The following is a 116,110-nucleotide window of genomic DNA, read 5'->3' as shown; positions in this document are numbered from 1 at the left end:
GGGAACCAGAGCAACCTGCTGTGTGCTGCCTGCCATGGATGGCTTCCAGAACCATCCCAGCACTGGCTGCCCCTCGGTCCTGAGCTGACTGGTGCTGGACGTGTGACTGGCCAGGAATGCCCAGGGCCACTTCTAAGGTGTGGGTGCTAGGGGTCCGTGCTGGGGTGGGAGTAAAGGGACCAGAATAAGTCACTTCTTAAGCATGTCCAGGGATTTAGGCTATATAAAAACAGGACCCAGTGTCTCCTCATAGTCTGAGGCACCAGGCAGCGGCCAATGCCCTTCTCTGTCGGTCAGCTAATCGGAGTATGTGCGACAGATATCATTCTCACTTTACAAATGGGAAACTGAGGCTCAAAGCGAGGACCCACCTGAGGTCCTACATGGAGTTAGAGACAGAGGTCAGACTCAGCCCAGCTTGCAAGTGGTAGAACATAGCCCTTCTCTGCCCTTTGTTCTCTGTCCCCTCCGTTGTCGGTGCCGGCCACTAGGAAGGATCTGGGCCATCGGGGACCTTTCGAGGTGGCAGCTGGCTTGACCCTGAGCTGGATACTGGAAATCAGCAGCGGAACATCCTTGCTGGGTGGCTGAGCTCTCTGGCTTCTTGGAGGAAAGGCAGCAGCTGAGAGTGTGGGGGACAAGGGCCCCTCAAGATCAGCTTGCAGAGGGACCCAGGGCAAGATTCCCCAGCTCTGAAGACATGGGAAGAATGCTGTTCTCCTGCCAAAAGAGGCTGAAGCATGAGCCACAGAGGCCAGACAGCACAAGGGAGTTCCAAGGATAGCTGCAGTGCGGTTAGAGGAGGCTTGTGGCTATGAGGAAGACTGGGCTGGTGGGAGGGAGGCAGGGGCACCGTGGAGAAGGTAGAGGCTGGCACCTCAGATACGGTCTTTTCCACATCGAGTTATTGGGTTTGATTATAAAAAGTATATGTGCCTATGAAAAAACATTTCAGAAATTACAAAGAGCCTCTGTAAAAGAAAAGGAAATTCCCTGTAATCTCCCTATGCTGAGGAGGACTCAGGCATTGAGAGAGGGCAATGGAGGGCCCACATCCAGGGGGCTGGCTCTAAATGGCCTATAGTACATCATAGACACCAGCTCCTGGGGCTAGTATGGCTGGTGTGGGCTTGGTGCCAGGGTATAGCTGTCTTTGGCAGCACCATGGGCCTGGAGGAGGGTGTGGCCACAGGGCTGACCTCCCTGCTTGGTCAAGCGTGGAGGGCAGGGAGGGCTACTGCCAACTTTCTGGACTTGGGAACAGGTGGGCATGAGTCTAGGAAAGTCCACCTCCCATAGGCTGCCCTACGTGGGACATCCAAACAACGTTCTGGACAATTTATGCTCTCCCTGCTCCCCAGACATCCTGTTCAATGAAACCTGCACTGCCTCCAAGTTCATGGGTGGAGGCCCTCCTGGTGCCAGTAGAGGGTTCAACATTGGGTCAGTGATCCTGCCTGGCTCCTTCCTTGTGCCCATGCCAGGCACCCTGAGGAGGGAGGGAGGGAAGAATAAAAGGAGACAGGCAGGGGAGACCACGGCCATTCAGAGGATCCTTTCTTCCAAACTGTCTACATAAGCAGTTTACTACTGGCTTCCTGCTTCTAAGGGTTGCAACAGGAATTGGGGGGCAGGTTGGGGTGGGGTTGGGGAGAGCATTGATTGCCTTTATATCTGGGAATTCCGCTTCATGGTGTATTTGGATAAAAGGCTTCCATTACTGTGTGACTGACTTGGTCTAGCAGAGAGGTCAGGGGTTGGTGGATCCAACTTGCACGGAGGTAAGGTCTGCGGCAGAGTCTGCTTTCCTGTCCTGCACTGTTGGACGGAACCCTAGCTTTGGGGCTGGGGAGTGAGGTGTGCAGTGTGGCCTCTTAGGACAGAGGATTCTGAGCTTCCAGCAGGGGTAGGGAGTTGAGAGAGGAGGGAAAAGACATTGGGATCTTGGGGAAGTTGGATGTTGCAACTGGAGGCTGGAGTCTACAGCCACAGGATGGGTGATCCTGGGGACGGAGGGGTTCTCCATGATCTCCATACAGGAAGGAGTGTTAGGAAGCGTGGGTGCTGTCTGGGCTGAGAAGGGTTGTGTTTTACCGGGCATTACTGAGGTCTGAAATTCAGTCCCATGTGGGTTGACCTGTCCCAAGGACGTATTCCTCTGCATCTACCTGCGCACCCCGAGCCGTGAGTTAGATTCAGGACGTGACAGCAGTGGGTATTCCTAGCAGACACTACCTCCATTTTCCAAAAGATTCCAGGGGATCTCCTTTCTCCCAGCCCTCTTAACACCCATCAGTCCCGATACGGGTTCCCACCTTTTGGTTCTCTACTTCCAAGCTGAGCCACCGCGTCCCACACTTCTAAGGGATGAGCTGGGGGGTGCGGAGGGGCCGCTGCACGAGTAAGGCGAGGCCTGAGTCGGACGAGGCAGGAGTCAGAGTGAGAATCCAGCAGTCGCTCTGGCACCGCAGCACAGGAGGAAGGTGATCTGGACCCGCCGCCTGCCCTTTGGCTCCCTTCTCCTCGCCCCCCCCTCCCCACCCCCGTCCCCAACGACGCGGCCTGCGCGTGGTTGCTGGGCTGGAGGGCGTCGAGCAGTCGGGGAGCTGCGGTCGCGGGGAAAGGCCGGCCCGCCTCGCCAGGGGGCGCGCTTCGGGGCCGCTGAGTACGCTCCTCGGTCTCTGGAACCCCTGGAGGAGGCTCTCGTGGCGCCACAGCAGTGGGCCCATCCGTCACGGGGCCCGGGGTTAGTTTGTTCTTCGCTGCGAGTTGGTGGGCTGCGTGGGGGCCTCAGGACGCCAGGCGTGGAGGGAGGTCTGAGCGTCGCAGCCAAGCCTCGCGGGGCCTCCGCGGCCAAGGCCAGGCAGGACCTCCGGGGCGCGGCGGGCCCAGTGCTCCGGCTCCCTGGGACCCGCGCCCCCGCCTTCCGACGGCGCCCGAGCCGCTCAGCCGCGCGGCGGCAGTGACACCCAGCGGCCGTGGCGGGGAGTGCAGGCGCCGCCGCTCCGCTCGCGCTGTTCAAGTCCGCGCCTCTCGAGGTTCCTACTCGTGGTTACGCTCGGGCACCCCCGGGAGAGAAGGCCGCGCTCTGCAGACTGCCCCGCGGGGCACTTCCCCTCCCCCTCCCCCAGTTTCCTCCGCGGCAGTCGCCCGAGAGCTGGGAGATCCTGCCGGGCTGCAGTGCCCGGAAGGGCGGGGCGGGGCGCAGCGGCGGCGCTGGGCTGTGACCCCGAGCGGTTTCACTTCTGGATCCTACCCCGGTGTGATGGAAGAGCATCTGGGGTGGGGGTGGAGGGGGGACACACAGGCGTGCCGAGGGCTGGCGCTCGGGACCCCGGGGGAGGGATGACTTTTTACTCCCGGGGTGTCACGCGCCCCGTGCCTCCCTGCATTTTCCACCCCCACGCCATGGGTTCCACTCCGCTGTCTCCGGAGCTGCGGCTCCTCCCCAGCAGCCGCCGCCTCCGCGGGGGCTGCCGACCCCCGGAGAGGCCCCGAGCGGCGTGGGCGGCAGGAGGAGCGAGCTGTGAAGCCGCAGGCAGGGGGTTAGGCTGCGGGCTGCTGAGACGCCGGAGCTGTTTCTCAGAAGTGCAGCTGCCCCTCCCCTCACACCCCCCTCAGCTCCCACCTCGAGCCGCACGGCACCTCTTCCCCCTCCGCCTGGCCTTCGCTTTCCTCACCTGGGCACCCCCAACCCAGGAATCTGGTGTGGAGTCCACACAGAATTAAGAGAAACAGAGAGGACGGGACCGGGAGTTCAGACCCAGCCTCGGTGCCCATATTCAGAGGCTACAACTCCACTGTCACCTCCTCGTCCCCCACACTCCTGTGGGCCAGGATTGGAATTTCATAGAATGGTTTAGAAAGTGATCGTTTGGGAAAATCATAGGCCGCCATAACCCTAGCTCCAGCGCCGAACCTCCCTGTGAATACCTGAGGTGTGGTGGGGAGAAAAGGAAGAGGGCACGGTACCCCCTTTCTTTCCTCTTGTTTCTCGAGTTAGAGGAAGGGCCTGGCCAGAACAATGGGGCTGAGCCCAGACTTGGTCTCAGCTGGAAGGAACTTCAGAGATTCAGTTCCAAGGAAAAATGAAGGCCCAGAGAGGGAAAGCAAAATGCCCAGGTTCACCCAGAGAGTGGCAGAGCTGGGGTTGGACCGCAGGAGTCCAAGTACTCAGCTGGAGTCTGCACCAGGCTGCCATTTGCTTTACTGACATTTCAGAGCTTTGCTCTATTCATTGACTCTGTTTCCCCCTTCACCCCCCTCATTCAGGAGTCTAGGGAGGGTGGTAGGCTCTGTGAGTGACAGGGAGTCAGAGAGACAAATTCCAGTGGGGGTGGGATGGGGAGTGACCTGGTGGAAGGACAAGGCTGGGGAAGAGGTGGCATCTGCCCGCCCCTAGTTCCCACCAGCCACCCCCAGGGCTGTGGTTTATTTGACTAGGCAGCTCTTCTGGGCCAGGGGGCCTGAGGGGTAGGTGGGGGGGAGGCGAGGTGATGGGAAAAGACTGCTCTGGGCTTCCTGCCCCACCAGTCCTGGGGAAGGGGGGCAGTTTACATCACCCACAGGCCCTCTAACCTCCATACTTTCCACTGCAGTGCTCTTTCCTTGGGTATGTTCGTGTTATTCTGGGGGAAGGTCTGTTATTTGGGGGGAAGGGAGGCAGCTGCCTACTTCACAGGTCAAGACAGAGTTAAAAACAAAACCGCAGCAAATTCAACGCCCCGTGTCCTTCAGGGACTTTCCATGACACCTTCCTTCCCCCTCTCCCCCAAGCCAGGGAGTACCTCCCCAGAGGGCCTCCCACCCCAGGTGCAGTGGCTTTTGGCTTTTATGCAAACAACTGTCTGACCGGGAATGCTCTGCAGCCAGAATTTGTGTCCTGGGCCCAATGTGCTCCTCCACCATCCCTCACCATTCCTGGCCTTCCCAGAGATCTCATCTCCACTTTTGCTCAAACTTTGGGTGCTAGGGAATGAGAGGCGAGGGGAGAGACACAGGTCCTTGTGCCCTTGCCTGCCCCTGGATGGCAGTTGCCTGCAGGTGGAAGTTTGGGCACCGCAGGCAGTGTGAATGGCCTGGTTGTGTTGAGTGATGGGGGAGGGGAAGGAGGCAGGTGCAGGTGTGGGGTGGCCTCCTCTGCCAGGCCTACCACCCTCTAAAGTGTCACATCAGTTCCAAGAATTAGGAAAGGACACTGTCCTTAGGCTGGAAGCCAATCCAGCCCCAAGCCCAGCACCAGCCAGCCTCACAGCTCTCTCCACTGCTCACTGGCAAATGGGATGGGGTCTCCTGGTCTCCCTTTCTCTCTGAGCTGCTCGTTTTGCGAAGGCAGTGGGGAGGAAAAGGCCACATACCACTCAGTTACCCAGAGGCCACTTTTCAAAGTACTTAATGTAATAATACAAAGGCGGGCTGTGACACAATTCCTCTCTCCCTTCCCTTAGTGCTGAGAGTGCAAAACCTGCTGGAGATCTTCCAGCAGTCTGGTGCCGTAGGGAAGGAGATGGTGCTGAGCGTAGAGACAGAGGAAGCTGCCCCCAACCTGGCCCCACCTTTGCTGATCCTAAATTTCAGAAATGGCTTCTTTCTGCCTCTCTCACAGAGGAGGGGAAAAGGAAGGCGTTTTGGAAGAGGTTGAGCAGAACACCAGATGACCTCCCAGTCTCTTTTCTGATATTTTCTAAGAGAGACCAGAAGATATCAAGACCAGGCGAAAGCTGAAAAATGTCTGTGCCATTCTCCTAGGACTTTCTCCCCAGCACCTTAGGTTTGGGCCTCCAAGTATCTTAAGACTATTTTTTTTTAATTTTTTAAAATTTATTTTTGAGACAGAGAGAGACAGAGCATGAATGGGGGGAGGGTCAGAGAGAGAGGGAGACACAGAATCCGAAGCAGGCTCCAGGTTCTGAGCTGTCAGCACAGAGCCCGACGCGGGGCTTGAACCCACGGACCATGAGATCACGACCTGAGCTGAAGTCGGACACTTAACCGACTGAGCCACCCAGGCGCCCCTCTTAAGACTATTTTTAAATGCAGCTGGGGCGCCTGGCTGACTCAGTCGGGGGAACATGAGACTCTTGATCTTGGGGTTGTAAGTTTGAGCCCCATGTTGGGTGTAGGGATTACTTAAAAATAAAATCTTAGGGCACCTGGGTGGCTTAGTTGGTTAAGAATTGGACTCTTGATTTGGGCTCAGGTCATGAGCTCATGGTTCGTGGGTTCAAGCCCTAAGTCAGGCTCTGTGCTGACAGTGTGGAGCCTGCTTGGGATTCTCTCTCTCTCTCTCTCTCTCTCTGAAAATAATAAATAAGACTTAAAAAAATAAATAAAACCTTAAAAAAAGTAAGTGTGGCTGAGTTAGTGACTTCACTTGAACTTCCTGAGGTGGATGTTTCTGAGACCCTAGCAGTGAAAAAGCCAGGGCTTGCCTATCTTCTAGAAAGAACCCATGCTGGGAACAAGGGCAGAGCAGTGTCTTGGCACTGGGAGACACTGCAGTGTTGAGCCAGCCAAATCCAGGCCCCAACTTCCTTGGGTCCCCTTAGTGAACTAAGGGCTGGTGGAATGAGAACCCCAGTATAGGGGTATGGGGGCCAGCAACAGGATGCCAATGGCAGGCTCAGGAAGGCATCAGAGTAGATGTCTTATTTCAGTGATAATTTCATTCACCTTGGTACTTAGACTTAAGAAATAGCCACAGGGACTAAATTAAGAAAACAGTCCTAGAGGCAGAATTAAGTCCTTCCATTTTCTGACAGCTATAAATGATAGGCATGCACAATGACTAATTTTAAACACACCAGTATATATTTTTTTATTTTTCAGTGTAAAAATCAAACATGATATAGAAATCTTGAAAACTATCAGCAGGTTTTTTTTTTTTTGTTTGTTCGTTTTTTGTTTTTTTTTGTTGTTGTTGTTTTTTTATGTGATGCACTCATTATAGTTCTGGCAAGGTTAGCATTGCTACATTTCAGAAGCTGACTTTCTTTAAACAGTCGTTACAGAGGAATAGGGCACCTTACGATGCTCTAAAATAGTTGGACTCTGGGTAAAACTTGAGAGAAGTTAAGAGAGAAGGTCACTGCGGGGCAGGGAGGGCATTTCTGAGAAACCCAGAGAGAATGCTATGAGCACAGGCCGTGTCGAAACCACTCAGCAAGGGCTCCCTCCCTTCCTCCTGGGGGGAAGGCCACTTTGAACCCCCAAACCAGGTTCCCTTCTTCCCCTGTCATTCTGCAGACAAGGGTCATCCACAGACCACACGTGTGGTGGCTTTGGCAACCAGAAATTAAAAATAACCTATGGTTTTTCCAGTAGCCAAAATGATCCCTCACCAAAGCTCATAGACTGAGAACCTGAGCATGCAAAACCACAGTCTGGGTGAAGGGATGTCTGCTTTTCAAATGACCTGCTAATTCTTTGCAACCCACAGTAATTTGGTTTCTGTGAACCCACAGAAGCAGGCCCACCAACAAGGGTTTTTGTCTGCTAACCTGGAAAAGTCCTTGTATAAATGAGTCACTGACAATGGGATCATTTTCAAGGCTGCTCCATTTTCTTACTATGTTAAAATGTTTGTTCTCAGTCTTTTTATGAGAGGAAGAAGAAAAGCAGCTTCAGAATCTGAAGCTAGGCCCCACAGAGGTGTGGCACAGGCTTGGGAGAAGGGGGGTTGCATTATGGGACTGCTCTCCAGGCTTTCTAGAGTAGGGTCAATAGGGAGATGGATAGTGAGGAGCATTTGAGGAAACTCTAAGTTACTTGGGGAGTTAATAGTCAAGAGCTCATGAGACAGGGAGGGAGCAAAGCCATTCTACTTTCCTGGCTGCAGTGCTGTGAAGTGTCTGTAGCATGTGGTTAACTCATATTGGTTTTAATATTCAGCATATTCTTTACTCTTATGAATTAAAATAACATGAAGGAGACTGTGCTAGAGATCACATGCCTCCACTGGCTACTGAATGAATGAACTGTGGTCCTAGTATGGCCTTGGAATATCTCCATGTCTTTAAATCCACATACAGTACACGTAGTGGAAAATTTGTAACCATCCAACATAATCCCCCCCCCCAAAAAAAAACAGTAACATCACCCCATAAACAAAATTACATAAAACTTCATAACATCCTTGGGAGGTAGATATTCTGTCCTTACATTTTTTAATCAAAACATTAACATTCCGTTTTCAAAGAACAGCTCAATCAATATGAATATTCAGCAGTCCACTCTTGTAATATTTGGAGGAAACTTGCATTCAACTTTTTCAAAGTGCAAAGACCTGTTTAGCATGTTGATGGCATGGTGGGGTACACACTATCTACAGTTGGGGTGAATGGAGCTACAGTCTTGTATTCTGAGCTCACACAAGTCTAAAGCCTACACTTCTTTTCCAGGCTCTTCTGAGTCCACAGTCTTTAGAGGCAGTGCCCAGCCCTGGGTTCACTGATTATTTGCAGAACCAGTCAGTCCTTTATCTTTAGAGAACAGCATCCTTTTCCTAGAGTAGCCCAGTTCTAGCCTTTGGTTTCAGGACAAAATTGTCTTCTTCACAGGCACTGAAGTCTCAAATCCATTCTGCTTTTCTGAACTCTGCTTATAGAGAGTTCTCTGAACTGTACTGTCTGAACCTAAAAAATTAGCTCCCAATTCTTTAAAGGAGAAGTATCGCCGTATATCTCTTCTGCACAACTGGATGCTACTTCCTAGGGCAAAATTTTTATCACTCCCCTTTCTTTCTCTTCTTGAGCTCATAAATCTCAATTCCAAGCCCTTGTGAAAGAGGTTGGCTATCTCTGAGGATTCAAATGTTGAGGGGCCTGGAGTTTCCAAATCTCCACTGGAGACCAACAGACCTGTTCTCTGTGGGGTACATTTTAAAGTTAGGACTCTAAGCATTTAACATTTCCATTACGGTCTTACTGTGCCTGTGCTGGGATATTTATCAGCAGTATTGCTTTTTCCCTTAAAACACATTAAACCTCACATTTATCAGAGGGGAAAAAGCAGAGGAGGAGAATAAGAATAGTGATACAGAGACTACTAGGAAAAACTTCACGTCAGTTTGAGATTTGTTCGTAACACAGTGTTTCAACTAAGCAAAATTCTGTGTTTTCAGACCTTTTTCTTTGCAAAAGAAATCTGAGGTCATATTATATCTGGGCCACCACTATGAGTATGGGCCTAGCAAATGTTAAGCACTGCATTTGAAAGGTGAGAAATTTTGTCACTGACAAAATCAGAAGCTGAGTCAGGAACAGCTCAAAATAGGTAACAAGGCATAAGATTAGTTAGCTTATCTGTGTCAAGGCAAATATCTTTTGGGGAGAATGACTTAAAGAATCTAAAGACTGGTAGATTTATTTATTTAAAAAAAATTTAAGTTTATTTATTTATTTCAAGAGAGACGGAGAGAATGAGCATGGGAGGGGCAGAGAGAGGGAGAGAAAGATCCCAAGCAGGCTGTCAGTGTGGAGCCTGATGCGGGGCTTGAACTCACAAACTGCAAGACCATGACCTGAGCCGAAACCGAGGGTTGGATGCTCAATTGACTGAGCCACTCAGGTGCCCCAAGACTGATAGATTTATTAATGTCTTTTTGTCCTTGGTGATGGTGGTGGAGGGTAATGGGGGAGATACTTCTGTTTAGTTCTATGTCCTTAGGAAATACCTGTGCATTGATTCAAGTGGTGGTAAGGAACATCTGGAGAGCCAGTTCTCTTCCTTTTCCGCCTCACCCCAATTCTGTCACCTTGGCTGCAAGGGAACTTTCCATGGGGTTGGCTCTTCCTCAGATTGTGGCCTCCTGGGTGTATGGTGGGAAATGAAGATGAGCGAAGACCCACAACGTTCATGTTCAGAGGGACTCTGGCTGGGAAAGGAGATCTCACTGTCCAACATGGTTGAACGTGAATCCTGATTCTGCCCTTCTCACCAAGCAATCTTGCTAAGATTCTCCTTTACCCTCTTTACCAGCAAGTGGTGGGCAGGGACATTAATTGGTATAAGGAGTGCCTACAGAAGGAAATATTCACCTGTGTGGTGACAACCACTACTACATATTAACTGGTTCGACTTTAAGATTTAAGAATATGCAGTTTGTACATGCAAATTTTCTCTGGACTCGGTGTGTCCCAATCTAGGCCCAGAATGCTACAGTGAAAGTAGCATTTCTGAGTGGCCACCCCACTCAGAAGACTGACCTCAGAAGAATAGAAATCATTTAGAAAATCTATTAGTCACAGGGAAAATGAGGGTCATATCTACACAAAAGTCCCTAGGTTAGTGGGATGGGCCTCTTTCACTCTTAAGGTGCAAGAGTTGGCTTCTGCAGAAGGACTTTCCCACTAATCTGGTGGAAATGCCCGCTTTCCCAAGCTTTCTCTCCTACTAATTCTTGCTTCCAAATATTCTTTCTTTTGTCCCCTGAAGAGCCAACAGGATGTGCGGCATTTCAAGAGTGTAATAAGCAGCTCCTCGGCCACAACGGGTGTAAGCAACCTGGCGTAGCTTGGGGTCTAGGATTACGGAAACATAGTGAAGACTACGCACTGAAATACGTCTAGTCTTTTAGCTGAAATCTCAGACATGTTGGGACTGTTACCATGGAATTTCACAAAGTCTTTTTTTTTTCCTGAGACAGACGCCATGCTACAAAGAAGGATAAGCCATTTGTGCAGTCTGAGGTGGAACATTTTAATTACTGGCAGCACATAAATTAGTTGAGTTGAAGTCTAATGCCTAAGCCCTTTCGAAATATCAAGGCAGATACATAAAACACTAATCTACCAGGAATTGGGGACTCTTGGCTCTGGTAGAAAGGTGCACAAAGCTGACTCTTAATGTGTAACTAGGCTCCATGAAGTTGTCCCTGGAAGCAGAATTTATTTTCGCTAACACCAGTTCTTAAAAAGGAGAGAGAGAGAGAGAAAAAAAAGGCTTTGGCAAGCAGATGCAGGTGCCACTTTGTGTATACACTTTGGGGCAAGATCAAAATACCTTCCTGTTTTTTGTTCCTCCCCACCATCCTCTTCACATTCACAACTCAGTGGTTAAAGGAAAAATTTAACAACACTACCATTTTCACACCAAAGCAATGTGAAACAGATATTCATATACATACTCTTTTGCTTAATACCCATGCATTAAGAGGTCTAAAAAGTAACTGTGGTTACAGCATAATTGCATACATTTAAAGCTGGAAGGGACCTTAGAGAATGTATAAACCCAACTGTTACTTTATGGTTGAAGAAACTTAGTTTTAAGAGTTAAGTGATTTGCCCAAAGTCATACAGCTAATTAGCAGCCAATATGGAATTCACAAACAGATTTCGTGACCCCTATTGCAATACTAATTTTACAATTATCCCTGACCTTTCCCTTGATAGCATATTTCCCGTAACAGATGACAAAGCTGACCGATACATGTGCAGAATCAAGATCTTTCAGGAGTTTTCGTGGCATACAGCAGCTCCACTTAAAATGGAGAGAGAAACCCACCCTGCTTGATAAAGGAGAACCTGTCAGCAGAGTTGCCCCTCTCCTCACCTCATCAGGAAGCTCGTCAAAGACCCAAACAACACACATGACATCTGTCCCTATTCCTCTCCTGTGGGGAGGGGGAGACTAAGTCACTCATTTTGGATTCTTTGGTGGTTTTTTGTCAAAAAAAGAAATCATTGGTAAGTGTCTGTACACTAATGCTCCATGAAGGAGACCAAGAACTTTTAGGTAACTACCCATCCCCCTCACTGCCCCATGGTGCTTCTGAACCATTTCCCCCTCAGAGCCCAGTTCTGCCAGTCTTGATCATAGGAAATGGATGCCATCGTCCAAAGCCGACAACTTCCTGGAGTTTCAATGATGGTCTATGTTTAAAGCCATCCGTTCTTCTGATATAGAATTTCTCCTATTCATGACTGGTTTAAACCAAAGCAACTTTTAATTGATGATGGGAAGGTTAAAGGGTAGAAGCAGAAGTATCATTGGATGACTTGATTTTTTTCCCCTTGTGTGCTAAGAAATGGGTCTGCTGCCTAGAGACTTCAGTCTTCAGTTACTGGTAACAGATACTTGTTTTATGACTGTTCTTTTCCTTACCATTATAGTATAATTTGGGATGAGGAGACTATATCCTAGACTTTCAGCCTGTGTTAAGTACAGAAGGGCATGGCTTCCGAGCCAGGTTAGCTGGTGAGCTCTTCTTCTTCGTGGACCTAGGCAGATGACCAAAATGCTTTTCCACATATGGCTGATGTATCTATGTATCTCAGAAAGAATGTCTCTTGCAGCACAACTGGGGGATTCTTTTGAATGGCAACAAACTCCAAGGACTGCTTGTTCCATTGCTGCAAAAGATAATGACCAAATACTTCACTGGCTTTTAAATATCATAAAAATTCAAGTCCCTAATGAGAAAACAAAGGTTTAACAAAAATGATAACACGATATTATCTGCAAACAATTTCTGAATGAAGACAGCATTTCCCTGTTGCCCATGTGAACATGACTCTTTGGACACTAAAAATGGTATGGAAGGGAGTTTGGAAATGAGTTTGGAGAATAATTCGTTAGGTGGGGTATCGGTTTTTACAAATTATGTTGAATGCTCAGGCGTAAATCATCTTGGAGACCAGATGTTCACTTCAGCATGGCTCTGTGCTCTCCTCTGGCTATGTGAGATGAGAACTCATACCGATCATGGCTTCGATATCCACACATGTTACACTCAAAAGGGTCACGAAAGCCATGGCAACCCATGTGAATAGTGAACATCACATAATCCAGGAAGAGGACTCGACAGTGGTCACATCGATACACATCCATCACCTCCCCTTCTTTGTTGATCACTTTGATGGAGTCTCTTGGACAGATGGGTGGGGGCTTGAGGAGTTCATAAGAGCGGGGGATTTCCTTCAGAAGTGGCATCCCATTGCGGACCCGGGGAGGGACCATGTGATTTTGCTGGTAGATGTGATTCTGGCGTTCTTCATGGTTGCTATCAGTGTCTGTGGAGTCATGGCCACTATTGTTGGGGGAGAGGCCTCTTTCAGAAGGCAGGCTCTTCTCTGGCAGGTGTATATTCTTCTTTTCCAGGTCCTGGGGGGCACCATTTGGCATCTCCGCACGGGTGAGGGCTATGGGATACATGCTGCTGATAACTGGAACCATCTCAGAGGTGGGAGCAGGTGGTGTCTGGACTAAGGGGCGCAGGGCTTCCGCACCGAGATAGCTGATGGCATTATTGATGGCTTGGTCCATCATCCGGGTCTGTATCATCTCACTCTCTTTCTCGTACATATAGCCGGGATTATAGTTGACATCAAAACAGTGGCGCTTCTCACCTAGAACAAGTGAAAGAAATAATTACAAGAGGAAGAACACACGGGCAGAGAGTTTGTAAAATGATTCTCCAGAGTCCTTGAAAAGGGAGGAAGGATGTGCCACCTGCTCAAGAACACCCAGCCCTGGGGCGCCTGGGCGGCTCAGTTAGTTAAGCGTCTGACTTTGGCAGGTCATGATCTCACGATTTGTGGGTTCGAGCCCTGCATCAGGCTCTGTGCTCACAGCTCAGAGCCTGGACCTTACTTTAGATACTGTGTCTCCTTCTCTCTCTGCTCCTCCCCCACTCACGCTCGTCTCTCTCTCTCAAAAATAAATAAACATTAAAAAAAAAAAAAAAAAAAAAAGAACACCCAGCCCAGGCAGAATGGCTCCAATGGGTGCTGAAATCTCAAGGGACAGTGGCTGACAGTACATGTTTGGACAGTCAAAATAAATTAAGCAGGCAGACAAAAGGGAGTGTCAGTGATGTCATTAAGTTGAGGCTACAACGTGAACTGTTTCCACTGCTCACATCAGAGGGGACACTGGAGAAAAGGAGAGAAAAAGAAGCAAGAGGACACTGGGGCAGGGTTCACGGGAGGCTGGGGAGCTACCACTGTGCAGGAGCATGGCACTTCCACTGTTCCTGGACTCTCAACCCAATCAATTCCCAAACTCTTATTTTGCTTGTAATACTAGAGAGCCAGGGGAACGGAAGTGCTGCAAACAGCGGGGATGCTCAGCAACTAGCCTCTGCAGCTTTTTAAATAGCTACAGGGGCAGAAAAAGTAGCCCCCAAACCTCCAACTTACCACTCCCCAAACAAATTGTCACCAGACTGAGATTTAAGTAAATGAACTTCAAATGTAGAAAGTTTTAGAAAAGCTTTCTTGATGAAAGATCACAGTCTTTATTCCTTTCATAAAGTATGTCATGCTTTTGTTTGAAAAAAAATGTATCATTGATACACAGGTGATCATTAGGACCTATCTCACACTTAACTGAAAAATGTATTTGTGGTCACCCTGTCCTACTGCTCCTGTCAAACTGCTGAGAAATTCTGAAAACAGAGTTTAGCCACCTTTGGGGTGTGGGTGTTGTGTGTTAGAAAATAGAGGCTCTCTGGCCACAGGGAAGGCAGGAGCAGGGTCTGCAGTGATGGCAGATGTGCTCAGTAGTGAGTGGCTGGTAGAGGGAAGAGAGAACGGGTGGATGTGTCAAGCACTGAAAGTGAGGCTAAGGTATTGCTGCTGCTTTTTTATTTTGTAGACACTAGATTCTGGGGGGATATGCTGAACCAGATCCTCTCTTCCGTAACATTCCCTAGGCATGTTATGGTTCCAAAGCTTGTCCCTGCCATACAGTAAAGGGTCCAATAGTGAAAGAATTCAAGAAAACATAAGAATTGGAAGAACTGGTTTCTGTTTTTGAGCTGTCTCCAAACTAGTGGGAGAGAAACAAGACCTGTATGCATGGAAGCAGAGAAAAATAAATGTTAGAAGTCATGAAAGGACAGCCCTGCTCTATGGAGGTCTTTGATTTTATTCTAAATACCATGCTTAAGGCAGTTAAGTAGGGGAGTACATGTCTTCTGTAAAAAGAATTATAAGGCAAGGGTAAGGCAGTCTGGTAGAAATTGTATATTTAAGTGTTAAGGGAATGAAAAACATTCAAGAGTACCTGGGGCAGCGAAAGCTTTCTTGGAAAACCCAGATTTTGAGAAGGGTCTTGATGAACTGGTATGACATAGCTTTTCAGAGAGGTTGATGAGACATCCTAATTGAGGGAGGAACATGACAGAAGGCAGAGAAGTGGGACTACACAGGACACAAGCAGGGAAGAGTAAGAGAGTATGGCTGTAGCTCTCCTTCAGGAAGAATGAAATACAGCATTTCTGAAACTTCACTTATTCCCTCACGTTCTGCAATACTGGCACCTCAGGGTGGTGTGGTGGTTGAGTGCCTGGGCAATAGGGCCAGATGAGACTGGATCTGATGCTGGCTCATCAGTTACCCATTGTGTGACCTTGGGCAAGTTACTTAACATGTCTATAGCTCCATGTCCTCATGTATAATGGGGATAATAATTGTATCTGCCACCCAGGGTCACTGGGAAGTGCTTAGAAAAATGCCTAGTACATAGAAAGCACTTGGTAAATGTTAGGACTTTTTGTTTTGTTGGAATCAGCTTGCCTTTTCTTTCTCTGTTTTTTTTTTGTTGTTTTTTTTTTTGTGTTTTTTTTTGCTAAAATGAATTTTCTTTTAAAAAATGTTTATTTATTTTGAAAGGGAGAGTGTGTGTGCCCGTGTGCCAGTGGGGGAGGGGCAGAGAGAGAGAGAGAGAGAGAGAGAGAGAGAGAGAGAGAATCCCAAGCAGGCTCTGCTCTAGAAGCATGGAGCCTGATGTGGGGTTCTATCTCATGAACCTGAGATAATGACCCAAGCCAAAATCAAGAGTTGAATGTCTAACTGACCAAGTCACCTGGGTGCCCTGAGTTTGCTTCTTCTTTCTTTCTTTCTTTCTTTTTTTAATGTCTATTTACCTTTTTTTTTTTTTTAATGTTTATTCATTTTTGAAAGACAGAGACAGAGCACAAGCAGGGGTGGGGTGGGATGGAGAGAGAGGGGGACACAGAATCCTAAGTAGGCTCCAGGCTCCGAGCTGTCAGCACAGAGCCTGACGCAGGGCTTGAACCCACGAACCGCGAGATCATGACCTGAGCCGAAGTCGGACGCTCAACTGACTGAGCCACCCAGGCGCCCCTATGTTTATTTACCTTTTGAGAGAGAGAGAGAGAGAAAGAGAGAGAAAGAGAAAGAGAGAGAAGCAGGCGAGGGGCAGAGAGACAGAGACACAGAATCCAAAGCAGGCTCCGGCTATCTGAGCTATCAGTACAGAACGCAACACAGGGCTCAAAAACACGAACCGTGAGATCATGGCCTGAGCCTAAGTCTGACACTTAACTGATGGAGCCACCCAGGCACCCCGCAAGTTTGCTTTTTAAGTAAACTTTATATTACTAACACAAATGGAAAACCAGAATCACTTACCGCAAATAGAAGGTAGTTATGAAAAATAAAGACAATGAAATAGAGCAATTTACTTAAGTTTTGATCAGATACTGTGACTACTTGGAAACAAAGATCCCCTCTCTCTGCTAAAAACAGAGATTGCCAAGTGTGAGATTAGTATTAATGAAATCTAACATCAAATTAAGTCTAAACCTTTTTCCTTTGGTATAATCAAGAAGATTGAGAGAGAACTAAAAAACAAAATAATTTTCTTGCCCCATGGGCCTCCTGGCATTTTGCATTCCACATTTGGGGAGATACTGAAAAAAGATAACACATGGTGAAACCAAACGATGGGCATTCTGAAATTGGATTTGTATTTGAACAAAGAACAAACTGCCACATGCCCTTGAGCAAGGGAGGCTTGGGTCAAAATTTTATTTTCAGGATATTAATGGAACAGCAAAGTGTAAGATAGACCAGAACAGTGAGAAATGGGAGCCAGAAAGAGCAGCTAGAAGATCTAATGGAATCAGATGGATTTGTCCTGCATCCCCACTACCTTAAGGCCAACATGATAGTTTCTAGACAAATACCTGAGAGAAAAAATATGCAAAGAAAAACACCCTGCTTTGGCAACTCAATAAAAAGCAACAGAAAAGTAGACCTTTGCCAAAGTCATCAGCGGTTCTTATTTTCAGCTTCCAGATTGAATATATCTTTGATCAAAGCTGTTTGAAAGAATGAGGCTGAGAACATGAAAGCCAGCTAAGGTCACAAATATTCATTCTCCTGAACGTGACACAGAAATGATGAACTTTGGTTTCCTGGCCTTTTCAAGGTCATCGATGATTTTCCAGTGTGGCTGGTTCTACTCAACTCCCCAGATACCAGGGGTCTGTGAGAACCTTTTTATCTTTTCACCTAACAGAGAGGTTCCAGAAAGTTTCCGGGGTGGGGTAGGCACATCATAAACTCTGCTTTTATCCTTTCTCCCAAGAGTTCGCTTTACTGAACTAGGCCTACGGTTTCAGAGTCTATACCACCTGCAGCACATGTCAGAAAACAGCTGAGTGCTAAAGTTGTAAGAGGCAAAACAGTAAGAGGGAAATAAACCCTTGGATGAGTGGAAATATGTGACTGAGTTCTGTGGTTAACACAGACCATTGTTCATTGTGAAGATGGGAGAGCCTCAGATCTTCACGTGCACGCAACCTACAATCATCAGATCCCCTCATCTCTGAGTTACGGTAACTTGAGTAGTGCAGATGATTATCAGTCACCTGTAGACACGATGACTCAATGTGTATGAAACTCAGAAGGGGTAAGCTACAGTAATTGAAAAGCCAACAGCTCACGTTTCTTTAGTAACATACTCATAAAAAAGGTTAGTCAAACCACAAGAGTGTAACTTCTCCCAAACCTGCACGGAGCCTCTAGTCCAGCTTGTAGTCAAAATCGTACCACACCTTTGAATGATTAATGATAGCAGCTTCAGGCTGAATTAGAGGTTTCCTTCTGATGAAAGTACAAATGGCAACAACAAGTTCTGAGTTTAGGAACCAAGGCTGCCTGGTTGGGCCATTACTTACCCGTGTTTCCTTTTAAAGGTGTCAGTCCCTCAATCCCTACCATCTAGGCTTTGGTAACTCTAAACTGAGCAACTGCCTGACCTGAATTGCTGCGATGTGGTGAGGGCATATGTTGTTGGCTTCTAAGTGCCAACTTGAAAGTACAGACAGAATCACTGCCTAGAGCTAAAAGGGACCTTAGCTGAGCACACGGATTTAGACCTCTGCCTTTGGGGCCAAGCAATACCCACCACCCTAATCTGTTTACTTCTGGGTTTTTTTAATTTTTTTTAAAAATATTTTTATTTATTTTTGAGACAGAGAGAGACAGAGTATGAGCAGAGGAGGGGCAGAGAGAGAGGAAGACACAGAATCTGAAGCAGGCTCCAGGCTCTGAGCTGTCAGCACAGAGCCCGACGCGGGGCTTGAATCCATGAACCGTGAGATCATGACCTGAGCCGAAGTCGGACGCTTAACCGACTGATCCACCCAGGCGCCCCTACTTCTGGGTTTTATACTTCACACTACCTAGCACTGTGCCTTATATATAATACTAAAAGGAATAGCTACTATTTACTGAGCCCTTACTATATACCCAGTGCTGTCCTAGGTACTTTTTGTATATTGTCTCATTTGCCTAAGGTGAATTAGCGTCTCTTAGTCAGATGAAGAACCTAACCTACAAACAGGTTAATTTGCTAAGGTCGGTTAGTCAGTAAATGGAGAACTAGGATGCAATCTAAGGGCCTAAATATATCTGTCCATGAGCATTAACTGCTGTTTCCTGGATGCTACCTTGCCCATGGCTGCACAATCCCACCATGGACAGTGACGTCAGATTCTCTGCTGGGGTGGTTCCCATAAGCAGTGGACCAGCAACTGTGCTTTATTCCAAATGGACCAGCAACGTGCATTCAAGAAATATCTATGATGCACAGAATTGTTGTGATATCTGTAAGTGCTTAAAAGAGTGCCTGGCAAATGTATACACTTAATAAGTGGTAGATCATTTATTATTATTATTATTATTATTATTATTAGCCTCACACCATGTTACGTGCTTTGAGGAATATAAACATAATTGCAATCCAATAGGAAATGTAGCATTTATGCAATTTCATTACAAATCAGTACCCCTAATACAAAGCATACAGTAGTCAAGAGAGTAAAGAGAATAATATGGACAGCTTCTCAAATATGTCATGTAATGTGAGACAAATATTAATCTATTCTTTATTTAAAAAATTTTTTAAATGTTTATTTATTTTTGAGAGAGAGAGAGAGACAGAGACAGAGCACAAGTGGGGAAAGGGCAGAGAGAGAGGGTGACACAGAATCTGAAGCAGGCTCCAGGCTCTGAGCTATCAGCACAGAGTCTGATGTGAGGCTCAAACTCAAGGACTGAGAGATCATGACCTGAGCCAAAGTCAGATGCTTAACTGATTGAGCCACTCAGGCGCCTCTGTTCTTTAAAGTCTCCTTGTTATCTGAGGTGGTGGCAGTGATTGTGGTGAAGACAGTTCTATATATCACCAAACTGTTTAAGCTTGCCTTGAGTGCAGGGGGAGAACAGAGTAAAGAGAGGACTCAGGAGACTATGCGAATGTAGACGATGTGTGTGCTTTTTTTTTGTTGTTGTTTATTTATTTATTTTGAGAGAGAGAGCACCACGCAAGTGAGAGTACAAGAGTGGGGGACAGACAGAGGGAAAATCCCAAGCAGACTCAGCACTGACAACAGTAAGCCCAATGAGGGGCTTGATCTCAAGAACCAAGAGATCATGCATGACCTGAGCCAAAATCAGAAACTTAACCGACTGAACCACCCAGGCACCTCCTGACCATGTATACTTCTTTTATTTATTTATTTATTTATTTATTTATTTATTTATTTATTTATTTTTAACATTTATTTATTATTGAGAGACAGAGAGACACAGAGCGTGAGCAGGGGAGGGGTAGAGAGAGAGGGAGACACAGAATCCGAAGCAGGCTCCAGGCTCTGAGCTGTCAGCACAGAGCCCGATGTGGGGCTTGAACTCATAAACTGTGAGATCATGACCTGGGCCAAAATCAGATGCTTAACCAACTGAGCCACCCAGGCGCCCTCTGACCATGTGTACTTCTTTTTTTTTTTTTTTTTTTTTTTTAATTTTTTTTTAACATTTATTTATTTTGAGACAGAGAGAGACAGAGCATGAACAGGGGAGGGGCAGAGAGAGAGGGAGACACAGAACCGGAAGCAGGCTTCAGGATCTGAGCCATCAGCCCAGAGCCCGACGCGGGGCTCAAACTCACGGAACGTGAGATTGTGACCTGAGCCGAAGTCGGACGCTTAACCGACTGAGCCACCCAGGCGCCCCAGACCATGTGTACTTCTAAAGGCAGATGTGAGTGATGGTATTCCAGACAGACAGCATGGACAGAACCATTACATATAAGAGGGAAAGTATTACACAGAAGTGGAAGTAGTTCACTGTGGCTGAATTAAAAGATTACTTGGCTGAAATGATAAAATGAGAAAAGGTAACTTGGAGACAGATTGTGCTAGGCTCAGAACACCTGGGTGGTTCAGATTTTATTCCATTGGGAAGCCACTGAAAGGTTTTTTTGAAGATGGGGGGGATGATTTGAACTTTAGAAAAATAACACATTTCTACTATTATAGTCATCATGAGGGGTGATGTGAAATATTCAGGTTTTCTTTTGAAGTTTCTTCAAGTCACTGAAATGTATTTGCCACTACCTTCATACCATATCCCATGCGTATTATCGCTTACTCTTACTGCAAGTACATGTCAAAAAAAGGGAGGGGGGCAGGTAAGTAGGGTAAATGGAATATCTGATGAGATGATGGCTCTGATCTCAATCTAAATGAGACCAAAGTGACTAACATTTCTTCCAGGAGGAGGAAAGCAGTGGGGAGCCACAGAACAGGTAAGAAGGGGAGCAAACAGAGAGAGAGAGTGATGGGGGTGGCACCCCCCATGGGGGTGACAGCTGGAGACTGTTTTGTTGTTGCAGAAGCCTTGTCCTCTGTGAGAGGTACTACTGGAAGTCATCAGTCCTGATGGAGTCACCAGGGGAAGACTTCTTTTCTCAAGAAAACACACCCTCGAGGGAGAATGATTCCCCTTCTTCAGGGACTTTTTCTTCCACCAGCTTTCAATGACTACACTCCCCACTGTCCAAAGCCCTGGTGTAGCACACATGACATGCACTGCTCCGGTTGACCTCCCAAGGAAGGAAGGCCTTGGACTGCAGCATGTTTTAGGCCTTGCCCTGACCCTGCTCTGTCACCTGCTAGTTGCATCTCGCCATCTCTCCAATTTTTCCTCCTCTGGTGAAAGAACTCGCTACGTGTTCCTGATATCCCTTCAAGCCCTAAAATGCTACGATTTTATAATGTTTACAGGATTATAGATTTCAGCCCTTTGGGAAGGGGTGGGAGAAGATACTTTTTGCTGTTAGAAACGAGTTTTCAAACTGCTTCCTGTCGCTCTGTTAACCAAAGCAGACAATTTCTCATTAGTTACTTCACAAGGAGAATCGATGGTGTTTGTTGAAGTGTCAAAACCTCACCAGAATGTTTACCGCGGCTGAGTGAGATCTGTTTTCATGTTCTTTTCAACATGAAAACTTCCTTTAATAAAGTAATACATAAAATTAAAAATAATAAGGAGATGCTATGGTAACCACTTTGGTCGGAATAACACATCTGTTTTTGGAGAAAGAATGAAAATCAGAAAAAGAAATATGCAGAAATGTAGTCATTTTCCTCCTCCCTCCAGGAGAGAAATCTGGCCTCTATTTTGAGCCAAGTATTTGAAGATGGCCTAGTTAGAAGTCTATTCAAACAAGTTTATAACAGGAGAATAAGATGCAGAGAAAGGACAACTCTTAAAAGGGTTAGGTGCTAAAAGTGAGGCCTTCGTGTCCTTCGAAAAGAGCAACTAAGAATTATTTTGATGATGTAAAGATGTTGATTTCTTTTTTTTTTAAATTTTTTTTTTTTTCAACATTTTTTATTTTTGGGACAGAGAGAGACAGAGCATGAACGGGGGAGGGGCAGAGAGAGAGGGAGACACAGAATCGGAAACAGGCTCCAGGCTCCGAGCCATCAGCCCAGAGCCTGACGCGGGGCTCGAACTCACGGACCGCGAGATCGTGACCTGGCTGAAGTCGGACGCTTAACCGACTGCGCCACCCAGGCGCCCCAAGATGTTGATTTCTAATGAATGTGTGTTGATTTATGTCCTATCTTACGGAAAGTGAAATAAAACATCTTAGAGAATTAGGAAAGAAATTATTTTATTTTTCTCCTATGTAGGCAATTTAATTTTACTCCTATGCTTCAATACAGGCATGCTTTGTGTTTCCTTTAAAAAAATTTTTTTAATGTTTATCTATTTTTGAGAGAGAGAGAGAGAGAGACAGAGCATGAGCAAGGGAGGGGCAGAGAGAGAGGGAGACACAGAATCTGAAGCAGGCTCCAGGCTCCGAGCTGTCAGCACAGAGCCTCATGTGGGGCTCAAGCTCACGGACAGCGAGATCGTGACCTGAGCGGAAGTCGGACGCTTAACCAACTGAACTACCCAAGTACCTCCTTTGTGTTTCTAAATGCACCTGAGCTTAACCCAATCTGTCCCTCTTCCTCCGTTAATCTCTAATTGACGGAAGATGCTACCTACTGGTGATTATCTCTAGCCTGTTGGGAAAGTAACAGGCTGACCTGATGGTATAACTTCACCTTAACCCTCACAGTTCAAGAGGTCAAGGAAGCAAAGGTTGGTCTGAGTGCTGTGCAACTGTCAGCAAGGATTAAAGGGAGTGACTCATTCTTCCTTCACACTTTACCCTTTGCCATTTCCCTGGCAGCTGAATCTTTTCAGAAAATGGTGCCTTGGAGAGGAAATACAGGAGACAGAAGAGAAGAGGAGAGAAAATATTAGCCCCGATGTTTTGTAGCTCTTCATCTCATACACTGCAGTGTCAAATGTTCCTTTTCTCTCCCCGATATTACTGTTTTCTATCAAAAAGGTCGATTCCATTAAATGATTCAATAAATAAAGGAAACCCTTTATTTAAAAATAATCTCTAAAAGGAAGAGATATAAGCTAATGCTAGAAGATTAGAACAGGGCTTAGGAACAAGAACATCATGGATATGGCAGGAGCACTATCCCCATTTCCTGATGAAAGAGCCAAAGAAGTAGCAATGCCCTCAGTAAGATATATGAATGTTGGCCAAATGCAGCTGTTTGATAGATTCTCAGATTTAACCACACCTTCCTAAAAAAAAAAAAACAACTAAAATATCTGATATGGTTTATAACATAAATACCTTGTCTGTACAGCCTTGAGAAAACAGTTACCTGAAGTTACACATACAGGTTTATAAACACAAAGTGGTATTCATAATTGCAGCCTTTGCTAATTCATCTCACTGACTTGTAGAATGATAGAGCTGGGAGGGACCTTCCCGATCACTTCATCACCTATTCAGTCTCCTCATTTCACAGATGAATAAACAGAGGCCCAGAAAGGTTATGTGATTTGTCTGAACACACAGAGTTAAGAAATGACTGAGCTAGAATCGGAACCTGGGTGATTTGGCTTCAAATCCAGTGTTCTTCCTACTGCACTACATACCACAATTTACCAAACAAAATTTCCCCCAGTTATTCAGGGCCTTGAAGTTGCTGCCTCAGCTCAAATCAAGAGCTAACTCTACTGGGTTTCCTGATGCCAGCATAGAGAGAACATGATGGTTCAGAAGATGAGAGAAATCAGCACCTATAAGCATCTCTCATGAGTCTGGAAATGAAGGAGTGGAAATCCTCTGGTCACAAGGGTAACAAATGGAACAGATCCCTGATGTAATAAGTAGAGTGGCATGGAAGTGAACACAGGAAATGTGTTTTCTTAAACCCATGAAGATAACAAAGCAACTTTTATTATATTTTTTATTATATTAAGTAGGGTTTTGGCTCAACTATTGCTATACGGCAGCTATACTAAGCACCTTCTCTCATATTTTAGTTGTCTTAGACCAAAACGCATTGACTATAATTGGATTGAAATTGCATCACTTCACATTTTTTTCCTTGCCCATTTCTCTCCATGTCCCTCTCCACATCAAGTACGGCCATTTCTAGAGTCAAAACTTTCCCCAAAATAAATTACAAGGTAAATTACACTCATAGAATAACAACTATACTCTCCCTTTGTTCTGACTCCAGTCAGCACTTCTTCACAGGAGTCAAGCTCAAAAGATATATGAGCAATGTCTCAAGATTGCGCCGTGGAATCACAATTGATCCACTGCTCCTAAACTCCACATGGAAGTCACTGCATGCCCCTTGACATTTCTCACCAGGGAGGGGGGAAATGGTATGGGGGTTGGGAGGGGGGAATGTGTCTTTCTAAACTGAAATGCACCAACTTTAGTCTGACACAATTCTTAAAGTGATTAAAAGAGGATACAAAAACTTCTCAGCTAATCAAAATAAAATAAAGAAGGCATAAGTACCTAAATAAGCATAAATACAAAGCTAGGTAATTTTGAAACACATTAGTTCTTTCAATAAATCTCTATAATTCACATAAAATATCTGTCTGTAAAAAAATGACCTAGACCATAATAAAATTTAACCAGATTTAAAAACCAGGTAGGTGCGTAATATCTGTAAAAGCTATTGGGAAGATTAAGCACAAAAGAACTGTAGTGAGAAATCAATAGCAGCAAGTAGCTTTGGAAAAACAGAATGACAGTCCTCTAAAATTTTACTGGTGTTGAGGGAGGTCTATTTTCGTGTGACAACTATTTTTGTTCAGTATCACTGAATTTCAATTTATAGCAAAACTGATACATTCAATTCAGCTGCCCTCTTCACAGATACAAATCTATTTTAAATACCATGGTCACATTTATGTAAACATCTGGGAGAGTTGGGCAAAACATCTCTGCTGTTCAGCAGTCCTAACACTTTAATGAACATAATTATTTTTTAGCCATCTCATTCTGCTCCATTGTTTGACAATGTGAAAACCAATGGCATAAAAATTAACTCCTGTAAGACAAATGATTGAATCCAGCCTAGTTATTTAAATCCATGTTCTCCCAACCACATTCTCTTAAAGCCAGTCCTCAATCAAATTCAAGAAAGAATGGCAGTAAGTTTTAGAGCATGAAAAAAAGTTTGGGCACGATTACAGAACCAACTTGTAAAATATAACTACAAAAGGTTACAGAAATGCTATTTCAAACATCTTACTGGTGTCAATTGCACAAACTTTGTCATGCAACATATGTCATTCGGAATAAAGAGGAAGGAACAGCATTTTTAACACCAACTCCATTTAGGAAATTGGATATCAAATACTTCCATCTTCAGGAGTTAAGATTATTCAGTTAAAATATCTTATTCTATTTGCCCGAGGTATCAGAATGAAGCATGAAGAATAAAAGTGTACAATGGAAAACCAATTACCTTATTTTAACAGAGATTAAGCTAGGAAGGGCCTGTGTAATATATAAGCATCCTACGTTATCTCATTTAAACTATCTGCTAACAACAGCAGGAAAAAAAGGGTTGTATTCTTACCAATGAATTTCTGAGGCATTGAGCTTTTTCGTTTTGCCACATTGCTTGCTAATCTGTCCAGAACGAGAGCTCTTTCACTTCCCATCTCTGCTTTGATGTGTCTTGCCTCCGCACTTGCTGGTTTGGAAAAATGTAAAAAGAAGAGGGAAAAGAACACGGTGGTAAATGAGGGAGAAAAGGAAATAAACTGGAAGGAAAAGTATCAGACATCTGATGCACACTCTGTTGTTACCTGTTATTACTGCTCAGATTCTTGCCCGGGGTACCTGCTGTGGTCAGTGAAGCCAGCACCAGGGCACGTTCAAATCTTGCAGTCTTATGCTGAGATGGGAAAGCCCGACCCATCCCCAACCAGTATCTTCATTAGCAAGAGGAAGTATTAAATAAACAGCCTGGACGTGGTTGGTTGCAAAAAGATAGATGGAGATCTTCTAACCCCCGATCAGCCTTCTTTCTGATTCTGAGTAACTGCGTGTGACACCTGCAGACTGATATAATTCTTCTAAACAACTTAAAAAAAAAAAAAGTATGGTGCCCCAGATTTACTGTTCTGTTTATGTTAATAGCACTTTTGAAAATAGATACACTTACCCAGACAGCAAGAAATCTACTCAGTGATTTGTGTATTGTAATTCTGAGTGGTTTTCTTTTTTCTTTCCTTTCCTTTTCTTTTTTTCCAGCATGTTCCTTTCAGTTCCTATCTCTTAAATTCTATTTCTCTGGGCTCTGCATTATCTGTTTCATATGCTCCTCACATTTCAAAATTGTCTCAGAATTTCCCTGAGCAACACTTCTGTCTTGAAATTAAAGAGCAATTTGTATAATGCATCTTTATTATATTTCTAATGAACAATGTAAATAAAAACTGCCTAAGAATATGGTCTAGTTGTTAATCCACGAATAGACCCCTAAATGGTGCAGGCCTGTGGTTCTCAGACCTGCCTGAACATTAGAATCAGCTGAAGAGAATGTAGGACACACCTATGTCTAGCTTCCCCTTCAGATCCTAAAATCAGGATCTCTGGTGTAGGCACCTAGGCAACAGTATTTTTTTTTTTTAATTTTTTTTTCAACGTTTTTTATTTATTTTTGGGACAGAGAGAGACAGAGCATGAACGGGGGAGGGGCAGAGAGAGAGGGAGACACAGAATCGTAAACAGGCTCCAGGCTCCGAGCCGTCAGCCCAGAGCCTGACGCGGGGCTCGAACTCACGGACCGCGAGATCGTGACCTGGCTGAAGTCGGATGCTTAACCGACTGCGCCATCCAGGCGCCCCTAGGCAACAGTATTTTTAAAGCTCTTCAGATGATTTTAAAATTCAGCCAGAATTGAAAACCATTAGAATATATAGATAGTACTAACATCTAATCGATTAAATAGTAAATTGGAATAAGTATAGTATAATTTGCCCTGGTATAGCAGGTAGTACTCAATAACAGTCTGTATCTAAAGTTCAAAGAGATACCAGCTGATCTAGATGTAAGGCTTTACACTTTAGCAAACGATGCTAGCCCAAGCTACAGATCAGAAAACTTTTCTGTAAAGGGCCAGATAGTAAATATTTTCAACTTTGTGGGACACATCTAGTCTCTGTTCCATATTCTTTGATTTTTCCTCCAACCCATCACCCTTTAAAAATGTAAAAACCTCGTACACAAACAGTCTGCTGGCTACCTTTGGCTCATGGGTCACAGTTTGTTCACTCCTGTCCTCCATAATCATATTGTGTTACTACAAACATTCCTCTCTGTTTTATCATAAGCATTTCAGGAGGTCCAAACTAAAATGATGTATCCATACATTTCTAATGTCTCTAAGAAAGAAGAAATTGAAATTAGTTTAAGAGACTAGAGTAAAAAGCAAGTGATGGCTGCAGAATGGATTTTTTTCTTCTCAAATATATGCACAGATTTAGGGATGGTCAGTGCTCATTCCGTAGTTGAAGAGTTTGCTGTGTGAACAGATTCTAATATACAGAAATAATGTCACATATTCCATGGTCTCTCAGACATTCAGTACCACAAATTGATATGCCCAGAGAGAAGAAAATTGGCCACCTCTGCAAGTAAACAAAAGAGAAAAACCTCCAGGGCAGGACTGTCAATTATGGTCAGGGCAAGAAAACTAAAGTCAAATTAGAAAAAGAGAATTCAAAATACCAAATATGTTTCATTGTATTATTAGCATGTCTTAGTTTTTGGTTGCCAGTCGTTACACAATAAATTATAAAGCTCACGGTTTTTAAAATTCAGGAATAAAATGGAATCTGGCTCCAAAAAGGATTAAGAGAAGAGGATGATAACCATACTAACTAGACTTTGTGAGTTTCTTGTCAAATATAATTATACGCTCCAAAGAAATAAGTCCCAGTCTCTGGTTTAAGCTATTAACAACACTCTATGTGTCAATGAAAACAGTAAGGGTCAGAATAAGGGGCCTGGGCAGCTTTGGGGCTGGTGGTAAAGCACTGTCACTTTGACTGGCTGGCCATTGTAAATAATGGGTACTTTAGCAACAGGACACGTTGCTATTGAGTGAAGTGGGTCAAATTCTGTCCAGCACAGGGACAGGTTTAAATGACCAAACAGGAAACTATTATATATATATTATTTCCTTTCACACAAACCACCACCAGATGTGGCACTACCCTGAGCCCCAAGAGCAAAGAGATGAAAGACAAAGGCCCGGGATTTGAAATCAGTTCCTGAGGCTGTTATAAGGAGGCTTTTTCTTAGAAACAGCTAAGGGTGCTTTGACTGGGAACATTCATTGTGGTTTGAGTAACTTTGGGAGGATTAAATCCACACCCTGCCCTCTCCCTACCCCCAACTGTGTATTATTATCAGAAAGATTTAAAGCGAAAGGAGAATGAAAAACAGTCCTGTGGGAATTTTTAATTCCATCCCCATTTTACCCCTATTTGTATTGGTATCTTCAGTCACTCTTCTAATGGGCCAATCATCTCCCAGAGATCTTGTGCCTTCAGCCCCAGGACTCACCCCAAGCATTATGTTGCCAGCCTAGTTTTCCCATTGAGCTCTCAGTAGTCACTGTCTACATTTTACCAAGTCACTATCAATTACCACAAGCAACTTTCTGAGGACACATACTCAATATCTTCTATATTTGGGAGGATGCTAGAGCGGGGATCATGACCTAAATAATGTAATGAGGGCATGTCACTAAATGGCAACCTTCCGAGATAACATCATCTTTTATCCCTGGTTACTCACCAAGCTCCTCTTGACAGTCATTTCTAGATAAATCTTACTCTGTAAACCAGTGGCCAAATGCCTGACATTTAAAAAGATAACATTCTGAAGTGTGTGGATGGACAGATAATTGGGGACATGGGTGGAGACTTTCCCATTCCCACAATAGAGTGAAAGAAATCTTCTGAAGCGAATCGAGAGGGCTTCTGTCCCCCTAAGCCCCTCTCTGGCTTGTTCACTCAAAATAGCAACTCCAAGATCCCAACCGTCACCGGACATGTGAACACGTTCTAGAGATTATGTTCATCTTTACTGAGTTAACCATTGTCAAATCGGCAAGTTAGGCAAAGGCTAACGCTTCAATTCAACGTGCTGCACTCTTTCTTCCCAAACTGCAGGTCTTTTGCCTTGCAGTTATCGGTCAGCTGCTGTCTGCTCTTTAATACACAAAGAAATGCTCTGCAGTTAGAGGATCTCTTTGGGATTACGAGGAGTTTAGGCAGTACACTGAAAAGCAAACAAAGAGGACCACTGGCTTTTGGTCCTCTGCTTCAACTTGAAGACCCAACTGTCTACTTATAGAGTCTAGACTTGTTATCTTGCCACATCATGTCTCAAAAATGTAAGTGGAGGGAAACCAGTTTGGCAAGATAGTAAGGGGACAAGATAATGGGTTTAAATGATGAAATAGGAAATCCGTTCCTGGGTGGTGTTTGGCAGTTTAATGTTGCAAGGGGTGGGTGCGGGGAATACGGGATAGTGGCAAAAAGCAATTTACACACTTGGTTCATGAGTGAGCATAGGGGTAGGGCTGTAATTCTGGATCAATTCCCCTTCATGTCACTTGGCTACTACATAGTGGCTATACCAATTTTCATTAGCAAAATGATTTTAAAGACATGTTGAAAAAAATATTAAAACTAATATGAAGTCATAATTACAGAACAGGTTTCTACCTTTAATCGCCACACAAGTCTTAATTGTCTTTCAGTTAACTATTTCCATGATGCAATTTCTATCTCAAAGTGATTGCAGATTTAACTGTGTAATTGGTTGTGTTTTTGTGTTTGTTCCAAATCTGTCATTTGATCTTGAAGTGTTAAATGGAACTCAAATAAGAGGCATTGCTTCCTGTCTCTTCTCTGGTGTGGTCAGTAAGTAGCTAATGGACAGTGGAACAAAGGGGTGTTATTGTGTAACGAGAATTGTCTAACAAAAGATTGCTATCAAAGACTGAGGCAGGTTCTAACAAAAAAAGCTACATAAAATTGTTGCCTTTTTGAGCAAGTAGAATGAATACTACCTGTGAGATAGTATCACTTTTTAAGAAGAAAAATCAGTTGGGAAAATCAACTTTTAAAACATTTAAACTTTTTCTTTGGTCTGCTCCTTGGGAAAAATATAAGTTTATTCTAAAATTCTCATGCTTGTATTGGCTCAGCTGAAACAATGAGAGTGAAGATAAAAGGTTGTGACTCCCAGATTCATAAATAAATATAATTATTCAATTACTTTAAAAATCTTGTTATTGCTAGAACTCATTGTCATACAAAAATATGTCCTGCTCCAAGTACTCATAATCTGTGTGAAATGAGGCTAAATGAATCTCTATGCCAGCTGTTAGTCCCTTTCTGGGATAAGAATCAAGCTAATGAGAAAATGAAATCCGTGTTCTTCCCTATTTTTTTCATATACATTCCATTAAGACAGCAGAATTGGATTATCTTGATGATGTCACTCATGAGGTCTGGAGTAAAAACTTGGCCTGAAGTAGCTGTATCACATGTACCTCTCTTAGACCTTTGTATTATATTAATAGATCAAATGCCCATTGCCTTGTTGGATTGTGATTTCTCCAAGGATAGGGGCTAAACTTTCATTCATTTTTACAAACAACTCTGCCACAGTTCTGGCACCTAGAGAATCTAACAAATGCTATCTGAGTAGTAGTAATAATAATAATAATAATAATAATAATAATAATAATAATAAAAGAACTGATTAGTGAGGCCAGAAGTCCTATTTCCCAACACAACATTCTTTTGCAAACTGGTCTCCAGTCCAAGGTCTTTTTATCTGTTCTGCTTCCATAAAGACCTGCTTCCTGATGGGAGCAGGTCTGTCTCAAAGCTTGGGTCTTAGACTAGGCTGCACTTCAATTTACACTAAGCACTTAATGGGGGCGCCTGGGTGGTTCAATAGGTTAAGCATCCAACTTGATTTTGGCTCAGGTCATGATCTCACGGTTCATGAGATCAAGCCCTGCATTGGGCTCTGTGCTGATAGTGTGGAGCCTGCTTAGGATTCTCTACCTCTCTCTCTGTTCCTCCCCCACTCACACTCTCTTTTGCTCTCAAAATAAATAAATAAACTTAAAAAAAATAAGTACTTGATGAATAAATGCTATACCCACAGTAGCACATTACTATCATTACTTTAAAAACTAGGGATGAAGGGATAAGATATACCACTGGTGATAGTATGTTGGTTAGGCTCAGAATGGAACATGATATCCAGACTGGGACTCCCAGTTTTAAGAAGGAAACAAAAATGGAAACCATATAGGGAGCAGTGGCAGTAATTAAAGTTTGGTATGGCACCTGGGTGGCTCAGTCAGTTAAGCATCCAACTCTTGATTTCAGCTCAGGTCATGATCTCATGGTCATGGGATGCCCAGCATAGAGCCTGCTTAAGATTCACTCTCCCTCTCTCTCTCTCTCTCTCTCACACACACACTCTCAGGGTGCCTGGGTGGTTTAGTAGGTTAAGCGTCCGACTTTGGCTCAGATCATGATCTTGTAGTCTGTGAATTCAAGCCCCACGTCAGGCTCTTGTGCTGACAGCTCAGAGCCTGGAGCCTGCTTCAGATTCTGTGTCTCCCTCTCTCTGCCCCTCCCCTGCTCATGCTCTCTCTCTCTCTCTCTCAAAAATAAATAAACATAAAAAAATTTTTTTTAAAGATTCTCTCTCTCTGTCTGTCCCTTCCCCCCTTGTACTCTCTCTCTCAACACCCCCCCCCCCCAAAAAAAAAGATTGGCTTGTATGGATAAACATTCTTTATATTTTTGGGGGAACCTGGCTGGCTCACTCAGAAGAGCCAATGACCCTTGGTCTTAGGGTCATGGATTTGAGGCCCATGTTGGGTGTAGAGATTACTAAAAAAAAATAAATAAATAAACTTAAAAAAATAATTTTTTTTTAATGTTTACATTTTGGAATTCAGGAAAAATCATGGGAACTATTTGAAATATAAAAGAGAATAATATATTGACTGACATGCAGTATTTATTATACTTGATTAAACTGACTTTAAACATTTTGTAACATGAAACCACCATTACAACATACTTGTTTTAAACAACAACAACAAAAATTAAAACTTGCTGACTCAGTTAACCCTTTATTTATTTGTTTATTTTTACTGAAACTTAAAGTATGTTGCATGCATCCATCAAACCACCCTATGAAATGCAAATTAACTCAACTTCTGTATTTCAGCATTTCCTGAATCACCTTAAGCCACTGAAGACAGCTAAAATATTTCTTTGATACTTTCCTAATTTGAAATTCCTAAAAATGATTGTGGATATGGGAAATAAGATGGTAACCTTACTTTAAAATCCATAATTTTGAACTTGCTACTCATAGGGGACAGTGTACTGACTTTTCCCCTACTTCCAAGAGAATCAAGACATACATACATGCATATGTGTGTGTCTACTCATATGTGTGTTACCATATTTCTTTCACTAACCAGATAATGTATAACCTTAAAAATAGCTAATCAAGCCATATTTTCCCAAAGTGGAAAAAAAACAAATGTCTATTAACTGATCAATAGATTTGTATTTTAAATGTAGTAAATCCATATAACGGAATATTATTTGGCCATAAAAAAGGAACGAAGTGCTGATACATGCTAAACATGGATGAGCCCTGAAAACATTATGCTAAGTGAAAGAAGCTAGACATAAAAGGCCGTGTATTATATGATTCTAATTATGTGAAATATTCAGAATAGGCAAACCCATAAAGACAGAAAGTAGATCAGTGGGTGCCAGGGGCTAAAGAGAGGGGGAAGAGGGAATGACTGCTAATGGGTACAAGGTTTCTTTTGAGAGTGATGAAAATGTTATGGAATTAGTGGTGATGGTTGTATAACTTTGTGAATATGTTAAAAACTACTGAATTGCACACTTTAATTTTTTAATGTTTATTTATATTTAAGAGAAAGAGAAAGAGAGAGAGAGAGTGAGTGTGTGTGTGTGTGTGTGTGTGTGTGCGCGCGCAGGGGGTAGGAGGGGCAGAGAGACGGAGACAGAATCCAAAGCAGGCTCCAGGCTCTGAGCTGTCAGCACAGAGCCTGATATGGGGCTTGAACTCACAAGCTGTGAGATCATGACCTGAGCTGAAGTCAGATGCTTACCTGACTGAGCCACCCAGGCACCCCTGAACTGTACACTTTAAAAGGTGACTTTTGGGGCGCCTGGGTGGCGCAGTCGGTTAAGCGTCCGACTTCAGCCAGGTCACGATCTCGCGGTCCGTGAGTTCGAGCCCCGCGTCAGGCTCTGGGCTGATGGCTCGGAGCCTGGAGCCTGTTTCCAATTCTGTGTCTCCCTCTCTCTCTGCCCCTCCCCCGTTCATGCTCTGTCTCTCTCTGTCCCAAAAATAAAAAAAAATAAAAAAATAAAAAAAACGTTGAAAAAAAATAAAAGGTGACTTTTATGGTAAGTGAATTATATTGCAATGAATTTTTGAAAATAAAAAATATATTTAACGATGGGAACATGAGAAGTCCTAGTGATTTTTAAGCAAGTCACTGAATTTTTGATGAGTTTCAATATCCTCATGTCTAAAATGAGATGGTAGGACTAGATGCTCTCTTTAACCTTCTAGCTTTAAATACAATAATTCTATTTGGAATACAATTGGTGTTGATAACTTGGGAATGTCTCACAGTTAAGAGTACTGTCTGTTGCAAACATTTCTCTTTAGAAATAAGGAGGAAATCCAACTCCTTGATAAAACCAAAGATGCCATCAGGATAAAAAGCAGAAGCGTGCAAACCAACGGAATTCAGTTGGCCAGTTCCTAACACTGTAAAATAGGCTTTATCTAAAACAAAAGTTTCCTCTCACTCAAAATAGGTACAGCTAAGCTACTTATGATTTCCACTCCATTTCCCATTATTTCTGTCATACTTTTGTAATCTTTCTGCTTTAGAACCTTCAAACCACTCAACTGCACCTACTGCTGTCAAACAGCAAATCCCCTCAGGGTTTGATACTCTGAATATGCAACTGGTTCAAGTAATCGAATGAAAATGTCAGACAACCCAAGCTGCAGAACCAGGATGATGGTCAACTGGATGGGACAAAGGACAACTGCAGAGATGTGACACAAAGAAGTTTCATGCTATTTCAACTGAAGAATGAAAAGGAAATAAAACCATAATTGATATATGGAAAGGCATCTAGTATTTCAACCAATTTCTCCTAGGCATATAATTCAAAACACTAAATAAAATGTGAAACTCCCAAAGGCAAAGATAAGCATCACAGTAAATCATAGGAGTAGACAAATATATGATTTTGGGGCCTTGGACAAAGAAAATCCTTGTAGTTTTAACTGACTCTGCCCTAGCCACTCCTCAACCCACTCTACTCTCAATTGCTTTTTCAGTTAATGGCAACTGCATTCTTTTTTTTTTAATGTTTATTTATTTTTGAGAGAGAGAGAGAGGCAGAACATGAGTGGGGTAAGGGCAGGCTCCAGGCTCTGAGCTGTCAGCACAGAGCCTGACACAGGACTTGAACCTATGAACTGTGAGACCATGACCTGAGCTGAAGTTGGACACTTAACCAGCTGAGCCACCCAGGTGTCCCATGCAACTGCATTCTTCATCACATCCTACATCAATCTGTTAGGAAATCCTGTTGGCTCCACCTTTAAAGTATATATAGAATTAGAACATTTCTCACCACCTCTACCGCTACCAAGACACAATTTTCTCCTGCTTGAATTATTACGATGGCTTCCTAACTGGACTCTCAAACAATTCCCAATTTTGCTGCAAATACAATCTATTCTCAATAGCAAGTAGAGTGATTTTTTTTTTTAATGAGAAAAGTGTCACCTTTCAGTTCAAAATGTTTTGAAGATCTTGAATTTCATTCAGAGTAAAAGTCAGCCTTTATAGTAGCCCACAAAGCTTGATAAGATCTGGTTTCCCATTTCCTTTCTGGCCACATGTTCTATTACCCACTCTGCTCCAGAGACACAGGACTATTTATACTTTGTCAAACTCAAGCCCCAGGGCCTTTGCACTTGCTATTTCCTCCTTATCTGCGGGGCTTTCTCTTTGTCCCATTAAGCCTGTTAAAATGTCAGCTCCCTGACTCAGGTTCTGCCCCCAGTAGCTGCTTCATTTTTCTTCTTCTTTTCTTTTCTTTTTTCTTCTTTCCCTTTCCTTTCCTTTTCTTTCATCCTTTCTTTTTTAAAGTTTATTTATTTATTTTGGGAGAGGGAGTGTGAGCAGAGGAGGGGCAGAGAGACGGGGGGAGAGAGAATCCCAAGCAGGCTCTGTGCTGTGGGGCTCATTCCCAAGAACCATGAGACCATGACCTGAGCTGAAGTCAAGAGTTGGATGCCTGTCTACTGAGCCACCTAGGTACCTCCTTGCTTCATTTTTCTTAATAATACTTAACTATCTTCTAAGAAACGGTATATGTTACTTATTTACTTTGCTTATGGTCTTTCTCCACTGAAGTATAAACTGTGAGGGCAGATGTTTGCTTGTTTGTTTGCTTGCTTGTTTTACTTACTACTATATCCCACCACCTAGAAGAGCAGATGCTCACTACATGCAGATAGAACGAGTGTTGCATGAACTCACCAGTCTCACCCAGGTCCGTGCTCTGAAGAAATGTACGGCAGCGCTCCTTGTGCTCCTCAAGGGAACTTCTCTGCTTGTAGCTCCTTCCACAAAACTCACATTTATAGGGTTTCTCGACTATAAGGAGAGCACAAGGGGCACTCAGTGACCCTCACGGTTACAGAATAAATGATGTCTTGGGGTACTGTGCAAACTATCCTTTAGGAATGAGACTGCTGAGAGAAGCCAGGGTATTTGGATATTTTTGCATCTATACCACTTTTAAATTTAATAAAGTAAAATCAGGTTATGGTCACATTAGAGTTTTCTTCGGAAGGACAGCCTCCTTTCACAAATGAAAGGATTTGGATATAATGACTATCGCTGAGCATGGTGTTTTGGCTCCAGATCCAATCTTGTTTCTTTAGGAAAATATATAGGGCCTTTTTATTCTTCAAGGAGGTTTGTGTGGCTTAAAAATGAAACAGAAAGAGATTCCTTATTTTGTGACATCCATCTGGCTTGTAAGTAAAGAATGCTGGGAGTTAGCCATTCAGCCAGTTGATGGCCTTTTCAGAGCATTGACATATTTGGATAAATTTAGCTTATCCTTGCCAAGTGACTATAGTGAAATCTGGGCTAAATCAATAAAAACTGAGCTAACTGAAGATATTTTTGAATAATAGAAATAAGAATGAATTACAAAAATGACTTTATCTTAATTTCTGAGATAAAGCAAACTTTCCTCAACAGTTCATCCATAAAATTCAAGCCACCTTTGTCCTCCCAACTCCTCCAAGTGCTTTATTGCTTAAAATATGTAAGTAATAATTTCAACTGTGCAGGGCTGGTTTTTCTGATTTGTGGATAAAGCGTACCCTAAGAATTTGTCAGAGTTTTAGGAACTGAGACTTTTATTTTTTAATCCTCTTGCTCTGTTTAAAACAGAGTCTTTGGGACATAAAGCACTAAACAATCCCTCTGGAATCCCAAATTAAAATGAACGCAGGTTTGCTAGGGCTAAAATTGTTTTAAGTGTTCTGCATAAATTGGGGTCGTCTAGAATCTATCTCAAAAATGACCACTGTATTTGGATCTTACTTGAAAAAAGCAATAGACAAGACTGTTCTAATTTTTTGGATTAAACTCATCTTTAATTCATTACTTTGAATGATGAGCTGTAAATGAAACCTTTCTTTTGCCACTTAATATCTCTCATGGTGGGTTTCGCTGGGGCTGATTTGTTTAATCCTTAGTCTCTGAATTGTGACCAGTTGTGGGTTTGGGGCTGGGTTTTAGTCAAAGCAGTACGTGGATTGACATAAAAACAAACCTTTTTTTTTTTTTTTTCAATTAAAAGTTTGCCAGATAACATCAAGAACATGAGGTCCCAAATTTGAAAATAAACTCAGTTTTAGTTTTCTAGGAGGGAAATTCTAAATGTTGAAAAAAAATTTATTATCTTGCTTGGTTAAAATAAAATGTGAAAACATTAAGATAGAACATAGTTATTTGTTTTTTTTTAATTCTGCTCATCTTCTAGAGATTAAAAATAAATAGGCTGACCAAGAAAAAAGTCAGGTTTAAGAAATTTACCCCATGTACACCTAAAACTAATACAATGTCACATTGTCAGTTATATCCCAATTAAAAATTTTTTAGCCCAGAATGGCCAAAAGAAACCATCTGACAATTAATTACACTCAGTTTGCAAACTGTACATCATTTGCTTGTCCAGACTTCTGAATGAAAAGTGTGTGCATGTGTTTCTTAGGAAAATAATCTCTTAATAAAGTTTACCATAAGAAAATACCAATGACTATAATTTTTTCACAAAATTTTAAAAGGCATTTTTATAGGGCAGGCTCTTCCTGTCTGACTGTGTTGTTCTCTAAGGGAACAAGGATGGTGAGGAGATGATCATCTCCATTGAGCCAGACGGAGAGCAATTAATGCCTTAATGGAAGTGTAATTAGCCCTAGAGGTCTCTGCTGTTGTAACCCTTCAGAACAGGAATGACGGATTAAAACCTCCATACTTAACTCTTTCTAGTTTCCTCAATGGGCACTGAGAAACACAAATTTACTAGATATGGAATGCTCATTGCTCTCACTTACCAGAATGTGTCCTAAGGTGACCTGTGAGTGCGTCTCTTCTCTGGCATGCGTAGTTGCAGAGGTGACACTTAAAAGGTTTTTCCCCTGTGTGCAGTTTAATGTGGCGGAGGAGGTTACCTTTCTGAGTAAAAGATGCCCCACACTGATTACACTGGAATGGGCGTTCACCTTTAAAAAGGACAAAAAGGAGACTTCTGATCACCCAGCAAGTGGCAAAGCATATGCACAGATTAGACGCCTATGGCAAAAGCTCATCTTTTAGACAATATCTGTTCATATCATATTGGGATCAGCTGGGAACTATATTTCAAGGCAAGCATCCAATTTACTTCTAGAATTTTCTCTGTAGAAGAGAAAAAGCATTCATCTAGTAAGGCTATTTTAGGTATCATCTTGTCTTGGATCAGAGTGGGGGGGTTGGGGGGGGAGAAAGATAGCTCTAGAAGTGCTTTCTAGATGTAAATTTGTAACATTACTTAGCATTCTATTTGAATATAATCTCAATCTGAAAAAAAGAATCACATACTCAAACTCTAATAAGGTATTGAGGGCCATAAATACCTCTTTTTTAAAATTTCATATCAAATGTCAGATGGAATCTATTGGGCTCAATGGGACTGTTGTGTTTGTATGCAGTTCTATAGACTGGCTGTTTATTTGTCTGAAGATAAAAATTTCAAACTGATAATAAAAACTATATCCTTTCATCTATCAAATTTGAACCCGATATAATAAGGAGGTCTGCTTTTCAAAAAGTTATGCAAAAATGTATGAAAGATGCTTAAGAAGCATATCACAAAATTCAACTCCTACTTATTAGCTGAAGAAAAATATTTGGCTGACCTAGAACACTGTGCTTACTATAGTGTTTTTATTCATGGCATATGCAATGTTTGCCAAATGCATACTAAAGCAGGAATGAAAATCACTGGGTAAATGAAAATGCAGAGAGGGGGAGGTACATCAGTATTATAGCAAAAATCAATGAAAGTAATCAAAAGTCCCAAATTCCACCATTTCATTTCTCACATGGCTGCATTAGGACAGTTTTCAGAAGAATGGATGAAGGAAACTTATTTACCAGTATGGCTCCGCTTATGAACCATTAAGACATTGAAGCTAATGCAGGAGAGTCCACACACATCGCAGTTCATCTTGCCACTGGTTGGCCTGCTACTATCATACGAGACAACATGTCTTTCCAACTTAATGTTTTCATATTCATTATATTCTCTCGAAAAGCTGTATGGAATTTCAGGCTCTTCTGCATTTCCCATGGGCTCTGGCTTTAAAATATTCTCATCCCTTTCACTGTATTCATCTTTCACTTTCATTGAATCATCTGCAGGCAGGAAAATGCAAGGAATGAACAATGATTGTATTTGGAGCTATCAAAGCAGCTCAAAGAGAGAGACCCACAACTGACAATCAAATACCAAATGAAGTTAACATAATATTGTACATCTACAAAATAAGAAAGCACCACTAGGATGATCACTCATTATCTGAATTCAGAACCACAGTCAGGGGGAAACACACACACACACACACACACACACACGTGACAATGACTTGCACCATCCAGAAAATGAGACAGAATAGATTTAGCTGTCACTGCTCAAAGCGGCCATGAAAAAAACATTTTGAGCAACTCTTCTCCAGTACCGGGGGAGAAGAAAGGTTCTCAGATTTAGTACCTTTTTTGGTGGCCGCAGTTAAAAGGTAAGGTGATGGAGCTCTTTGGTTTCAAAAAGAAAATACTGTTTCAGTCCTTCAAATGCATTCAATTTAAGCCACTAAGAGTGAGAGTTGAATAGTTGTTATGGTTTTTCTGATTTTAAGCCATGCTTTGCCTCTTCCCCTTCCATGTATATGCACTGCTAAAAAGAGTCTTATCTCTCTGTTTCTCTTGGAACTGATAAAGAAACAACATTGAATATAGAGGAAGCTGGCAGTACTAGTGAAATACTGTTGAGAAAGACAAAAGGAGAAGTAATTCTTTAACATAATCTTCTAAGGAGTCACTTTCATTGACACAGGTAAATAGAGCTCAACCTAAACAAGGGAAAAGGCACCTGTACCCATGTTAGGGAGGATGAAACTCAAGATCCTGGAACTATATAGAACTGGAGAGGAGAGGAGGGACTGGCCCCAAAGAATTTGCTAACCAGGCAGTCTCTTAAAAAGAGTTGCCACACTCTTGAGTTGAAGAGCATAAGAAGTGAAGAAGGCAAATATATGTAGTGACACTGATAACACCTAAATATTTGCCTGATATTAATCTTAATAAACATTTGCAAGGGACTTTTCATATATAAGATAAACTGCTTACTTTTCCCAACATTTGTTCTTAGAAATTGGAAGTTATGCTTCCTCATGAGGAATTATAAGTCAATGGAATTTTAGGGCTGGAAGGGAATTTAGGGATCATCTAATCCAACCCCCTTTTGTTCTTCAGATAAGGAAATCTGACACCAGAGATATTTTCAGTGATTTGTCCAAGGTTACACAGCCACTTAATAGCAGAGGTGTGATTAAAATGCTGAACGTGGATTTGACCTCACACACTAGATGTAGAAAGTCTAAGTGGCTTCTTACTAACATATTCCACTCTCTCATCAATGGTGAAGACATTAAAAACCAAAACACTCTGAAGAAAAGATATTTTAAAAAAACTGCATCCCTTCCAAAAAAACACCAGTGAGTGCAGAGCTCCTGTTGCCACACAGGAGGAAGTACAACTGCAGCTGTGCCTGGCTTGCTACCTTCAACTCGAGTTTCAATTTTCACTTCTATCAAGGTTACCTTTTATCTATATTAACTGTGTTTGCTTAATAGAGCAAGACAGGGCCTAACCACCAACCGAGGAGCCATTGCTGCAACACTGTTCCTCTGCTTCTCACCACAGTTCATGGTTCATAGCCTTTCACTCTTTGGTTAGAAGAGATGCAAGGCTATAGGATCAGTCAAACATTTTTCAAATTTGTCCATTCTGTACATCTGGGTCATACATGAATCCATATCCATTTCCACATGGAAAGAGGTTCATTCCTTTCTTTCTCTGGATAGGTCTCACCTGCTTTCAGATGGAATTGGTTTGCTCAAGTGGTTTTGCTTTTTAAAAAAATTTTTTTTTAAGAGAAGGATGCACCTGAGGCTTGTACCCTCCTCCCTTCCTCCATCACTCCAGCTGTGGGTGATATCCCACCAAAGCTTGAGTGCTCTTCAGTTTGCATGTAGGCGTTTAAAAGAACCTCAACGGAAAACTTCAGCTACTGAAAACCAAAAACAGCAGATAGGGGCCCGCAGAAAAAGATCCTTTTCATTTTGGTTATAAAATGTTAATATGAGCAAACTTGAGCTATTCCATGGTCAGTGACAATTAAAAACTAGGAAGATAAATGTGTTGGGTCTTTCTGAAAATGGCAGGACAAAAGAGACTTGCTACTTCCCTCAGGACTTTGGCTTTAATGGGCTTGATCTAGAACTCAATACCACACCAACCTGGCCCAAGGGAAAAATCTTGGCTTTGGTCCCTTAGGATTTAGCTGTAGAACAAGGAAGATGGTATTTGAGACCCAGAGCCCTAAGGGAAAGCATAAGAGACTCATGGACAGAGTATTAGGAAAGTCCTTTGGACTTAATGGACCAAGAGTTCCTGGTACAGTTGTTGGTTTGCCTTGGAGCTCGTACTTCTTTTCTTTTCTTTTCTTTTCTTTTCTTTTCTTTTCTTTTCTTTTCTTTTCTTTTCTTTTCTTTTCTTTTCTTTTCCTTTCTTTTCCTTTTCTTTCTTTCTTTCTTTCTTTCTTTCTTTCTTTCTTTCTTTCTTTCTTTCTTTCTTTCTTTCTTTCTTTCTTTCTTTCTTTCGAGAGAACAAGCTGGGTAGGGGCAGAGAGACAGGATGAGAGAGAGAATCCCAAGCAGGTTCCACACTGTCAGTGCAGAGCCCGACACAGGGCTCAGTCTCATGAACCTGAGCCAAAATCAAGAGTCAGATGCTCAACCACTTTGAGCCACCCGGGCAGCCCAGGAGAGTTACTACTTTTATTTTTTTTTTTTTTAATTTTTTTTTCAACGTTTTTTATTTATTTTTGGGACAGAGAGAGACAGAGCATGAACGGGGGAGGGGCAGAGAGAGAGGGAGACACAGAATCGGAAGCAGGCTCCAGGCTCCGAGCCATCAGCCCAGAGCCTGACGCGGGGCTCGAACTCACGGACTGCGAGATCGTGACCTGGCTGAAGTCGGACGCTTAACCGACTGCGCCACCCAGGCGCCCCCAGAGTTACTACTTTTAGATGAAAGACCTGAATGGCCTCTCTGCATGGTTACTGGGATCAACAATTCATCATGATTTACCATGTAAAGATACACAGAATTGAACATTAGAAAACATTAGTATCTAAGATATGAATGGGATTTCTGAGACATTATTGGGTTTAGAACCCAGCCTCCAAATACAGTCCACCAAAACGACTGGCACAGACACTTGTCTGCTCTAATGAAGAGATTCATTCCATCTCTAGGGAGGAAGATTTATTGAAGAAGAAAGGGGAGCATTCTGCTACTTAGTATCCTTTGAAAATATTAAAATCATGTCTAAAATCAAACTTGTCTAAAATCAATCATGTTTAAAATCATCTTTGAACCCAAGCTTGCTTCTAATTTATGACTTTGTTATATTTCCAAATGGCATCTTCCTTCTTCCAGTTTCCAAGTCTTAAAAATGGAATTCTTTTTCTTTCAGTCTCCACATCAATTCAGTCTGCAAGACCTATAGATTCTATGTCCTCAGGCTCTCTGGATGCTAATTCCTCTTTTCCATTCGCAGTGCAATTTAGTTTAGCCTCTCATCCTCTCTCAATACTCCTTTTTAGACAAATTTACTACAAAGTATGCTATGCTTTCTGCCTGTATATTCTCAAAATTGATGTAAAATTGCCTCTAACTGGGTTTCCGCTTCCATAATTCACTGATTCTACTCCCCTGAAGATCATCAATAATGTCCTGATTCCTAAATCCACTGGCCTTTTGTGTGCCATTCTCCCCAGCTTTTCTGTAGCCCTTGACACTATTGACCACCATTCATTCTTCTATACTATTTGTTCAGTGAAACCGTAACTTCTTTCCTTACCTTTCTGCTGTGTTTTTTTTCTAGCTCTTTTCCCTCCCTCTGCCTCATAAATACCGCCCATAATGTTGTTTTTTCTTCCCTTTACATCCCCTCCCCTGTGGCAATTTCATCTACTATTCAGGCTTCAACTAGTACTTTCTGTGATTAACTCCCAAATATATATATCTCCAGGTGTAATCTTTCTCCCCCCTTTCAGTCCTCTAATCTATAAGGCCTCCTAAGTATCTTTCCAGTTACTTAGGCTAGACTCCTTACAGACATCTTTCCTTCCTCTTGTTTGTACCCCACATTTAATCATCCCTTGGTTCTATTTTTGTATCTTCTCTCCAGTTCTGTTTCTTCTCCCCACTATTGTGCATTCCTAGTATCCTGAATCTCAGGAACTTCATGCTCTCCACTTTGTTCTCCTTGCCTCCTTTCTCTCTTCTTTCCAGTTCATCCTATACACTACCACCACATTATTCTTCCTCAACTATAGCTCTGGTCATATCATGGCCACGTGAAAATTCTTCAATACTATACTGCCAACAAAATAAAGTCCAAACTCAGAAAGAATCTAAAGGGGCTTTCAGTATCTGGCTCCACCCCGTCTTTGTAATGTTGATTTTGAATACTCAGATATCTTTAACCAAACTAAACAACTTCTAAGTATTCTTGCTTTTATTATTTCCACTGCTTACATACAAGATCTTTCCCTAATGTTGTCATGGGTGGGTCCAAATCCTACAGATCCTTTAAAGCCAAAACTAGTATGCCATCTCCCCCCTGACACACACACACACACACACACACACACACACACACACACTCACACACTGATCCTCACCCCACTCCCAGCTGCAAAATAATCTGTTCCTTCTTTCTCTGAATTATTTATAAATTTACTTCATCTCCCATGTGGTCATGTAAGCTATCTGAGGTCAGAAGTTACACAGGTTTGTTTTTTTTAACTCAGTATCCCCTGTGACACTGCTTAACTTGTATCTGCTGATACAAGACTGTGTGGTTTTAACATAGGAATTTTGGGGGTCTACTAATTTGATGTGGAGACTGGAAATATGCATTAAAAATATGCTCCGTAGGTAAATCTTTTTTTAAAAGTTAATTTATTTTTTATTTTGAGAGAGAGAGAGTGCATGTGCAGCCCAACATGGGGTTCCATCTCATGAACAGGTCAGATCATGACCTGAGCCAAAATCAAAAGTCTGATGCCCAACCGACTGAGCCACCCAGTTGCCCCAGTAAATATCATCATCATCATTATTATTATGATTATTATTTGAGAGAGAGAGAGCACCCACAAGATGGGGAGAGGGGCAGAGGGAAAGAGAGAGAATCTGAAGCAGGCTCCACACTCATCTTGGAGCCTGATGCAGGGTTTGATCCCACAACCCTGGGATCATGACCTGAGCTGAAATTGAGTCTAACGCTTAACCGACTGAATCACCCAGGCGCCCCTAGCTCTTTGGGTAGTAGATCTTGTATACAATGGAGTTTGAGAACTGCCACTCTCTAGTTTGACACAGTATTCTGCATAAAGTACACACATAATAAATACTTAGTACATGAATATACCACTGCATTAGCCTCCTAAATGGCCCACAGTATATGTGACCTCTATTTTATACTATATCTTATTTCCAGATTAATCAACCTGTAGCACTAAAAATCTTTTTCAAAAACTTTCTATGATTTCATTCTATTTCTAGAACAAAGTCTAAACTCCTTAGCAAGACCATCAAGGGCCTATCCAGAACCTGCCCTGAGCCTTCCCAATCATCTCATTTCTCACTAGTCCTCTTGAATCAACACTTTTTCTAGACTAGAGCCTTGCTACTCAAAATGAAGTCCTTGGATCAGCAGTTCCAGCATCCCCAGGGAGCTTATTAGAAATGCAGACTCTCAGGTCTCACCCCAGACTTACTGGATCAAAATTTGCATTTTAACAAAATCCTCAAGGATTCCTATGCACATTAAACTTTGAGAAGTATAGCAGCAATCTAATTGCAGTTTTCCAAGCCTCTTCTCTAGTCTTTTCCATACCTAACATGCCCTTCTCTGACATCAACGTTCTATTCAAACTTCCAGATGCTATTTAAATGCCATTTCTTCCATGCAGTCTTCCTTGACACTCTAAAGTAGAAAAAAATTCTCTTGTTTCTGTGCTTTCTCATATACCTACCTCACTCTCCCTTATATTTAGCATATCACTAAGCCTGTACAGATTCACCTTAATATAGGTGATATGTTCATAAAGTGTTGCATGTAAAACCAATAATATTGTTCCACTGATTTAAATTATACATCCAGAGATGTTTCTCTTCATTTTTCTATGATTTTCAGTTGTCAGTAACTGGCAACATGTGAACTGTTAGTGAAAGCAGAAAATCTTTAAAAAAATTTTTTTAATGTTTATTTATTTTTGAGACAGAGAGAGAGAGAGAGTGAGTGGGGAGGGGCAGAGAGAGAGGGAGACACAGAATTCAAAGCAGGGTACAGGCTCTAAGCTGTCAGCAAGAACCCAATGCGGGTTCTGAATCTATGAACTGCGAGATCATGACCTGAGCCAAAGTTGGATGCTTAACCAACTGAGCCACCCAGGGGCCCCTAAAAGTAGAAAATATTAAAGATCTGGCAAGAAATACTTAAATACAGTGAAGAACTGTCCAACAATATCCGAAAGGTTTTGTAAAGTGAATAAACCTTTTGTAATGTGAATAATTTCATATCTTACTTTTGTAAATTCCAGTTTCCTATCATATGTATCAGGTTTCTTAGACACACAACTTAAATTGCCACTTAAAATACTATCAAGGGGCGCCTGGATGGCTCAGTCGGTTGAGTGCCTGACTTTGGCTCAGGTCATGATCTCACAGCTCTGTGGGTTTGAGCCCCACATCGGGCTCTGTGCGGACGGCTCAGGGCCTGGAGCCTGCTTCAGATTCTGTGTCTCCTTCTCTCTGCCCCTAACCCACTTGCATTCTGTCTCTGTCTCTCTCAAAAATAAATAAACATTTAAAAAAATTAAAAAAAAAATACTATCAAGAATCTTCACAGGCACTAGCAATATTTTATTTCTTAATTCAGGTGGTGGGTCCATGTATTCTTGTTTTGTAGTTATTCTTTCAACTATACATGTAATTATATTTGCCTTTCTGTGTGTATGATATATTTCATAGTAAAAAATGTTAAAGGCTTCCTGAGTAAATTTTTTATAAGTGAACTTGTGGAGAAGAGAACATACCAAACCACAAATTGCTGATAAAGGTAATTGCTTAACATTCCCAGAGGGGGGAAAAATATGTCTAAATTGAATCTAACCCATAGAAAATTAGATTAAACTGAACTTCTTCCTAAAGGAGATACTCTGGGGTACAATTGCTCCCATCTTTGTCTATGTTATGGAGGCCTCTTAGGAAGATGACAAACACTAACACACACACACACACACACACACACACACACGCACACACACACACACACCCCAGAGAGAATTTTGTAGGCTGAAGAGAACAAAGGCTTGGCTCACTGGGGCTGATGCACATGGTTTCATTTCCTGGGGTGATGGTTATCACATGAAAGGCTTGCACTCCAGAGTAGACATTTTTGGTTTCACCTGAGACACTGCAAAAACAATGGGTCTTGGAAAGGATCCAACATCTAAATCCTTCAGGGGCAATAGCACTCTCAGCCAACTGTGCCTCAGTTTGTTTTTACAGGCACATAAAATGCTCAGTTGGAGAGAAGAACCTATCAAAGATGGCAAATGGAACAGGCAACTTGGATGTCTTAGATAGCACGTTAGTAGGAATTTCCCAGTGCAGAAAGGGGGTTCTGAGTTTCCACTCTGAATTATGGATCTCAGAATCCAACTCAAAGAAGGACAAAGCTTGGAGTAATAGCCTTAAGTTTGCCAGAGATATTGTGGGAAGGGGCAAAACAAGATAGAGGCTCTTGAACAGGGAAGACACAAAAGGGTGATGTTGTTTAAGTGTTTTACAAGGATTAGGGGTCATAACCATGAAATCCTCAGCACATGCAAAAGTCAACTGGATAACAAAGAAGCTTAATCATCTTAATGTGGCATTTTAATGATGCCACTGATTTGCTATGCCAATTCAGAGATAATGAGGCCCTAATGCTACAGATGTTCAGCCAGGCTAAAAGAAAGGGGGGGTGGGCTTTTCTAGCATGCCATTTTCTAACTATCCAATTAAACAAATTGTGAAAGCATCTAAATAGTTTACCAGGTTTTGACAGCTGTTAATAGGATTTAGAAGCTTGAAGCACTAAAGAGCAAAACGGGAGATATATGTATTGTAGGTATTTAGCCTACAGAATTTGTTGCTACCATCCAATACAACAGAAATAGATCAACTAAAACAGTTTTCCTTATAAAATTAATATCTCTACTCCTTTCCTACAATGGTCTCTTTGTATCAGAAACAAGAACACTGAAATCATGGGTCATTTTCATTTTCTAATTTACATTTTTATTTGTAAAGTGAGGAGGGAGGAAAACCAATGTTATTTTGCCAACTAAAGAATACTAAGTTCTAGTATTTGCTAACCAGTAAAATTATAAAGCTTCAATGAAAGCAAAAGTTTTGGTCATTGATTTATAGGATCTATTATGTTTTCCTTTTTTTCTTCTTTTAAAATTTAAAATGATAGACATCTATTAATTTTTAAAACACCTATTTTAACATTAGGAAAAAACTGGAAAAGGTGAACCAGATGGCTAAGAGATGAAATATTATATCTTAATAGCAGCAAAATAAGAGATAAGCAGTTTGGCTAATATTTGGTTTGGTTAAAGTTTTCATTAAAACATATTCTTATCAGACTTAAATCTGCCCTTAAAAAAATCTCAACTGTAGGGGCACCTGGATGGCTCAGTCAGTTAAACGTCTGACTCTTGATTTCAGCTCAGGTCATGATCGAGCTCCGAGTCAGGCTCTGTGGTGAGTGTGAAGCCTACTTGGAATTCTCTCTCTGTCCCTCCCCTGCTCGTTCTCTCTCTCTCTCTTTCTCTTCCTCTCCCTCTCTCTCTCAAAAATAAATTAATGAACATTTAAAAAAATCTAAACTGGTAATTGCTAAATCATGTCGCTTCATATTCAAAAACTTTAGCATGAAAACATGAAGGAGGTTTCTGTTGCAAAGGAACCATTCTCCACTTAACTAATGATGTTAATCTTTGTCTTATTATCTGACTATCAAATAGCTCATTCATTGCCATAATAAAACTAATTTTGTTTAATAATTTCAATGTGATGCTTTGCTTCCCTATCAGAACAAGAGATTTATGGGGCGCCTGGGTGGCGCAGTCGGTTAAGCGTCCGACTTCAGCCAGGTCACGATCTCGCGGTCCGTGAGTTCGAGCCCCGCGTCAGGCTCTGGGCTGATGGCTCGGAGCCTGGAGCCTGTTTCCGATTCTGTGTCTCCCTCTCTCTCTGACCCTCCCCCGTTCATGCTCTGTCTCTCTCTGTCCCAAAAATAAATAAAAAACGTTGAAAAAAAAAATTAAAAAAAAAAAAAGAACAAGAGATTTATTACTTTTAACAGGAATATACTACATATCAGTGGTAGGTGAGGTTCCAGCTGCTCAGTGGGCTAAATTTACTCTTCAGATGTCTTCATCTACAGTTGTGAGGATTGAAGAACATGGTGTGTGAAAGTTCCTTCTAAACTATAAAGCAGTATACAAATATAGTGGCTTTTTCATTTCTCTCTATTATAACTATGAACTTTTCTATTGATCATTTAACCTATGTATTATTTTATATTTCTATTTCTGAGAAGTAACTACTATCCATTGAAAAATAAAGAATGAAAATATATCTAAAAAGATTGAGGTTTGGAGCACTTGGGTGGCTCAGTCAGTTGAGCAGCCAACTTTTGATTTCAGCTCAGGTCATGATCTCATAGTTTGGGAGCCTGCTTGGGATTTTCTCTCCCTCAATCTCTGCCTCTCCCCGTCTCATGTGCTTGCTTTCTCTCTCTCACTCTCTCTCTCAAAATAAATAAATAAGTTTAAAAAATATATTTAAAAAATAAAGAGGTTGAGGTTTAAGATGTTGCCCAATCAGAGATTGTTTACCTAGTAGACATTTCATTAATAAATACAGAAGAAAAATCTTTTTTTTTAATTTATAATTCCTTTGTATAGAATATTCACTCTCTTTTTTGAGTGCAATTAAAACATTTAAAGCATATTAAAATAGAATACTTAGAAAAATTAAAAAATTATCGTCCAAATACAGTTAAATTGGCTAAAAATATCCTGACTGACACAACACTAAACTGAGGATCACAGGTAAAGAAAGGAATGAAAATGCCTCCACATTCACTACAGAAGTTCCTGGTATGCATAGTATGTGTTGTGTTACATGACAGTTAACATGTTTATTTCCCATATAGATTAGGAGTATCTTCAAGGCAGGGGTCAGGTTTTAATATTTAATAATATTTGTGTCCCCAGAAGCTTTCAGAGGGCTCACTTACTCTAGGTATTGAATGAATAAATGAATGGATGAATGAACTCTTTGGGCAGCCTGAACCAATTTAAGAGGAAGGGGGGCACCTGGGTGGCTCAGTCGGTTAAGCGTCCATCTCTTGATTTTGCCTCAGGTCATGATCTCCAGGTTCATGAGTTTGAGCTCCCCATCAGGTTCTGTGCAAGGACCACACAGGCCTGCTTGGGATTCTCCCTCTCTCTCTGCCCCTCCCCTGTTTGTACTCTCTCTGTCTCTCTCAAAATAAATAAACTTAAACAAGATGACGAAGAAGAAGGCGGCCAGGAAGGGAAGAAGGAATAAGCCACTTTGCTGTACCACTCCCTAATTTGTCTACAACACTCTGAAGCTGAGACGTGGTAAGCAGAATTTCTCCTCATGATACATTAGAAAAACACCCAAGCCCCACAGTGATAGATAACCAGTTCTCCAGTTGACTTCTTTGCTCATGGTGGTCAGCCTTTTGTCTCCCCTATTCCCTCACTTTGGAACAGGATGTCATCCTTTGGAATAGTATGACCAGTCCCTGCTTTTTTTTTTTTTTTTTTTTAAGTTTATTTATTTATTTTGAGAGGGAGAGAGAAAGTGAATGTGGCAGTAGGGGAGGGGCAGAGAGAGAGGGAGAGAGATTGAATCCCAAGCAGGCTCTGTACTGTCAGCATGGAACGCTATGCGGGGTTCAAACTCATGAACTGAGAGATCATGACCTGAGCTGAAATCAAGAAATACTTAACTCACTGAGTCACCCAGGCACTGCCCCCCCCGCCCAGTCCCTGCTTCTTAAACCTCTTCCCTGAGCTCTATTCCTGCCTGATTCTATTCTACCTCACTTATTTGTTTCTTCAGTCTACTCCTTTTTCTTGGTCTCCTAGGTGTCAGTGGTCTCCTGGGGCCTGTTTCTTTAACCTTTTGTTTTTTCACTTTACATATTCTCCTAATCCAACCTTCTGTTGCGGATGACCCCCACATCTCTATTTCTAGCCTAGTTTTCCCTGCTCAGCCCAACAGGTACTTCCAATTACTTCTTAGATTTCTTCTACTTGTTCCACACTCAACAAGTTGCAACCTAGCTCATTATTTCTCTCTTTTTGACTTTCCTTCCAAATCTGCTCCCGCTATACTAGTCCCTGTTTTCCCCTTTACCTAGTGGCTGCTTATTGTCAATGTCTGTATATTATTCCACTAACAAACTTAACATGTAGCACTGTGCCAGGAACACAGTTTAGCTTAGTTACTGCTTACCAAATGAACAGAAGAAAGGAAGGAAAGAAGGCAATAAGGAAGGAAGGGGTGAACAATTATTCTGTTCTTTGCTTCAAGTACAAAACTAAGGTTGGAGACGTTTTTTAAAAATTGCGCAGATTGTAATTTTGCCTAAGGTTAGCATATTAGGCCACAGCAGAGGAAAACAACAAATTGTATTTCTAACTTATGGTATACCAACCAGACCCAAAGGATTTAAAGCATTCTTGAAAGAGAAGAAAATGAATATATGGATTAAGATTTAGAGGATTCTTGCTCTTTTTAACATTATATTGATTAAAACAAAATACATATAAAATAAAATTTACTATCTGCTACATATTATTTGGACTTTTCTTCCTCTCTGCTTCCTCCATTCTCTCTGGTTTTCAAATAATGGAATTAGAGCACTAAGATACAAGGAAAAACTCAGCACTGACTTGTCCTAGGTGAATGTACAATGCTAAAAGCACATAAGGGAATAAGCTATCTTGTCACTGGAACATGCTTGTCCCTGGGGGTAAAGTATAACAACTGCTTAACAGCTGCCCAGTAACACACTTCAAGACTGCAAGCAAAGATCTATTGTTGCTCTACCAGAAACAGTGGAGGGTATAATGTCTGGCAGAATAAAACCAGGATGGAATCTAGCTGTAAACTGGAGTACAAGTCTTTTTCTACTTCAAAAGACAACCTCCAATGATAATGAATAGAGAGGTTTTTATTAATAATATTCAAATAGCACCGGAGTGGGTACTGATAATTATAAGGAAAAGACAATAGGGTATTTCCCTCTTATGTTGCCCACTAAAAATGATTTGAATGTATTTTTTTTTAAAGTTCTGATGAAAGAGAAAAGGCTTTGGAGTAGACAAAATCTAGGTTCAAGCTGTACTCTACTTGTGTGATCTCAGCAAGTCGCTTGATTTCTGTAAATTTTCTCACTTGTACAATGATGATATTATCTACACCTAACAGGGCTGTTACTGTAATTACATTAGGCAAAATAATGTATATAAAGGCCTAGCATAGTAGCTGACACATAATATCTTTGTGACCTTGAGTTAGGCAAAGATTTCTTAGATATGATACCAAAAGCATGATTCATTAAAAAAAATTTTTTTAACATTTATTTATTTTTGAGAGACAGAGACAGAGTGTGAGTGGGAAAAGAGGCAGAGAGAGGGAGACAGAATCCAAAGCAGGCTCCAGGCTCTGACCTGTCAGCATAAAGCCCGACGTGAGGCTCAAACCCATGAACTGTGAGATCATGACCTGAGCTGAAGTCAGATGCATAACCGACTGAGCCACCCAGGCGCCCTCCTAAAAGCATGATTCATAAATGAAAACATCTTATAATTCAATAGTAAGCCAAATAATCCAATTAAAAATGTGAAAAATATTTGAATTAACATTTCACCAAAGAAATTATACAAATGAACAATCAGCAAATGAAATGATGTTCAGCATCATTAGTAATTAGAGGCATGCAAATTAAAAGCACAATGAAATGCCACTTCATACCCACTACAATGGCTGTGATCAAAAAAACAGCTATGAGTGTTGGTAAGGATATGGAGAATATGCACTCATAATGTGCTGCTGGTGGGAATGTAAAATGGCACAGCCATTTGGGAAAAATTTGGCTGTGTAATAGATAGCCTTCTGAAATGGTTCCAAATAATCTCTGACTCCTAGTATTCATATCCTTTTATAATCTCCTCCCCTTGAATGTGGATTGGACCTAGGTGATTTGCTTCTAGTTAAAAGAACATGGCAAAAGCGATGGGAAATCACTTCTGTTGTTAGATTATAAAAACCTATGATTTCCATCCTGTTCTCACTCTCTCTCAGGTGCTTCTCATGTGCTTCTCTGCTGAAGTAAGTTAGAGAGCCTATGTGGTGAAGAACTGAAGGCTATTTCTAGCCAACCTACAGTGAGGAAACAAGGCCCAGTCCAAGAACCCTCAAGGAACTGAATCCTGACAATTACACGAATGAGTTTGGAATTTGATCCTTCCCTAGTCAAGCTTGCAGATGAAACCACAGTCTAGGTCAATACCTTGATTGCAGCTTTGAAAGAAACAGAGAATCCAAATAAACTGTGCCTGTATTTCTGAGATAATAAATTTGTATTGCTTTAGGCTGCTAAGGTTTGGGGTAATTTGTTACATAGCAATAGATAACTAATACAGACATTTCTTATAAAATTAAACATAAATTTATCATACAACCCAGCAATTTGACTCCTAGGTATCTACCCAAAAGAAATGAAAACATAAGTCTGCACAAAGACTTGTACACAAACATTCATAGCAGGATTATTCATGAGCCAAAAAATGGAAACAGTCAGAAGGTCTACCAATTGGTGAATTAATAAACAAAATGTATTTCATCAATAAAATAGAATATTATTCAGAAATAAAAAGAAACAAAGTACTAAAACATGCAATAATACAGATAAAGTTAAAAAAAAAAAAAAAAAGAAAGAAACACATTTGGCTCAGGTCAATGTCTCACTCTTTGTGAGTTGAGCCCCGCATCAGGCTCTGCCCTGACAGCGCGAAGTCTGCTTGGGATTCTCTCTCTCTCTCTCTCTCTCTCTCTCCCTCTTTCTGCCTTTCTCTTTCTCTCTCTCAAAATAAATAAACATTAAAAAAAAACACATTATGCTAAGTGAAAGAAGCCAGAAGCAAAAGACTACATATTGTATTATTCCTTTTATATGAGATGTCCAGAAATGGTAAATCTATATAGAGACAGAAATCAGATTATTACTTGTCTTGGGCTGGGAATGGGGATTCACTGCAAACAGGTACCAGGGATTTTTTTAGGATGATAGAAATGTTCCAAAACATGGTGCTAGTTGCACAACTCTATAAATTTACTAAAAATCATTGACTTGAACACTTAAATGTATGTAAATTAAAAGCTGTTAGGGGCACCTGGGTGGCTCATTCTGCTGAGAGTCTGACTTCAGCTCAGGTTATGATCTCATGGTTCGTGAGTTCAAGCCCCATGTCAGGCTCTGTGCTGACAGGTTAGAGCTTTCTTTGGATTTTCTGTCTCCCTCTCTCTTTGTCCCTCCCCCCTCTTGCACTTTCTCTCTCTCTCTCTCAAACATAAATAAACATTTTTAAAAAAGCTATTTAAAAAAACTCTATAAGAATTAAAAAAAAAAAAACTAACCTGACAACTCATATCTAGCTACACGGATACTGATTGTGTCTCAAGAAGGTAGAGTTTAGCTACTTATTTACCAACTATTACAGGAAGCATTGTGACAAGTGTAGCTTTTGACCTACGATTAATCCCATATGACAAATCCTTATGAAACTATCTTTAACTCCTTTTGTTCCTGTGTAACTAATGTCATGACCTTCTCAAAGAAATTAATAAGTATTGTGTTAAAAAAACACCAGGTGCATCTGTTACTTGGCAGTAGGAAAGAAAACTAAAGTAACTGTAAGAGTTGGCTTCATAAGACATTTCCCATACTTAATTATTTTATAACCAACCAGGTTGATAATATTTTATTATTAACTTCAGAGAATACCTAAGTAACACCGATTTTTGCTAAGTTGTGCTAAAATCCATAAATATCCAGATTTTCTAATTATATTACTTCCTTGTCACATTTTGTGCTTTTATGTCTTTTTTTGCTTTCATGTCTTACTTTCTATTCTGTTAGTAATTTAGTGTGCCTTACTAGGCTATGATTATTAATTAATTAATGAGGACTATCCCTGACCTACAAGTCAGCAGTGGTATAAAAGCCCATGGGGAAGCTCTCTGAGGGTTTACCCAGTGATGTGAGAGTTTAATTCTCCCATAAGAAAAGAAGAAAATAAATATTTTTTCCATATAGTCTCAGAGACAGAACCAGTGCAACCTAAAGGACTAGAACCAGAAAACCAAGATGGTTGTAATGAACAGTTCATAACAAAATTCCAGAAATAGTCCTAGGCTCCAAACAATGAAAAGAGGTAATAAACGTACAGTAAGTTGTGTCCAAGTTTGGGTGGATGAGAAATATAGCCATAAGCTTAGACTGCCTTAAAAGAACCTAATAAAGAGGCTTTCCTGTTGTCTCTAGGGCTGCCATGAACTTCCTTGAGGGGTAACAAAGGGTAACAAAGGCATGACTGGGATTTCTGCTTCTGTAGACACAGGTGCAAGAAAGCCTCGTTCTAACAAATCTTGTCAATGTTTTTAATGCCACCAGACTGACTAATATAGTGAAATATCTACCACAATCCCATTTTTACTTATTCAGTTGACATAATTAACAAATCTATTAAGGGTAAGGTCACAAATTATTTTTAATTATTAAACCATCAGTCTCCATATGTTACTGTTTAGACAGCATCACCCCCTGCAGAATAGAGTTTTCAAGACTGTCATTCTACAACCTCCAATCTAGATCCAACTGCAGTCGGTTAAAAAGCAGATTTCAACCAGGCAACTGAATGAGAAAACATCTGGACCTACCAGTCAGAATGAAAAAGGTCACATGTTAAATCCAGATAATCTTGTTTATTGGTGTTTGAAGGTTATACACCAAGGGCTGGATTACGAGGGTCCTCCTTTAGGCTTGGCTCTGACATCTTCACTCATCTGCTGTGTGTGTGACACTTTAAAATCCAAAGCTTTCAAACTGCTGTGCTATCAGTCACTTCCAAATGTAATCTTCCTAATTCTAAGCCTGAAAACTATATCAACCTATTACTAGACCACTGAGTATTAGATGCTAAATTAGATACCACACAACAGAATTGTCAGGGGCAAATGATATCTATCTATTCTTTTTAAAAAACTGTTTAAAAAATTTCCATCTGGCATTTTTCTGTGGATGAAACATCTGTAACTTTCTTTATTAAAATTAAGAAAAAGGAAAGATCTTTGAATTGGCAAGGAATAAAATTAAAAGATTGCCCTATAATAGGTTTCAGGTCTGTGACAAAAAGGAGGATTATGCCTATTTCTTTAAAAAAAAAATTTAATGTTTATTTTTGAGAGAGATAGAGAGAGATAGTGCAAATTGGGGAGGGGCAGAAACAAAGGAGGGCAGAGGATCTTAAGTGGGCTCCGTGCTGACAGCAGAGACTGACGTGGGGCTTGAACTCACGAACTGTGAGATCAGGACCTGAGTGGACGTCAGACGCTCAACTGACTGAGCCACCCAGGCGCCCCAAGGGGGATTATGCCTATTTCATGATTTTTTTTATTAGTATATGTTATTTTATATACATACACAGCTGACTCAAAATTATTTATGTTGGGAGCCATTCTATAGACCATTACATATGAAACTATTACAAAAACAGCAAAGTTAAGAAGGCTTAAGACCTCATACACTTTGGTCAGAGCTTTTTAATCTTTTGGGTTGTGGACTTCTATGAGAACTGTACTCTTGACCCAGATAAAAGGCATACGTGCCCATAAACTCAAAATTTCACATGAGAGGTTTCCCAAACCTTAAGATTTTGGATTGAGAATCTTTGTATCAGGCTTTTAAATAGGGTCAGGATTAAATTGAAGGCTCCTTTATATACAGTGTACTGTATATAATTTATATGATAGTGGCTGGCCTTCAAATTACTTGCTCAAGTATTCTCAAAAGAATTTTGAAAGTTATATATTTCTCCCCTGTACCCAGTGGGCATTAAGTGGAAATTAAGTTGACATCTACAATTTTTCATCTCTATCTATTTATTTACTTATTTATTTGATGTTTATTTATTTTGAGAGAGAGAGAAAGGGAGCATGCCCAAGAGAGAGTGGGAGAGACAGAGAGAGAGGGAGAGAGAATCTCAGGCAGGTTCCACACTCAGTCTGATGTGGGGCTTAATCTCATGACCTCGAGACCATGACCTGAGCTGAAATCAAGAGTCAGACGCTTAACCTACTGAGCCACCCAGGCACCCCTCATAATTTAAACATTTTACAAGCACACATTTTGTTTATACTAAATTATAATGGTTTAAACTGTTATTACACTCTTCCAGATATATCCAATGGAATGTATATATTAGTGATTTGATTTACTCCATCATAAATTTAAAAATTCATAAATAAGCTATTAAAAAAAATCAGAAAATTTCTCCCTGAACTTCTATTTCCATTTCACTTTTCCTATAGAACTTCATCCTTATGTACTATTCTCTTATGCTTGAAACTCTATTGCTCATCCTATCATATGTCTCTACAACAACAATATATGTATAAATAAAAATGTTTTTGTTACCATGCAGTGCTAAGTGTTAAAAAATTTCTTCTGGATTGAGTTATTACAATTATCAGCACACAATTGATTAAAACAAAATAGGTATAATGCAAACCTTGATCAATTGTTAAATATAAAAACTAAAATTTGTTGGAAATGTATCTTTTAATGATATGGGTGGAGGGGTATGCATTTTATAAAAGTTTGATTAAAGAAATTATCAGAGTGCCTGGGTGGCTTAGTTGGTTGAGTGTCTGACTTTGGCTCAGGACATGATCTCACTGTGAGTTCAAGCTCCACATTGGGCTCACTGCTATAACAGTAGAGCCTGCTTCAGATCCTTTGTCCCCCTCTCTCTCTGTCCCCCAGCCACTCTCTCTCTCTCTCGAAAATAAATAAACATTTTTTAAAAATCATCTTAAAAAATAAATTATCTAAATGACCCCTTATTTGGCATCCTGGAAGTATTTACACCTTAGGGCAAAGAGTAAGATTTGGGATGGGCAAGAGATGTGTCTTTCTTTTATAAAGTGGAAAGGATCACTGTGAAAGGGGAGACACAGAAGAAGAACCTCAACTACAACAGCCTTGTAGAGCAGATCAGATTTAGGAAAGAGAACATACTGAAGTAGATCCTCTGAAAATTACCCACCCCTATGTCATCTTTGAAAAGTCTTCCCATATCCCAGTTTGAAGAACACAGCCAAAAAAGCCCCATTGCCAAACTGTATTCACATGCTCTTCTTCACTTTACTTAACCGAATGACAGTTATTTAGTGAGCACTTGGAACAATGCAGGGATGAATGGATAAATGGATGGTTGGATGGAAAGGCAGAAAGAAAAATGGGTAAATACTGAGTATTTACTACATACCCCACCTCTGGCCTAAAAGAAGAATAATACTAAAAAAGAGACTCTGCCCTTGCCATGTTGTCAACTCTTTGGAAGACAGTAAAGTACAGTAAGACCTGCCACAATGCAGTATGTATAAAATTGGATATAACAAGATTGGTAATTGCCTCCAGCTGTCCACTCATCCTCCATTCACTGACAGAAGCAAGCTAAAATTGTTATGGGATTCAGAAGGAAGTAACCGACTCATGATTTTTTGGGACATTTTAAGGTATGGTCAGTTGTGTCTAGTCTAAACCTCACTGTCATTGCTTTGTGCTTTTTGTAACAGTACCTCCTATTATTTCATTAACTTTACAATCATGTGATCCCCATACTGTAAAGATAAAATTTGTGGATCCTACCTACCATGTTGTGGAAATGTCTCATACTCTTCTCATCTCCAACACTATTTTCCCCCATGCAAATTACAAGGAAAAAGAAAAAGAAAAAAAGGCCCCTCTGACAGATTATGAAAAATGATGACCTGGCGAGCCAGAACAGGATTTCATTCAGTCCTCAGTCTAGTGGTATGCTGGTAAGTGCTTAAAAACCAATGCAGAGCGGGGGAAGAGCTTATTTGTAGCACTTGCTGATGTCAGTGGTATAAATACCATGGCCCAATTCAAGCTACCAGTGTGAAGTCAACCGGCTGACAAAATTCCTGAAAGTTTAATAAGAGATTATAAGCTGACTCTGGCACACCACTGGGATTCCTCACTTATTCCTCAGCAGGGTGCCTTCATGTGGTTACCAAACTGCACCAGGGTACACAATGGCCCAGGTCACTATGCCTGGTGCCAAATTTAGTTTGAGCAGCTGAACTCGCTTGGCAAGATCAGATCCTATGAGAGTTAGTTATCAGGCACACATGGGTGTTTCACGAATACAGATAACCAACTGGATTGGAATCTACATTTTATTTCACATGCATCTTGTTTCCACTCCAAGGAGGCACATGTACACCTGCTCCACAGTTAAAGAAACACAAAAGGAAGCGGGGAAGAGTCTTTGAGGACCCACCAAGGACAGTGAGCAGATCCATTTTTGTCAACCATCACAACTGTCCATTCCTCTTTTGCAGATGCCAAATATTTTCCTATTAAGTTCCTTTTAGTTCACTGTGCTACACAGCTTGGTTGGAAAAAAAAAAAGTCCAGAGATGTTTTCTGTTAAAAAGATTCAAGGAGAGGTGTTCTGTCACCAACAGAACTTACCCGTTTGACACAGTAGAAGCGGTAAAGCCTCTGCCCATTGTGAGCGCTTACAGAAATCCCCTGTGAGTGAACTTCTGCAGCAAAGCACTGCTGATTTTGTAAGATAACCCCTGCATCCCATGAGCGACAGGTCTTGATCTGGGCTTGAGAGATGTAATATTTTGATAAAAACGGCACTTCCTTTTGAAGCACATATTTGCGTGTGCTGAGCAGTACCACTGGAACCTCAGTGAGCACCTAGGCGAGGCTGACTTGGTCTCTCCCAGCTCGCTCCAGCCATAGACCCCTCCTTCACACATCTAAATGTAGCAGTAATTAGCATCCATAAACCACAAATGTGGCTTGGGTTTTTTACCCCCCTTTCAGAAGCATCAAAGTAGTTTGTATTTCTCATGAGCGCAAAAATGTTGTACACCTCAAAAGAGACTGAGACTCTGATATGGAAAGCTACTGAAGACAGGCATTGTATCTTCTTAGGTCCTAAGGTGGGAAGAATTTTTTTTTCAGCAGACTTTCTTTTTTTTTTTTTAATATATTTTTTAAGTTTATTTATTCTGAGAGAGAGTGAGTGTTGGAGGAGGGGGGCAGAGAGAGAGGGAGGGAGAGAGAGAGAATCCCAAGCAGGCTCCACATTGTCAGTGCAGAGCCTGATGCAGGGCTAGAACCCCCGAACCATGGGATCATGACCTGAGCTGAAGTCGGACACTCAACCAACTGAGCCACCGAGGTGCCCCTTTCAACAGACTTTCTTTTTTTTTTTTTAATTTTTTTTAATGTTTATTTATTTTTGACAGAAAGAGAGAGACAGACCATGAGTGGAGGAGGGGCAGAGAGAGGGAGACACAGAATCCCAAGCAAGCTCCAGGCTCTGAGCTGTCAGCACAGAGCCCAACGCGGGGTTCAAACTCAGACCATGAGATCATGACCTGAGCCGAAGTCGGATCCTCAACTGACTGATCCACCCAGGCGCCTCTCAATAGACTTTTTAATTAAATTTTTTATATTTTATCTAAGCATCACACAAGATATCACAATAGAGAAAATTTAAGGTCTATCAAAAATTATCAAATTCAACTATTCTCATGGAAGCAGGTACAATCTTATATCTTACAGAAATAATTAAATAAATACTAATTGATCACCACTGTACAAATAATTAAAAAGCAATCGATTTCATCTATTTTATTTAAGGGGTATTTGATAGTTGTGAAGATTAGAGACAGAAATAATGTAGTGCACTGAAGTATCTCCCCAAAATTCATGTTTGCCAGAAATCTAAGAATGACTTTTGTAGATGTTATTAGTTAAGATGAGGTCACACTGGATTAGGATGGGCCCTTAATCCAATGACTGGTGTCTATATAAGAATAGAAGACATACAGAGACATATACAGGGGGAAGGCCATGTGAAGGAGGCAGAGGTTGGAGTCACACTACCATGAGCCAAGGAATGCTGAGGGTTGCTGAGAGCCGGCAGAAACTAGACAGAAGCAAAGGAAGTTCCTTCAGAGGGAGCATGGCCGTGCTGACACCCTGATTTGAGCGAGACTTCAGGCCTCCAGAAGTGTGAGAGAATAAATTACTGTTGCTTTAAGCCCTCCAGTTTGTGGTAGTTTGTTACAGAAGCCCTAGGTAGCTGATTCAAAGGGTAAATGTGCAATTTAGGCAGGACAAACAGTGGTGTTGATGGATACTGAGGTGTGTTGTGTAATTTTGGGCCCCATTGCAGCTCCAGAACAAACTGCTTGTGTAGGCAGAAAGAGATGGTGGTTGTGAGGGGCTGCTGAAAATTGGGGGCTAGTAGTGTGTTAAATGTAGAGAATTGGGGGCCACAATAATTTTTCCTAATTATTCAAAGAGGAAAAGTAAAGCCAACAGCACATGCATGTCAAATCACAATCTCAAAACTTACTTGCTCATGACAGAATCTTTCCTTCCATATTCAAAGTGGGCAATGGCAAAGATGGGGATCCAATTTCAAAAGGAGGACTGAAACAAAAAGCTGTAAGGTTCTACCTCAGTCATTTTGCACTCGACTGCATTACTTTTTTTTACAGGGCCTTGCTGGGATGACATTCCACCAACTGTCTCATTTCTACCTAGTATATCCCTGGGTACACTACTATGAACCACACCTGATCTCTGGCCCTGATGTCCAGAGGCTTTTATTTTATTGTGTTCCTCAGTGAACACAAGAAATAGGGATATTCTTTTTTTTTTTTTTTTTGAAATGTTGTAAATATTTCTTTAACTTCTGCTTTTGACATTATGGTTTCTCAATGACACCTTAGGTCTGACAGGAAGGTCCCAATGTCCTTCATATTCAGTGAACTGTTTACAATACCCCTGCACTCATCAAATGCTAAACAAAAATAAAGACTTAGGGATCTTTGGTTATTTCCTACTGCTCAAGATCAGTCTGGTCACCACTGAGAAGAACAGAAATAATAATTATTCATAGGAGTCAATGACCAGGCTTGAAAAAGAACTCTGAACATCTTCAGGTCTTTTTTTTTCAATTAACTTGGATTATATCACCTCATAGGTAGGTATTTTTACAAAGATATAAATGTAAGCTATTAGGGCTCTTTTTAAAAAAAAGTTTATAATGGAATTGGATGAAAGTTTGTCATGCACAAACAATTCCAGATACAGTATAATTAGGTGCTTAAACAAGTATTAATTAAACACACTCCAAAAACTCAGCCCTAAGACTACACTTGAGGGAGGTGGGATAGTACAAGGAGGCCTCATGGAGGAAATTAACTTGAATTGATGTAAATATTTCCAGTGCATTAGTCTATTAGATTTAAATTTTCAAGAAGGAGGAGCCAACTAAGTGGTAACACAACGTTTAATCCACATATTTTATTTGTGACCAATTAGTTTATGTACAGAGCCATAATCACTATATATGTGTGAGATAGACAAAGCTAGTAATGATATATATTTTTCTTTCCTCTTCTCAAATTTTTTAAAAATTAAAAAAAATATATTTTAATGTTTATTTATTTTTGAGAGAGAGAGCTTGTGAGCAGGGGAGAGGCAGAGAGAGAGGGAGACACAGAATCCAAAGCAGGCTCCGGGCTCCAAGCTGTCAGCACAGAGTCCAACGCAGGGCTTGAACTCACAAACTGTGAGATCATGACCTGAGCTGAAGTCAGACGCTTAACCAACTGAGCCACCCTGGTGCCCCTCTTTTCTTTTTTTCTTATTTTTTTAAAATTTAAATTGATTTATTTACTTATTTAAATTTACATCCAAGTTAGTTAGCATATAGTGCTATAATGATTTCAGTAGATTCCAGTGATTCATCCCCTATGTATAATACCCAGTGCTCATCCAAACAAGTATCCTCCCTAATGTCCCTTACCCATTTAGCCCATCCCCTCCCCCACAACCCCTCCAGCAACCCTCAGTTTGTTCTCTTTATTTAAGAGTCTCTTATGTTTTGTCCCCCTCCTTGTTTTAATAGTATTTTTGCTTTCCTTCCCTTATGTTCATCTGTTTGGTATCTTAAATTCTTCTATGAGTGAAGTCATATGGTATTTGTCTTTCTTTGACTGGCTAATTTCACTGAGCATAATACCCTGTAGTTCCATCCATGTAGTTGTTAATTTTAATTTTAATTTTTTAATGTTTATTTTTGAGACAAAGAGCAACAGAGTGTGAGTGGGGGAGGGGCAAAGAGAGAGGGAGACACAGAATCTGAAGTGGACTCTAGACTCTAAGCTGTCAGCACAGAGCCCGATGATGAACTCATGAACCCTGAGATCATGACCTGAGCCAAAGTCAGACACTTAACCAACTGAGCCACCCCAGTGCCTCCCCTCTTTTCTTTTTTTATTTTATTTAAAAAAAAATTTTTTTTTTTTAACATTTATTTATTTTTGAGACAGAGAGAGACAGAGCATGAACGGGGGAGGGGCAGAGAGAGAGGGAGACACAGAATCGGAAGCAGGCTCCAGGCTCTGAGCCATCAGCCCAGAGCCCGACGCGGGGCTCGAACTCACGGACCGTGAGATCGTGACCTGAGCTGAAGTCGGTCGCTTAACCCACTGAGCCACCCAGGCGCCCCCCTCTTTTCTTTTTTTAAAAAAAAGTTTATTTATTTATTTTGAGAAGGAGAGAGCGCACCACTTGCACACAAAGAGCCCAACACAGGGTTGGAACTCACCGACCATGAGACCATGACCTGAGCTGAGATCGAGAGTGGGACGCTTAACTGACTGAGCCATCCAGATGCTCCTATATTTTTCTAATTTAGAAAATAATAGTGTTAGACTCCCCATTAATGTCCTTTTGAAATATTTACATGAACATTGTTCCCTTCAAGGAGCAAAAGCTTTCTTAACTCATCATACGATAAATGTATACATTAGACCAGGAGTCAGTAAGCTATGGTCTGCAGGCCAAATCTGTCTCACAGCCTGTGTTTGTAAATAAAGTTACTAGTATGCAGCCATGCACATCATTTATGTATGTTCTATAGCTGCTTTACACTACAACAGCAGAGTTGAGAAGTTTGCAACAGAGATCATTTGGCCACAAAGCCCAAGATATTTACTATCTGGCCCTTTACAGAAAAAAATTGTTAACTCCTGCACTAGGCTCCTAGGAATATATAGTAAAAAAAAAAAAAAAAAAAGATCATCTCTGGGTTGTGAGTTCAAGCCCCACGCTGGGCATAGAGATTACTTAAAAAACAAAACAAAAACTAAAAATTATCAAAATATCTGGAGGGTAGGAAATAAGTGAATTTATGTTAAATGTTACTATCTTTTAAAAGTTTTTTTCCAAATATTTTATTTTGTTTCTCACACAATAATTCCAATTGGTAAACACTCTTTCCCCCTAAAAAATTTAGTCTATCATTCCATAAGAGAAAAATAAAGTTAGCATTCTAATCTTCTATAAAACAATTTTCTTTTTCTTTTTTGATTTAACTTTATTTTTTATTTTTTAAAATTTACATCCAAATTAGTTAGCATATAGTGAAGCAATGATTTCAGTAGATTCCTTAATGCCCCTTACCCATTTAGCCCATCCCCCCTCCCACAACCCCTCCAGCAACCCTCAGTTTGTTCTCCATATTTATGAGTCTCTTTGGTATAAAACAATTTTCTAAGAGCTGGAAACTTAGATGCACATGACATTTCACTTTCTTTAACATATAAATCAGACATGATTACATTTATTCTGAATTTAAAATATTCCAAGACAGATCTTGGTTCTAAAACTTTTTAAAGAACATTAGAAAAAATGCTTCCATTAAACTTAAATAAAATCGGATCCTCTAAAGTATGCTTTTAAATTTGTTTATCATTATTACATTATAGCTAAATTTTCTTTAAAAAATTAATTCTAACTACCTTTAAAAGTATAATCCTAACTAGTCTTAATGCATCTCTATGCTACATATGACAGAAGTACCTTATTATGCAATAGGCATATCTTCTATCAGGCAATGCTACTTTTCAGTCCTATTATTTTTCAATTTAGCATGTATAATTTGTATGTACTGATCATATTTTATCTTTTTAAAAAGCAGAGACCTTGTAACATCCTTTTCCAAAGGTATATGATTCAGATTAAGTGCTAGCATTAACAGTACAATAATCAGTTTGGAGTTTAATAATGAAATAATAAAATAATGCTAAAGTTAGCCTGTTCATTTCTTTTTTTTTTCTTTACATTTACTTATTCTTTGAGAGACATAGAGAGACAGAGCACAAGTTGGGGAGGGGCAGAGAGAGAAGGAGACACAGAATCCAAAGCAGGCTCCAGGCTCTGAGATGTCAACACAGAGCCTGATGCGGGGCTCAGGCTCACAAACCCTGAGGTCATGACTTGAGCCCAAGTCAGACGCCTAACCAACTGAGCCACCCAGGCACCCCTGTTCTTTTCTTTTTAAATCAGGCTTAAAGGAAACAGCCATTTCTTCTCTCCCAAATCATTTAGAATGATTGATTATATCTTCTAGTCTCTACCAAGAACCATTAGGACACTCCCAGACCCCTAACAACTGAGAAAAATACACCAACATCCCAATCATCACTGACATCGAATTGAAGGTAAGGCAATAGAAATGGCACCAGAAGCTACAGCAGTTGAAGATGACCCAAATTGATTGAGTGGACCACAGAGACTGAATCTCTCTCTTTTCTCCTTGGAAGCACTTCTGGAGCAGGGTCAAAATGTAGAGGACTGGAATCTATTGTATGGATTCCCAGAGAAGTGCTGTATCACATGAGTTTTTACAATATTTGTTTTAAATTCCTATTGTTGAATGAAATTCTTTGGTGTTTTGTTTATGTTTGAGTATTTAACCTGTTGGGGTTTTTTTTTTTTTTTTCTGATCACCTGAAAAACATAAAACTCACAGGCTACTTCTGAATCCAGAGCAAATTCTAACATAAATTATAAATTTCCTGATCAAAAGTTCAAACTTAAACTTAAATGGCATCACCTACCAGAACTCGGAAACACTAATTCAGAAAAATGCAAGCCAGAGGCACAGTTATTGTTTGCCTTATTCTGAGTGTGACTCCATGGATGGCATCTTCAAGAGGTTGCATAAAACTGATAGAACATTGTATGCCTTTCCTCAGCACAAATGACCACATCCTGTGCCAGGCAGCATTTTTTCAGTCTCTGTGGTTAAGAACTGGTACAAATTAATGTACAGCTAGGCAGAGCTGGAATGTTAGTTGAAGCTGTGATTTGAATCTCAGAAGTTTTAGACACAGAATTGTATTTCTTGGTCCCTTAAGAATCTAAGACAAAAGGAAAAGATCTCAAACATTCTTTTTTTTTTTCTTTTCTTCCTTTATGAAACACATAGATACACATGTATAATTAACCTAACGTACTCATTTAGTTACTTATTTGACAAATATTTATTGTACACCCTACTATGAGCCAAGTACTATTCTAGGTGCTACAAATATCTAGCAGTGAAAAAGACAGCCCAAGATCCTGGCTCATAAAAGGTAGAAGGATAAAGAAATAAATAAAACTCCAAAATTATCCACGGTAAGTGCCATGCAGAGAATTAAAATAGGGTAGTGTGTTAAAATAACGACTGGATAAAAAAAGAATAGTCACTGGGTTGTTAGGGAAAATCTCTCTGAAGAAATGACATCTAAGATGAGATCTGAGTGACATTCATAAAGGAATAGTGATCGGATTTAGCAACATAAATATTAGCATAAAATGTGTGCAATGTTAATATAAATATAGTGTTCCAAATTCACAAAAAGCCTAGAAGTTTTCCATACTGCTGATACAGACTATATTTGGGTGGCAAGGATAGAGGTGAATTTTTCTTTTTTCTTTCTATGAACTTTCCAAACTGTGGTAAAATATAAAAATATATTTAGTCTTTGTCCCTAGTTCCTGACAGAGTTCCTAAAACCCTTGGAATTTCCTATGTGACAGGAGTGTCTTTTGTTATTCATAACAACCTCCTTTCAATCATACCTGAGTTTATACTAATGAACTTAGGATGGGGTCCTTAGTTAACCTCAGGATGGGGTAGTCACCAGGAAGACCAAGTGGTTAAGGGTTAAGGGTTTCAGTCACAACCACCAAGCTCTGGGAAGGGGAGTAGGGACTGGAGATTGAGTTCTATAAGTACTCTTGAATAATGAGATTCAGAGAGTTTCTGGGTTGGTAAACACATCAAGATGATGGGCGGGTGGTGTGCCCAGAGAGGGCATGGATGGTCTATGCCCCACCACTCCATACCTTTCTCTATGCATCTCTTCCATTTGGCTGTTCCTGAGTTGGTCCTTTATACTAAACTAGAAACATTAAGTAAAAATTTCTCCTAAATTCTTTGAGTCATTCTAGCAACTTATCAAACCTGAGGGGGGTGGGTACGGAAAATCCTTCATTTGTAGCCAAGCTGGAGAGAAGTGCAGGTAACATGGAGACCTGGTAGTTTCAACTGGTATCTAAAGTGAGGGCAGTCTTGTGGGACTGAGCCCTTAACCTGTGGGTTCTGTGGGACTGAGCCTTTAACCTGTGGGTTCTATGCTCCAGGAGTTAGTATGATAACTGAATTGAATTTTTAGTTGCCCAATTGGAGTCTGAAGAATTGGTTGTTGCTGTTGGAAAAGAAAAAAAAAAAAAATCCCAGAATTGGTGTCAGGAGTGGGATTTGCTAGAACAGTCTGGCTCGTGGAAACATGTGGTTTGGGAAGAGAAAGGAAGAAAGAGCAAGAAATTAGGAACTTCTGAGTCCTGGCCATGTGGTGACTCATGTTATGGTTAAGGAGCTATGTTATGATCAGTTACTAAAGGTAAAATTACCAAGGGTTTTCAGAAATGGATCCAATTCCTGGGGAGTGGTTCACTGGGTTCATAAAAAAATGCAAACTAATCGGGAAAAGGTGAAATTGGTTACTATGAAAATGAAATGAAAAGAGAGTTTTGGCTCAAACCTTGATGTTAGACCAAGCTCAGACTTTGGCTGGTTTAAGCTTCAGATATTAGGCTAAAAGCTCCCCAAAAGGTAAAATTTTGAGGTAACAACAGAGAGGACCTCTAAGACCTCTGGTCACCAAAAAGAGAGTTCACATTGAGGGAGGGAAAAACCGAGAAACTATTGAAATCAGGGGGTATAGTGTGAAGGCACCTCATTTTGTGAATCAGTATCATCAGCTTCTTGAAGAACCATTACTAAAATGGACAGTAAGAGTGACTAATTTAGAGCAAGTATATTTGGTTTTGAATTCTACAGAGAAGAAGAACATGTTTGAGTTGATACCCAACCCACAACTCACTATGGAATAATCACAGATGGCTATACATGATCCAGACACACAGCAGTCTGGTGGACTAGATAAAACCACTCTAGGGTCTGTTTACCCTGAGAAGAGGACTGTCTGCCTCCATTTATAAATGCTGAGTGGAACACCGAAGTGTAACAGCTGATATACTTTGTATGTAAGCCATATAGGATTGGCTTTATGATAACAGACATATTCATTCATGGAATGTGCCTGTTACCCTGGTCATGGTAAATGCTGTGGTTTAAAGGGGTATTCTAAGAGCATGCATATTGGATATGGTATGGTGAAGCTGGTAGAGCTATAAGAGGAGATGAGAACAAAGATTTGAAGGAAGAAGTTTATTATACTCACAGGACTCATAGAGGGGTACTGCCACATGCCACACAGGGTCACAGGGGAAAGCACCAGTGCCAGTCAGGAGGCAGAAAAGAGCAGTGAAGGAAATCCTAGGCTAGCGTTTTTATTGGAGTTTATGAGAAAAGGCAAGGTAGGCAGAGTAAATAGTTTAGGATTGGCTGGTTTGAATAATTCTGGAAGACTTTGGGACATAGAATGGTCTCCAGTTATCTGATATACTTCATTGTAAGATGATTTTGGGCAGAGGAAATATTAACTTGGTGTATGAGAGTTAGGTAAGAAGATGGGCGAGACATACAGACTCCAGATTGGTTGATTTGTATATGAAAAGCATGATCTTGGCTAACGCCTCTGCTATCTGTAAGAATTGGCTATCCCCGGGAAAAGCAGCCTTTCCTCAGGTCTGTAAGGACCCCAAATGTCAAAGCATCCAAAATACGAATATAAGACAATACAGTTAATAAAACTGGTCCTGAGGTGAATGGATGCCAAAGAGACAAATACAGAATCTAAGAAAACACAGTTTTCTGCCTTTTTGCACAGGCACCCCGTGTAACCTTCCTGCTGCAAAATCAAGTAACAGTCCAAGAAACCTGAGTGAATCTGCTGCCTTAGCTTCCCCTCTTGGGTTTTACAGATGCTAATAAAAACATTAGGTTAATTAACAAGAAAATGAGAAAAGGCAGAAGGGAGAGTCAAGGGACTTGTCCCAGCAAGGTGGAAAATTGTAAATGGTTATTAAGAAATAAGAAGAATAAAGCAAACATTGGTAAGTCCAAAGCAAAGAAGAAAAATAAAGGGGATAGTCAAAGGACTTATCTCAGCAGGGTGAAAATCTTCAGATTGTTATTAAGAAACAGGATAAAGGAAACATATTGATGGGGTTGAAACAAAGGTCTTAAGGTCTTAAGACAGCAATGTGCAAGGTTGGGTAGACCAAAGGGACCGCCTCCCTTAAAGGGCCCCAAACAAGTCCACTCTTCTCTTCAGTGTACAGGAACTTACAAAGCCAGAAAGCAAAGATTACAAACAGAAATCTGATCTGAAATCAGCTAGGGCAATAGTCGGACAGATTAATCTTTGTCATGACAAAAGGGATGGGCTCAACCTCTAACTAGGGACCTAAAGTCTTCAGCATGTGAAGGGGTAAAATGGTTAGGAGGGTGGAGAAGAAAAGTTTCTGGGACTCCCTGACATGGAAACCTCATTCACTGTGGCTTGTTATGTGAAGCCTTATAGGGGCCTTCAATTTGAGAGAATATAAAAATGTAAGGGTTGATAGGATTAAAGGGGAGGCTTGGTGGAAATTGGACTGTTTATTATTTTTAAGTTTATTTATTTATTTATTTTTAATTTCAAAAAATATTTTATTTACTTTTGAGAGAGAGAGAGAGAGAGAGAGAAAGAGTGAGTGAGCAAGCAGTTTAGGGGCAGAGAGGGAGACACAATCTGAAGCAGGCTCCAGGCTCCAAGCTGTCAGCACAGAGCACAACGTGGGGATCGAACTCACAAACTGTGAGATCATGACCTGAGCCAAAGTCGTACACTTAACCGACTGAGCCACCCAGGTACCCCCAAAATTTATTTATTTATTTTGAGAGACAGCAAGAGCATGCAAGGGGGGCAACGGCAGAGAGAGAAGGGAGAGAGTCCCAAGCAGGCTCTGGCTATTAGCGCAGACCTCAGTGCGGACCCATGTAGGGCTCTATCTCATGAACTGTGAGATCATGACCTGAGCCAAAATCAAGAATCAGATGCTTAACTGACTGAGCCACCGAGGCGCCCCAGAAATAGGCTGTATTTAAAGAAATTGTGCCTCCTTTACCTGAAAGTGTTATGGGAATGGATATTATGTCTGACTGGGAAACATCTCCCTTACTTCATTTTATAAAACTAAAACCTGTTCATAAAGTCCTGATGGAGGCTACAGTTAAGAATGGAAGGGTTGAAAGACTAATGTGAAAGTCTGGAGGAAAGCTGGTATGTTTGAAGTGGCTGCATCTCTTTCACCTGAATGTATTATGGGCATGGACATTGTATCTGACTGGGGGATTGTTTCCATAAGACAGAAGTCATGTAAATCTGTCCTATTAATCGGACATTCTAAATGGGGATGGATAAGCTTGTCCAAGCCCACAGTGTAGAAGAGAAGCTGCAGCGCTGGTGGGGACAGATGATGGGTCCATATGGAGCATAGACTGGGCTTTATGGCAAAAGTCTGCAAGTGTTTCCCAGTGATGACTGTTGGGATGGTGGAATCAAGAATTCCATTTCAGAGGCAATTAGTAGAGGCAATTGAAACTGCCCTATGACTGCAGAAAAAACAATCTTAACATCTGGCATACCCATGATATCGTAGGTGATGTCACAGAAATGCTCTAATGCTTCTGGGAGGGCAATACCCAAGACAGTTCCACAATAAAATGGAAATGGCTTATACAGGATTATGCTACCTGAGGAATGCAAGCAGGAGGTACTGACAAGCAGTGAGCCTCTTCTCTCCTAGGACTGACTTTGGAACTGTATGAGGCTGCCAGATTCTATCATTGCTTAGAAGTGTCTGATAAACAGCTACTGACTGACCAGCAAAGAGCTGCTGGATAGCTGTTCCAAGGTAAATGAACAATATCCTGTTTGGAAGACCACCACTCTGATTGAAGATGTAAAAACATCAGTTCAGTGGGATGAATTACATGCTGTTTTCCTAGCAGTGATGGAAGAATTTTAACAATGACAAAAGCCTCCACATTTTGGTTTTTACCTGATTCATGAGTGATGGCCAGTGGCCAGGCCATATGGATAGGTAGAAGGAAAACTGGTTATTTATTTATTTATTTATTTATTTATTTATTTATTTATAAGGATTATTTATTTAAGTAATCTCTACACCCAGTGTGGGGCTCTAACTCACAACCCTGAGATCAAGAGTCACACGCTCTACTGACTGAGCCAGCCAGGTGCCTTGAAAACTGGTCTTTTAAAGCGATGCCCATATAGGGCATGACCGTATGGAAATCACTACAGGAATCTGAGGAGTGCATTAAAGTAGGACATGTCAATGCCCATCAGAAGAATCCCTTTCCACGTTTGGAAGGGGATTGGAACCAAGTGGATATCACAGTGTACTTACTTGAAGTGGCCAAATGGTGTCCATGAAAGGCATAGACATTTGGGGACCACAGAAATACAGAGGGCTGAATCTGGACATATTCCTTTTGCACTCTCTGAGGCTCAAAATGCCAACAATAACTGTTCTATCTGCCAACAAGAGAGACAGAGGCTTCCGATGGCTATGGGGAAGATTCCTCAGAGGTAAGGCCCTATACATAGCTGGCAAGTGGATTACACTGAACCAATGCCAGTAGCCCCAGGGGGCTTACAAATGGTTTTTGACAGAATAGACACTGACTCTGGACTGTGTATTGCTTACCTGGTTGTAGATGCAAATGGTCAGGGTACTAAAAAACAAAACAAAACCAAAAAAACCCCAAAAACAAACAAATAAAAAAACCCCACAACCCAGATCAGAAGATACTGCATCAATTTGGGCCACCAAATCACATTTCTTTGGGACAAGAACACACTTTACAGTCCATAATGTCAAATGATGGGCAGAGAGATACTGTCCTCAGAAGAATAGTTTCATAGAGAATTGGAACAGGCAACTGAAACACTGGTTGTTTGAAACGGGAACGTGTAGACATGAAGGGCTGGCTGGTTTAGTGTCTTCAAGAATGTGTGCTCACACTTAACATGAGCAGGATTAAGGGAATGTCCCTGTTGATATATTCCTGTTTTTCTGGTGAATCTGGGGAAGAGAGATGGAAGAGGATGCTAGTGTGACTATGCAATTTTTTCCATGGGGGGGAGAAATATTGGTATGACTATAATTCTTCCTAAGAGGAGAGGACACTGGTTTCATGACCATACTTTTTTTTCTTCCTCACATCACCTCAGCTTTCTCTTTCCTACCTGATGCAGTAGTCATAGGACCAGCGCTGCAACAAATGACAGAAACAGAGATGATTCCTAAGCAAGAAACTGTAGCTACAGGTTTGTTGTTTATTTAATTTTTAACGTTCATTTATTTTTGAGAGAGAGTGAGCAGGGGAGGGGCAGAGAGACAGAGACGGAGATACAGAATCCGAAGCAGGCTCCAGGCTCTGAGCTATCAGCATATCGCCTGATGCGGGGCTCAAACTCATGAACCGTGAGATCATGACCTGAGCCGAAGTTGGACACTTAACCGACTGGGCCACCCACACGTCCCAAGTAGCTACAGTGTTAAACCTTTATGTCAGAATTCCTAAAGGCCTGATAGGGTAGGTTGTGCCTTCACTCCATTTGGCAAAACTGAGGTTAACAGTGACTGCAGCTATACTGCTAGTGGCAAAAATAGCCTGCTAGTTCTGTACCTAAGTAACTCTACCCTATATGAACAGGAGTGGATTGAGGGGGAGGCACTTGCTACACTAGTATTGCTGCCTGCAATCTAGACCAGCACAGCAGCTAAACCTCATGTTCCTTCCAAAAGTGGAAAAGTTCAGGTAGATGAAGAGAAGAAGGAATAGTAGCTGAGGGTAAAGGAATCAATCAATGGATTATATAATGAAGGAAATGCACTATTATATTAAAATGCCAAGAGAGGCTCAGAACAAGAAACTTGTAAATATTGTCTCTCAGTTCAATTATACCAGATGCTGAAAAGGTGAAGCCATACATTGCTGAGACCATTCCTGTTTTTGGAACCTGACAAAATCAAATGGAAGGCTGTAAACCTGAGTGACCTCACCCTGGGAGACATTTTCAACCAGAATAATTATTAATGACTGAATGTGACTGTAGTAATGTGCCAGGATCTTGACTTTTACGATCATTTTGTAAAACAAATTTTAGTGTTTTATTTATTTTTGAAAGTGAGCAGGTGAGGGGCAGAGAGAGAGGGAGACACAGAATCTGAAGCAAGCACCAGGCTCTGAGCTGTCAGCACAGAGCCTGGTGTGGGGCTCGAACTCACAAACCACGAGATCATGACCTGAGCCGAAGTTGGATGCTTAATGGACTAAGCCACCCAGGCGCCCCTATGATCCTTTGTTACAAGAGATTCGTGCTCAAAGACCAGTGGGTGGCCTATGGTAAAATACAAAAATATATTTGGTCTTTGTCCCAGGTTCCTGGCACAAGAGTCCTCCCAAACCTTGGAATCTTCCTGAGAGATAGGAGTATCTTTTGTTATTTATAATAATCTCTTTTCAATCACACCTAAGTTTCTGCTAATGAGGCGACTTAGGGTAAGGGCCCTAGTCAGGATGGGCTCATCACCAGAAAGACAAAGTGATAGGGGGGCACTGGGTAGGTTCTGAAGATTGAGCTCTATAAAAAGTCTTAAACATACTTTCCCTTATGCATTTCTTCCATTTGGCTGTTCTTGAATTGTATCCGTTATGATAAACTAGTAATAGTAAAGCACTTTCCTAAATTCTCTGAGTCATTCTAGCAACTTATCAAACCTGAGGAGAGTGGGTGTGGAAAATCCTGCATTTGTAGCCAACCTGGACAGAAATGTAGGTAACATGGAGACCTGGTAGCTTCAACTGGTGTCTAAAGTGAGGACAGTCTTGTGGGACTGAGCCTTTAACATCTGGGTTCTTTGCTAATTCCAGGAGTTAGTATGAGAATTTAATGGAATTGTGGGACACCCAGTTATTCTCTGAAGAATTGGAGAATTGGTTGTTGGTGTTGGGAAATACCCCACAATTTCCATAATGAACATGTATTATTTTTACAACAGAAAAGGGTCAAATAAACATTTTAGAAATGAAGTTAGTATAACTTGAATACTGAATAAGCACCTTAAATTCTCAAAGTTTGCTGATACCCTTTAGCAAATTATTAAATATTAATATTCGTAAAATGAACAAAAATTACTTTCAACTCAACCCACAAATGCAAGTTTCTGATTTCTTCCACATATTTAGCCTCAACCATATCTATAACCATTTTTAGTCTGTACTCAGTGGCTCACCTCCTATATCTTCATCTTCATTGGTTGGGCCTTCCACACTGTCTGCATTTTCTGTTTCATGAGGTTTGGTTAAATCGTAGTCATTCAAAATCACTGGACCTTCTAGGAGATAAAAAGAATTTTAACTATTCAGTCAAATTTTAAAGAGTTTTTATAAACATGTATTAAGTAGACTCCCATTTCAGCACAGTATCTCAATGATAGACAGAATTCTTTCATATATACACCAAGTGGAATATATGTGATAACTCTTGAGGTTTAGAAATATGCCCAGGGTGCACCTGAGTTAAAATGTATTCATATTCCTTCCTGACAGAAATCCTCTCTCTTTTGATATGTCTCACAATATTCAGTAGGATGCTGTTGTTATTTATGACCAAGAAGTATTTGTGTAGTGATGGGAAATACTGAGCTCAAAAATACTGGCATAATCTGATTTGGGAAGATGCTTTCCTAAAAGGAAACCCATATGCAACTGTATATCAAATCCTATTTTCCTTTTCTGTTCACATTATAAATGTGATTCTGTGGAAAACATATTGGCCCTCAAGTTCCTTTATTTCTTTGAACATTTACTAAATGCTGACAAGGCTATAGATATGAAAAAGTAATAATTCCTATCCTCAAGGAGCTTATAATTGGCAGATATAGATTAAGACAAGATCATAAGTATAATGCAGACTCAGACAAGAGAGTAAGGGAAATACAAAGTATTATGTGAGTTCACAAGTGAAAGGGAGCAGACATAATAAAAGCATGCTTAAATAAACAGCAAACTTGTTAAAAATCAAGTTTAACAGAAATATACTTTTGTACAATAAATATTGATATTATTAGACATTAGAAAAAAGGAACAATGTGGTGTATTATTTCATGTACAAGCATAGTAGCTTAAAAAGATATTAACAAAAGAAATAAACTAAAAACTTATTCATTTTCAAACTCTTTTCTTTTTTAAATTTTTTTTTAACATTTATTTATTTTTGAGATAGAGAGAGAGCATGAACAGGGGAGGGTCAGAGAAAGAGGGAGACACAGAAGCTGAAACAGGCTCCAAGCTCTGAGCTGTCAGCACAGAGCCCGACGCGGGGCTCGAACCCACGGACCACAAGATCATGACCTGAGCCGAAGTCGGACGCTTAACCGACTGAGCCACCCAGGCGCCCCTCTTTTCTTTTTTTTAACGTTAATTTATTATTTTGAGAGAAAGAGAGACAGAGCATGAGCAGTGGAGGGGCAGAGAGAGAGGGAGACTTGGAATCCAAAGCAGGCTCCAGGCTACGAGCCATCAGCACAGAGCCCGACATGGAGCTTGAACCTACGAACCGTGAGATCATGACCTGAGACAAAATTGGATGCTTAACTGACTGAGAGACCCAGGTGTCCCTCTATCAAACTCCTTTCTAATGTTTATAAAATATTTATTGAGTACCTACTACATACAACAAATAGTCAAAGAAACTGAATCCTGTGGCATTTACGCTAGGTGAAATAGGGAAAGTGACTAGAAACTCTGCAGTGGTATTCCTTCCAGCTCACCAGTGACCGAATAGATGGAGCAGGACTTGTGCTGGAATACAGGAGTAAAATAGAAACATATTTCATAAAATCCATGACTAACAGATGCTGAAAATATGGTTATCATGGACTCATGTTTTGATTTATAAACACATTAAGCTCCTAACTTCTGCATATTGTAACATGTACTCTATGAACAATAAGACACTGTTCTAAATAGTAGTTCACTTTTCTCAAGCTTAAAATGATTAACATAAAGTGCACACCTGAACAACTAACATGAGGTCCTGGTTCAATTAAAATATAAGGTTATAATTGATAATAACAAAAAGGTACTCCAGTGGTTAATTTTGTAATGTAGCACAAATTATGATCCAAACAAAGTGGGTTAATCAATCTAGGAAACATGGAAGTTATTTTTAGGAAATAGATTATTTTAAATGTCTCTAGTTTATTCTGGAGCAGGAGTCAGCAAACTATGGCCTGAGAGCCACAAGCAATGGCTTGTTTTTATATGGGCCCAGGAAGTAGGAATGGTTTGTACATTTTTAAAAGGTTGCAAAAAACATAAAGAGGAATATGTGACAGAGATCCTATATTGCCCACAAAGTCTAAAATATTTACTATCTTGCCATTCACAAAAATTTTGCTGACCACTATCTAGAGTGAAAAGCACAAGCTGATGAAACATAAGCTACTACATTGGTCAACAAAAACTGCTTTTATTTAAACTAGTCAGTTAAAAATAATTAAAAGGAAAAAAAAAAAACCAGTGATCAACATTAGGTTTGGCCCTATGATGCCAAATAATTTATATAATGTAAATGGATGAGTTATTTTTGTATCAGAAAGAGACAACTATGTTTTTTCCCAACACATTTCTATAGCATTTTTACTATAATCAGAATATTTATCTTTCTTTGGTAATTTCAGTAAAGGTATATTTCTAGAAAGGAAAGACCTGATGTTACCTGTGGGCACAGGCTGTTCCTGAGTGCTTTTCAGTTCCACATTTGGTTTTATATCTGAAAAGAAAAGGATTATAAATATTAGCTACTTAATTTTTTTTCAGATTTGAGGATTCTAAATTTAATAAGGATATTATTTTGGAAGCTTTAGCAGATTTCCCCTTCAGAGCAGGACTGTTCTTTTCCTCTACCCTCCCTAAAAAGTACCTCAAGGAGAATAAAAGGAATTATTTACACAGCAATTGTATTGTAAAGAGATTAAGAGGAAAAAAATTAGAACTTTATACTTAACATTTCTAGTACTTTTCTTTTTTTTCCTGAAGACTTGAGTTCCCATCTGGTATTATCTCTCTTCAGTCAAAAGAGCTTCCCTTAGCATTTCTAGTAATGCAACTATGTGAGTGACAACTTTTCTTAGTTTACATTTATTTGGAAATATCTTTATTTTGCCCTCAATTTTAAAGGATATTTTTACTTGATACAGAATTCTGGGTTGACAGTTTTCTTCCAGCACTTTAAAGATGACATTCTACTACCTTCTAGGCTCTATTGTTTCTGATGAGAAGTCAGTGATAGTTGTATTATTGCTTTCCTATATACAATGTATTCTTTTTCTCTGAATGCTTTCCAGATTTTCCCTTTACCTTTGGTTTTCTGCAGTTTGACTATGATATGCCTACATATGATTTTATTTGAATTTATCCCACTTGGCCCTCTCTCTCACTGAGCTTCTGTAAAATTATGTTTTTCACTAAACTTGAGAAATTTTCAGTTATTATTTCTTCAAATAGTTTTTCTTCTCCATCCTCTTGCTCCTTTCCTTCTAGGACTTCAACTGCATATATGTTAGACTTTTTAATATTTCCCCACTTCCCCTGAGGCTCTGTTCTTCCCCAACCCCAATGTTTTATTTTCTCTGTTGTTCAGATTGAATACTTTCATTGATATACCTTCGAATGCACTTACTCTTTCTTCTGTCATCTTGATTTGTTGTTAAGTCTGTCCAATGAGTTTTCTATTTCAGATATTATAATTTTTAGTTCTCAGATTTCCATTTTGTTCTTTTGTCATAGTTTCTCTGCCAAGATTTCCTATTTGTTAATTCATTACAAGCATATTTTCCTTTACATCTTTGAGCATAATTAGCATAACTATTTAAGATTCTTGCCTTCCAATTCCAATACCTATGTCATCTTGGGGTCAGTTACCATTGACTTCCTTTTATCTTGAGTATGGGTTACATTTTCCTGCTTCTTCATATGACTTAATAATTTTGGATTGTACCCTGGACATTATAAATGATATGTTACAGAATTTGTGGATTCTGTTATGTTCCTCTGAATAGTATAGGAAGTTTTTTTTCTTTGTTCACTTTACTTTTTAAAGCATGCAGTTAACTTACATAGGTTCAAACTTGAATTTTGTTTCATTATAGTGAGCAGCACTGAAGGTAACCAAATGTCCCAGAATGCCTGGGATTGAGGGTTTTTCCAGAACAGAGAACTTTCACAGTCTCAGGGAAATTGGTTGGTCTTGGAGAGGCATAAATCTCTGTTCAATATTTTAGCCTCAGATGGGCTGCTCAGAGCATGACCCATATATGTGTGGTTCAAGAATCAGCTAGAGATCTGGATTAGCCAGAAAATTTATAGATAAAAAATCCCTCTCTGCCTTTTTCACACCAGGATTTCCCTCCTTCCTTCCCAGCTGCTGTGGCTGCTATGACTTTTTAAGTCAGTATAACTATGGATTATCTACTCAAGTTTTGGTCACCCCAAGGCTAAAATTGATGCCAACCCTTGAGTTAAAACAAAGAACCATAAAAGCAGGTTGTTTTTGTCATTTTCCTATGCCTTCAGGTAATAGATTTTTTCATATTTTGTTCAGAATCTATCACTCCATTGCTAGAAAATCTTCTTTGTTCCTTATTTTAATAATGATCATATACCCAAAACTGTTCAGGATAGTATTAATTTCAAATATTCTATACTATTATCCAGTCTTATTTCAATTTTTGTCTTGAAAAATATAGTTACTCTGCTTACATTCTAATTTTAAATTTTTGACATATTATCCATTAGATGATAGTGCCAAAGCATAAAGGCAGGGAAAATACACATTTTTAAAAAAATTTTTTTTAACGTTTATTTATTTTTGAGACAGAGAGACAGAGCATGAACAGGGGAGGGGCAGAGAGAGAGGGAGACACAGAATCTGAAACAGGCTCCAGGCTCTGAGCTGTCAGCACAGAGCCCGACGTGGGGCTTGAACTCACAGACCGTGAGATCATGACCTGAGCCGAAGTCGGACGCTTAACCGACCGAGCCCCCCAGGCGCCCCAATACACATATTTTTTAAATAAGCAAAGGGGCACCCTAGTATGGGGTGTCAAAACCCAAGATGTGGAAGAAGAATGTCCATGTAAGGAATGGAAGCAGCCCAAGGCAGGCTGTGTGAGAGTATGACTATATGGAGTGGGAAGTCTGAATGAAGTAAGGAAGGATTCTACATGGCAGACAGCATGTAAATCAGAGCATGAGTAGGCTAAAGAGGGCATTCAGGCTGGAGAATTGCCTCATGTGCAGTACTGGAGTCCAAGAGGGATAAAAAGGGTATCCAAGATAAGGGATAGCCTAGTATGAATCAGAGCCTGAGCATAGTGAATAGGACATTTGTACATAGAGGTGGTCTGGTGTGGGTTTTCAGAGCCTAAATGGGTGTGAGCAAGGTACCCACGTGGGGACAGTGGGGAGAGCTTCTATGCGCAGGAGCACTCCAGTGCAAAGTTCAGAACTTGAGAGGGGTGAAGAAGGGATCCACTTACTAGGTATAGTTTTACATGGAGGTGTCAGAGCCTGAGCAGTTGAAAAGGGTGTCCAATAGCATAGTGGCTATGGTACAGGATGTAAGAACCCAAACGAGGCAAGGAAAGCATCTGTGCTGATGAAGGGATGGTAGTGGCAATGGATGATTAGTTATATAAAGGAGGATTGATCAAATAAGTGACTACAATAAGGTAATAAGAGCCGGGTTTTTCTCTGTCAGAGAAGGGAGTTACAAATATGGAAGCCTGTGGTACTGTACTGGAAATGAAGGTACTGGTGTGAATGCATGGCTTCTACTCTACATAAATAAATATAAAATATAGATGTCTACGTGTATGTATGGATATACATACATATAATCCCTAGCCCTGTCCACTGAGAGCACCTGGGAGTGGTAACACTACACCAACTTCTAGCATCCAGATATTAACTTCTAAATTTTTTTAATTTTTTTTTTTTTGAGAAAGAGAGAGCATGCAAGCGTGTGTGGGGAGGGACAGAGAGAGGGAGAGAGAATCCCAAGCAAGCTCCACACTGTCAGTGTGCAGAACCTGATGCGGGGCTCAATTTCATGAACTGCGAGATCATGACTTGAGCCAAAACCGAGAGTTGGACACTCCACTGACTGAGCCACCCAGGTGCCCCCAGATATTAATTTCTAAATATCATTCTCCATTTAAAGGATCCAGGCTTCTTGGAGAAATGGCTTATTCTAGGGTTTGGGCAGGGAAAAGTACATAATGGGTCTGGAACATTTTGTTGTGTCACAAAGCATGGAAGTGCCTACAGAATGAAGAGGATATATTAGAAGATATAGACATTATCTTGAAGGGGTTTCCACTGGCCAAATCTGAGACAGGGAAGTATCAAAATAAAAATGATGGTATTGGATTATAACTCATTGAAAAAAAAAACAAATTCATGAGTCCAAATTGACATTAATAAGTAAATAAAATGAAAGTCAGATGATGAATGGAGTATTTATACAGTTTCAAAGTGTTTCTTCCAAAATACCTATTATTACAAAGATGAAAAGAGCAACCACATAGTAAACAACTTGGTAGACACCATGGTAATTGAACAAAGTGATCATCATCAGTAACACGACAAATGAAAATTATGTGCCATCCGAACACAGCATCACTTCTATGATACTGCTGCCAAAACACATAACATGAATCTAACCATGAGAAAATGAACTCTAACTGAGGAATAGTTTACAAAATAACTGGCTTGTAATCCTCAAAAGTGTCAAGTCATGAAAGACTGAGGAACTAAGAAACTGTTCCAGACTGAGGAGAGTGAAGAGACTTGACAACTAAATACAATGTGTGATTGTGAGCTGAATCCTCCTGCAATAAATAACACTGCAGAAACAAATGGACAAATCTGAATGGGTCTGAGGATTAAATGGTAGTAATGTACCAGTGTTAATTTCCCGATTTGGACGTTGTTTTGTGGTTATATAGAAGAAGTATACTTTAGTACGTTAAAGTATTCAAGGATTATAGGGCACTGTGTCAGCAACCTATTCTCAAAGCTTCTGAAAAAAAAATTTTGTACTATATCACAACTTCTCTGTAAGTTTGATAGTATTTTTTTAAGTTTAAAAAAAAGCTAAACGTGAAACTTTTAACCTGCACACTAAAGGGATTCTTAACAGGAAAAAAAAAAAGAAAAGAAAAAAAAAACTAGCTCAAAGGTTTCACATAAACAACCTTCATGTGAAAATATTCTTTACTTACTACAGAGCTAGATGGCTTTTAATTTGGTGACCTAAAGGAAAAAGGTCCCAGCCCCTGAACCTTTTAAACCCCCTGACAGTGACATTTAAATAGCTCTCAATATTTTTTCAAGTGGCCTTTGTGTGCTACAAATAACACCAGAAACAAATGAGTACAGTTTCTAAGAGAAAAAGGAGATTCTGACTACCTTAGCATTCAGAACTTGAAGGAAACATTAAAACCATCTATTATCAGGCTACATGGATATTCTTCTTGGGTAGTAAAAAATATTTATTATTTTTTTTCTTTTTTTTCAACGTTTTTTATTTATTTTTGGGACAGAGAGAGACAGAGCATGAACGGGGGAGGGGCAGAGAGAGAGGGAGACACAGAATCGGAAACAGGCTCCAGGCTCCGAGCCATCAGCCCAGAGCCTGACGCGGGGCTCGAACTCACGGACTGCGAGATCGTGACCTGGCTGAAGTCGGATGCTTAACCGACTGCGCCACCCATGCGCCCCAGTAAAAAATATTTAAAACACAGGACAAAAGAAATTGAAGTACATTTTTTGCACCTGAAATCAAAGGTCCTTATAAAATGATGAAGCCCAGTAGTAGACAGACAGTGAAAGGAATTCCAACTGAAGACCAGAAACCTGTTAAATATTTCTAAGTACAGTAAAACTTTCCAGTTTTTAATGGGTCATTTTGTAATTTCTTTACACTTCAGTACAAAAAAAAATGCTTCAAAATTTTTCTATTTGAAATATAAATATTTTTAATGTTAAATTACTGCCATCTTTTTAATATGTTGGCAGTCAACATAGCTTTACAATATTTTCCAAAAGAATGCTCTAGAAAGTTAAGAATGAAGGGTCCCTGTATTGCTTTTGAAATATAGTTTCCTGTACCAATGTTTATCATAACTGGTGCAGATGATAGAAGAATCCCAGAGTGTGTTAATTTTGTTCAAATATAAGTCTCCTCATTTTCTACATCTCTCCTGTTACTTGAATAGGTAAATCATACTCCTGCCTCAAGACCTTTTCATTTACCTTTCCTTCTGACCAGAATGCTCTTCCCCCAGATCACCATGTGGCCAGTTTCCTCTCTTCATTCAGATGTGTGCTCAAAAACCACCTTACCAAACAAGCTTTACCTAACTATCCTATACAAAAACATCATCCTCTGTTGGGGGAGGGGGGAGGGTGAAACAGGTGATGGGGATTAAGAGTACACTTATCATGATGAACATTAAGTAATGTATAGAATTGTTGAGTCACCATATTGTACATCTGAAACTAATATAACACTGTGTTAACGCTACTAAAATTAAAATTTTTAACTTAATTAAAAATTAAAAAAAATAAAATGTCATCCTCCATTGTCACTTTCTTTTCTCTTACCCTGCCTTATTTTTCTTCATAAAATTTCTTCATTGTCACCACCTGACATATATACACATATATTTGTTACTTTTTTAACCTATCTCCCTCTAACAGAATGTAAGTTCATGACAACAGGAATGTTGTCTGTATTTTTTATTACTATTTTGCTGTATCTTCAGGTCCCAAAATAGTGCCCAACCATGATGGGCACTCAATAAATATTTATTGAATGAACACATGAATTTTTATACCTCTATTATTGATCCTTATAGACACTCTAGATCAAAGTTCTGCAAACTACAGCTTACCACCTGTTTTTGTATAGCATGGGAAATAAGAGTGGTTTTTACATTTTTAAATGGATAAAACAATCAGAATACTGTTTCATGCCCCTGGAAAATTATATGAAATTCAAATTTCAGTATCCAAAAATAAAGTTTTATTGGCACACAGCCAAACTCATTCATTTACGTGTTGTCTATGGCTGCTTCTGTACTCCAATGGAGTACATAGCTGAAAAGTTGCAACAGAGACTATATGACTCACAAAGCCTATAAAAGTCACTATCTTGTCATTTACAGAAAAGTTTACCAAGCCATGCTCTAGATCTATTACTAATACTAATACTGTATCATCCAATACAGTAGCCACCAGCCACATGTGGCGATTTAACTTTAAACGTAAATTAATTAAAATTAAAAATTTAGTTTCTCAGTTCCACCACCCACATTTCAAGTACTCAACAGAACATGCGGCTAGTGGTTACTATACTGGACAGCATAGACAAGGAACCTTTCCATCATCACAGAAAGTTCTACTGAATGGCACTGCTCTAGATTTTAGAATATCCTGCTGTTGCTTGGGATACCACTGCAAAGCTATTTCTTTAAAACAAACATTAAAACTCTGGATCAGGAAAAAAATAAATCAAACCACATATAAAAATTAAATACCAAGAAAAAATCAAAGATATTATACCAGGAAACAATTTAACAATGGCAATCTTCTATCAATATTTCCAAAATTCCTATAGTTGGAATTTCAGGAAAAAGTTGTAGTTTTCATTAATGTAGTAATCAACGATATAAAGCATCTAGACAACACCTTCCATACTGACTGAAACATTAATGTGACTTTTTTGGAGGGTAAAATAAAATAAAATAAAATAAAACACCACATGATGCCAAACATCCAGATAAAATATTTTAAAGCATACTCACATGTATGTGCACAAATATACTTAGCATCATATTTCCATTAGGATTTTTTTGGTATCGTTTGATAAAACCAATTTTCTTATCTCATTTAAAAGCCAAAATTATAATCTAGCAGAAAACCCTAGCAAACACTCTTTTCATATCATTTGTCCTCCTGCCCTTCCTACAACTAAATAACCAATCTCCTCATATGTTTTAATTAAATCGTTAGTGTTTTCCCTTGACCTTTAAATAACAAACGTTATAAAAATTATATCTATTCTATTACTGAGATGGCTGACAAACTAATTTGACTGGAAAATTAAAGGTTATTTCTTCTGTAGCTTTCCAAGTACTCCAGAGTCTCAAAGCTTTACTAGCAATCTCAAATTGTTTTCTACCAGTATTGAAAACAAGCCTTCATCATATGTTTGCTGAGAAATGACACTTTCCAATTTGTTTTTATTCCTTCAGATTCTCTTTTCATTGGCGAAGATGCCATTTAAAACAATTTCACTAGTTAGAATTTTTGTTAAGATACTAAGATTTTGGGGGCACCTGGGTGGCTCAGTTGGTTAAGTGTCTGACTTTGGCTCAGGTCATGATCTCATGATTTGTGAGTTTGAGACACGCATTGGGCTCTGTGCTGACAGCGCAGAGCCTGGAGCCCACTTTGGGTTCTTGTTTCCCTTTCTCTCTTCTCCTTCCCTGCTCATGCTCTGTCTCTCTCTCTCTCTCCTTCAAAAATAAATAAACATTCAAAAATAAAAAAAGATACTAAGATTTTTCTCAGAGATTCTAGCATTTTATGCACTGCTAAATGAAAGGGGGTAGATAACAAATAAAATTTAAACTTGGAAATGGCAGCAGTCTGGTTAATAGAGATTTCATCAAAGTTCACGTGTGAAAGTTTTTACTTCTTAACTCTAAAATAAATTATCTATGAACAAAACCAAATATTTTCATTAGCAACAGAATTTGTAACCATATTTTTAACTCAAGTGGTTGTAAACTTGCCTTTATTTTGATACTATTAAGTAACTGACATTCAATGAAGAATATCAGCTAACAAAATTCTATTCTTAGTTTCAGAGATCAGATTTTATTCACTAGTCTGTTTTCCTGGTAGGAAGTGTAGGTGCTAAAGGTGAGCAAAATGTCAAATTTTAGAAAGAATCCTGTACCAAGTGCGACAGCTGCCTGTAGCATTGGTCCCTGACAGCTGCCAGAAAACTGTCTCTGAGTGTTGACACTCCTTTTTATCTTCATAACGGTAAACTGACTCCCCTATCCTCATGCCTCTTAAAAAAAAAACAAAAAAGCTTTCTCTTCTCTAAAAGGTCCACTTTTAATTTTTTTAACTAAAAGCTTAGGAAACTGAGTCATTGACTACAAAAATGTGTTCGACAATAACAAAATTAACACTTAGTACTATAAATGCGGCAACAGAAGGGTGAGCTACTATTTCTGAAAGGTCTTTCTCTAATTCTCTTAATACTACCAGGTATAATCATTCCTGGAATCTTACCACACAGGATTAGTTATGCTTTTTAGTTTATTTATTTATTTTTGAGAGAAAGAGAGAGACAGCACGAGCACGTGGGTGAGCGGGGGAGAGGCAAAGAAAGAGGGAGAGAGAATCCCAAGAAGGCCCATGTGCTGTCAGCATGAAGCCCAATGGGGGGATTGATCTCACAAACCATGTGAGTTCATGACCTGAGCTGAAATCAGAGTTGGATGCCTAACTGACCCAGGCTCCCCAAGAATAGTTCTGTTTAATGAAAAATGATCCTTATAACCTAATGAAATTAAAATATAAGAATTGGAGTGGATATGTTAGCTATCTTACCTCTTCTTCCTCTGCTACCTGAATTTCCTCCAATACCCCCTTATTTGGGTTGCACAGCCTCTGCTTACACACTTCCAATAATATAGAATGTTATTCCTTGCCATTTCAGAAAAGCTCTAATGGTTAAAAAAAAGTTCCTCCTTAAATATAGATAGCTGAACTCAAATTTCCTGAAATGTACATTTCAGGTCCAAGTTCAGCTCTCTGGAAACATACAGGATAAGTTATCACTCAGATGCTAACACTTTCACTCATGGTTAGAGCTTTCTTCTGAACCTGGTTTTGTTTGCTTGTGGTTCTCCAAAAATGTGACATCAACCACTTAGCCCAGTAGTACAAATGAAGATTTCATATTATCTCATAGCATCTCTGGAAGATAAACAGGTGCAATGGCATTTATTATCTCCCCATTATATAGACAAAATTCAAGACACAAAGAAAGACAAAAAATATAAAGTCACGTAATTGTCTAAGGGTACAATGTCAGTGACACATTAAGAAGCAGGATTCATGTCTTGAATTTCCCTTTTGTTTCAAAAAATTTAAATAATGTTTAAAGTGATTTCCTATATAGATTACAGATTTTAGAAGAAGGCCAAAACTAGAAAAGATTTCAGACCTAATAATTTCAAACACTTCAGTTGACTATGATTGAGGGGAAAGGAAGATATAAAATGAGAGTAATTCCTCTACTCTCATGAGGAATACTTCCTTTCATGTCATGAAATACTTCCTTTCCTTCTTCTACCTTGGACTAAGGTAAAGGTTAAGAAATATCAAGATTACTGGGTGCCTGGGTGGCTCAGTTGGTTAAGCATCTGACTTCAGCCCAGGTTCATGATCCTGTGCTTTGTAGGTTCGACCCCCGCATGGGGCTCTATGCAAACAGCTCAGAGCCTGGAGCCTGCTTCGGATTCTGTGTTTCCCTCTCTTTCTGCCCCTCCCCTGCTTGCACTCTGTCTCCCTGTCTCCCCCAAATAAATAAACATTAAAAAAATAAAAAATAAATAAATATCAAGATTACTTCTCTAAGGACACCAGATCAAATACAGCCCACATCACCATTCCAGTTTTTCCTACCTTATTCTTTTTTAATAAAATATCCTATTTCCCAACTAGATTAAATGTCTAATGAGGAAATTATAGACTGTTGGTTACAGGTCTAAAACAGCAAATTCAATATCTAGTGTTATTTTCCTTGGAAGGTCAATTACTCTAAAGTTGTAGAAAAATAAATACATATTCATTTTGCCACAGATATCACATGCCACCAAATGAATATATATAGAGAAAAGGAAGAATGGTATTTCATGTCATTGCTACTTAAAAAAATATGTTAGGGGTACCTGGGTGGCTCAGTCAGTTAAGTGTCCGACTTCGGCTCAGTTCATGATCTCATAGCTTGTGGGTTCAAGCCCCTCATCAGGCTCTGTGCTGACAGCTCAGAACCTGGAGCCTGCTTTGGATTCTGTGTCTCCATCTCTTTCTGCCCCTTCCTGCTCAAGTTCTGTCTCTGTCTCTCTCTCAAAAATAAACATTAAAAATTTTTTTACATGTTTGTGTTAAAATGATTGAATCCAACATTCTCCAAGTAAGATTTTCATTTTAATTGCAAAATGTCTAGTTTCTGTTATAAAATAATTGGGGTCAAAAACAGAATCAACAAAACAGATGAACATATGGGAAAGGAGGAAAAAGACAGAGAGAGGGAAGCAAACCATAAGAGACTCCTAATGATAGAGAACAAACTAAGGGTTGATGGAGGGAGGTGGGGATGGGCTAGATGGGTGATGGGTATTAAGGACAGCACTTGTTACGATGAGCACTGGGTGTTATATGTAAGTGATGAATCACTAAATTCTACTCCTGAAACCAATATTACACTATACACTAACTAACTGGAATTCAAATAAAAATTTGAAAAAACAGAATCATTAAAGTGGGTAATAAACCTAAATGTGAAAGCTAAAGCAATCAAATTTCTAGAGGAAAACTCAGGAGAATATTTTTATGGTCTTAGAGTAGGCAAGTATTTCTAAACAGGATGTGAGAGGCACTCAATCCTCCCCCCAAAAATTTAATATATTAGTCTTAAAGTTAAAAAAAAATCTATTTATCAAATAGATTAAGAAAATAAGCAAGTTACAAACTGGAAGAAAAAATTTGCAATACACATCTGACAAAATACATGTTTCTAAAATATTATTTTATTTTATTTTTTATTAAATTTTTTAATGTTTATTTTTGAGAAAGAGAAAGAGAGAGAGAGACAGAGCACAAGCAGGGGAGGGACAGAGAGAGAGGGAGACACAGAATCTGAAGCAGGCTCCAGGCTCTGAGCTGTTAGCACAGAGCCTGATGCGGGGCTCAAACTCACGAGCAGTGAGATCATGACCTGAGCCAAAATCAGATGCTTAACCAACTGAGCCACCCAGGCGCCCCATCTAAAATATTTTTTTAATGTTTATTTGTTTATTTTTGAGAGAGAGAGGGATACAGAGAGGGAGACAGAAAATCCCAAGCAGGCTCTATACTATCAGCACAGAGCTTGACGCAGGGATGGATTTCACGAACCATGAGATGATGACCTGAGCCGAAATCAAGAGCTGGCCGCCTAACTGACTGAGCCACCCAGGTGCCCCTAAAATATGTTTTAAATGCCTACAAAATCAATAAGAAAAAATATAAACAACCCAACTTAAAAAAATATACAGAAGGCTTACAAAACTTCAGGAATGAGGATATCTAAATGGCCAATAAACATATGAAAAGGTATTCAACATCATTATTCATCAGAAAAATGCAAATTAAAACACAATTTAATACCATTACACACCCACAAGAATGGCTAAAATTAAAAAAAACAACTGATAATAACAAGCGTTGGTAAAATGTGAAACAACTAGAACTCTCCAATATTGCTAGAGAGATGGTAAACTGGTCCGACCACTTTGGAAACTATTTGTCAGTATGTATCAAAGCTAAGTATACACCTAACCTATGACCCAGAAATGCTAGCCCTAGATCTATATCCAAGAGAAATAAATGTTTATGTCCACCAAAAAGACATGCATATGAATGTTCATAATATAGACAAATACTGGAAATAATCAAATGTCCATTAAGAGTAGAATGAGCAAATTGTGGTATATTTACACCTTTTAATATTAAAATAAAATAAACTACTAATAAATGTAACAATATGAGTGGATCTCAAAAAGTATGTTGAGCAAAAGAAGCCAGATACCAAAAAATCATGTACTATATGATTCCACTTATATGGAAATCAAGAATAGGAAAACTGAACTATGATGATAGAAGTATGAATAATGTTTAAATGGGGCAAAGTGCTGATACCAATTTTAAATGAGAGCAAGGGAATCTTCAGGGTGATGCAAATGTTCCATATCTCGATCAGGAAGGTGTGTATATAGGTAAAAATTAATCAAGCTATATAACATAAGATGTGCACTTCACTGCATAACTTATTCCTTATTTTTTATTCTTCTTTTTATTCCTTAATTTAAAAAAATCTATTGAACACTCAAACATTTTCAAATATCTAAAATCACAAACCTTAGCGATGCAATTATAATACTATCTTCCCGCTTTTGAAAAAAGTGATTTTCAAGGGTTTCTCATGATTCTTCTACAGAATACAGATTATATCTATACCAACCATCCACTAAAAAGGGCAGCATATATCTTAAAAATTCTCATGGTGAGGAAATGTATTTAAATGTTATGTGTCAAGTATATATAAAGATATTTTCAGTGATAGCTAATACTCCAACCAAACGTCTCTGAGAATTGAGATTTCAAGATTTGTTTTAATTTTGGTGCTTGATATATATATATATATATATATATATATATATATATATATATATATATATATATATATTACAGATGGTTTAAGTGTTATTAGTCTTTGGAAAACAAAACAAACAAAATCTCTTGATCCACATTTCTCTCCAGCAACATGCCCACTTATTTCTCTGCCTCACCTCCTAGCTAATTTCTGGGGAAAATAGTCTGTATTAATGTTTCTACTTCCTCTGTTCCCTCCATCCCCACCACTCCACAAAAACCACTTTTGTTAAGGTCACTTAGCAAGTTTTATGTTACCAAAACCAACTCACACTTTTTGTCCTCACTTTACTTGATTTTTCTGCAACATTGAACATAGCTGACCACCTACTCCTTCATGAAACACTCCCAACTCTTGAATTCCATTACACCATGCTCTGCTGGTTTTCCTCCTGTCTTGCTAGCTGCTCTTTCTCTTTTGCTGGCTCTTCCTCCTCTATCTGACCACTTAAGTTAGATGTTTCTCAAGGCTCAATCCTGGGCCCCCTTCATACAATACATTCTCTCTTTAGGTGATCCCATCCATTCTAATGGCATTAAATATCATCTATGTGCTGAAGATGACCAAATCTCTATCTCTAACCAAAAAAGAGTTTACCAACTCTGTCCCTCACCATTAATCTCCATATTAGCACTCTTTTTATTTCCTTCACAGCACTTAGTATTTTAATTATTTCATTTGTTATTTACTTGTTGGGGGCCTGTCTTCCTTACCTGACTCTAAATTCAGTGTCAGCAAAAGCATTGCCTGTCTTGTTTACTACTGTAATGCCAATATTTTGCATATGTGGCACATAATAGGCATTCAATAAATATTTTTTAAATGAAGAATGAATGAAGATTTCTGATTTTTGGATTAGGTTGTTTCACAAATGTATGACAATATAAGTAAAAAAAAAATAAATGCTCTAAAGCTTTCATTGTTCAACTATCTTTTAAAATCAGCATTTAGGGGTGCCTGGGTGGCTCAGTCAGTTGAGCATCTGACTTCGGCCCAGGTCATGATCTCGCGGTCTGTGAGTTTGAGCCCCACATCAGGCTCACTGCTGTCAGCACACAGCCTGCTTCAGATTCTCTCTCTTCCTCTCTCTGCCCCTCCTCCACTTGCTCTCTCTCTCTCTCTCAAAAATAAACAGTAAAAAATGTTTTTAAAAAATAAAATCAGCAATTAAATAAAATATATATTCCAAATACATATATAAAGATGATCCACTACTAATCAAACATGTGCTATGAGAGTGGTGATAAGCTACACTGACACTTTTCAAACTGTGGGCAAGGCTGATAAGATTTCAAATTTTTTTTTTTAACGTTTATTTATTTTTGAGACAGAGAGAGACAGAGCATGAATGGGGGAGGGTCAGAGAGAGGGAGACACAGAATCCGAAACAGGCTCCAGGCTCTGAGCTGTCAGCACAGAGCCCGACGCGGGGCTCGAACCCACGGACCGTGAGATCATGACCTGAGCCGAAGTTGGCCGCTTAACCGACTGAGCCACCCAGGCGCCCCAAGGCCGATAAGATTTCAATATGCACAAGAATTCCCTAGGAACCTTGTTAAAATGCAGATTTTAATTCAGCAAGTCTGGCCTAAGATTCTGCATTTGTAACAACTGCCAGATGTTGCTGATGCTGGTCCACAGATTATATTTAGATTGGCAAGGGTCTAAAGGATACCTGTAAATGATTTATGAACTAAAATAAACATTTGCTAGACCTCAACTTTGTGTCTAGTACTATACAAGATGATTTTCATAAACATTATCTTATTTAGGCTGTGGCTGTTCTCTTGTAGTACAGTAAACTTAGAAAGATTCTCAACCTAATCTATCAAGGCCAAGTGTCTTCCTTTTATTTTTATTTTTTATTTTTTATTTTTTGCATCTCACAGTTACATCTATTCATGCCACAAAGGAAACAACATGTCTACAAGTGTACAGCGATGTTTCACGTTTCTATCCAACAGAGCACAGAACTAACTTACTGAGATTTATAGACAGACTGACGTTCCAGCTGATGTGTATTCCAAGTAAAACTGGTTAATGATGACCACAAGCAAGTGCAGGACTCAAAGTTTTCAAAGCTTTATTTCTTTTATAATCATTCCCGATTTTATAAACAATGAAGCCCATCAACTCCATTCCTACCCAAATCTCCTGGTACACTTGGGTATAGTAGGGCTTCATGGGGACCCAAACATTTTTTAAAAGGCTTTGAAGCATCTTGGTGAAAGACCCCCCAGCTCAGACCACTCTGATGCACACAGTCAATGACTCAGAAAGAAGTGTCCCCCTTTTAGAAAAAATATTTTGTAATACCTCTTTTATCATCATGAATTAAATATAACCTATCCACACATGTGAGTTTTTTTAATAAAGCCCCAACTGTCATATAAAGATAAAAAAATAACAAAATAATTTGTCTTTCAATATGTAAATATCCCAGCACAATCATTCTAGAAAACATAATATTATTGTAGTCAGATATATTTGTAGAGTCACCATGAATGTAAGGGCTAAAAATGCAGAAGGATACAGGTTGCATCAATAATGGCAAAAGAGTCTTGGCTCTCAACATAACAAAGAATCATCTTCTCTTCATTTATATAGTAGTTGCATTGCTAGACAACTTAGGCTGTATTAAAACCATCCAAAAATACTTCATGTTTATACATAAAATGGAGTTAGGTTCTGGCAGTCATTAGACATAAAATGTTACTAAGTTTCAGAAAAAGGGATAAATTCCAACCTGGAATGAAGAATGGCTTCCTAAAAGGAATGGCATTTGTGATGGAACATAATGGATGAATGAGGATTTCAATGGGATTGTGGTGCTATTAACAGTGTTGAGAAATCAGGAGAAGTTGGTTTGGATTGGAGAGACAGACAATGAGTTAATTTTTGGACTTGTTGGGTTTGAACAACATTAGAAAAATGGGAAGTTAGGAAAAGTAATGCATGTTCAGGGAATACTAAGCAGTCCAGAATAACATTAGAGGACAGACGTTATCTCTGACAAGGCATATTGAAGCTACATTGTGGATTATCTTAAATGTCTTACTAAGAAATCCTTAAAATGGTTTTTTCAGTAGGGGAGTGACTTGATATTTTAGGAAGATCATTCTGGCAGCAATCCTCAAAATGGATGGATTGAAGGAGGTAAGTCTATATACAGGATTACCAGCAGAAAAAAACATGTTAACAGTCTGAATGGATAGTTTTCAAAATGTGTTCTATGGAACTCCAGGGTTCCAGAGGGCTGCCACAGGTGCTCATCTGTGTCAGGAGAAGGAAAGGGCCAGCAGCTAGGTAGGCCTAGCAGTAGTCTCTTGCCTTCTCCCTCCTCTTAACTGGAACATCACACTTGCATCTGTCCCACATAAGATTTTTGGACACAAGGGCATTCTGTTGATAAAAACAATTTTTTTCCTGTTTTTGTGTCTTATCCAAATTCTTATTTAACTGTGAGCATGACCATGGAATATCTCAAGGAGCCATCATATAATCATCAGTGTCATTGCATAGAATACTAGCTACAAGATCTAAGAGCCATTACATTAATTCTTAATATCAACTTTTTAAAATCATTATGTGTCCCATTATACAGAGTATGTCTCCATCCCTAAATTAGATTACCTGTAAAAATTCTCCAGGTTTTCTTAGGTTTGGGGCAAACAGGACTATATTAGGTCATTGATGTCTGCAATGGAAAACTGTGGAGTCCTTTAAGAATCTCCAAATTTCTTTTACTGAGATGTGCATTGAGGCTGTTGGCTAGGATAACACATAAACTATATACTTGTGTACTCTGGTCTCTCAGTCCTACTAATTTAAATTTGAGGTAGATGGCACAAGAACAGACACTCAGATCAATGGAACAGAATAGAGAACCCAGAAATGGACCCACAAATGTATGGCCAACCAATCTTTGACAAAGCAGGAAAGAATACCCAATGGAATAAAGACAGTCTCTTCAGCAACTGGTGCTGGAAAAACTGGACAGTGACATGCAGAAAAATGAACCTGGACCACTTTCTTACACCATACACAAAAATAAACTCAAAATGGATGAAAGACCTAAATGTAAGACAGGAAGCCATCAAAATCCTCTTGGAAAAAGCAGGCATAAACCTCTTTGACCTTGGCTGCAGCAACTTCTTACTCTGGAAGCAAGAGTAAGAAGGGAGGCAAGGGAAACAAAAGCAAAAATGAACTACTGGGACCTCATCAAAATAAAAAGCTTCTGCACAGCAAAGGAAATAATCAGCAAAGCTAAAAGGCAACCTACAGAACGGGAGAAGATATTTGCAAACGACATATCAGATAAAGGGTTAGTATCCAAAATCTATAAAGAACTTATCAAACTCAACACCCAAAAAATAAATAATCCAGTGAAGAAATGGGCAAAAGACATGAATAGACACTTCTCCAAGGAAGACATCCAGATGGCCAACTGACACATGAAAAATGCTCAACATCACTCATCATCAGGGAAATACAAATCGAAACCACCATGAGATACCACCGCACACCTATCAGAATGGCTAACACTAACAACTCAGGCAACAACAGATGTTGGTGAGGATGCGGAGAAAGAGGATCTCTTTCGCACTGCTGGTGGGAATGCAAACTGGTGCAGCCACTCTGGAAAACAGTATGGAGTTTCCTCAAAAAATTTAAAATAGAACTACCCTACGACCCAGCAATTGCACTACTAGGTATTTATCCAAGGGATACAGATGTGCTGTTTCGAAGGGGCACGTGCACCCCAATGTTTACAGCATCACTATCAACAATAGCTGAAGTATGGAAAGAGCCCAAATGTCCATCAACTGGTGAATGGTTAAAGAAGATTTGGTTTATATATACAATGGGGTATTACTCAGGATGAAAAAGAATGAAATCTTGCCATTTGCAACTATGTGGATGGAACTGGAGGGTATTATGCTAAGTGAAATTAGTCAGTCAGAGAAAGACAAATATCCTATGACTTCACTCATATGAGGACTTTAAGATGCAAAACAGATGAACATAAGGGAAGCAAAAATAATATAAAAACAGGGAGGGGACAAAACATAAGAGACTCTTAAATATGGAGAACACACAGAGTGTTACTGGAGGGGTTGTGGGAGGGGGGATGGGCTAAATGGGTAAGGGGCATTAAGGAATCTACTCCTGAAATCATTGTTGCACTATATGCTAACTAACTTGGATGTAAATTAAAAAAATAAATTAAATTTTAAAAAACCAAGTAGGATATATAAATAACTTCTTCAAATCAGTAAGAAAAAAGAAAACCCAATTAAAAAATGTGCAAAAAAAGGTGAGATAGGACTTTTATATACATTATCCTATTTAAACCTTTACAAAAGCCCTAACATTTACAAATTTCCACATATTATTGTATTCCTTCAGGATCACTCACAAAGAGTCAAAACAACAGGTTATATTCACAAATGCCAAGCGTCTATCTTATACTGAATTATTGTTTATCAAACAAGCTCACAATCTTATTTCTACAATGCATGAAAAATGTTAAAATAATGATTCATCCTAAATCGTTCACCCACTGAATTTTGTTTTTATGGTAGTAAGCAGAAGTGTGTTGGTTAGGATGGTCCATAAAGTCTTTTGTCCTGCTGAAATAATTCTCAAACCAAGACAGGTAGCAAATCGGTGGTTTACACCAGTTACGAATAACTTCTCTCATTTGGTCCCCTTGAATCCACTGGCACACAACTACTTTAGACAAATATCTCATGCAGCCCAATGGGCCAACTATTTCTCAAGGTTTGAATGGTACAACATAACATCCACAGTACCAAAATGAAGTTAGGAAGCTTAGCCTTAACAAAGGAAGTTGTAGAACCAAGGGAAAAGGAGTTTAATTTCTAACAATCACAACTTACAGAACTTGCTGAATCTTAGACAATACTGGCTTCCAGAGACTACTTAGTTAAAAAGCATCTATTTCTATCCCAGGAGTTTTTAAAATTGTTTTTGAAGAGAGACTTCATTTTTCAAATGAAATCTTACAGAGATTGCCATACATAAAATACATAGAGGAGTATCTTAGTATACAGTATAGTAAGTTCAAATATGTAATAATTACCAAAAGGTCAAACAATGAGAACAATATGCCTTTTAATAAAAACTAAAAATCTATAGATATGGATGAAACTTACAGCTTTATATCAACATCAACACATACATTATTCTATATTTTGTCTTGTCAATATGAAAAAAATGAAGATGCATATATATAAAAACTGTTACCACTTGCAAGAGTTTCACCTTATTATTTCAGGAGAGTTTGTTTGTTTGTTTGCCTAGTAGGCTTCACACGCAGCACAGAGCCCAGCACAGGGCTTGAATTTATGACCTTGAGATCAAGACTAGAGCTGAGATCAAGAGTCAGATGATTAAGTGACTGAGCCACCCAGGCACCTGTATTTCAGAATAGTTTTTAAACTATCTTTGTTTCAAAGTTGAATCACTCAAAATATTTAACAATTCTTCACATTCTTTAACTCTGAACATAAAAATAAGACAAGAAGTACCCCCAACACTTACAATAAGTATTTTAAAAATTTATAATATATAATCATGATGTGTTTTTTTGTTATTGAGCAGTTGGTTACTACACTGTAACAAAAGCATGTCCCAACCACCTTAGCCTGAGCCTTTATAGGTACTTAATTAAACACAGGGAATAGAAGAGTTAATGATGTTCTTAATTCAATAATTTTACATGAGCAAATATGCATAGGAAAAAAACCAAGAGGGCAGAACCGTAATCTTACTCATCACATTTATAAAATGCTAATATTTCAAAGAGTTTCAAAGAGTTGATTTAAAAAAGTTTCACTTTGAGGTCAGAGTATAAATTTATACATTGATAATCTTCAACACATTAAAATTTGGTAAATGATAACTCATAAAAGTCAAATGAAATTTAAATCAAGTTAGCCTCTGATGCACATACATGGTACTGTCTATACTGCATGCAAGCATAAAATCAACTATTAATGAGTATTAGCAAGTCCTTTCCTAATTACAGAGATAAAGATAGATGATAGCAAAAATGATTAGTTGTTAAATATTATAAAAATTAGTTACTTAGTTTTCAGACTGGAGCTATTATTATATATTAACTATGATGTAATTCCACATCTATAAAAAATTTTTGTAGGTTTGTGAGCATGATCTTTTTTCATACCCACAGCCTACATGACTACTATTACAGGAAACTCTTCTGATGTGCCAAATATTCTGATAAGTTAATAGTCTCCCAAATAGATATCACTTTGCAAGTGAACTGATATGCTGTGTTAGAGAACTCAAATTAAGTAAAGTATATTATTGTCAACTTTAAGAATCAAAACATTTGCTGTGAAAAATGGTTTATTGTGGAAAGTGCAGTGCTTCATCGACATAAAGAATGCTGCAAAAATTTTAAACAAATCCATAAGTTAGAGGGCACTATATTATTTTTCCCAGAGTAGAGTCAATATTGGATTAGAAAAAGATGGTACTATTCATATTGTTAGATTTAGCCAACATTCCAGACTCTTCTACCAAACCTTTTACAGTACCTCTGACAAATTAACCAGCATAATTATCTAGTTTCAATGTCATTATTTTCTTTACTCTCTTTGCCCTAAAAGCTGAACAAATAAATAATCAAATGACGAAACACACAGGCAACTCATTCATTAATTTGTTCAATAAATATGACTGTTGTTGTACTATGTGCTGAGGAATGGGCTGATGATAAAAAATATGCCTATGCTTTGGAACCTGACAGTCTAGGAAGGGCTACAGGTATGTTAACAACCAAAATAAGCAAGAAATCTAGTTAAGTAATCTTTTAGATAATTAGGAGTTATAACTAAAAAATGTAGCTTTGTATTGTTTCATCAGTGATGCTACTGAAATGTTTTCAATTTCTCTTATTTTAAAAAGTTTCCTTTATAAACCCACAAATAATCTGAGGTACCAAAAACTTCATCTCTAAGAACATACATTAACAAATACAATTTGTAATATGCTGCCAATTCTATTGATACAAAAAGTCAGGAGGTAAGTGTTCCATTAATACATTTTATTCTGTTTCATATCTTTTATTAAACACTTACTTTTTATGCCTCTTAGATGAAACACATATCTAATATAACATGGTATCGACTCCACATTATTTTGATTTACTCTACAACACTTTGGACTCTAAGAACTTTAATTTTGGATGCAGAAAGCAGATTTCAATTACGACCGAAAAAATTATTCATAATCACTGGGGATTAAAGTATGTTGATAGGCTATATAGTAATAATAACTGTTATACATAGATTACATTTCAAATAATCTACATATAATAGAAATATAATTGTTTCATTATTTCATTTTTTTTAGTGATTCAAAAGGCCTTAGAGTCATCCTTATGCTTTTTAATTATTATAAATTTACCAGCTAATGAAGAGTTATATTTTTAAAAAGCTAGATAGCAGAATGCACTCTATGTCCTTGTGATGTTTAGAATCTCTTTTCACAATAATTAATGAACCCTTAGCATGAAAACATCATTTATTAAGCACCTACTACAGGCAAGTTTCTGTATTAATCACTCAGTTCTTCTCATACATGGTCTACATTGAATGACTGATAAAAGATCTATGACTAACATTTTAGTACTAAATAAGTGAGTATATACAGTTAATATATTGACAAGTTTATAATAATGTATTAAAAAGGTATTACTGGAAAGTTGTATGCTAATTTTACAGTGTCATTTCTATCTTACTGAGAAAGCAAATTTCTGTTCATATTTGATCCATATTTTAATAGACTTACATGTAATCCTGAAATCTGCTGATGTATAGCTAATAGATAAGATTTTGCCTTAAGGCTAGTTTAGCCAAAAAAAAAAATAATAACATTTTTGTTTTCTCTGTTTTTTCTATTATACCATTTAATTAAATACTTTAAAATTTTTCTGAGTTCTATCAAAGAATTGCTAGCACCAATCTCCTACTCATAGAAATTAATTAAATAAAAGGTGTCATATAAACATAATGAAAATTACTTTTCAGCACTATTTTCTTAATTGAATGCAACAAACTGTGAGGGTCTTTTATGAACAGAAACTATTTCTGACACCGAGCACACAAAAATAAAACATACTCTCTGCCCTCTAAGAGCTTAAAGACCAGTGGGGTTAGAAACATTTAAAGCAATAAATACAACTGGCAGAAGTGTGTACAGAAAGGAAAGGATCTTGGCCTAGGTGAAGGGAGGTGAGGGACCAGTAGGGAGACCACCAGAAGGCATCAGAGAAGGTCATCAGAAGGAGGGCACCTGCAGAGCGAAGGATGAGTAAGCATAACCAGGTAGAAAATGGGCTGAAAATCTTACTGAAGACATGGAAGTGTGAAATAGCATATTGGATCATAGGAAGTACACACTGGAATTTTCTAAAATTATATTCTGTCAGGATCCTGTGACCTTTCTGTCATTTTTGTTCCTTTGAACTTTACCATTTCATCCTTCATATGCTCATAATGGAGGGCTAGTAAACTCCACCATTTGGAGGCTATATCTCTGTAAAACTCAACCATCCAAAGCATAGAAAGGGACCTAGAAGTGAAAAATGGCTTCCACAAAAGCCATGTGATAAGAAGCAGAAGCTGACATCAAGGAAACAAAATTTGTTCAATAACCCTGGAATATTTAGTGTAGGGGCATTCAGCTCTGCACAGTTCAAATCCCCCATAAGAATATACTATAGAACATTACCTGATGGTCAGAATAGTGACTCAAGGTTACCAAGATAAAGTGATCTCTCATGTACTTTGTTTATAAGACAGGGAGGAGGCTGTGTAATAAATGCACTTAGAAAGATCTCTACCCAATATCATTTAAATAGAAAGGTTTTATATTAAATGAGAAACATGCCAATACCTATGAAATCCATTTTTGTGAACCACCTCATTTCTCAACCATAACAAAAAGAAGAAGATACTGTTATTATAACACAAATTACAAAACTTAGCAACATCAAGAGTCTTTGGATAGAAAATACTTAGGATCAAAGATTGTGAGAAAAGAAAAAAGTTACAGCTTTTGATTTATTATATGCATTAACTTTTCATTTTTACATGACAAAATTTCAATTTCAAAGCTTATTTCATCTGAAATCATAATAGAAAGTCTCAATAAACATCTATTGATGAATGAATTTTAAAAAGATTTTATATGTTGAAGGAATGACTAAACAGCTTCACATTTTGCAATAAACTATAGCATGTAAATTTTACCACCAAATTAGGCAGAAAATAAAGGTATTCCATAAAGTATTCTACTTTCTTATACTACCAAGAAATGAGAGGTATACATTCCAGGTCAAATTTCTTTATATTGAGACCAAAATGTCAAGATAATATAAAAATATTTTAAATATCAAACACATGGACCAGATTAGTCAATCTCGGGTGGCAGTAAAGAACTAGATATTTTACTGCATCAAATACTCTGTCCTCAAGGACCTGATGTGAGCACAGCCAAATTCATATCATTAACCTTTTCTTTTCTTTCAAGTTTTTGCATTAAGCATACTATATACCATCCATCTCTACGGACCTATGAATTTAATCTAGACATATAAACTCACAGTTGATCACTGCCTATATTCCAGATTCCATCTCTTTCCATTTATAGTTTGTGCATTCTAAACCAAATTCTATACAAGTTTTCATTCCTTTCTTTTTCAGAGAGCCTTTATTCAGGCTTATCTAAAAGTCTTTGTTAAGGGCATTACTATCCCAAATTATGCTATTTATTTAATAATTTCTTTATTTCACATTAAATAAATGAATCCAAGAGTATTAACATTTACAGGGAAACACTCTAGTTTCCATGGATTTACACTATTCTGCATGTTAGTCTGGAGAAGTGAAATGATTAGGAATAAGAAAAAATAGTGTTGAATATTAATTTATGACTTCACAAAATAAATTCAGCAATTCATTTATAATAATTAAAGCATGAGAATTTTTAAAATTATTTTTTCATAGTGTACAGTGACCTAATTTTTTTTCCTTTTCTTGGTCAACAAAGCCTTTACATGTCAACAATTATACTTCATAGACCATTTTTAAAATATTCACAGTGTCAATTTTAAGAGTTATTTTTTTAAACCCTAATAATTTAAAATTTTAAAAGCATAGTTTTTCATAAAACACTTGAAGCATTATTCATAATGGCTATTTAAAAGTTGTCATATCCATACTAAACACATACTGTTTATTGACTTATTGTTTGACATTCTACTTAAAGAAAAAAAAATTTTTATATGGGCCACAGCAGTTAGAAAAATTGTAAGCATACTCAGGTACAAACTGAAGATTCAGGACCACAATATTGCACTTAATTATATTTTGAAGGAAAAAAAAAAGTTCTGCCACATGTATCTTGTGTCTCAAAGTAGTTAATTAAATTTAAATAACTTTATATACTCTAGATCTAGAGTTGCCAAAGATCAATTCATTAATATGAAAAAAACATGTTATTCATAATATTTATCAAATTAACATTTTAATTAGGTGTCAGTATCTCATTTATTAAGAGAATGAATCCATTTCTCACAAATTCTAGTTTTCCAAATATCAGCACCTTCCCCAACTTGAAATGCATTCCCCAACTTGAAAATCTTCCATTTTCAGAGTGTAACAAACCCTTGTTGAAAAGTTTACAACAATGGTGTGAAATTTTAGTTATCCCAAGTAAGTATATACTGAAAATTTTTGAGAAGTGAGGATAGTTTCACGACTCTCAAAATTAATTCAAATGAAACTTTTTAATTGAGCCTGGTTTTTGCTTTGGATAAAGGACCATTAGAAGATCGAGTTCCAAGGGAACCACAAGTGCCAACCAGTTTAAAATTTACCTTCCCCATATGACAGCATTTACTCTTAGAAGAAGAAAAACTGTTAAGTTTAATTCTAAATAAGTCACTCAGGTTAGCCTGAATCCAATGGACACTGAGGCCATGGAAGAAAAAAAACATCCAAAAGAATCAATTATTCCAACCCAGGTTTGCTGCCATTTCAGGGACGCCCCATAAGTACTCTTCCTCTGCAGACTTCGAGTTGAGCCCTCATGTCTGACAACCCTTAAGACATAAAATTGCGGAGAAATTATCACTTCCCAAAGTTAGGTGGGGGTTGGGGGGGGCAAAATGAGAGATGTATAAGAACTACACGCTTTGCCCTCTGAAATGCCTCATATTTACTTTTGACAAAAGAAATAAATAGAAGCAAAACCGAGATTCGGAAGGTACTCTCTCTGCTGCGTGCACCGGTCGAGCTTTTCAAAGACCCTTAGAAAAGAAGCGGGCTGGAGGCTCACCTTCCATCTCGCTGCCGGGCTGGGTTGGGCTGGAGCTGCCGCTCTGGCTACCCGGCCGCTCCACGTGCTCCTGCCGTCGCCGGGACGCAGCGCGCAGCTGGCGGGAGATTCCCGGCGCGGGGAGTCCCCGGGATCGCGCCGCCGCGTCGGCGCAGATTGAAAGGGGCAGGAGCGGGCGACCCGCCGGTGCACAGGGTTACAGCGGCGCTGGCTGGCGGCGGCTTTAAAGCACGTTCACCGCGGAGCGCCCGAGGTTCCTCACCTCCAGCCCCTTTTTGAATGTCAAACCCGAGAACCCAGATGGGATGGAAATGGCCCATCAGTAAATTGTCCCAAAGTGTCTAAGAAGGATAATGGATGGGAGCATAATATATGGGGGAAGAGGGGCTCTGGATTGTTTCTTACAAGTTTAAGTTCAAAGAGGTTTGTCTTAAGTGTAACAAGATCTGGAACTTTTGGTCTAGATTGGGGGATGATAGCCATGAATACTATCAAAGAGAACACACTTCATTTGAAGTATTATGTTTTTCTTCTTCAGTTTTGCTTTTCACGTGATAATTCTTCGTCCAAGTTTTCAGAAAACTCTAAGTTCAAAAGGATTTGGGCACTTTTATCAACTCAACTTTTTCATTTCGCGAAGCAAAAATTCTCTCACTTTTATTTTCCTGTCTGAGAACTGTTGCCACCACTCACAAAATACTATGCACTCTATTTACGTGTGTTTATTTTCTATTACTCTGACTTCTTCAAAGGAGGATCTAAGACAGCTTACCAAAAAATACACACACACACACACACACACACACACACACACACACGCTGTATCAGAAAAGTAAATAGAGCTAAGGGGGGGGTGATAAGATAGTAAAATTAACTCAAAGATGTTACTGCACAAAAGTGTACCAGTCAACATCTTTCCCCAACATCCCTCCCTCTTTATAGAGGTAAAGCACAAATTTGACTATAGGAAAAGGAAAGAGGAAGTGACCACATAACAATATTTCAAAAGCAGAACTTTTCTTCACATTGAAGTCTAAGGGACATTGTTTTGGTGAATCCTTATAAAGATATCCATTGTTTTGAATTGGACATGTGAATGATTCTCAAAAAGGCCACTTCCACCCTTGCTAGAAAATTACATTGTTAGTGTATATTTCAGACTTAAGGTTGGGAGTTTGCGCATCAGCAGACCATATCAAAAGAAACCCACACTTACAAGTTAAAATATACATGTTGTAATTTTATGAATTTTAGTTTATTTTAAATATGCCTTGGTATAGGAGGCATACACACACATACATATAGGCATGTGTATCTATATACATACACATACATGTGTGGTGGGCAATTTTTCTTTAATGAGTAAATAAGTTGCATTGGCTTTGTTTTAATATCATGACACCAGTGTGGTATCTCTGTAGCTTGTAGGGGTTGGAGTTCTACAGGATAGTGTCAATTTTGGAGAAATACTCTAAACACAAGTCTAATTATAGTATTGAAAGGGGAAATTTGTTGTTTGTTAGTTTCTAAAAGCAAAAATAGCACATCAAAAGTAGCAGAAGAGGAACTGTAAATTTTCACAGGGATGGTTTAAGGATGAATAGTTGTTTGGTTATTAAAAGGATGTAAAAACTTTTATTACACTTAGCAGTGGAACATGTTACTACTCTGTAAATTATTAGTTCAAAATGGAGTATTTCAGACTCAGAGAATGGTACTTAAGGGAATAGATAAAAAGTAGATGCATGAAATAATTTACCTAGCTACTCCATCCTCAAGGAGGTGGATCATAAATCCCCAATCTTTAAGTGTGGGCTGCACATAGTGACTTCCTTCCAAAGTGCACAGTATGAAAGAGAGGAAAAAGAGTAACTTTCGAGTAGAGAAACCTGACAAACACTACCTTAGCCAGATGAGCAAGATAACATCAAGAGTGATAAAGCATGTTGGCAGTATGTATCCTTAATATGATGTGATGGGAATGGCACTTTACCTCTATTGTCTTCCACCCCAGTATCTATAACCTTAGTATAATAATGAGAAACATCAGACAAATTCCAATAGAGAGGCATTCTGCAAAGTACCTAACCAGTGAAGGTCAGGTCAATGTCATCAAAATTGTCATTAACTGTCAAAGTTATCAAAAATAAGAAATGTCTGAAAAACTGTCACAGCCAAGAAGAACCTAAGGAGACACGATGACTTAATGTACTATGGGATTCTGGAGCAGAAAAAAAGGGCATGAGGTAAAAATGAAGGAAACTAAATAAAGTACATGCTTTATTTAATAGTAATGCATCAGCACTGGTTCATTAACTTGTATGAAATGTACTGTACTAATGTAAGATGGCAATAGGAGGGAAAACTAGGTGGGAGCATGTGAGAACTCTGTACTATACTCCCCATTTTCCCATAAATCTAAAACTGTTTTAAAATTAAAAGTTTATTTTAGAAGAATGGACACGTACTTGCAGCAAACAACCACGACTCGTTTAGTTTAGTCTCTCCTCACAGTAGTCAAAGTTTATCACACAGGATTTATAAGGATCAATTTACTTATGATAACTGGGAAGCTACCAAAGGTACTTTGACTAACACTGGAAAGTCAAACTACTAGGGAATTAAAGATAATGCCTAAATCTGTCTCCACTATCACCACCTTAAGAAAGGAACAGTTGAGACTAAACCATGAATCTAGACACAGTAACTGACATGGGTAGATCTGACTCACTGAGTCACATTTCATGGCTTCAGCTATGTAGGTATAATTAACAGTGACTCAAAATGAAATCACTGACAAAGGTTGCTCCTGGACCATCTGAGATAGTCCAAGTACTGACTTGGCTCAAAGGAAATAAAACTGAAAACTCTTGATCTCACCCCAAATAATCATTCTGCACCCTGTCTGAACCTTGGTCTCTTTACCCACCAGCTTACTCAAAACCACCACCCAGGGTGTCCCACCGCTAAGAAATAGACAACAAACAGGCCACCAAACTGGTAGCCAAGAAGGAACCATGAATGACGGGGCACGGTCTCTTTCAGAGCTCTGTGATCTCGACTCATTTGTCATCGATCCCCACAGGGAAAGCAGAGCTGGGGATCTTGCCCTTTCAAATGGGTCCGTTTTCAAAAGATTACTTCACAACCCTAGATAAATTTGCATGGGGGTCTCCCCACACCCTCTGATACTGGGATGTGGAAAATAAAGGTTAAATGTTCCTCTCGAGTGGGAAGGGCTGGAGATGCCTTGTTGGCTCACGAGTGGTTCCTCAGGTTCTTCGTTTGGGGGGTAGGAAATGCAGTTAGGTAAAAATCGGGTGGAAGAGTTTGGAAAAGATTGTGCACACAACTTCAGGCAGAATTCATGAGAACCAAGGCACAGGAAATTTCCACAAGCTCTTTGTGTCCTGTGGGGAGGAAATTTCTCCGACGCTTTTCCCTCTCTCCGGTCCTAATGTAATTGCATCTCTCACTCGCCTTACCCCATCGTCCCACTGGGAGCCCGCAGTGTTCCTCTCGTAGATCTCTTCAGCCTCCAGAAAGGTTAAGTAACCGAAACGTGCAGCCTTGACTTCTTTAACTTTACTCCTTCCTTCTCCCAGGAGCCATTCACAGAATTAAGTCGCGGAGAGCGCGGGAAAATGACACCACCAGTCGCCAGGCGTGTGGCGCGAGGCACTCGCACGAGGGCGGCCGAGTGTGTGCGAGAGGGCGGGGCGCTCGCCTCCGGCGCTCGGGCCCAGCGCGCGCCGGCCCCGCCTCCGCGCGCGAGCTCCCGGAGCGCGCACGCGCGCTCTCCTGGGCGTCCGCTCCGCGGTAGCGACGGACGGGTAGGGGAGCTGATCCCGGCGGTTTGCTCCGCTCTGTGGAGGAGAGATGGGGAGGCGTTGGGCTGGGGCTGAGGTAGGAAAGAGCCCGCCCCTCGACGCCTCCCTCGACGCTAGCCCCTGAGCCGTGATGCGAGCGTGGGTCCTACTCTCTGCGGTGCTCTGGTACCTCACTGGAGGTGGGGCTCCTCCCGCTCGGTCCTCCCTCCACAGCCTTGTCCCTCTTCCCAGTCCTGTCCCCTCCGCTTCTCCCCGCCCTAACCCCACTCTGAGCCCCGGCTCCTCTTCTACCGAAAAAGTTAGTGGTTTCTTTCTTCCGCAGCTGGAGGTCGGCGTTCTTCGGAACGCACAAGCAAAGGTTTCATTTATGGCAAGCCCGGACACCCAGGTACTAAGGACTCTTCACCCGCAGAGTCTGTCAGAAGAGCGGGGGGAGCAGTGGACCTGCTTAAGGTTCTTCCAGCAGAGGGAAAGGGAGAGAAAGTTCATTGACCATCCACCTGGTGCTTGGCACTCTCGTCCTTTCATCCTTACAGAGACCCTGCTACACCTTAGTGTATCACCTGGCCTAAAGTCGCACAGCTCGTCAGGAGCTAGGATTCAATCCAGATCTTTCTCTGATGCCACTTTCTTCCAGGCATCTCTACTGCTTTGCAACATGCAAGGCCCACTCAGAGTGATTTCCAGGGCTGCAAGTCCTCTGTTTGGAGTTCCTACACATCCTTTAAGGCTCAGCTCAAATGTTGTTTATCACTATGATAACACTTCCCCACACTCCCCAAGGAAAAATTGGTCCCACAGGCTAACTTGAGATAACTTTGGGATAACTTTGGGCATTTGTCATGTTTGGAAGCTCTCCATGTTTGGAGTCCCTCCCCTTTTCAACACCTGCCAAACCGTGGGACGGTACCTTCTTTGTATGTTCAGGGGCTGGCATTCAGTAGACTTTTTTTTTAATTTTAAAGGTGTTTTTTTTTTTTTTTTAATTTATTTATTTTGAGAGAGAGTGAGTGCCAGCAGGGGAGGGGAGTGCAAGCATGGGAGGGAGAGAATCCCAAGCAGGCTCTACCTGTGGGGAGCCAGACCCAGACAGAGCTGGATCCCAGGACTCTGGGATCATGACCTAGGCGGAAACCAAGTAAGCATCTGACGCTCAGCCCACTGAGCCACCCAAGGGCCCCCCTTTTCTGATCTTTAAATTGATTCCACTAACCCTTCAAAAAATTGATTCAAGTGAGTTCTGAATCTGTACATTAAAATGAACTAAATGCATCATGTACATTTTTATAAACAAAACTATAATATCACAGAAAAAAAATATTTACTATCAATCTAGAGTTTTAAAAACTTGTAAGAAGCAAGAAGGAATTTATATTCGTATTCTAAATGTCATAATGATAGGCTATTTTTTCAAATAGGGAAATCCAAAAAGAATTAGTGTGTCCTTGAGACAAAATGGTAGGACGTGTATTTCTTAATTTTGCTAATAATATGGCTATATGTTATTTTATTTTGTCACAGTGAAATTATATGTAAAATTACATCATCATAGCCCAGTCCTTGTCTGTATGGATTTTAGACGTGCTAAAAAAGAAACAGTGGACCCCACCTACATATGGATTGGGCCTAATGAAAAGCCATTAACAGGTAATTTGTTTGATATCAGTATCTTCTTTTAAAATGATATGGACTTTTTTAAAAAGAAAAGCACTGTCACTTATTGGAATGAACAAATTGAAATTTAATTTTTTTAGTGTTTATTTATTTTTATTATTATTTTTAATGTTTATTTATTTCTGAGACAGAGACAGAGCATGAGTGGGGGAGGGGCAAAGAGAGAGGGAGACACAGAATCCGAAGCAGTCTCCAGGCTCTGAGCTGTCAGCACAGAGCCCAACTCGTGACTCAAACTCACAAACCGTGAGATAATGACCTGAGCTGAAGTCGGTCGCTCAACCGACTGAGCCACCCAGGCGCCCCTAGTGTTTATTTATTTTTGAGAGCCAAAATCAAGTCAGTGGCCCAACCGACTGAGCCACCTAGGTGCCCTGAAATTTATTTATTTTTTAAATTATTTTTTTTAACTTTTATCTATTTATTTCAAGAAGACAGAGACAGCGTGAGCAGGGGAGGAGGAGAGAGAGAGGGAGAGAAAGAGAATCCCAAGCAGCCTCTGCACTGTTAGTGCAGAGCCTGATGCAAGGCTCGAACTCACAAAACCGTGAGGCCAACCTGAGCCAAAACCGAAAGCTGGATGCCTGGGCCATGCAGGCACTCCTGAAATTTAATTTTAACTGGGGTTTCACTTGCTCCATACTTAGACAAATCATGTTATGTATCTTGCTCTGTGCCTTATTTTCTCTGTATGTAAAAACCAGCATGCAAACCTTTTGTACCTTACTTCTCAGAGCGGTATTAGTTCAAAAGTTTTTATAAAACCTAAAAGTTATCTTTGTAGTATCTGTATTGGAGACGAATATCCAATATATACTTTTTCATGATGTTAGAAGAGTTTTGGAGAATATTAGCATTAATTTCTGTTTTACATGAGGAAATTGTGTAGTACTACAGAGCAGTATAATTTCATTTACTAAGTTACCAGCATAAACCAATTGAAATTAGAGGCCAAGAACCAAGTTAAAGAAAACCATAATATATTTCAAAAGTGTGCTTACCTCATGTGGCTTTCCACAAGAGTATAACAGAATTAAGATTTCTTTTAATTCTTGAAGTTAAATGTTTAAATAGTCCATTAATTTTTAAATTTTTGTATTTATTTGTAACCCCAAGTTTACTAAATAGTGTCTGAATTGTTATATGTTAAACAACCAAATAATTTACTATTTCTGTTTAGGAAATAATCAAATAAATATAACTAAAACAGGAAAGCTGATGGTGAAAGATTTTCTGGAGGCTTTGTCTGGACTTTACACATGTACTCTTTCTTATAAGACTGTCAAAGCAGAAACCCAAGAAGAAACAATAGTAAAGCAGAGATATGACTTTATGATCTTTGGTAAGACTATGGGCACATTTTAACTTATACATTTAGTTTGGATAAGAATTAAGTGTATGGTCTCTTCATTTAGTGAGAATGACCACACAAAGTCTTAAATTGACATCTAGATAGTATGTCCTTAACAATCCTCTTTCAGCCTCCCACTTCCCACCCTCTAGGTATGCAAGTATAATCTACCATATCACAATTTTGCCAAGTAATTTAAAAACTGATGTTAATTCTATAAAAGCAAATTGATGATCCTTTTCACTGGACTGTGCTGAGAGCAGTGACACTTTCTGCATTTTAAGCTATTCCACCATTTTATTTTTTTATACTGTTAACATATCTATCTATCCAGCCATTTCTTCTCTTGTACTGATTAGATAACACATCAGATGAAAACAACCTTTTTTCATTAAAGTTATTAGTTTTATATATATTTTTTAGAACAAACTGATAAAACGTTTTTATTAGATAAATTTCTATGCTGATTTGCAAGATTAATGGGATTTCATATTACATGTTATTTGCAAGTTCTTTGGTAGAAGAAATTAATGGTAAGCACAATTGTTTTTATTCTCATAATTTTTTAAAGCCTATCGGGAACCTGATTACTCATATCAGATGGCTGTACGTTTTACCACAAAGTCTTGTGAAGGAAGATATAATGACCTGCTTTTTAGAGTGCTGAAGAAAATCTTGGATAATTTAATCTCTGATTTGTCATGCCATGTCATAGAACCATCATATAAATGCCATTTTGTTAAAATTCCAAAACACGGCCTCATACATGAGCTATTTATAGCCTTTCAAGGTAAAAAAATTTTTTAACATTTCTTTAATGTGAGATATCTTACAAATAGTAGGCCCTAAATGTTTGTTATGCACTAAAGTATATTGTTGGTCCTAGCCTGGTTATGGTTTTAAAAATCAATGTTTTAATTATTTACCTTAAACGACAATATATTTTTGCTTACCTCTTTTTAAATTTTTTTAAATAGGCTCCATGCCCAGCATGGGGCTTGAACTCACAACCCCAAGATCAAGAGTTGCATGCTCTACTGACTGAGCCAGCCAGGCACCCCTGAGCAGCCAGGCTGCTTATCTTTTAGAAGTCAATATCACTTTATAAATATGGCCTTTAACTATGCAGCTAATATTTAATTTATAAATTCTTATAAAATTTTAAATTGTATTTTTGAGAAGAACTTAATAAAAGAGAAGAACCAAACCAAATTTATTTCCATTCATTTTATTTTTATTTTTATTTTTTTTTTTAATTTTTTTTTCAACGTTTTTTATTTATTTTTGGGACAGAGAGAGACAGAGCATGAACGGGGGAGGGGCAGAGAGAGAGGGAGACACAGAATCGGAAACAGGCTCCAGGCTCCGAGCCATCAGCCCAGAGCCTGACGCGGGGCTCGAATTCACGGACTGCGAGATCGTGACCTGGCTGAAGTCGGACGCTTAACCGACTGCGCCACCCAGGCGCCCCTATTTCCATTCATTTTAAACCCTTGTAGTTACTTTGATTAGCCCCCAGATGGAGTGAAATAATAATGTATAAATTATTCAACTTGTGTATTTTACTTTATCACTAAGATTAGGTAAACACATGTACACATGCATACTAAATTCAGCACTGGAGGCTTTGTTGGAATGTTTGGAACTTTTTAGAATTCTTTTGTGAAGGTATTTTATTTCTCTCCAGTTAATCCTTTTGCACCAGGGTGGAAAGGTGCATGCAATGATTCTGCTGACTGTGAAGATATCACTAATCATAATATCCTCCAGGTAAGAATTTCAATGTAGGGGGAAAGTATTTGAATAGTTAACAAAGCTGTGTAAAAATTGTTGTGAATACTTTATTTTATTAATTTAAAAGTTTCTTCAAAAATCTATTCCTCCATGTTGTGAATATTTATCAATAATAGACATTCTAAGCAGGTAGATTTAAATTATTCTTTTTAAAAATATAAAGTATTATTGATTTTTGGCTTTAGTTTTTTAAAAGTTTTTTAATGTTTATTTATTATTTTTGAGAGAGAGAAAGAGAACACAAGGGCAGGGACAGAGAGAGAGGGAGACACAGAATAGGAAGCAGACTTCAGGCTCTAAGCTGTCAGCACAGAGCCCAAAGCAGGGCTTGAACTCACAAAGGGTGAGATCATGACCTGAGCGGAAGTCGGACACTTGACTGGCTGAGCCACCAAGGCGCTTCCCCCCCCTCCACCACCCCCCCCCAACCACTGGTTTCAGTTTTTAAAGCAGAGATTGTGAGAGTCTGGGCCATCTCAAGATGTTTTGTTTTGGAATAATACATCTAGAATAATATGTAGCTCTCCAGGTTAATATTATGTATTTCTTCTATGATAGAAGAATGGACCCCTGGTTTTTGTTTCCCAAATGGCAACTAAGTAGCATCTTGAAGAACAACCCCACAATCATGTAATCCTAGGTTAAACCAGTAGTTCTTCCAAAATTGTATCTATGCTGGTCATTATAGTTGCTTTCCCTCTGCCATTCTCAGAAGCTAAGGACATAGTCTAAAAAAATCCCTTTACTCTCCTGATTTAGTTCCTTGAGCCCTTAATATTGTGCATGGCTTATGGAAAGCACTCATTTAATATTAATTATTATTAAATTCTGTGCTCAAAAAATAAAATGTACATTATTAGTTTTAATGCTGATTAGAGAACAGTTTTGGTTTCCATTTTGCTTGGCTCTTTGGAATAAGAAATAATGAACTCTCAGTTGTCTACACATGGAATAGACATGCTGCAAATAATTTAAACCTCAATTTAATTTTTCTTAACCATTGCACATATGAATTGACAATAATTGATAAGGTCAAGGCTAGACTAATTTTCGTATTTACACACAACTTTTTAGGAATTCATCTGTTGCATAAAGCATGACATGTTTGTACTATGTTTCATTGCCTCTGATACAGGAGGATAAATTTGGTTCACAGTTTAGTAATTGTACTTCTCTCTGGTATTTTAAAATCTTAGGCAAGAGATCGGATAGAAGAATTTTTCCGGAGCCAAGCATATATTTACTACCACGACTTTAATAAAACTATACCAGCTATGCATTTTGTGGACCACAGTTTTCAAGTAGTACGTATGGATAGCTGTCGTCCAGGCTTTGGAAAAAATGAAGGTCTACACAGTAATTGTGCTAGCTGTTGCGGTAATTATAAAATATAAATATCTAAATATTTAGATTATATAGTCAGAAGAATAGATGAATAATTCCCTTAGGATAATTGAATATAGTGATTCTTTCACAAAAAGTTATATTTAAAGGGAAGTAAAATTCAAAGCCCAGATTTCTAAATATAATTATCTTCATGTATATTAATTTTTCCTAATTCATTCTTTTCTATTATGATACATCTCTATAGTATTCTGAGTTAAGCTGCTAGGCTATGAAGGAAAATGACAGAATGGTCCTACCTAGAAAACAGCATTAGAAATAGGAACTTGTAAATGGGGCACTGCAAAAGATACTATAAAATGCTGATTTTTTTATTTTTAAAAAAAAATTTTTTTTTCAACTTTTTTTTTTTTTTATTTATTTTTGGGACAGAGAGAGACAGAGCATGAACGGGGGAGGGGCAGAGAGAGAGGGAGACACAGAATCGGAAACAGGCTCCAGGCTCCGAGCCATCAGCCCAGAGCCTGATGCGGGGCTCGAACTCACGGACCGCGAGATCGTGACCTGGCTGAAGTCGGACGCTTAACCGACTGCGCCACCCAGGCGCCCCTATGAAATGCTGATTTTAAAGGAAAAAATAGGATTCTGACTTTCTTCTACCTTTCCTCAAATTACAATGTTTCAAACTCATAATCTTTCACAACTTAATTGGCTGAACATTACTCAGTATAACATGGGTATAGAAACAGTGTGATATTGAGGGCAGATTTATATTACTAGTATAAAATACCTCTAACTGAAATTATAATAATCTACTCCATGTTTTTTTCCTCTACAGTGGCTTGTAGTCCTGGGACTTTTAGTCCTGATGTTGATGTTACTTGTCAAAACTGCGTTTCTGTCCGTATTTATGGAGCTAAATCTTGCACATAAACTTCAAACAAAAAATCGTAATATGAAGACTAGAGGTGAAAGTATTGTTACTTGCTTGTGGAGGTGGGGAACATAAGATAATTTGTTCACATCCCAGAGCATCATAGATCCATTAAGTAAGATCAGTAAGACCAGAGCATTGGAAAACATACATTTTAGGAACTTTAAAAAGATAGTTGACATGGCATTTGCAAGAAGGAATTTAATATCTCCAGTGTACAAAGGAAAGTGTTTTAGTGGATGATTTTCAATGAAATATGTTTTGCTGTTTACAAACTGAATTTGTTGCTCTGTACTTAAGGCTATATTAAGATCAAAAAGAGTAGCAAAGTATAATATAATAAAAAACTTTATATCTCCCATATATTAATTTGTTTGAAATCACTCTGATATGATATAAAGGCCTATATTTTACCGTTGTAATTAGAACCAAAAAAGTTATTTATTTTGGTCCCTTTGCTTTTAGTTTTTAAAATAATTAAGACTGGGGCGCCTGGGTGGCGCAGTCGGTTAAGCGTCCGACTTCAGCCAGGTCACGATCTCGCGGGCCGTGAGTTCGAGCCCCGCGTCAGGCTCTGGGCTGATGGCTCGGAGCCTGGAGCCTGTTTCCGATTCTGTGTCTCCCTCTCTCTCTCCCCCTCCCCCGTTCATGCTCTGTCTCTCTCTGTCCCAAAAATAAATAAAAAACGTTGAAAAAAAATTTAAAATAATTAAGACTTTTTAAAAATACAGTTTTAGATTTATAGAATAACTGAGATATTAGAGTTCCACATACCCACTCCAGCTCATGCCATCACCCTTTCCGGTTTCCTCTATTATTAACCTCCTGCGTTAGTGTGATACATTTGTAACATTAATGAACTAATGTTGATACATTATTATTAACTATAGTTCATAGTTTACATTAAGGTTCATTCTTTGTATTATACAGTTCTGTGGGGTTTGATGAATGCATAATGCCTTGTGTTTACCATTATAGTTTCATACAGAATAGTTTTCACCACCCTAAAAATCCTGTGTGCTTTACCTATTCATCTCTCCCTCTTGCTCCACAACCCTTGACACCACTGATTTTTTTATTATCTCTATAATTTTGCCTTTGCCCAAATGTCATGTACTTGGAATTATATAGTGTTCAGACTTTTCAGGCTTGCTTCTTTCACTTAGTAATATGCATTTAAGATTCCTCCATGTCTCTTTGTGACTTGATAGATCATTTTTTATTGCTGAGTAATATCCCATTGTATGAATTTATAAAGGACATCTTGGTTGCTTCTAGTTTTGGGTGATTATGAATAAAGCTGCTGTAAACATTTGTGTGCATGTTTTGTGTGGACATAAGTTTTCAACTCAATTGCATAAATACCTAGAAGTGTGATTGCTGTGTTGTATGGTAAGAATATGTTTAGTTTTGTAAGAAACTGACAAATAATCTCCCAAATTGGTTTACCATTTTTGTGTTCTCACCAGCAATTAATGTGTTCTTCTTGCTTCTCATCCTCACCAGCTTTTGGTATTTTCAGTTTTTTGGATTTTGGACATTCTGAAGTATATAGTGGTATTTCATTGTTGTTTTAATTTGAAATTTTCTAATGACATCTGATGCTGAGCATCTTTTCATATAATTATTTGTGTATCTTCTTGATTAGGTGTCCAGATCTTTGTTCATTTTTTTTTGTTGGATCGTTTTATTCTCTTATTGCTGAGTTCTAAGAGTTCTTTGTATATTTTAGCTACAAGTTCCTTACATGTTTTGAACATATTTTCTCCCATTCTTTCCCTTCATTCTTTTAACAGTGTCTTTCATTAAGCAGAAGCTTTTAATTTTAGTAAAGTCCAACTTAGCAGTTTTCTTTCATGGATCATGCTTTTAGCATCATACCCCAAAACTCTTCACCAAACCCAAAGTCATCTAGATTTTTTCCGTTATATTCTAGAAAGTATATAGTTTCATGTTTTGCATTTAGGTCTAAAATTAATTAATTTTGTGAAGAGGATAAGTTTTGTGTCCAGATTTATTTATTATTTTTATTTATTTGCATATGGATGTCCAGTTCCAGCATCATTGGTTGAAAACACTATCCTTCCTCCATTGAATTACCTTTGCTCCTTTGCCAATGATCGCTTGACTACATTTGTGTGGGTCTGTGTCTGGGTTCTCTATTCTGCTCCATTTTTCGATTTGCCTATCCTTTCATCAATACCATGTTTCTTGATTGCTGTATAGTACATCTTAAATTTGGTTAGTATCAGTCCTCTGACTTTGTTCTTCTTTAGTATTGTGTTATTCTGGATCTTTGGCTTTCCATATAAACTTTAGAATGAGTTTGTTGAAAACCCCCAGATGACTTGCTGGGCGTTTGGTTGGAATTGCATTAAATCCATAGGCTGACTAGGGGGAAATTGACATCTTAAAAATACTGAGTCTTCCTATCCAGGATCATGTGATAGCTCTCTATTTAGTTAGGTCTTCTTTGATTTATTTAATCAGAGTTTTGTAGTTCTCCTCACATAGATCCTGTACATACTTTCTTAGATTTCTATGTCTAAATATTTAAAGTTTTTGGTGCAAAACTTTTTTATTTCAAATTCCAGATGTTCATTGCTGGTATTTAGGAAGGCAATTGGCTTTTGTATATTAACTTTATATCCTGTGATCTTACTGTAATTACTTATAAATTCCAAGACGTTTTTTGTTGATTCTTTGGGATTTTCTACATAAACATTCATGTTATCTGTGAACAAAGACAGTTTGGTTTCTTCATTACCAATCAGTATATCTTTCATTTCTTGTCTTATTGCATTAACTAGAACTTCCAGTATGATATTGAATAGGAGTGTTAAGAGGGGACACCCTTGCCTTGTTCCAGATCTTAGAGAGAAAGCATCCAGTTTCTCACCAGTAAGTATGATGTTAGCTATAGTTTTTTTTAGTAGATGTTCTTTATGAAGTTGAGGAATTTCTACTCCATTCCTAGTTTCCTGAGAGTTTTTTTTTTTTTTTATCATGAATGGGTATTAGATTTTACCAAATGCTTTTTCTGTATTTACTGATGTGATAATATGATTTTTTCTTCTTTAGCTTGTTAATGAGATGGATTACATTAATTGATTTTCAAATGTTGAACCATCCTAGTATATTTAGAATAAATCCCTTTGGGTCATGGTGTATAACCATTTTTATACATTGTTGGGTTTGATTTGCTAATATCCTGTTGAGGATTCTTGCTTTTATTTTTATGAGATGTTGGTCTGTAGTTTTCCTTTCTTGTAATATCATTATATGATTTTAATAATAGTATTATTTAGTATCAGTATTAACAT

General features: G+C 39.4%; 3 protein-coding genes across 7 annotated transcripts; 1 reads left to right on the top strand and 2 right to left on the bottom strand.

The window, feature by feature from the left end:
• Positions 1-6,788: 6,788 nt before the first annotated feature.
• IKZF3 (IKAROS family zinc finger 3) lies at positions 6,789-102,047 on the bottom strand. Of its 4 annotated transcripts, none has more exons than XM_058703199.1 (8): positions 101,861-102,047; positions 76,613-76,666; positions 74,124-74,222; positions 38,798-39,058; positions 37,717-37,884; positions 35,621-35,737; positions 25,514-25,630; positions 6,789-13,346 (listed from the first exon to the last, which is right to left on the bottom strand). In XM_058703199.1, the coding sequence occupies exons 1-8, from the start codon at positions 101,865-101,867 to the stop codon at positions 12,643-12,645; spliced, it is 1,527 nt and encodes a 508-aa protein (XP_058559182.1). In that variant the 5' UTR covers positions 101,868-102,047; the 3' UTR covers positions 6,789-12,642. The 4 variants fall into 4 exon arrangements, with proteins under 4 accessions (XP_058559182.1, XP_058559181.1, XP_058559184.1 ...); XM_058703198.1 differs by having other exon boundaries at positions 74,124-74,225; positions 101,861-102,046; XM_058703201.1 differs by lacking the exons at positions 35,621-35,737; positions 37,717-37,884; positions 38,798-39,058; ... (1 more) ...; positions 76,613-76,666; positions 101,861-102,047 and adding an exon at positions 25,746-25,982.
• LOC131497161 (ATP synthase subunit ATP5MJ, mitochondrial-like) lies at positions 90,715-97,531 on the bottom strand. Its single transcript, XM_058703212.1, has one exon. The coding sequence runs from the start codon at positions 91,679-91,681 to the stop codon at positions 91,499-91,501; it is 183 nt and encodes a 60-aa protein (XP_058559195.1). The 5' UTR covers positions 91,682-97,531; the 3' UTR covers positions 90,715-91,498.
• A 3,603-nt stretch (positions 102,048-105,650) lies between the features above and the next one.
• On the top strand, positions 105,651-113,150 carry ZPBP2 (zona pellucida binding protein 2). Of its 2 annotated transcripts, none has more exons than XM_058703207.1 (8): positions 105,651-105,855; positions 106,013-106,078; positions 107,212-107,337; positions 108,545-108,706; positions 109,287-109,505; positions 110,403-110,485; positions 111,706-111,886; positions 112,692-113,150. In XM_058703207.1, exons 3-8 carry the CDS (start codon positions 107,259-107,261, stop codon positions 112,784-112,786), a joined length of 819 nt encoding a protein of 272 aa, XP_058559190.1. In that variant the 5' UTR covers positions 105,651-105,855; positions 106,013-106,078; positions 107,212-107,258; the 3' UTR covers positions 112,787-113,150. The 2 variants fall into 2 exon arrangements, with proteins under 2 accessions (XP_058559190.1, XP_058559189.1); XM_058703206.1 differs by having other exon boundaries at positions 105,651-105,869.
• Positions 113,151-116,110: the final 2,960 nt, after the last annotated feature.

Source organism: Neofelis nebulosa, chromosome 16 (genome assembly GCF_028018385.1).
Source record: "Neofelis nebulosa isolate mNeoNeb1 chromosome 16, mNeoNeb1.pri, whole genome shotgun sequence".
In the NCBI taxonomy this organism is placed as follows: Eukaryota; Metazoa; Chordata; class Mammalia; order Carnivora; family Felidae; genus Neofelis; species Neofelis nebulosa.
Note: the sequence above shows the minus strand (reverse complement) of the source record. Positions and strands in the feature narration are given on the sequence as shown.

Coding starts and splice junctions, on each gene's coding strand:
- LOC131497161 (XM_058703212.1), bottom strand. CDS start 91,681: ATGCTTCAAAGCCTTTTAAAAAATGTTTGGGTCCCCATGAAGCCCTAC.
- IKZF3 (XM_058703198.1), bottom strand. Junction 74,226..76,612: donor GGAACAGCCTGTGCCCACAG/GTAACATCAGGT, acceptor TTTATCTCCTAG/AAGGTCCAGTGATTTTGAAT. Junction 35,738..37,716: donor TCACCTTAGGACACATTCTG/GTAAGTGAGAGC, acceptor CTCTCCTTATAG/TCGAGAAACCCTATAAATGT.
- ZPBP2 (XM_058703206.1), top strand. CDS start 105,821: ATGCGAGCGTGGGTCCTACTCTCTGCGGTGCTCTGGTACCTCACTGGA. Junction 110,486..111,705: donor CTAATCATAATATCCTCCAG/GTAAGAATTTCA, acceptor TTAAAATCTTAG/GCAAGAGATCGGATAGAAGA. Junction 111,887..112,691: donor TAATTGTGCTAGCTGTTGCG/GTAATTATAAAA, acceptor TTTCCTCTACAG/TGGCTTGTAGTCCTGGGACT.